The sequence below is a fragment of the Lontra canadensis genome, unplaced genomic scaffold (assembly GCF_010015895.1).
Source record: "Lontra canadensis isolate GAN:19392208 unplaced genomic scaffold, GSC_riverotter_1.0 scaffold14, whole genome shotgun sequence".
NCBI lineage: Eukaryota > Metazoa > Chordata > Mammalia > Carnivora > Mustelidae > Lontra > Lontra canadensis.
This window is the reverse complement of record NW_022631008.1, coordinates 14,147,070-14,291,248: the sequence shown is the minus strand read 5'-3', so window position 1 is coordinate 14,291,248 and position 144,179 is coordinate 14,147,070. Positions and strand designations below refer to the sequence as shown.

The window sequence follows — 144,179 nt, the reverse complement described above, 5'->3', positions numbered from 1 at the left end:
GTAATATCTGTATCCTGAATCAGAACACATCTATCACTGGCAAAATGAATTAGCAGGACTAAAACGCAAATGAATCTTATTAATGCCTCCCTCACCACCTTCAGTGTACTTATTTCATTTTATTGTTATTGTTTGTTTCATTTTCTGCCTATGACAGTATAAGCTAAGTAAAGGCAGAATTTATGTGCCCTTTGTTGTAAAACAATCTGTATTAAATCTAATTGGATTGTTTTACCCTGTTGTCACAGTGCTTAATGCAATGTCTGGCTCATGGTAAATTGTTTAATAAGTATTTGTTGAATGTGTTTGAAGAATAAATAGATGAATAATGCTATGAGCTCATTGCTAAAACAACGCACTACTAAATAGATGGCAAAAATTTTATGTAAGTGAACTAAAGCCCATAGTAGGGATAATCAAATGATTCATCCTTGGCCAAAGGTCAGTGTCTGAGTCAGTAATATTCAACCTACTGGGAAATTCTAAAGTTTAGCCATTCATTATTCATCCTTTGAAAAGCACTTATGGAATACTTGTTATGTACTGGTTCCTAGAAAAAGTTTTAGCATGGAAGTTTCCAACAAGAGCAGTACCCAACTCCCACCTCCCTCCCTGGTGGGGTTCTGTAATTCTTGGGATATTTTTGTTATCATAATCATAATATTTAGCAGTCAGGAACCAATAATTCTAGACCTCTTGCAATTTCTTAAAAAGATTTTATTTATTTATTTGTCAGAGAGAGAGCAAGCATGAGCAGGGGAAGGAGCAGGGGGAGAAGCAGACCCCACGCTTGGGGAGCTCTATTCGGGGCTTGATCCCAGGACTCTGGGATCATGATCTGAGCCAAAGGGAGATGCTTAACTGACAGAGCCACCCAGGCGTCCCTAAACCTCTTGCAATTTGTAGGCCAGTCCCTCACAATGAAGAATTGTTTCAGGTTCCACAGGATTTCAAAATATTTTGCAAGACATTTGTGTATCATATTTCATTTAATAAAAGATAGTATTGATTTTAAGATGTACCATTATTTTATGTAACTGAGGAGGAAGAAATGCTGCAGGTGAAATGATGGCACAGTGCCTTTACTATATAGTTCTGCATAACTCTTAGGTTAGTCTCAACAGCTCTTGTTCCTTTGAAATCTCTCCTACCTCCTCTGAGGGATTTACAAACTCTCCTGCCATCTGTTGTACTGAGTGACATGGAATAGGCAATTCTGACATGTGTTTCATTAAGAAAAAAATATAAGCCACCAGGTATTTATGGTGCCTTTCTTTCTTAAAGAAGAAATGTGCCTTTCTTCTTAAAGAAGGAAGCAAATAGATGGTCCTTTGGAAAACAAATATTGAATGATGGTCATTCTTCCAAAGATGAATATTTTAAAATTTCAAAATGATGCCCCATTGCTGTTTCCATGCTTGTGAATAGCTACTTATTTCAAAGCTGAATCACAGCATCATCCTTTAAAATGACATTTTCCATAGTAATTAAACTCAAGGCAGTTAACTCAATTGAAGTGACACTGAGCCCCTGACAATGTTTGCTGATTTGACTGCCACCTAGGAAAAAGAGACTGTAAGAAGCCAAGGACAGGAAGATGAAGTCCCTCATTTCAAAGAGGTTAAAGTGTGAGGAAACAGTGTACCCAGCAACGATAGGGGAAAGTTTATTTTTTCTAATTACCTGAGTCCAGGACCGAGCTCCATTTTATTAATGTATGCTGATTTTCCCAGGAAGCCAAATATGTGAGAAACACAATAAGATTGTACTTTGCTTCATTCAGAACTTGCGGAGTTTTCATCATTTTGGAAAGTTGAATCACTGATGGAAAAGGTATTTGTGGTATGGGAGTCTCTACAGCACATGCCTATAACTGTCTGCGTCAGGAACTACTATGTAATTCTTCACATAGTTGCAAATTGGACTAATTAAAATTTTGTTCTGTTTAAGGATTTTACTATTGACATAAAGCCTCCTTAATTATAGGTAATTTCCTTTTGTTACTCCCTTATACTGGTTGAAGGCATTTTGTTGATTTCTTTTGAATAAAGAGTGCTGCTTTATTATATTTATAGCAATACATAAAAATAGAATTTCCAGTGATTGGAATTGCATTGTGTATTGTGGTCAATAGTATTTATATACTGACAGTGTGGTAATCTTTATATAATACTTGAAATTCACTGACCTTCACACAGATGTAGATTTGAAATGCATGCCCATGTTTTTTTTAAGGTCTGCAAAGTTTTAATATGCTCTTTCTTATTCATATTCTTAGAATTTTCACACATCCTTAATGAGTTAACTAAACTCAAGGATTTTTTTCTGAAAGAACTGGCTTTTTTTACTAAAACAATTATCCCCCCAAGAAGCTGTTCATATTGATACATAGTAACTGATAGGATACTGATGGGCTTTTACCTAGTTCTTCCCATACAGAGCAAAAACGAAAACTTCCACCTAGGCATTCAGATTGCTTACTAAAGACTTGCTATATCCTTGAATCAGAGTTCATTCAGAGGCACTCAGACAGCCATTTCCATTTTAGTAGTCAGATGAAAATTGTAGCCTTCAATCTGAAAATCTTCAGCTTTGAAGTTACTAATTATCTCAACTTTTTGAAGATTGTGAGCTTGAGGACAGGTGTCATTATCAATGGTCTGGTGTGCTTTAAATAGTCAGGAGGCTCTCTCAAAATTTATGCACAGTCGCTTGGCTTCAGGTCCGTATGTGTGGGATCAGTTAGGTGATGCTGAGTGGCCCCTGCGAGGCCCATGTCTCTGGTGCCCTGGTAAGGGTCACTGTACTGATAACTGGATGGCACCAGCACTGTCAAAGGGAGATTTTGTGGATTGTAAGCACACCTGATGATGCTTTTGTCATTGGATTGGTTTTGATTGTGTCAATAACTGATAGCAGTTGGTTCCCTCCTTGACTTGAATAATCTGAATTCATCACTGCATTCTGTCCCCGTTTCTACTGAAAAAGCTAGTTTCCAGTCTCTTCCTGGTGGAAATCTTAGACTCTCCACAAAGGTTTCTGGATCCCCTGGCATCTGATCTTTGCTTCCTTGGGAGACAATTCTTAAGTGTGTGCGGATGCCTTGATAAACCACAGTTTCTCAGGGTACACCGTTGGCGGCCAGCAAGGCCAGCTGCTCTCTCGGGCTGTATGGTGCGTGCCCCTCGAATACAGACTGCTGGTATGTCCTTCCTGAAGCCACAGCGAAGAAGTGTTCGGTCTTCCTTAGGTCTCCGCGAGGGGCTGCAGAGATGCGTTCTGGGTCCCAGCAGGAGGGCTCCAACAGCCAGTGCTACCCGTCTGCACAGCATGCAATTCCTGGGGCTTCTGGAAGGCCATTGGGCTTATTTATGTTCTAAGTGTGTGTTTATGTAGGGTGCGTTAACTATGGATTTCATTTCAGTATAGTGGAAGGACTATATAACTACTAAATCGGAGGGTTTGGTCTGATAAGATTGAGAGCCACTGAACAGAAATACATGATTTCTGTCCTTAGGCAGGTAATGGTGCCATCCAAGAGGTAGAAAGCAACAGTCGCAGCAAAGCGGGAGAAGTGTGATCTAGGCAAGCACATGGCGGTGCTACAAAGAAGCAAGCAGGAGAACACTGAGCACTGACGGATGAAAGGACAGGCGGGGCTTCCCGGGGGCAGGGGGCGGTCTCTGAGTTGACTGGAAGGAAGGGTGGAGTCACCCAGAGGAACGGACACGTTTCCAGGCAGACCAGTAAACCGCGGAGGTGCGAGCCAGCCTAACACGCGTGGAGATCTGCAAACGGTTTGGGAAGCTGAATCCAAAGAAGCGGTCGTTAAAATCAAATCTAGACTTTGTTTCAGGTACCCTGCCCCAGCCCAAACAATAGGTATAAAACAACTGGGAGAAAGAGAATGAGAGAGATGTTAATGGATGGACTTTGTTACATTTTTGTGAGGTAACAAAGTTAATAATAGTAGGGATGATATTTAAAATGGTTGAAAATAATAATGAATGGCACAGGGTCTGAGCCACAAAAGAACTGGCAGATGTGGTGCCGGAGTTGTTTTCTGGGGACCCTCTGCTGAGGCAGCTGTGTGCCGCATGATCTCTGTCATGGTCCAGCCTCCACCGGACGCTTCCGGCATAGAGGGTTTGACTCCCTGTTCTGTGGCTCACAGAGGCACAGGGGTGGGCAGTGGTGCTGGCGTCAGGCTCTGTTTTCCACTGGCCGCTTCCCTCCTAGGCCAACGTCCTGGGCTCTGCCGAGGACCACAGCTCCTGCAGGGTGCCACTGGCTCTGTAGCTATAGCTGTGCTTAGTTGTGACAGTTGTCCCCCTTCCCTGTCTCCTTAGGCCTGGAGGAGTTGAGAGCTTTCTAATCTTGATGATTCTGGGATCCTGACCCATTGTTTGCTGATTTCTCTTACCTTGTCCACATGTATGGCAATGGAGTCTTCATTAAACCCTTCAACAATCCCATTTCAGGGTGTGTGTGAAGATGTGCGTGTGTGTGTGTGTGTGTGTGTGTGTGAAGTGCCCCCAGAGATGCCCCCATGTTCCCAGAGGGCACATCGGGGTTTTGGAGTGGCAGCTGATGACCAACAGTGCAAGAGTATTTCTCTTTCAAAAGCTGGAATGACTGGGCTGGTGAACTCCAGTTGCATCTCAGGACTGGCTAGAAGAAAGATTACATACTTAGCAGAACAGAATTTTACACAGCAGAGAGGAGGGCTTCTCTGCCCCCTCACATGCAGAGAGTCCAAATTTAGGGACGGTGCCTATGTCGAAGTATGGGAAGGAAAGTTGAAAAGCGAAAGTGGTGCAAACAAAGGCACTGATCATGTCTGTATATGGAACCCAAACCTCAATTGCTATCTCCCTCCCTGTGGACATTGAATAAATGTTTGGATGTGCTGCCTTTAGACAGGTGCTTGTGTATTATTTCTCTGTAGAAGCTGAATGAGGAACACTTGGGCTTTAGGGCAAATGTGGGTGTGTTAATTGAAAGTCTTCATCATGCCACATTACTGAATTGGTGTATGAGTTCTAGTAATTTGGGAGTGGAGTTCTTTGGGTTTTCCATACGAAATATCATGTCATCTGCAAAGAGAGAGAGTTTGACTTCTTTGTCAATTTGAATACCTTTTCTTTTTGTTGTCTGATTGCTGTTGCTAGGACTTCTAGAACTATGTTGAATAACGGTGGCGAGAGTGGACATCCTTGTCATGTTCCTGATCTCAAAGGGAAGGCTCTCAGTATTTCTGCATTGAGGATGATCTATCGCTCTGGGTTTTTCATAGACTGATCTCTGTTCCCTTGTCCCCATCCAGCCCACATTGTGTGTACCTCCAGACAGATTATTAGACAGTTGTCTGGAGGACGGAATGGCTCTAGAGAAAAGGTCTTTGCACGTTGAGCTGATCCGACAGGAAGTCCAAGAATTTCCCAGCAAAAATATGGCTCCCACTCAGTCACCCCAAGGTGAAACATACCAGTTGACGCAGCTCATCCATACACAAAAAGCTACCAATTAGCTTTGTGAACCTTTATCTTTAACAGGTACAAACAATCAAAATCTCTAGGCATGAGTAAAAGTCTTCCAGATGAAAGCGAGGCCAAACAAACATTCGGAAGAAATACCCAGAGGAAACAGAAATAATGCAGAAGTCATAATTAAACTCTCCCAAATAAAATTTCATGACTCTAGTATTTTTTTTTTATGACTCTAGTATTTTAAGATGAGCAAGAATATGTTACAATTATCCAACGACAACAACAAAGAAAATAGAAAGGAAGGAAAGAAAGAAAGAAACCAACCAACCAACCCAGGGTACTACTTTAAAAATCAGTTCAATCCAATAGATTTTTTAAAAAAGCTGGGCGCATGTACTGGTTTTATAAAAACATTTGTATGCGCAGAAACAGATGAGTCTGGAGAAGGAGACAGGAGTCTCCTCTTGCTTACATAGTAGTTTGCAGGTTTCTGTGATCAGAATAGTGTTTAGGAGATGACTGATGGTGACATGGAGAATAGAGCCAAAGGGGTAAGAATTGGTAGCTCTAGGGTGCCTGGAGAGCTCATTTGGTTAAGCCACTGCCTTCCGTTCAGGTCATAATCTCAGAGTCCTGGAATCGAGTCCCACCTCGGGCTCTCGGCTCCATGGGGAGTCTGCTTCTCCCTCCGACCTTCTCCCCTCTCATGCTCTCTCTCACTCTTTCTCTCTCAAATAAATAAATAAAATCTTAAAAAAAAAAAAAGAATTGGTAGCGCTACCAAACAACAAAGAAAGAGGCTTGTGTATAATTGGATGAGACAAGATTAAACGAAGGCTCTTGCAGAGAAGCTCAGGTCAAGCCATATCAGAGAGAGCTGGAACTGACAGAGCTGCGTTATCAACCATGAGAAGAGAGTGGAGCCAGGGAAGAGCTGATACAACAGGTGGTGGGTCCAAATCACTTGTCCAATTAAGAGGACTTGCAGGAGAGGAATTGGGCTCGTGTAGGAGTCACTGGGATCCAGGTGGACTCTGAAGCTATGGGAGAAATTAGTTCTACATCTAAGAGCAAAGAGCAAGGAAGATAACAGGAACACCGAGACTGAAGAGAAAGGGAGGCTTCAAAGAAATTAAAAATGAAAAAGTGGAGGTTCGGTCTGGGGACTAGCGGGGAGCAACGGGAAATAATTTCAGGGAGTGTGTCAGCATTCTTTAACATGATGAGGCTGTTGGGCATGTCCACTGGGTTAGCACCTGTGGTGCTGATGCCAGCCTCGGTGGTCTGAGGAGCAAGGAGTCCGAGGGCACAGAGCACAGGTGCTGCAAACACAAGAAAAGCAAATGGAGCCCCGGGTCAAGGGCTGTTCTCTCTAGAAGCCTGTCTGGGAATGAGAGAGAGAACCGGGAGAGATTTGAGAATGTTTACACATGACAGTACGGTTTCAGAAGGGGAGAGAGAGACAGAGAGAGAGAAAAGAGGAGAAAGACTGTACACGAGCGAACGGGTGGGTCCCTGAGGATCTGTTCTGTTCTAATTTTCCTATTTTGCCTTCTTAGATAAGTGAGTTTTGTAAATCCCAAAAAGATGAATTATTGTTCTCGGCACTGACTTACATAAGAGCTGTTTTAAAGCCCTCATGGGAAGGTGTGTTTTTCCTGTTGTATACCCTTTATCTGTATGTTTTCTTAAAATAAATAACAACATATGCAAAGGAACACTGAGAGGGGAATCAATCCCCAATGACACCCCAATTCCAGGGGTTATTCTCTGTGCCCAAACAGAAATAGCTCTGTTTTACGGCTTTCCTATTAACATGCCACCTCTAGGAAGAATGGGCAAGTGCTGTGCCCCACAGTCATAAACTTTCTATTTCAACTTCTCCAGAAAGTAAATCGAAGGATTTCGTCTGGTATAAAGGAGGGTAGCAGGTGTGTGTGTGTGTGTGTGTGTGTGTGTGTGTGTGTGTGTGTTTCAAAGAGACCCCAGAGTTGAAATAGAACTCTTAATAGAATTAAATAAGTATTTTTAAAACTTTCAATGGGAACAATGACAAATAGAATGAAATATATATGATTTCAGGTGTGACAAAAGGCATTTCTGCTAACAAGCAGTAGATGCGGGCAGCCTCTGGAAGGCGGCTCCTGCCACTCCGTTTTAGAACCACTGTCAACAGGAAAAGTGCACATAGGAGAACAGAGCTGCTTTTCTGCATTAGCATCTGACTGACCTGGGAAATGCATTGCTGTTAATATTGAGGACAAGATAAATAAAATCTTTTGAAAAAGGTGGGGGGCGCCTGGATGGCTCAGTCAGTTAAATGTCTGCCTTTGGCTCAGGTCATGATCTTGGGGTCCTGGGATTGAGCTCCCCCCTCCCACTCCCCCGGTTTGTGTTCCCTCTCTTGCTGTCTCTCTGTCAAATAAAAAATAAAATCTTTTAAAAATTTGAGGACAAGAGCTGGATGGTTATTATTAAACTATTTTGAATAGGTTTTCAGTGCATGTGCTGCTTGACTTGTAAGGAACAGGTTATTGACATTTACCATGTTGAGAGAGCTGATAAATCTCCAAGAGAAATGGGTTTCATGATTACCAAGCATATGTCCTTCTAGGCAAAAATACTGTGATTTGTGTTCCTCATATGAGTTCTGACTTTTTTGCCAGGCAACTGTGCTACACATTTTAAAAGCCCTTAAAAATTTTAGTAATTACAAATTCTATGTCATAAATACTAGTAACACCCTATTTAGCCAGAGGATGAATTTGAGACTGAAAAGACGTTCCTACATTTTGAGATTTGGATGTGAGATTTAAAGCTATGAGGAGGGAGGCCAGTCTTCCTAGCAGTGGTATTCTGAGGCAAAACAGCTAAGATATGAAGAAAAAAATCCTTATTTAGGGGCACTAGCTATTGAGTGTCCCTTATGAGAATCCTTATATCTAAGAAATTTCATCTTACCTGGAAAACTCAGCCAAGTTATGCTATTCTGATTGGTTATTTCCGTCGTGTATGTTCAGTCATATATGTTACTTGACAACGTCTATCGTTACTTTTCAGGGTTCCTCATTTTATGGAATTGATATAGTTCTCAAAAATCGTGGGCCAGTAATTTTTTTTCCCTTCTTCCCTCTCGTCTCTTCCTCCTTCCCATCCTCTCTTTCTGTCTGTCTCCCTCCCTCCTCCTCCTCCTCTTTCTTTTCTCTCTCTCTTTCCTACGGCTCAGTTTGAAAGGGGTCCTGCTGTGAACACTAGGTAAAGAATAACTTTATATCATTAAAAGTATAAATGATGACTTTCCAAATAAGTACACATGTCTTTAACTAGCTGCTGCACAAATAGGGATCTGAAGGCTTCAAAATACGTAGCTAAGAGATGGACTCCTTGTAAATTGAGCACCACGGCCCATGGTGGCCACTTAGAGATGGAGCTCTAATCCATGGAGCCGCCTTCCAGAGGCTAATTTATCATAATAAATATGATAATATTTATTAAATACTCGCAAGGGGACTGAGGCACTTTGGGCCTAGGATTACTTACAGTCCAGTGGCACCCAATCTCGTGTCCCCTTCTTGCTAGGGGTAGTTATTCCATCTATGTTCCCATGGTTCCAAATCTGTTATAGAATATTTTTGTAAGTTTCCTATAGTCTCCTAAGAAAGTGTTATCATGTGATCCTTTATTTCTTGCTTGTTTTGTTTATGCTATTGTAGACTTCTAGCTATGTGAGACAATAGGAAGAAGTATGCACACGCCCTTACCCAGCCACACCACTTGCTTACACTTTGCCCACTTGCTCTGTCATTTTCTTTCACTTGTTCTAAATGTTTATTTGTAATGTTTTTTTTTTTTCTGAAACACTTGAGAATAAGGCTTAGACATCATGCCCCATTGTCCTGTGACTTCATTGTGTATTTACTGGGAACAAAAGATATTTTCTTATATAATTTGCATAAATGTAATTATAAAATAAAAAAAAACTTAACACTGATGTATTACTATTATGCAATCTATGGTCCATATTCAAATTTTATCAACTGTCCCAATGATGTTCTTTATAGTTATATAGCTCTAACCAACGATCATGAATTGGTTTAGTTGTCATGCCTCTTTATTCTGGAAGTCCCTCTTTCCCTTCCCTCCTTCCTTCCTTCCTTCCTTCTCTCCCTCCCTCCTTCCTTCCTTCCTTCCTCTTTTCCTCCTTCCCTCCCTCCCTTCCCTAAGAACACAAGTGATTATTATTTTTTAGAAGATTGTATTTATTTAATTGAGGGGGAGAAAGAGAGCATGAGAGAGTGAGAGCTCAAACAGTGAGGAGGGGTAGAGGGAAAAGCAGGCTCTTCTCTTTGCTGGGCAGGGAGCCCGATGTGGGGCTCCATCCCAGGACCCTGAGATCATGACCTGAGCCGAAATCAAGAGTCAGATGCTCAACAGACTAAGCCACCCAGGCACCCCATACTTTGGTCTTTCTTTGCCATTCATGATCTTGATATTTTAAAAAGGTACAGGCTAGTTACTTGTTGGAATGTCCCTCAGTGTGGGTGTGTTTGATATTAACTCATGGGCAGACAGTAGATCATGTATCATTAGGGAGAACGCAAAGCAATGATGTTCTGTCCTTCTTGGTGCTTCCTAGCAGGGCAGCACAAGATTCCCATTACTAGTGATCCTAACTTTCACCACCCAGTTTAGGTGCCGTCTTCCAAACTTTTTCTCTGTAAAGTAACAGCTTTTCTCTTTGTAATTAACAAACAACTTGAGAGGCATTCATTGATGATTCTTACCTGAATCAGTTATTACTGTGATGTTGCAATATGGTCATTTTCTAACTCCTTCTACAGCAGGGAACTTTTTCTCCATCATCATGTATTTATTCACATATTTATTTATATCAATTTGGACTTGTGGGACTTTTATTTGATTCAAAGGGCACAATATTTTTTTTATCATCATGTGAGGTGATGGATGTGTTAATTAAGTTGCTAGAGGAAATGCCTTCACAATTTATATGGATGTCAAACCATCACATACACTTCAGATATCTTACAATTTTATTTGTCAATGATACATCAGTAAAGCCAGAAAAATATATCCTGACAACATGGAATTTGACTCTACTTAATACATACAAAATCAATTATGAACAATTAATGATTTTAAAGACCGGTAGTTTTTGTTTTAACTAGTATGCAACTTTTTTTTTTTTTAAAGATTTTATTTATTTGACAGAGAGAGAGAGATCACAAGTAGGCAGAGAGACAGGCAGAGAGAGAGGGGAAGCAGGCTCCCTGCTGAGCAGAGAGCCCGATGCAGGACTGGATCCCAAAACCCGGAGATCCTGACCTGAGCCGAAGGCAGAGGCTTAACTCACTGAGCCACCCAGGCACCCAGTATGCAACTTTTAAACAATCTCCTAATACTACTAATTTTTCTTAAAAAAAAAAAAAAAAAAAAAGAAAGAAAACTGGTGTGGTGTGAAGTTCACCACCATCAGTTGCCTGATTTTCTCTTTCAGATTCTAGGTATTGGTACATTTACATTAGTCAAAGCTTCTGTAAGATTTTTCTGGTTTCTCTGCTTGGGTACCCTTTTAACTTCAAAGAACAGAGGTCAGGAATAAATCAAAATGTATGTTAGTAATAAAGAGTTGCTCCTAATTATTATTGACTCATTTCTTCTGTGAGGCTTAATCTGGTAGGCATTATTCATCTGGGCTTTTAGTAGGTCTGTATTGTTTGGGCTATCTTTGGGTCAGTCTCTTTTTCAAAACCCTACATTGTAGTATTTTCAATGTACCTTATTTGCCTGTATAGAAATCTAGAGACTTATGCCAAGTAGAACTGTGGGCATAAACTCAAGTGTGAACCTACTGATGATCGTTGCTTCTCCTATTGTCATTGAGCAAGGAAGGCATGGGAAGATTTCACTGATTTTACACCCACAAAACTCTATACTTTGGTTCAAAGGCTAAAGAACAAGGAATCTATTAACTGTGAAACTGCCTGGAGGAAAATTTGTTTGCAAAGACATCAAATCTACATCAGAGGTAGGGAAAACATACATATAGTTCTTTTTTGACCTGATGTCTTCTTGGATTTAGGAAAATAGGTGGGACTATTTGGAGGGAAAGAAGGGCTCTAGTGGGGCAGAGGCACTGAAATAGGGCTAAGGCTTCCATTCAGCAGGTCACTGAGGTCTTGAGCTAGTTTTGTGCCTAAGCCAAATAAGGCATTCTATTGGTGGGAAGTATTTTCCCTGAGCTACTCTAAGTCCTTACTATGTTCTGTGGTATTTTTAGAAAGCAGCCTTGACTCTGCATTAGACAGAGGTTTACTTGAGTATGCAAACTGTTATTTTACAAGGTGAAAGCCACACTTTGCTACACATACGGTCTTAAGTAGTACCTACTCTTTTTTTTTTTTTTTTCTAAAGATTTTATTTATTTATTTGACAGAGATCCCAAGTAGGGAGAGAGGCAGGCAGAAAGAGAGAGAGGGGAAGCAGGCTCCCCACTGAGCAGAGAGCCCGATGTGGGACTCCATCCCAGGACCCTGAGATTATGACCTGAGCCAAAAGCAGAGGCTTAACCCACTGAGCCACCCAGGCGCCCCAAGTAGTACCTACTCTTAATCATATTTAGATACTTCTCTTGGGAAAATAGTTTCTGTTTGTTTGCATTTAATTTTAGGGAAATGGCTATTTGTTTACCCATGGCCTCAACTCAGCCTATCTAAGTGTTGGTGCAGGAAACACAGCACTCTATAGTAAGTTCACATTTACTTGCCAGAGTTGCTGATAAAAAAGTTAAATATCTCTCTGCTGCCTATAGTAGTGTAGAGAAAATGAGGTCAGGTGACTGCTCTGTCCAGATGCTACGGCTTCTATTCTTCCCACACTGATTCAAACAGCCTGAAAAATAAGTCCCGTTGCAGAAACTGAATGCTGCCACTCTGGGCTGTGGGGGCATAATGGCTTTCCCATTCAGCCTCGCCACCCTGGCTGCAGCTCCCTGATCAGTCATTAGCCCCGTGGCAGAGAGCTTCAGAAGGACAATGATGACTCCTCCCGAATTCAACAGTATATTGCTCACACTCATTTTAACAGGAGGGCCTTTGCCTCTAGACCATTGCCGTTATCCTTCTCGCAAGAATAGAAGGATTTACTCACAATCATTTAGTCAGTTAATTCGGGACTGTTTTTATATTTTAGACTCATCTTTATGAGCAGTTGATGACTAGTTTCAAGTTAGAAGCAAATGTTGATTGATGATAATATTTATTAAATACTCGCCAGTACTAACTGCAGCATAAAACGTTTGTAAGTTATGTTTCCTGTCATCTAACGGCTCATTATTTAAGATGCTAAGATAGTCATATATTTAGCCTTCTGCCTTACTTATCCATTAGATCCAAAAGAGAGTGGCAATTAGTCTGTGTGTGAAACAATAACTTCTCTAGACATTCTTAATTAAGTCATCTGTTTGTTCAGTAGAAGATGTTTGAGAAGGTTTTGGAGAGGGGTAATTGATTACAGGTGGGCCCAAGGGAAGTTTTTGGATGATGGAAATGTCCCATGTTGATTGTGCTTATGTCTCCATGCTCATTCATTTTGACAAATGAATACATTTGCCAAAGCACAGCAAACTACATATTCAAAGTGGATGAATTTTAACGTATTTAAATCATACCTTGCTTCTAGTTTATAAAGCAATCCTAGATGTTAACATAAAACCTACCTGATAGAATGTTCTTCAAAGTATATGAGCAAACAATTCACAGAAAAGGAAATACAAATGGAAAGATACATACTAATGCTATACTCCCCTCAAAATAAAGGAGAAACACATTAAAATAACATGAAATTTCTACTCCTTTTCACCTGGAGGTTTGGGGGGAAATGATTGATAACAAATACATTGTGTAGAAAAATAGGTACTCTCATACTTAACTGGTTGAAGTGTAAATTGGTACATTCCTTTGAAGTTTGATAATAACTAACAAAATTACAAATGCATGTATCTTTTGAGCTAGAAATTCCATTTTGGGGGAGCTTGTCCAACAGATATAATTGCATGCATGCAGAATAATGTATGTATCACATATTACTTGTAGAATTGTTAATAACTGCAGATGATTGTTCAGATGTTGCAAAATAGGGGACTGGCTAAGTGAGTTGTGGTTCATCCACGCTTGTGGTTCATCCACATTTCACCATAGTGAAATACTATGTAGCTGTGAAAATGAGAAAGTCTTTAGAGGTTCTGGTACAGAGAGTTCTTGTTAGTTGAGTGAAATGACGAGGTACACTTTCCAGGAAGATGGAGTGGATATAATTTTCCCTATTCCTTACTCTTACGTACAAATAAAAATTCTGGATATTTATATATGTGTAAACAAAGAAACAAAACGATGAAAAGACTGAAAGATGGAGAGAAGACACGATTGATCAGGTGGAAATCTCAGGACCAAAAACCCATGGTGGTGGGTACTTTGGGTTTTCCTGGTGCCTCATTGTATCCAGAGTTATTGTTGAAAAAGCTGGCAACTTGGAAATGTCAATGGGACAAGACAGAAATGCCTCGACAAAAGCTTGCTCTCTCCAACCAAAAGACTGGGAAATGGAAAGGCTAGCAGAAGAAAAAACTTGCAGAGTAACTACACCAGCTAAGTCCCACAGAAAAACCTGAGCACAGGTTTTTTGAAACCTGTGTTCAGGTACCAGGCATAAAAGCAAAGCCTGAATAGGGGGAGGAGATTTCCATCCCACTGTTCCTACTCCCCTTTGGTCAGGATTGTGTCAGACAATGTGCACTAAGTAGGGAGCCCAAACTTTCATCCATGCTGGGGATAAATTAGACTTAAGAAATAAATTAAAGGGGTACCTGGGTCGCTCAGTGGGTTAAAGCCTCTGCCTTCGGCTCAGGTCATGATCCCGGGGTCCTGGGATCGAGCCCCGCATTGGGCTCTCTGCTCAGCAGGAAGCCTGCTTTCTGTCCTCTCTCTGCCTGCCTCTCTGCCTACTTGTGATCTCTGTCAAATTAATAAATAAAATCTTAAAAAAAAGAAATAAATTAAATTTGTGAATGACATTGTTAGAGGATGAAAAGATAAACCTTGATTGGGAGAAAATATTGGCAAACTACATACTAACAGAGGACTTGTAAATAAAATATATGAAGAACTCTTAACACTCAACAGTAAAGAAAATCCAACTATAAAACAGGCAAAACCTGAAACATTTTACTGAAGAGGATATACAGATGGCAAATAAATACATCAAAAATATGTTCAATGTCATTAGCCAGCAGGAAAATGCAAATTAAAGCCATGATGAGATCTTATTGCATATCTTTCAAAATGACTAAAATAAAAACTAGTAATAACACCAAATGCTGGTGAGGATGTGGAGAAAATGCATCACTTATTTGTTGCTGGGGGGGAATGTTAAATACTATAGCCACTCTGGAAAATAGTTTGATAATCACTCATTAAACTAAACATGCAATTACCTTGTGCTCCATGATTTTTACTCCTAGGAATTTATTCCAGAGAAATACAAACTTATGTTCACACAACAACCTATACATGAATGCTTATATTGGTTTCATTTATAATAGACAAAAGTTAGAATTTTCTTAATGAATGAACGCTTGAGACTGTGGTATATCTCTACTATGAAATGGTACTTAAAAAAAAAAAAAAAAAAAGAATGAGCTATTGACATATGCAACAACCTGAAAGAATCTTTAGAGAATTGTGTTTTGTGAAAAAAAAACAAGTAGGTTACATATTACATGGTTTCATTTATATAATCTTCTTGAAATGACACAATTATAGATACAATGAACAGATTTGTGGTTGACAGGATAGAAGTGAAAGAGGGAATTGGTAGGAAGTTAGTAGGAAGTGGCTATGCAAAGGGCAATATAAAGGATCTTTGTGGTGACAGAACTGTTCTTTTTTCTTTTAAGATTTATTTATTTGACAGAGAGAGACACAGTGAGAAAGGGAACACCAGCAGAAGGAGTGGGAGAGGGAGAAACAGGTTTCCCACAGTGCGGAAAGCCCAATGCAGGACTCAGTCCCAGAATCCTGGGATCATGACCTGAGCCGAAGGCAGGCGCTTAACCGACTAAACCACCCAGATGCCCCTGACAGAACTGTTCTGTATCCATACTGTATCAGTCTTGGTATCCTGATTGTGATATAGTTTTGCAAGATGTTACCATGTGGGGAAACTGGGTAAAGGATACATGGGATCACTTTGCATTATTTCTTCTACTTGCATGAAAACCTATAATTATCTAAACAAGTATAATTTTAAAAAGTCAATGTACAAAATAATATATCTGAAATGTTACTTTATATGTAAAAATTGTGAGAAATAATCTATAATTATTTTGTTGTAAATGAATAATGACATGCTAGAAAGACCCACTAAGAAGCTTAGAAATCTGGTCACCAGTGGAGGGAGGAATGCAGGGGAAATGGGGACAAGAATAGAAAGGAGACTTTTCATTTATACTCTTTTAACTTTCTAATTTGTATGTATTTTAGATGATAAACTCTGATAGGCATATATACATATGTATTCTTTTGATACAGACCTGCAGTTTTCTGTGCAATTAGTTTTCTTTTTTTAAATAATCCTTTTTTAAAAATTCAGTTAATTAGCATGTAATGGATTATTCATTTCAGAGGTAGAGTTCAGTGATTCATCAGTTGCATGTAACACCCAGTGCTCATTGCATCACGTGCCCTCCTTAATGTCCATTACCCAGTTGCCCCATCCCCTCACCTCCCTTCCCTTTAGCAACCCTCAGTTTGTTTCCTAGAGTTAAGAGTCTCCTGGGCGCCAGGGTGGCTCAGTGGGTTAAGCCTCTGCCTTCAGCTCAGGTCATGATCTCAGGGTCCTGGGATCGAGGCCCACATCGGGCTCTCTGCTCAGCGGGGAGCCTGCTTTCTCCTCTCTCTCTCTATGCCTGCCTCTCTGCATACTTGTCATCTCTCTCTCTCTGTTTCAAATAAATAAATAAAATCTTTAAAAAAAAAAAAAAGAGTCTCCTATGGTTGGTCTTCCTTTCTGATTTCATCTTATTTTATTTTTCCCTCCCTTCCCCTATGATCCTCTGTTTTATTTCTGAAATTCACATATGTGTAAAATCATGTGATAATTATCTTTTTCTGATTGACTTATTTCACTCAGCATAATACCTTCTAGTTCCATATACATTGTTGCAAATGATAACATTTAATTTTTTTGGTGGCTGAGTAGTCTTCCATGATATATATATATATATATACATATATATATATATATTCCATGATATAGATATATCTGATATATATAATATATATATATACACACACACATATATATATGACACATCTTTATCCATTCATCAGTTGATGGACATCTGGGCTCTTTCCAAAGTTTAGCTATTGTGGACATTGCTGCTATAAACATTGGGGTGCAGGTACCCCTTTGGATCACTACATTTTTATCTTTTGGGTAGATATCTGGTAATGCAATTGCTGTTTTGTAGGATAGCTCTATTTTTAACTTTTTGAGGAACCTCCGTGCTGTTTTCCAGAGTGGCTGCGCCAGCTTGCATTCCCACCAATAGTGTAGGAGGGTTCCCCTTTCTCTGCATCCTCAAGAACATTTGACTCAACTTTGTCTCTTGTTATTGTGTGTGTGTATGTGTGTACGTGTTAGGTGGAGGGGGAGTGAGGAACAAGGAGAAATGGCATATTCTACAGTTTAGTCTTTGGGTTTCTATTCATTTCTCAATTCACTTTCTATGCCCAAAGGCCACATGTGTTAAACAATTACATGTAAGGCACCATGTTAGTACTTTATATATTAGTTAACTTAATCCTTGTAACACTGCTATGAAGAAAGTGTTATAATTATTACCGCCATTTTACAGGTGAAGAAAATAAAGCTAAGTGAGGTAAACAACTTTCCCAGTGCCACCTAGCTAGTGAGGGATGGAACAAAGATTTAAATGCAGCTGTTTCTGACATCAAAATGTATGTTCTTTGCTGCTTTGCTTATCCGGCTGAGGAATTATTGCACAAACTTTAGGAGAACAGAGATGATGCCTCGATGAACTACATGTAACACATCTCCAGCAGATTTCATGGGGAGAGAGGTGAGAAATGGGTAATACACTGACCAGGTTACAGTAGTCTGTATGTGAAGGGCCCGAGTTACCATCAGTGCCTGGGTCATTGTGAAAGGAATGCATTCTTTATAGAAAAAATGAAAACCATTTTGTAAAACAGTTGAGTGTGGAAGAAAAGAACAAAGGGTTTGAGGGGAAAGACATGGTTTTGACTCTTACCAGGGATCACTGGTAGTGGAGTTACCTTGGTTAATAAAAAGAGAGAGAGAGAGAGAAATGCTTCCGTTGCCTGATTTTGCAAGATGTGTCAGGATGTTGTGCAGACAGAGAATGAGGAAGAGGACTGGCTATTTGACAGAAGGGGAAAGTTGGTGATGTGAAGTATATCTTGAAGTCGTGACTCAGGATGATTAGAATAGCTAAACTGGTTATAGATAGTGTACTTGGAAAGGAAAGGACAGTGCTAGAACAAAGATTGAGAAAACCAGACTCCTAGAGAAAAAGAGGAGGGAAGAGAGTTGAGCATGAATCAGTTCAATGATAGATGGATAAATTTGAAATAGGTCTTTGAAAGAAAGTATCAGATACATCTTGTGCACCTGTTTAAGACAGGATGGTTCTCTGTGCTGAATTATGTCAGTGCATAATTTTCAGTTAATTTTAAGCTGATAGAAATATCACTTTCATGTAGCCTGCTATATCTCACTTCTCCTCATGTTTGGCTTTCTGCCACTGAAAGTACACTCAGGGACCAGAGCCATAACAAAGTGCCAAGTCCAATTCCAACTCTAAAATTGGCCATTATGGCCCTTTGGGAACCCCAAAGATAGTCTTCAGTTGTAAATCATCGCCTTTCCTTTCTGCACCCCTTCACTTCGTGAGGCCAGAATTGATGCCTGGCTCTCCCAGATAAATGCTGGGTGGCTGCCAGCGCTGACTGGGACAATGGTTTAGAAAAAGCCTTTCATTGATCTCAGGGAATTTGCACACAGCATGGGAGAAATACTCCTTGCTGTGGCCCACACCTTAGAGACTTCGCGGATTAACTAAAACAAGAAATCTCTGCCTGGGGCGACAGCCTCCTTGTTAGTCCTGTGTCTTCCAGGTGAGAAAGTCTAAGCCCAAAGAGCTGTTGTCAAGGTCATTTCCTTGTTGAGAGTCCTTCCTCCAAAGTCAGCTCCCTTCCATTGCACTGTCCAGTTGCAATGAAAGTCTCCCCTCAGCTTAAAAATGATCACCCAGTCCAGTTTGGGCAGTAGACTTCTCTGGTTTGTTAAATCACTGTGTCCAAGATCTAACCCACCATTTGCTGCTAATGTCTAACCAGAAGAAACATTTCTTTTTCCTCAAAGGAAATGGTTACTAAGGAGATTACAACTATTTAACAAGACTCAAACATAGTCTTCGGTTTAAACGAAGTGGTAGGGGAACTTTGGTGCAGTACTGAGGACTTTTATATTCTTCCTGGTTGAAGTTTATCTGACAAAACACTTTCTGAAAATAAAAATTCGATTCCTCAATGCTAACCTACACTCCTCAGGGCTAGGACATCCAATAATGAATGGGATCCAAATAAAATGGTTAATAAAAATGTAATTATTAAATACCATAGAAATTATTATGTTCCCTTAAAAAGAGCTCTTTTCTTTTTGAGAGTCATTCTAAAATTCTTACAGATAAAATAATGTCATGTCTGGGATTTGCTTCAAAATAATCTGTATGTGAGGTGAAGGGAAGAGGTAGAGGTACAGATAAGAGATTGGCAGGGAGTTAATAATTGTTGACTTTGGGTGATGGGTACATGAGTGTTCATTGCCTCACTCATTCTACTTTTACTTGTTTTTTTTTTTCCATCACAAGAAAAAAAATATAATAACACATCATGGTCACCCTTAGGGTCGTTTAGTTCTTGTGAACATCATTATTCTTCTCAGAGACACATCATCCAAAAGTTCATAGCAACTGTACATCATACTTACTACTTCCCTCTATCCCCTAGGTCTTCATTTAGCAAGCAGTGTTGACAAAAAGTGTTAATGACTTTCTGAAGAGAAGCTCCAGGGAATTCAGCTTGATCAGCCAAGTGGGGAAGAATCTTTTCTATACCTCCTTGTGCTTCTAAGGAAGGTCTCCTGGCTGGGTCAAGAAACCTACATGTTCAATGCCAGACAAACAAAAGTGAGGTTTTAAAAAAAGAAGATAGAGGCTGACAGAAGTCAGTTCTTATGAGCTCTGGGGTCAATCCCCTACAATTTACTTAATTAGAATTTTCTTGAAAATTCCAATAAGTGCATTTTTTTTTAAAGATTTTATTTATTTATTTGACAGACAGAGATCACAAGTAGGCACAGAGGCAAGCAGAGAGAGAGGGGGAAGCAGGCTCCCCGCTGAGCAGAGAGCCTGATGTGGAGCTCAATCCCAGGACCCTGAGACCATGACCTGAGCCGAAGACAGAGGCTTTAACCCACTGAGCCACCCAGGTGCCCCAATAAGTGCATTTCAAATGCTCTTATTTTGCAAAATACCAGAGATTACTGAGTTCAGTTACAATCTCATCCAGAAAAACAACACTCCCAAATACACTGATTTTTTTTTCTTTTTTAAAGATTTTATTTATTTATTTGACAGACAGAGATCACAAGTAGGCAGAGAGGCAGGCAGACAGAGAGGAGGAAGCAGGTTCCCCGCTGAACAGAGAGCCCGATGCAGGGCTCGATCCCAGGACCCTGGGATCATGACCTGAGCCGAAGGCAGAGGCTTTACCCCACTGTGCCAACCAGGTGCCCCTTCTTCTTCTTCTTTTTTTTTTTAGAGTTGTCTTTTGCCATAGTTCCCAGATATAGTATGCTAATTTTCCAAACAGGTCAGCAGTTATGACTTAAATAACAATGTAGGAACCATAACTGTTAGTGCAGGTACAATTTTACAATTTTAGGATAGAAAAATAGAGATGGATATAGTTTATTCAGTAATCAACTATTTTTGAGGGAATTATGACATGCTATATGCTCAGACTCTGGAACCAGACTGCTTGGTGGCATCTCATCTTTCCTTCCGCCTGTGTGGCCTTGGGCGAGTTGTGAAACTTTTCTGTGTCTCACTTTCCCCCAGCTCTGTCACGTAGTTTTGTGGATTGACTAAGTTAATATTCATGCAGGATCTAGAACAGAATTAGCTCTTGCACTCATGGAGTATGTCGTTAGACACCAATTCTAGAATTTGATGCTGGAAAAAAAGATTAGAATGTCTAGTCCTACCCTCTTATTTAATATGAAGAGACTTTAAAAAATACCGATGGCCAGATGTTTGGGGCCTGGGGTAGGACCCTTACGTGATTCTACTGTGCAACAGGAATGAGGGCTGTGGCCCGAGAATTACAGAAAACCATCCTCCTGGAGGCTTTTCTGCCTAACTTTAATATTTGACATGTGGATGGAACATTCTATGTGGGATCCCAGCCCTTCTCCCAAATGTCTGTGCATCTGTTCGAACTATGTTAAAGCAGAGCAACACAAACATATAATTAGCATGCTCATACCTAATATTTATTACTGTGAAAGCCTCTGATTTTTCCCAGCTTAAAAATAGCTGTTTTCTTTAAAATGCCATATTTGGGGTGCCTGAGTGGCTCAGTTGGTTAAGCATCTGCCTTCGGCTTGGGTCATGATCCCAGAGTCCTGGGATCGAGACCCACTTAGTGCTTCTTGCTCTGCGGGAGCCTGCTTCTCCCTCTCCCTGGCACTCACCCCTGCTTGTGGTCTCTCTCTGTGTCAAATAAATAAATAAAATCTTAAAAAAAAAATGCCATATTTGAAAAGGCCAGCATGGCTAGGAGTACAGGGGAAAGCACTTGCATAAATCTGAAAGTAAGGAGCTGGGATTAATCCAGCAAAGTTGCTTTGGACAGTAACAATTTTCTGCCATCTAGTGGATAATTCAAAGAATAAACCATGTCTTTATTTTAAGATTCAACATTATCACAAAACTATGATTTCTAGGCCTCCTGCTCCTGGAAGGGAATGTTTTTATGTTAACAAAACAAAGTTTTCCACAAATTGTGCTTCCAATCTGTTCTCACATTTTTATTGATCTGTTGGTTTTTTAATGTAAAAAGATTCATTGTGTCTTCTGATTTCTCTTAATGTTGCAAAAAAAAAAAAAATTGTGGACACGCAATAAAATAGAAATCCAAGTAGAGTAGTCCCCCTCATTCAGTTTTGCTTGCTGCAGTTTCAGCGTCCCGGGGATCAGCTGTGATCTGATGATCCTCTTCTGACCTATCAGAAGGTCAATAGGAGACTAATGCTATGTCATTCATCTTGCTTCATCTCAGTCTGTGGGCTTTTTATCATTTCACTTCATCAGGAGAAGAAAGGTGCACTCAAGGCAGTAAGATATTTTGAGAGAGGGACCACATCCCCATAAGTTTTATTACAGTATATTGTCACAATTGTTCAATTGTGTTATTACTTATTGTTGTTAACCTCTTACAGGGCTTAATTTTTTTCCCTAGCATTTTTTTTTTTTTTACTAACATATAATGTATTACTAGCCCCAGGGGTACAGATCTGTGAATTGTCAGGTTTACACACTTCACAGCACTCACCATAGCACATACCTTCCCTAATGTCCATAACCCAACTACCCTCTCCCTCCCCCACTCCCCTCAGCAACGTTGTTTGTTTTGTGAGGTTGAGTCTCTTATGGTTTGTATCCCTCCCGATCCCATCTTGTTTCATTTCTTCCTTTCCTACCCCCCAAACCCCCCGTGTTGCCTCTCAACTTCCTCACATCAGGGAGATCATATGATAATTATCTTTCTTTGATTGACTTATTTCACTCAGCATAATACCCTCTAGTTCCATCCACATAGTTGCAAATGGCAAGATTTCATTTCTTTTGATGGCTGCATAGTATTCCATTGTATATATATACACCACATCGTCTTTATCCATTCATCTGTTGATGGACATCTAGGTTCTTTCCATAGTTTGGCTGTTGTGGATATTGCTGCTATAAACATTCAGGTGCACGTGCCTTACAGGGCCTAATTTATAACTTAAACTTTACTATACATATGTTTGTATAGGAAAAAGTATAGTATATATAGGGTTCTGTGTTATCTGTGGTCTCAGGCATCCACTGGGACTCTTGCATATATCCTCCACAGATAAGGTGGGGGAGGGGCTACTCCATGCTCAATTTCTAAATGGTTGAATACTTATAGCCCTATGGCATAGACAAATGTGTCTATATTTGGCTCTTTTAAAAAATTCTCCTTTCTCCAATGTTGGAGGAGGCAGTGGTATCCAAGGTTAAAAGCATGGGCTCTAAGTCCAAATTTAAAGTTGGAGATCTCCCTTGGGCTAACTCTGGGAATTTGGAGAGCTTAATCTGTCTGTTCCCCTGTTTCCATCTGGTCATGATCCTACCTGCCTCATAGGGTTGCTGGAGGGATTAAGTCCATGCAAAGCACTTAATGTTCAATGTCATTACTATTTTTTACCATTGTTATTTGTTTACAGGTGTGCCAGTAATTACTCCTTATGAGGAGGAAGTTCAGAATTGGCTTGTACCCAGACTCAGTTCAATTTAAATAATCAACAAACCTTTCTTTAGGCTTATTTTATATTCAGCATTATGGGGGATACAAAGCCGAAGAAGACATTGCCCCATTCTTGAGTCAATGTTCTCATAAACTAATAGGGGCAAATTAACTATAATTCAAAGCAAATATAATGAGTGTGAGGCCCGAGTTATCATAAACAAAGTATGGAGGAAGAGAAGGATGTTTCCAGTGGGAGACGTCAATTTATGAGCTGTAACGTAAATAATAGGTAAATTTTAATGGAAATTAAATCATGTAAGTGGAGATGGTAATGAAAACTCTCTAGGTAGGAGACTATTTTAAGCAAAGGAATCAAGTTGGAAAAAATCTAGAATTTATTTATTTTGGGAGCCATGAGTAATAAGATTTGACTAAACCGCAAGATTTCTTCATTCTTATTTGAGCACCTACTCTGCCAGGCTCTGTTCTAGATGGTACCTACATGCTGGTGAATAGAATATACAAAGATTTGTATTCCAGGGTGGAAGAAATAGTGGGAGAGAAACCTTAGGAGAGAGGATGGTGCTAGATTTGGGAGGGGGTCTAATGGAGAGCCAAGAAGCCTGCTAAGCAAGATGGAACCATGATCAGGCATTACTTAAGAAATATGTATCTCGTGGAGAAAGTATGAGGGATAGACAAGAGAATGAGGTATGGAGCCATGGAAACATATTTTCATAGGTGAGATGTGATGAAGCCTTGCACCACTGGAAGTGAAAAGGACAAAGGAGAAGGAGATCCAACAAGTGGGAGACTGGCATCCAGAGAATGATGTGAAATGATGATTCTAGGTTCACTGCAGAGAGACGAGACATGGTGTGTCCAGGGTATCGTTTGCATTGCTGACAGTGTAGCTTTTAGAGTCGGGGCCGCCTATATTGTAACAAGTTGTGGCAGTCAGTTTATCTCTTTAAAGCTCAGTGTACTAGGGGAATAATTGAACATGGCATTTTTCAGAGTGTTGTGGAAAACAAACACAACATCTCCCACATTCCTGGGGGTGTGGTGACCCTTTACCCCGGAGTCTGTAATGAGGGGAGTAAAGAAGCAACACAGAGTCATCTACACCTGCTTGCATTTGGCATCAGAGAGGAATTTGAAAGGGAATTTGCTCCCACCTTGAGATTGACAAAAAAAAAAAAAAAAAAAAAGAAAGAAAAGATAATTAGCTGAGAATTTTTCAAAAATGACCCCACATTAGAAAATGAACCACAAATCATAGGATTTTTTTTTTTTAATTTGGGAATCAAAATCGTTGTATATTTTGATATTATTCTGCTCACCCACTGGGAAAGACTTCATTTCAATTTCTGGAAACATACTTCTGATGCAGGGATAAAGAGAGATTTCATTGGAAACCCAAGAATGAGAATTTGACTACAGTTTCAATCCCCAGAGTGTTTTATTTCCCCAAATCTCAGAGCCCATCTCTGAACATTTGCTGACTGCTGACCTCTATTATCCCACCCTTAGGAGCTATGCACAAAAATGTTCCTGAATATAGAAGCATCAGGCAGCAGAAGCGTGCGCACTGGTTAAGGAGCAGCCGGTAACAAATCCAAAGAGGGGCTAGATGTTTATTTCCTGGAATTCCACCCAAAATAACTCTGTGAATAGTTGCAATCTAAGTCTGGAGGGAATTAATGCACATTAAGAGAAAGAAAACACCAAACAGGAGAGGTGAAACTGTCAAGAAAAGGGGAAGCTTAATAAGGAGGAAGGAGAGCAAGGCTAGACCCTGGGAGGGCTGGGGCAGCCCATGCCTGTGATGAGAGAGCTCAAGGTGTCCAGAGCAACACATACTCGGTAATAGGTTAAAGTAGAATCCTCTGCACTTTTGAGAGACACAGAGAATGCATTTGGTTGTTTAAGCAAAGTAAGTGCAATTACATTTCTAACTGTGAGTACATGATACAAAACTTGTTGGGCAGATGGACTCCAGAGTCAGCAGGCTTGGGATGGTCTGGCTTCATGTAAAGCTATGTGGGGTAGGCAAAATCGACTTTCGAGGTCCTCGAGGAAAGCTTCAGAAACAGCCAGTTCTTCTCCAGAACACCTGGAACATAAGTGTCTCGGGACACCCATGGGAGTGCTGGCTGCGAGGCACACTCTACAGGTGGGTCGTCTATAGACAGAGGAAACGGTGACATCAACTTGAAAAATTCCAGGCCGATGCCTGAAATTGCAGTTGCTGATTTTCAATCCAGCTGCTTCTTAATGGGCCACTCCTTAGAACATGATTAAGGCGAGTAGGGAAAGGGATTTACATATTCAGTCATGGGAGTGACAATCAACATAGGGAGAATACTGTTCTAGAAAGAACACTATTTTCACAACTAGAATTTAGTTCAGAAAGTGTTGGTTGTCTGTCATGTGCCAGACATTTTGCTAAGCACTGGGTTTATGAAAGATGAATAAACGCACGATCCAGGGGTGGGTTGGGGGATTGGAAGGTAGGTGAAGGTAACTGATATTTAATAAATATTACCGAGTTAAATATGTTGCCAGTAGACGTGAAGCAGTTTGTGTATTTTTCCCTTAATATTAATTGCAGTTTTTTTAAGTTTATATTATAGGTCCCCAATTAAAAATGGGAAAACCAAGGTCCAGACAGTTCAGTAACTATTGTCACACACCGAGAAAATGGCAGAGCTGAGCTCTGTGCACAGTTTTTCTGGCTCCAAGGACCATCTTCTTTTAATTAGATTGCCTCCCATCCCTAACTTATAATTTAAATCAAGTTGTTCAAAGTTCTCACAGAATTGTAAAAGTTGAAGAATAGTGATCACATTTTTCTTTTTCTTTTTTAAGATTTTATTTATTTGACAAAGAGAGAGACAGCGAGAGAGGGAAGAGAAGCAAGGGAGAGGGAGAAGCAGGCTTCCTGCTGAGCAGGAAGCCCGATGCGGGGCTTGATCCCAGAACCCTGGAATCATGACCTGAGCTGAAGGGGGAGGCTTTAACCTACTGAGCCACCCAGGCGCCCAAATGATCACGTTTTTCTAATCCATGTTAGTAAAGATTTTACATCAGAGGTAACTTTGATTGGGTTTTAGAGAATTAAAATTTTGACAGGCAGGTGAGAGGAGGAGACTCCTAGGCACAGAAAAATTAATAGGAATGCTATTTTGGAAAAACAAAAGCTTGCAAGGGAAAATTAAAAAGTTATAAATTTTCTTGTAGGATTCGGAAGTAAGGCACTGAGGAAAGGAAGAGTCAAGAGAGATAGAAAAAACAGCTTTGTTGATATACTTTACATATCATACAATTCACTCATTTTAATATGTAATAGAGTGATTTTTACTAATTTACCAAGTGGTGCAACTACCACCATAGATGAGTTTTAGAATATGTTCGTCCTCCTCAATAAAGGTCTCTCATTCCCACTTAGAATTAATTCCCATTCTCACTCCCATATATTCTGTCTATAGCTGTGCCTTTTCTGGGTCTTATATATAGTTAGAATTGTACAATCTGTGGCCTTTTTTGTCTGGCTTCTTTGACTTAGCATCATATTTTCAAAGTTCATCCACGTACCCGAACTTCATTCCTTTTGATAATGGAATAATATTCCAGTCAATGCCTCGTCTATGTTTTGCTGATCTGCTCATCATTTGAGTACTTGCGTTGTTCCACTTTTCATCTATTATGAATAATGATGCTGTGAACATTTGTGTGAACATATGTTTCCACATCTCTTGGATAGATACCTAGAAGTAGAATTGCTGGGTTTTATGGTAGCTTTATATTTAACTTTTTGAAAAGCTGCCAAAATATTTTCCCAAGTGGCTGCACCATTTTTACATACTTGCTAGCCGTGTATGAGGCTTCCTGTTTCTTTACATCTCAACGGCGCTTGTTACTGTCTTATGTATCGTAGTCATCCTAGTCTGTGTGAAGTGGTATCTCGTGGTTTTAATTTGTGTTTTTCCTAATGACTAATGGTGTTGAGCGTCTCTTCATGTGTCCAAATCGTAAATTATAAAGGCTCTCTTTGGATAATGTGTTAATTAAGATGCAGGACATTGGAAGATAAGTGGTGTTTGCAGGAAGGGTAATAGAGTTGCAGGGAACTGTTTGCACAACACTGAGTTGCATTTGTCCAGAAGGCTGTGAAAAATCTGAGACTGTACCTCAGAACTTGAGGCAGAGGATGTAAGTTTGGGACGCAGCTATGCAGAAAAGGCAGTTGAAATCATGTAACTAGAGAAACTCATTCACATAGAAAATGTAGAGCAAGAACCTTGAGGAGAGGATATTTAGAAATATCTGTTTGTAAGGAATAGATGATCACTTTATTTTTATTTTATAGAATTCTTTAAAAATCCTAGTTTTAGGATCTAAAATAAAATAAATCTAAATAAATAAAATCTAAAATAAAACAAAATAAATCTTAAAAAAATAGATGAATCATGTACAAAGTTTTAGGGGACTTAGGGGAAACTGGTATCATGGATACCATTAGAAGAAATTTTTTTGTTGTTGCTAATGTTAAAATTTTATTGTACTTCTTTGCAGACTTTTCTTCATGTGTAAATAGCAACATTGGATCATATCATACATGTTATTTTATAACATTCTGTTTTCACTTAACCTTCCATCATGAACATATTTCCATGTCATTAGGTAGTCTTAAGCCTTTTTAAAAAAAGATTTTTTTAATTAATTAATTAATTTATTTATTTAGAGTGTGATAAAGGAGAGAGAGATAGAGTGTGATAAAGGGAGAGAGAATCTCCAGCAGACTCCCCCCTGCCTGTGGAGCCTGGTGAGGGGCTTGATCTCATGATCGTGACCTGAGCCGAAATCAAGAGTCAGAGGCATAACCAAGAGAGCCACAAAGGTGCCCTTTAAAGTTATGTCTTAATGGCTATTTTAAAAGTATTTCATTGCAGTTAGGTATCATAATTTTTTGCTTTTGTTTTATATATATATATACATATATGTATCTCCACATAATATATATAATTATATATAATTAAATATATATAATTATACATAAATGTACACATATATAGAAGTTCCTTTTTATTTGGACCTTTAGGTTGGTTTCTTGTCAGAGGCTATTTTAACAGCACTGCAATAAACATTCTAGCATAAAAATATTTCTGTGGCTCTTCAGTGACTTCCCCAGTATAAGTTCTCACGTATTAGACTATCTTGCTCGAAGCTGATGAAAACAATTTAAAGACTCTTTTATATGCATTGCCAGATTGTCCTGAGAAGTATTTTTCTCTCCCCAGCAATGTGTGAAAGTAATATGACAAGTGTATTGAGCATGAAAAATATCTCATAAATGTAAGGAAAATATTTAATATCATTACTATTTTAGAGAATCTGTTTTTAAGACTGCTATAAGTATCTACTGACGGGACTGCCTCCGAGCATTTGTGTGTGTTTTTTTTTAAGTTTTTGAAATTATTTTATTTTTTAAAATAAAAATTGTACATATTTAAGATGTACATCATGGTCATTTGTCATACATATATATAGTGAAGTGATTATTACAATCGGATTTTGAAAGAACAAGGAGAGGCCTACAATCACAAATACCTCACAACAGCAGAGAACACTGAAGAGTACCGACTTTGGTAACTGCATAACCATTGGTGGCATCTGAAAGAGTACTCTCCCTTGCTGGGAGGAGGCAGATATCATATTGTAGTTCTCAAGTACAAAATTTTATTACAGTGTTTTTTTAGTCCATTTAGTTTTCTTACTCCGGATGCCTTGTGGTTTTGGAAATTTTTTATTATACAGGGAAAAAATTTAAAAATTTAATTAATTTTGTTTTATTTCAGGAATGTCAATTTTTACACCAGTCTTTTTTCTCCATTTGCCCTGTATCTCTACTTCCTCATTCATTTCCTGTTTGAGGGCTCAGATTGGGGTTCTTCTATAAATGGGTCCATACGTGATGCTGTAGAGACAAACCAGAGATAGGCTGTCATTTGTATAAAGAAAGAATAAGCCTTTGGGATTCAGCGTGTGGATTTCCATAAATATCAAACTTGATTTTTGTTTTTGCGTGTGATGAGAATAGCATTTAATGTCACTGTTTGAGTCATTGAATGGATGTCTGTTGAGCTCATTACTGTTTCTTGTTTAGAGAACCCTTTATAGACATCCACTCCATAAAGTTATTACCATTCGTGGGAAAATATTTGACCCAAATACTCTCTGCTCCTCTGTGACATGGGTCATAATTCTATCACAGTGAGCTGTTTCCTTTTCAACCACAGAGATATACAATCCAGTCATTCCAGATACACACATATCCTACTATTTCTTTTATATAGACTCAAACTTGAGCATGGATCTGTTGCTGCTTTTCCCTCCTTTCTGGGTCCCAGTTTGTGAAATCTCTTTCCCACCTTCACATTCAACGAGGTAGCTGGTCCTAAAGCTGATCATTCAGGAAAATTCAGAATGGTCAGAATTCTGGAAAAGAACTTCTCTAATTTTCTCCAGATGATGCATATTTAGTGCCATCTGGGAAGCCATACAGATATCTCAGTGGATGGACTCATTTCTAATTTCTCTGAGTGGATTAAGTGAAGATGCTTGGTATCCTTGCTCCTTGGTGTCCATTTGTTATGTTGGCATAAAAAATCCAGATATAGTAATTTCTGAAAAGTGGTAAGGTCAAATCTATCTTCTGATATATTTTCCCAAGTTTTGATAGATCTTTACCTGTCCCTAAAAAGGGGTCCTCTTTAAAGGACCTTTATAGTTTTTTTGTTGTTTTGTTTTGTTTTTAAGATTTTATTTCTTTACTTGACAGAGCTCACAAATAGGCAGAGAGCCAGGCACAGAGAAAGGAGGGAGCAGGCTCCCTGCTGAGCAGAGGGCCCAATGTGGGGCTCAATCCCAGGACCCTGGGATCATGACCTGAGCCGAAAGCAGAGGCTTTAACCCACTGAGCCACCCATGCGCCCCTGGACCTTAACAGTTCTTTACAGTTACCTCCAGCTGACTCTTAAAATGTTTCTGGTTGAGTAATAGAGATCTAAAGATCTGACACTTCTTGGAGGAGAGGTTCAGGATAAAAGTACTATCTTAGCAATTATAACTTCTAGTGACATTCTGACTCTTTTGTTGAAGAAACACTGTTCCAAGCCATAAAGTTTTTTGAGTTACCCATTCAAATTTCATTATATTTCAAAGCCATGTGATTTTCAAAAATGAGTTAGAAATTTTTGGTAAGAGATGTTTTTCCAAATGTTTCTCTGTGGGATACACCTGGACATTAAATGAACTCATAATCTATAACATAACTCTGAAGAGAACCTAACTAATGCTTATAGTGTGAATTAGCTAGTTTCTTAAAGGCTTGAGTTACAGACACAAAGTTCTCTTTAGATAAAATAAATAAGAGTTTAAAATCCCTTTATTTTGAGGTATAATTGACATATAACCTTATATTAGCTTCAGGTGTGTAACCTAATGATTCAGAATTTGTATATATTGCAAAATGATCACCCTAAGTCATCATACTAGTTACAATTTTTTTCTTGTAATGACACTTTTAAGATCTACTCTCAGCATTCAAATATGCAGTACAGTATTATTAACCATAGTCACCATGTTGTACATGACATCCCCATAACTTATTTTGTAACTGGAAGTTTGTACCTTTTGACCCCATTCACCAATTTTACCCTCCCTCACTTCCCATTTCTGGCAACAACCAATCTTTTTTTTTGTACCCAAGAGCTTTATTTTTTTTCTTTTCCAAATTTTGATTTAAATTCCAGTTAGTTAGCATACAATGTAATATTTGTTTCATGTGTAGGATTCAGCGTTTCATCACTTACGTACAACACCCAGCGCTCATCACAAATGCCCTCCTTAATTCCCATCACCTATTTAACCCAGCCCCCTGCCCACCTTCCCTCCAGTAACCCTTAGTTTGTTCCTTATAGTTAAGAGTTTGTTTCTTGGTTTGCCTCTCTTCCCCCCACCCCCACCATGTTCATTTGTTTTGTTTTTTAAATTCCATGAATGAGTGAAATCATATGGTATTTTTCTTTCTTTGACTGACTTATTACACTTAGCATAATACTCTCTAGCTCCATCCGTGTCTTTGCAAATGGTAAAATTTCATTCTTTTTTATGGTCAAATATTTCATTATATATATACATACACACATACCACACCTCTTTATGCATTCATCAGGTGATGGACACTTGGCCTCTTTCCATAATTTAGGTATTGTAGACAATGGTGCTACAAACATCGGGTGCCTTTTTTTGTACCCTTCAAATCAGTATTTTTATACCCTTTGTGTACCCATGAGCTTTAAAATCACTAAGAATTCCAGCAATTCCTCAATATAGAAATAATAAGAAATTAGCTACAGCTATCTAAGTTAAACAAGGTAATCAAATTAAAATAGGCCTTTTCTGATAAGATATTTTTAGGATCACAGAAATGATAATTAGAAATAAAATAATTCCTAGCTTAGAATATATAAAAAATTTGATCACTGTAGGAAAGATCACAGATGTGTTATTTGGGTCAGATAGAATTCAGTTATGCTGTTTTTATATTAAGACTCTGAAATGGTATCTGAACATGTAGTTAATTTGGGTGTTATAAAAATGGATGGGACAAGAAGGTAAAAGTCATCATGCTACCTTATGTACTAGAAGTAGAAACATGACAAAGCTATTCCATATTGACAGTTAATGTACAAAATAAATCTCTAAAAACAGTTGAGGAATGAGTACTATGCAAATTTATTCAGCGTTAGAAACTTCTGAAAACGACAATTTGTAAAATAGGTAAAAACTATATTCTTACAATAGTAAATATCTATCTAAATTATTTGAGAATAATTTAGGTGCTCACTTAAATATATCTGAAACATACTCTAACAATCATTTTCTTATTTAAAATATGATTATCAGTATACCAAGTAGATTAAAAAATACCTTTTTTCTTAAATTCAAAACTGGTGTCACTAATATCAGAGGTATGTTATTAGGTTTTATTTTTTATTTGTGGTTCTATATTTTTGCAACAATTTTTAACCAACACCATTTGTGACAGCGTTATGCATTTTCACAATGGTTGGCCAATCTTTCATTCCAATGTATAACTTAATGTTCTTTCTTTTCTTAATGTTCCTTTTAAAGTTATAGTGACTGTGTACATTTTGAATCCATGATGGTACTCTGTCATACTTCACTTAACCAATGAACCTGGACTGTTCCAATATAACATGTTTATGATCTTGTTAAATGAAAATTGAAACCTTGTGTACCCTACCTATTATTATGGAAACAGAAATTCTTTTCTTTGTTTTTCTTTGTCATATTTAATCCTAACATGCTAACATAAAATATTTTGATTCATTGACTTGTATTCTCATCGATAGCTCTTGGTTTGCATTACCCATTGCTCCTTCTTTCTTTTCTGTAGCCACTCACCAAATGTGTTACTGCATTAAGAGACTTAGCCTTTGAAATCCTGCCCCCTTCAGTTCTAGGCCATACAGAATCATTAGCATAATGTTCCTCAAACACAAGCATAATGCTTTTCTCCTCTCTTTAAGAGCAGTTAGTCACTTTCTAGTCTCTGTTATATCACATATAAAGCTTTTATCCTCAGAATTAATATTCTGTCTTCATCTGACCTTTTCTCTTTTTAGCTCTCTCATTTCTTCTTGCTCTTTGGCACAGTCTCTCTGCTACTTCCAAGCCATCTGGTTGTTATTAGCACACAGGATTGGCTTCTAACTGCTTTCCTGCCCGTGCAGATGTCACTCCTTGAATCACTGGGTGCCCACTGCTTCCTGAGGCAGTCTATTCCATCTCTGGATAGGTCACTTAGAGAGCTTTTCTTTTTACTGAACCGAAATCAATTACAGTATACAATATAGGAGTTTAACTTATATCTTTGTGTGTATGGCAGTCTAATGAGGTCTTCTTTCTTCATAGTTTTGCATATGTATATTACGTCCACAGTGGCACTGTTTTTCAGCTCTAGGGAAGATCTCTGTATCTGGCAATCTTGCATTTCCATACCCTGATCTCCCACCACCCCAGAACCACAGCGGTTTGAACTCCAACTCTGTGCATGGTACAATACATATCTGATAATGAAGCTAAATTCTAAATATGGAATTATTTATATGTGAAAATATACTTAAGTATATGTATCAAAGGAGAAAAGAATATCTCAGAAATGAGAAAAGAATCTCTATCTCAGAAATGATTCTGTGAATTTTAATTGTACAGATAGAATGCAAACCTGACCATGTGCATACTTGCCCATACACAAAGCGAAATGCTTAAACATTACTCACTGTTTAACTTAGAAAACATCACATTTTGCATGTTTTTCTATAGGTGGTTAACTGAGGCAATGTTACATATCATATATTTATCCAGACCTTTTAAAAGGGCTTGGTTTTCTAAATATATAATGCACTATTATGTTCTAGATCATAGAACAATTGGAGTGTTTAGTTCTATACGTGCAAACAATGCAGGAAAATTCAAACAATGCAGGAAAAATATTGTCGGTTTTACCGACGTCTTACACTGTGAATGTGAAAAGTTATCTTGGTGTTGTTACTACACATAGACAAAAAAAAGACAGTTGTATCTTTCAAACAGCCTTTGTAGCCTGACCTTTTATTAGCAACTCTAAATTGTTAGCATCTCCAAATGTCCTTGCATTTTGAACTATTTCAAAAATTGTGTTTCCATAACAATTTTAATTACATCTCCTGTGATACTATTTTAATCACTGTAATCAGCTACATCATATAATTAGGTTTCAATCAGAACCTTTAGTGCTAGGCAGTAATCTGAAAGTAGACACTTATAAAAATGTTACGTCCGCGTGGCTTTCTTCTGACCTCCCTCTACTCCAGCTAAGTGACACTATAACAAAGACAGTAATTGACCATGGAGAAAAGAGTTTGCTTTCCATTTGTCCCTCATAATGTGGAAAATATTGCAGCTAGGTAGGGTGATCATTAATTGATGTCTGGCAAAAAGACACGCATATGGTGATAGACTTTTCATTAAGGCTGTTTCTTCTCGTGTGACCGATAAACACTGACTTATTTGTAGAATGGCTGCTTAGGGTTGGGAGTGCACCTGTGGGCCATGCAGGAGATTGGAACTCTTGGGACATAGTTGGCATGGGGTGAGGTGGGTGGCACACGTGTGGCGCAACAGTGGGGAGGGCTCATCTACAGCCCATATTGGTCTATGGTATTGCTGTGCAGGTCCAGAATTATCAGCAGTGAATTATTTTTTCTCACTTCTTATTATTACTAAATTCCGTCAAAGCCCACTTTCATGTCTTCTCATTAATCATCTGTGTAATTTTAGAAGGCAAAATGCATGAAGCTCAGAGGTAATTATGCATTCTATTATGCCTGTAGATATCTGGATGAAAGTCATGTTCCATCGCTCAATCCCTTTCCTAAAACTCATTTCCACAAGTGATGACTTAATGATCTATTTACTTTAAAGGTTTGCCTTTGGGGACAATGATTACCCCAGTTAGCTCATTTGAGAGAATAGACTTCTCTTTCATGGAATCTGTTAAGTATTTAGAAAAATCATGTGGGCTTTGAAAATGCATTTGGTGCAACATGTGTTGAAACCTAGGCTTTAATTATCCCCAGGTAGAGAGGACCCCTTCATAACCATGCAGAGTATGAGAGCCACAGTGTCCAAATTCTCATTTCCATTTGTTAAACATGGAACCAACTAGCTCTGGAAGCAGCATAGAGGGCGGCAAATTGCAGTTTTGTTTTGGAGCTCTAAAGTCAGTATGTGTGAATAAAAGAATGATAAAGGGGCAGAATTCTCAAATAGGATGATTACTGATCAGTTTTTCTGATCAGTTTTGTTCTTCTACCAACAATAGCCAGTCTATCACCTTATATATAACTAGCTAGCTGGGAATGCAAACATTAGCTTTACATGTGCCTGTCAATTTAATCTCTTAATTTCCTTTTTTACTCTGCAGTTTTGAAAACATTAGTCTTTGGTAATAACATCCATACTTCTAGGTATAGGTCATATGTTTGATTGCAATAAGGAGATATTTTCCTATGTTTTTAACAGCAGAGTGCAGTATTTTGCAAGGAGAGATGCCTTTGTGAGTTAGGATATGTTCATTCCTGTTTGACTGCTTTTTCTGAGCTCTTATGATATAGTTCCATCAGTGTGTGTGTGTGCAAAAATCCTCCTGCTATAAACTCTGCATTAAAATGTGCTGAAACATAAGTCAGAAATACTACTTCAAGCAAGGTCTGGATTTAGTGAGAACAAAAGCAAGGTGGATTTCAGGTGAGGAAGGGCTGTCTCCCTCTAGATGTCAGTGTCCAATCCAGAGCCACATTTGCGGCAGAAGATTTCCTTGTTCTGGGTTAGGAAGCCTTCCCCCACCAAGGAGACCGAGCACTTTCCACAGTTAAAGCATTCACTGTGCCACTGGCGGTCTTGAAAGCAGATAAACTTGGCACCTCTGAGACCTGTAAAGGAATTGGGGGAAAAAATATTCTTCCGATGAATAGATTAAGGATTCCATCCGGTAGTCTCCTAGGAACTGTAGAGAACAGCAACGAGCAAGAAGACCGCATAGAGGCAAGTATGCGACCTTCCATGTCCCTGTGCCCATCTGGGAATGTCACCCTAGGCAATTTCCTGATGAGGTCCAGCCTGAGTCCCAATTTTTTCCATAATCTACAAAAGTAGATAGTAGCTGAATGTACAAAGCAGGTATTTTGGGAAACACATAAAGATCACCTAAGAGAGGGGGGACAGATTTCAAAGTAAGAGATACCTGGGTGTGACTATCTTTTTTTTCTCTCTTCATGGCCCTGTTTTCTTAAAGCAAAATTAAGGTACAATAAAATAAATGTATACTTCCTAGCCTGGTATCTGATGTTTTAATGACTTTGAGTTTTTTTCCTCTATTTCTATGTTTAGTTTTACTCAAGATAAATTTCCATGGTCATACTGTGGCTTGGGACATGATTTCCAAAAGTCCCCAGTAGAAGATTTCATCCAGACCATCATGTAACTAGCCTAACATGATGACCTGATTGCCTTGCCCAGAGACAACATCAGCCCAAGCTTGCAATAAAGATCTGTGAGTCTGATCACTTGGGCCACTGAAGCCATGCTATCCAGTAATTTGTCTCTAAGAGACGCCTTGTCAGCCTCTACAACTTCTACCTGGGCTTCGCCTGAACCGTAACATTTCCAAGAAAGGGAATGGAATTTGAGTCTTCAGTGATAATTTCTTTCCATATCCCTAATATGGATCCAGACTACAGTTTAAGGGACTGCCTTTGAGGAGTTGAAAGGGAGAAAAGGTGTAGCGATTGGGAATGGTTTGGGATGTCTTGGGTCTTTATTTATTTGCCAAGATTTTTTCCAAGTGATCATAGTGTTACAAACCTCCTGTGATTTGCTCATTACTCACAGAGTGTGACTAACATAGTTCATGGGTTGATTCACATGTAATTTCCAAATATTCCATTTGGGGAATAAGCATTCTATTTCAAAAAAATGTGAATAAGCATTCTATTTCAAATAAACTCTCCTTAAATATGGATATATATATATATATATATATAAAATATAATGTAAATATATGACAATTTATAAATTTATAATATATAAATTTATATATAATACATAATATATAAATTTATAAAATACATATATAAATATGGATATATAATATAATAATACTACTTAAATATGATAATGAACACTTATTTCCATACTAGAAATGTTATTTGATGAATTTACATGAGATTTATTAGTTTATAAGTAAATGCGCACCAAATTTCTTTACCTTCTTTGATTAGATTTATAGCTTGCTTATTTATGATGCTATCATCATTACTTGCTAATAAGAGTAAATCAATAATGAACCAATTAATTCCCTGAGTGTTATTCAAAACATTAATAAGCTGACTGCAAGAATCATGTTCTATATATGCATGAATCATCGCTGTTCATAAAACTGATTATTACATATCTTGCATTTTGATGCTCATGAGTTTTTCTTGATTTTATTAGTAAGGCCATATAAGTGGTAAATATAAAAATAATTCCTCCAGGATTTTACGAAGAAGAGAGAAATAGAAGCATCTGGTAGCTGGAATTTAAGAGAGGCAGACTCAACATGTCAGACGCTTATAAATTATTTCAGTTTTGAATAAATTTCCTCCATTAGGTCGTGAGGGTCATTGTAGTAGGAAAGTCCCCCAGGAAACCCGTCTCTGGCCCTTGTTTTATTTGACTTCATTTACTACTGAAAATTCAATAGAATAAAAGTTAGCATTTGTTCAGCACTTGAAAATGAGTCCATCACTATCCTAAGCCCTTCACATATCTGCATCACATAGCTCTCATCTTACCTTCATGAGTAGATATTATCAACTCTGCTTTGCAGACAAAAATTAATGAACAGAGAGGTTCAACCACTTGCCCAAATCAGCCGTTTGGTATGTAGCAGATCTGGGATTCAATCCTAGGCCATCTGGCTTCAGAACCTGTGCTCTTAACTTCCCCAAATTCAGTCTGAATTTATCTTTTGTAAAGACCAACACTAGCATTCTTTTCTGAAGAAATAACATCTGAAACTCCTTTTACTCAAAATAAATAGAAATGGCAGAAAGTGAAGATGTGATCCTGTTCAACTCCGCATTTGCAAGTAAGGAAATGAGGAGCTCCATGCTGGTGAGTTCTTTACCCATGGTCACACAGTAGTCAGGGGGCATAGGCAAGGCCAAGTTCTTTTACTCCCACTACATCAAGCTGCTTCACTTATCCCAGAAAATTTGAAAGGTTGATCCTATCTTAGAGGAGAAAATAATTACAGTTCCACCTTGAATTTGTTCAAATGAATCAAATTTATTCGATGAGATTTAAAAGAAAAATCACACCTGAGACTCATAGATACATTTAGTTAATATAAAAAAGTATTTTGAAAACACCCTAACATAGTTTCTTAGACTGACATATTATTGGCGTGAATGTACAACTTTCAAAAGATAAATATATGGCAGCATAAGAATTCCCTGTGGAACATTAATTCAAAGAGCTCAATTTTAAAGAAACACTACTAAAAAGCATATATATATATATATATATTCATATATATATATATATATATTCAGATAAAAAAATAGTGAAGTGAGTTGGAAGTTTTTGCAGACATTATAGTCTCAGGTGTCTCTCATCAGAGCCAAAAGAAGATTATGATAATTATAAAAAAGCTGATTATTCTGAATTAACTACATAGTCCCATATTTGGATTACTATTGGGTCAAATCTGTGATCCTTAAGGCATCCTTATATTACATGCAGGACAATGTGTTTTTTCTCTCTGAACCTCAAAGACCTGGGCTCAGTGATTAACAGGAAACAACCCAACAGAAAAAAGTCACTTAGCTACATAAATCTGTGATGGATCAGAATTGAAACTCCTCAAGCTCAGGGCTCACACAGGCTCTTTGCAGGTCAGTATTAGCCATTTGAGTACCCAGGAAGTTTTTAAACTCATTTGATTTGTTTAATTTTCTCATTTCCTCATGGAAGTCCCCCCCTCCTTTTTCTGGCTAGTTAAGAAAAGTGTCCTAGAATAAATCAACTGCATGCATTGGGCTGTAATTGCAGATTCTTCCAAGGAGATTTATGAGCTCCCAGTACTGATGCATTTCAGGAAGTCCCATTTTCTAACCAAAACTGGTGGTGAGTGACAGTGGCTTATTCCCCTGACTGTAGGACATGTGAGAAGTATAGAGGCAGGGGAGTGGAGTGGTGAAGAGCACAAGTTTGGAGCCCGATAGTCTGGGATTGCCAACGGAATCCAGTGCAAGGGCTGGGAATGTAACAGAGCAGAGGGATGGAGAAGATTTGTGGAGAACAGAGCACTGGGGCAGCCACTGAGCCTGCGACAGAGACCCAGCTGGGGTATGCGAGGGCAGCCATGTACTTTGGCTGCAGAGATAGGTTTTGCACTTGTTTCCAAACTTGTGCAGGCCAAACAAAACAAACCTGCCAGCCAGCTGTAGCCATGGACAGGGTGGGATGCTGAAAAACAGTGCCCTGTGCAGAAAAATGGGACTTTGTTTGTCAGGGTAACTCTCTCTCTCCTTCTTGCAAGTCAGTGAAAATCTGCCAAGCTGGGTTTGCAGTGAAACTCTTCTTTCTTTGGAGATATAAGAAGATGCAACTTTTATTTTGTGATATGTTTGAAGATGGAGGAGGAGGAAAAGGAGAAAATAATCTTTAATTCTATGTTACATAAACTGAACTAAAAGAAATGGAATATGATCTAAGAATCCCCAGGAATGGGGAATAGAAGTACAGTTCTGCCTAAAAGTGTAGCTGCTGTGGTTCTCAGGTCATGCCAAATTCTTCTTCTTCTTCTTCTTCTTCTTCTTCTTTTTTTTTGTACTATAGGATTAGCATTTTGGAGGTTTCTCCAAGGAAAATAAAATGCATCATTTTACCTTGAAAATCTTTTAAACATGAATCAGTTTATCATTGGTGATATTTTTAAATCATATCACATGTATTTTGTTCATTCAGCACAATGCTATCCTGTTTTATTTCATCTATTCATAATTAAAATATATTGCAAGTGGATAGAAAGAAAAGAGAATGATACACTTGTTAGAAGCATCTTAAAATGAAGTTTAATTAATTCCTGACCTATGCCACCCTAATTATTACAGCTTTAGATTTTTGTACAATACTTTGCATTTAATTAAAACCTTTTCTATTTCAAGGATCTTTGCCCTTATTTGGAATTAAGCAGGATTTTTTCTTTATAAGTAAGTATCCCTTTCTCCCACTCAAATCGTTAAATGTCAGGCTCCTTGTGAAGTTCTTCTCTGACCTCTCAGCTCATCCTGTTCCTGAATGATTACTTTAGTCATTACCATTAGGTTTAGTATTAATTACCCTCTACAGAGCATGGGTGCCCTAATTATGCTCTCCACTTGCTTTGAGGGGGGTCTATGTAATATTTGTATTTATGTGTGGGTACCCCTGCATGTGTATCTTAGAAGACACAAAGAGATGGAAGACCATTCCATACTCATAGAACAGAAGAATAAACAATGTTAAAATGTCTAGACTGCCTAGAACAATCTATACTTTCAATCCCATCCCGATAAAAATTCCACCAGCATTTTTCAAAGTGCTAGAACAAACAATCCTAAAATTTGTATGGAACCAGAAGAGACCCCGAATTGCTAAGGAAATGTTGAAAAAGAAAAACAAAACCGGGGGCATCATGTTGCCTGATTTCAAGCTTTACTACAAAGCTGTGATCACCAAGACAGCATGGTACTGGCACAAAAATAGACACATAGGTGAGTGGAACAGAGTAGAGAGCCCAGATATGGACCCTCAACTCTATGGTCAAATAATCTTTGACAAAATAGGAAAAAATATACAGTGGAAAAAAGACAGTCTCTTCAATAAATGGTGCTGGGAAAATTGGATAGCTATGTGTAGAAGAATGAAACTCAATCATTCTCTTACACCATACACAAAGATAAACTCAAAATGGATAAAAGACCTCAACATGAGGCAGGAATCTATCAAAATCCTAGAGGAGAACATGGGCAGTAACCTCTTCGACATTAGCCACAGCAACTTCTTTCAAGATATGTCTCCAAGGGCAAAGAAGACAAAAGCAAAAATGAACTTTTGGAACTTCATCAAGATCAAAAGTTTCTGCACAGCAAAGGAAACAGTCAACAAAACAAAGAGGCAACCCACGGAATGGGAGAAGATATTTGCAAATAACACTATAGACAAAGGGCTGATATCCAAGATCTATAAAGAACTCTCAAACTCAACACACACAAAACAGATAATCAGGGGCAGAAGATATGAACAGATACTTCTCCAAAGACGACATACAAATGGCTAACAGACACATGAAAAAATGTTCATCATAATTAGCTATCAGGGAGATTCAAATCAAAACCATATTGAGATATGACCTTACACCAGTTAGAATGGCTGAAATTAACAAGACAGTAAACAACAAGTGTTGGAGAGGATGTGGAGAAAGGGAACCCTCTTACACTGTTGGTGGGAATGCAAGTTGGTGCAGCCACTTTGGAAAGCAGTGTGGAAATTCCTCAAAAAATTAAAAGTAGAGCTACTCTATGACCCTGCAATTGCACTACCGGGTATTTACCCCAAAGAGACAGATGTAGTGAAAAGAAGGGCCACCTGAGCCCCAATGTTCATAGTACCAATGGCCACAGTTGCCAAATTGTGGAAAGAAACAAGATGCCCTTCAATGGAAAAATGGATAAAGAAGATATGGTCCATATATACTATGGAGCATTATGCCTCCATCAGAAAGGATGAAGACCCAACTTTTGTATCAACATGGACAGGACTGGAAGAGATTATGCTGAGTGAAATAAGTCAAGCAGAGAGAGTTAAATATCATATGGTTTCACTTACTTGTGGAGCATAAGAAATAACATGGAGGACATGGGAAGATGGAGAGGACAAGTGAGTTGGGGAAATTGGAGGGGGAGACAAACCACGAAAGACTGTAGACTCTGAGAAACAAACTGAGGGTTTTGGAGGGGAGGGGCTTGGGGGGTTGGGCGAACCTGGTGGTGGGTATTATGGAGGGCACGTATCGCATAGAACACTGGGTGTGGTGCATAAACAATGAATTTTGGAACACTGAAAAGATATAAAATAAAATAAAATGAAAAAAGAAGATTATCATTTTTCTACTTACCTTTCCCAAATTAACTATATAGCATCCATATAGCCATCGTAGGACCATATTAAACTGAAGAACTTACCAGTAATGGACTTGGTGCAGGCTGCACACTTTTTGGCATAAAGATGATTGTAACAGTCCAGACAGAATGGATAATCATCTCTGGACATAAACTCTTCTTCACAGAGCTCTTTCCTACAGCCACTGCACAGAAAACACTCTTTATGCCATGGCTGGTCATGAAACGTTATCCCACCTGATGTTATCACCTGCCAAAGGATCACAAAAAGGCAGTGACCATGGGAGCTAGTACGATTTGTATGATCTCTTCTGTGTCCACAAGTGGTACTTTGGGCTGCTCTATCACCTTGTGTCAGGATGTCCTTTCCCTGTGATTTTTTTGAATCAATATGAGAAGCAAAAGGCTATAGGGATTAAATAGAACCAGCTAGAAATATCCTAATTTTTCTCCTACAGTGGAATAGAAAAGAAGCAGGGCCATCATGGACTCAGGAAAATGAAAAAGAAGTAGACCCTTGATTCCTTTTCTCATTGTTCTCTTTTTTTGTTGGGCTTCAAAGATCTGCCATCAGAACTAAGATATTTTCTGCACCAGATTCTTATTTCCATGTCTGACTTTTAAGGATGCTGAAAAAAGTGACTTTTCCCTGAAAGCTTTAATCCAGCAGTAACAACCCTGAATGGCCTTGTTAAGCACCATCATCCACTAATCACGACTAATATTTCTTTTCTTTTTCTTTTTTTAAAGATTTTATTTATTTATTTGACAGAGAGAGATCACAAGTAGGCAGAGAGGCAGGCAGAGAGAGAGAGAGAGGGAAGCAGGCTCCTTGTTGCGCAGAGAGCCCGATGCGGGACTCAATCCCAGGACCCTGAGATCATGACCTGAGCAGAAGGCAGCAGCTTAATCCACTGAGCCACCCAGGCGCCCACGACTAATATTTCTGAAGTGAGCTTTGAGTCCTCAGCCCTGTGCTAAGGGATGACCTCTTCTTTTGTTCTTAACACCACAACACAGCGAGACTATTATCTTTCCGCCTTTAAGAGATGAGAAACTACTGAGTGTTAGAGTGGTCAGGTCACTTGCCAGGTCTCACAGAACTAGCATGCAAACCCACACAGTCTGACTCCTGAGCCAGTGTTTTTACCCAGTAAAACAATACTGACCAAGGTTACTTTTCGCTCTTGAACAGTTGATAAGTCCTTGTCAAATGAGTGAACAAACGCCAAGGGAAAAAACATTTGGACAACAATTCTGGTATTGTATCTAGCACAGATGGAGTGCTGTGCCAACTGTGTGGGTTTTCAGCTTTAGAACTCTATGTAATGAGCACAGCTTGGATGTTGAACCTTAATGTGTGATGTGCGAGGGTTTTGTCAGACATACTTATTATTCCTCCGTAATATATATAACGGAGGAATTTTATATATATATATGTATATATATATACACATATATACACCAAACCAGTTTGTTTATTTATTTATTTTTAATGATTTTATTTACTTATTTGACAGACAGAGATCACAAGTAGACAGAGAGGCAGGCGCAGTGGGGGAGGGGGAAGCAGGCTCCCTGCCGAGTGGAGAGCCTGATGGGGGGCTTGATTCCAGAACCCAGGGACCATGACCTTAGCCAAAGGCAGAGGCTTAACCCACTGAGCCACCCAGGCGCCCCATATACCAAAGCAGTTTAATCCATGGGTTGTAATTTGTAAAAGGTGGAGACATCTTTATTTAGAATCAGATGGGTAAATATTGGACAACTGTTCTTGGGTAGCAATTTTTAAGTCATAGTGTCTTTAGAACCCATGGCTGTTGAGCTCTTAAAGTAGCTCTGGAATCTAGAATGTGTTCATCTGCTCCCTGAGGCAAGTCCTGCAATCTCTGTATTCAAATTAACTGGGTATAGAAAATGTGGAGACTCTTCTAAGCCATTTTATTGATGAAAAATTTTTAAAAAATCTTGTCTATGATACAGGCTTTTGAAAAGATGATTCTAAAGATATTTTTGAATCTACAACAAATATCTTAAAAATTAAAGATATTTGATGGAAAAGTTACTTTTCCTACCGGAAAAAATGTATACTAGTCTAAATAAGTAATGGGAAACATAATGGTGTGTGTGAACTAAAGCAATTTAAAATACCCCCTACTGATTTCAAATGCCTCATTGCAGGCACAGCAGAATTCAAGATGCCTTTGATTTGTTGGGTCAAATTATTAGCAGGCAATGCTTTAAAGATTCCAAGCTTGAAAAATATATTCACAGCAAAAGAAAACTTGATATATACACCAAATACTGTTTAATTAGAGAGAAGAAACTCTGGAACATTGAAATAGTTTGCTTGTGATGATGTTCCTTTTGAAGAGGCAAGCCCACTAAGAGGAAGCTGAATATCCAGGCATGATGTTTGCCATTGGTTGGTCCTGGGATTTGGAACAAGTTTCTTCTCTGGCAAAGTGGAAGCAGTACTGGTTTTGTGCTTAGTAGCCAGAGCCGATGAATCAGAGAATACGCTATTTGAACCTCGAGGAGTTTGGATTCAAAGCACCTGTGGTTTGAGGTTACTTGTTTTTGGTAGAAAATAAGTTTTATCTATTTATTAATCTATTTCTATTTTATTTTATTTATTTATTTATTTTTTTTAGAGAGAGGGAGGGAGAGAAGAGAGTAGGGGCGGTGGGGGCAGAGGGAGGAAGAGAATTCCAAACAGTCTCCATGCCCAGTAAGGAGCCCGATGTGGGGCTTGACCCCAGGACCCTGAGATCATGACCTGAGCCAAAATCACGAGTCAGACCCTTAACCAACTGAGCCACCCAGGCACTCCAGAAAATAAGTTTTAGTTTCACAAAATAAAATCTATGAAATCAGCTCTAAGGGGTTGGTTGTCCAGTATTTTTTGCCCATTTTTGTTTGTTTTATCTGGTCTTTGGTTTGAGTTGAAACATTGTTTTTCTTGATCAGAAACATTTATATCCAGCTTTCCTTAAAAGACTTGTGGTTTTAAAAATTAAATAGAAAATAATCTGGCATGTCGTGGTCTATCTACTACCCAGTATAAATATTTCACAAAGTTTTGGTGACTTCAGATCATATTCTAAATATAGGACAGGCTCCTATAACTTGGGAAATGCCAGTGTTTTGGCCTCAAACAGTGCTTAGCGTGGATGTACTAGAGAAATTCCCCCTCTTGAATTTTTATAGCATTGAAAGAAACTTTATATTGTATGCCCAATAAATGATTTTAAGATAATTACCACAAGTCTTATTCATATTTTAACTGAAGTCTTTAAGAAACATAATGTGAACATGGTCCACTTAGTTGTCCTACAGAACAGTGAGATAAATCTATTTGCTCCCAGCATCTGTTTCTAAAGATTTTATTTATTTATTTGACAGAGAGATCACAACTAGAAAGAGAGGCAGGCAGAGAGAGAGGGAGAAGCAGGCTCCCTGTCTAGCAGAGAGCCCAATGTGGGCTGAGATTATGACCTGAGCTGAAGACAGAGGCTTAATCCATTGAGCCACCCAGGCACCCTCCAGCACCTGTTTCTAAAATGGATGTCTTCAGGGGCTCCTGGGTGGCTCAGCTGTTAAGCAGCTGCCTTTGGCTCAGGTTATGATCCCAGGGTCCTGGGATTGAGCCCCACATCGGGCTCTTTGCTCAGCAGGAAGCCTGCTTCTCCCTCTTCCACTCGCCCTGCTTGTGTTCCCTCTCTCACTGCCTCTCTCTCTGTCAAATAAATAAAATCTTTAAAAAATATAAATAAATAAATGAATGAATAAATAAATAAATGCATGTCTTCAGGGTGCCTGGGTGACTCAGTTTGCTGAGCATCCAACTCTTGATTTCAGCTCAGATCATGATCTCAGGGTTGTGGGATGGAACCCCATGAGGCACTCCATACCCAGCATGGAGCCTGCTTAAGATTCTCTCTCCTTTTCCCTCTGCATCTACCTACCTCCCTTGTGTGTGCTCTCTCTCTCTCAAAAAATAATATAATTAAAAAAAAAATAAAATGCAGGTCATCAGCTCTGATAAATCGTCTGAGCTACATATATTTCAGGGTCATAGGATCTGAGGGTTGCCTATAAAGTCATTGTCTAAGTCAGTGTTTCTGATGGAGTAATGGAAGTTTCTGGGTATAAGATGGTTTTCTATCATGTTACTATCAATTGTAATTTCAGCCATAATTATAGTGTATTCTAACGGTTGTGATGTAGGAGTTTATTGTTTTCTCTGCAAATGCAGTCCTTGTGTTTTAAATACATGTAGAAAAATACCATGCACATGCGCTCCCATAGAAAGTGGTAGTGAGGCTTCTAGCTGTCTAGATGCAATTATACAAATGGTCTTGAGATCTGCCAAAGCAGCCCATAGATCAAAAATGTTTAGACACCACTGCTTTCCCATCACAATTTATCGTGTTTTTTTTTAAACTTGATGATGCCTCATGGGTCAAGGATTTCTTCAAGTACATCAATATATATTTTACGAAATACAGACAGATTTTATCAAGGTGATAGAGATGAGTGACTTTTCACATTAATGCTTAAAGGCTAAAAGAGGTTGGACGAAGTTTACTTGAAAGCATGACTCTTTTCTTATTGGAAGATATGGTTTGAATGGGTGTCCATGTCAGAACAGTCTGGAACTAGAAGCAAACCACTTGCTGCCCTTGTCCTCTTTCTGTCTTTCTGTCTAATGAATTTCAATGATCTTGTCAGTCTCTTGAGTCTACTTATCTACTCTTTAGAAATATTGAAGCTTCAAGCCAAGAAGACATTTGTGTTGCTGGGACATAATGTGAGAAGTTAAACATCCCATTTAAACTGGTTCCTTTAGTAACTCTGTGAGAAAAATCGTATTTCTCTGAAATGAAATGGATCCAAAACTACTTTCTAAAAAATGTCTTGTATTCTATGAGAGATGTATGCCCTTTGCCAGAATACATGAATCTTTTGAGGTAGCAGTGAATGGAACTGGACTATCTTGAGCTTTGGGAACCTTACGTTCACATTCTGGGTGGAATTTTATGACGATGAAAGTAGGTGGCTGTCTTCATCGTAACGGGCAGTGTGCGTCTGGCCATAATGGAATTCAAAACTAATGTGAACGTGTAAAGACAGAACATGGGACGCCTGGGTGGCTCAGTGGGTTAAAGACTCTGCTTTCGGCTCGGGTCATGATCCCAGGGCCCTGGGATTGAGCCCTGCATCGGGCTCTCTGCTCGGTAGGGAGCCTGCTTCCTCTTCTCTCTCTCTCTGCCTGCCCCTCAGCCTACTTGTGATATCTCTCTCTGTCAAATAAATAAATAAAATCTTAAAAAAAAAAAAGAACATGATGGTATCGGTGCGTTCCAAATATCTAGTGAATTTAAAAAGCAATGGTCTGGAAGGTTCCACAAGCTTCATCCTCTTTAGATAATTACCTTCTTACAAAAGCTGCAGTAATGAGCAAACTCCTTCTCAAAACATGGCACACAATAATTGCCACTCTCTTTGGAAATCAAGGGTTTAGTTCCTATTGGCTGTCGGCAATGCTCACACACAAAGCAGGTTTCATGCCAGTAGTTTCCCTTAAATTCCATTTTGCGGGAACCTGTGCCACCCCAAATAAGAACCTGTTAGTATAAATGAAACATCATTTTATTTATTTTAAGTAAATGTATGTCAAATTACTCAAACTGTATATTGTAACATTAAGATGATAAGCCTAATTGTCCTCACAGAAAAACAGTGTTTTGTTGGCTTCTAAAACACTTACCTGAGAAAAAGAAGGTAGAGTTCAGCCACGATGAGGATGAGTTTGCTCTTTTACTGACTCTCTTGTGCTGTGTAAGCTACAATTTTGAGATTTGAAAGTACAACTGGTGGAGATTCTGAAAGGCTGCATGGGGTTTAGACAGACTGGGCCATAATTATCAATCCAGGGATATTAGGGATGCCTGAGGCACAAACTCTTGAGATTGATATTGTACAGTTATGGTCTTCTAGAAACTCTTTGAATTCATAATAAGAAAATGAGAAAGAATCGTGTTTTATGCTGCTGTCCCTGGAGATTTAGAAGAGAATCAAAACAGAGAAGGTGCTTGCCTGGAAGTATAATGATGTACATGAATCCTTGACTTGCCTAGAAGGAATAAAGATGAGGGACCCTCAAACCATTTTTTTGTCCTGCTACAAAATGATGGTTGGCCCCGTTCTCCTATGATGAATTATGCTTCCCGATGCCATTGTTTATGCCGAAGACAGGGTGTTCAATGCACCCTTAGTGTTACTGGTTTAGATTTTATCTTTATTCTATGGACCAGATCGTGGTTGAAAATGTCTCTGTGAATTAACTTCATGAAAATACATCGAACACTGTAATTTACCCATACAGAATAATTACCCAGAAAGAATAATCCTTTAATTTCTAAAAATGTACAAAATGAAATTAAGAGATAGCAAGATAGATGTCTTTCTCCAAGGGAGAGCTTTCTTAGCTACTCTGCTCTTCCTGTGCTTGGGTGTAATTCAAAGCCTTGCAGCTTCAGTGAGAGACTGGAGCTCCCTTGGGATCTTACCAGGCATGATGGTCTTCTTGCAGTGGAAGCACTTGCAGGAGCACTCGTTAGAATAGCACTCTGAGCACAGCAGGCGCTCATCCTTGGCAGCAAAAGGCTTTTCCACCAAAGAGTGATTGCATTTGGCACAGTTGAAGCATGCTTCATGCCAGTGTCGGCCTTTATAACAAAGATCCTTCGAGGCAGTAAATATGAGTTAATTAAATGTGCTAGTGACAAAACAGGTCATTTGATAAGACAAAAATGAACACTCCTGGGACTCTGGTGTCAGTAGTTTGTGCTGGTGGCTTGAGGGAAAGTTGTCATTGATACTATTACCCATGGAGAGGAGGCTCTCTGGGGCAATTAAGAGCTAGAGCCTGGGGCTTTCTTAGTTGGTCACTGAAGACAGATGGAAAATAAACTATTTTTTCTTCAGATTTCCTCTTCCTTCCTTTTGTAAACTGTAGGATCATGGAAATCATGGAATGATTTTTATTTTTAGGTTGTAATATCCTATTATTGTTTGAGATTAAACAAAATCTCAACACCACAACACAAAGACAAAAAAGAAAAAGAAAAAGAAAAAAACAGCAATGTGCATTGTGGGAGGAATGGGCTCTATGAGGGCACAGTGGATTTAGGGGAGATGAGCCTGATTCGAAGTCCAAAAATACAGATTTTTGAATCTCTACACTTGCAATGATTTATGTATTTATCCATTTATATTCTTGTTATTCCAGAAATAAATCCGCATTTTCGCTGTGTAACATAATCTCCTTAATCTTTAGCATCTTTAACTATCTTCTAAGACCACTGTGAGGATTAAAATGTATATTGTGTTTCATAGTGCTAGACACCATACCTGGTCACGATGGTAACCTTGAAGGTGCTTATATCCAGTAGTGGAGCAATACAGTATTAACAGTCAATACTGAAGGAAACGAGACATTCCCAAGCATTGATCTGATTGTTTGCATGCAGTCATTCTGTGAATTGAAGACCTACCTTGGAACCTGATTCGATTGGTTCTTTGCACTCCTCACAATCGTTAGAAAAGATACGATCATAACATGAAACACAATATGGATTGTCATTCTTTAGTACATACTTCTTCCCAAGAAGTGATGCTGTGCAGTATTGACAATCAAATTGAGTTGTCATTTTGGATCAGTCCTGTGAATAAGAAAATGATTCATGTACATGAAAGAAAATTTTTTATAAGAGAAATTATCAAGCCTTAATAGGATCCAAACACTTGAATGAATTTATATCTTAAGCAAAACAAACAGACAAAAAACCCCCCCAAACTACCAATTTAGGAAAATATGCTGTAGTCATGGTGACGTTTGGAGTGATTTAGGAAAGGCTCCTCTCCCATTTTGGCAGTTCCTGTGTGTTTTGTTAACAAAATGCAGTAAGCCAGCAGCCAGATTGTGCAAAACATCTTGTATTCATCATTCACTAATGTGAACTTCAATGAAAATGTGATATGTGTTGAAAGAGGACAGTTTCACCTCAAGGATATAAATATGAACTGTTGATAGGTCTTTCACTAACTGTCATCACTTACTAACTTGCTGGAGAGTTCTGGAGGTAGAGTTCCTTGGAAATCACAACCATCTGAAATAGAAGTTACTAATCAAGCACATTGTCATTTTCTAGGCCATTCTTTTATTTCTCAAATTATTATTGGGCACTTAAGGAGAGTTCTGCTCATTAGTCCTTAGATCTACCTGTACTACATACTCTGTTGGGACATCCTCCTTCCTTGTGGCTTGAACCTCCCCAAATATGCTGTTGACTCCGAGATCCATAGCTGAAGCTACGCTTGCCTCCTGGGCATCTCCTTTGGGATGGCCCACACTAAACTGGCCAAATACAACTCCTAAGCAGGTTAAGACTTAGTCCAAGCGCTTGGTCTTTCTGGTTACCGTTGAGCAATTGCCCAGACGTAGGAGCACAGTGGAAAGCATCAGTGGTAGGAAAGAACTCAAAACTTCTTTAGGTTTTAGAACTAAACTAAAACTAAGATGTATATAGAATGGTGAATTGCAGGGGCATTTGCTGAATGAGAAACTGTTATGAAACATAAAGCAAAGACAAGGATAAGAAACCAGTAAAGAACAGAACATATGGCTTTCAAAAGGTTTAATTAGGCATCGAACATGAGTTTTTCATTGTCATCAAAAGCATTATCACTGATTTTCTTGGAAAATGAGATTTGTTATCTCTGGATTTACTGGGATATATTAGGAGCTATGAATATGTCCTAATTCTCTACCGTGGAAATTTTTTTTTTTTAATTTTAGCACAATCAGAAAATCCATTAATTATTGTGATGCTTTTTACAACATTTCTTGAAAAATTTTTTATTCTGTTCAGTTAGTTTTTACAGCATTTTTAATACCAGTTTTTATTTGGTACATTCAAATTGTATTCCCATACATTTTTGCCTTCTTTTATTTAATGATGAGGTATTCAGAAGACTGTCTTGCTGAATATATATTGTCATTAATTCTGTACATGGCAGCTTTGCTATATTGTTCTTCACTAACAAAGAAAAGACAGGATTTAGAACATGTGGGTTTTTTTTCCCAGGGAAGATGAAAATTCATACTAGAAAGTTCCCAATGGAACATGCCAAAATTATCTGCAAGGAACATTGAATTCCCTATTTGATTAATTCCACAGAAATGTCCTTTCCAAGTGAATACAAACACACTCAAAGAGTTACTGAGGACTGAGAAACAGGAGGAAAACAGATTTGATGCCCTTGAAAGATTCTGAAATGCAAGTTTTATTCACATTTACAGTGATCATGTGTTTATTTCTTAATAGTGAAATAAAGTATATATACCTTTAACTTTCATCAGTTTGTATGGAAAATGCCATTTTCATTATTAGTATTTATTTGGCATTAGATGTATATAATAACATCGTGGAACAAGGGAACTCCCAGTCTACTTCCATTTTGTGAGGCTTTTAGTATCTGATAAAATGAAGACGCAACTGAAAGGATTACAAAACTGGTAGTGTTTCAGCATTTTAAACACAACACTGCAATACCTATATCTCATTTATTTTATAAATATATACATATAGATATCAGAATATATATCAATAAATATAAATATTTATCTAAATAAATATCGCCATTCTAACCACATAATAGGTCTTGCTCCCTAGAAAATTCTTAACAAAATGGACCATATTTTATTATTTTTTTAAGGAGAAAGTTTTATTTCCTTTTTTGGCTAAGATTTTATTTATTTGACAGAGAGAGAGAGATCACAACTAGGCAGAGCAGCAGGCGGGGTCGGTGGGGAAGCAGGCTTCCTGCTGAGCAGAGAGCCAGACGGTAGGGCTTGTTCCCAGGACCCTAAGATCATGACCTCTGAGCCAAAGGCAGAGGCTTAACCCACTGAGCCACTCAGGCACCCCTAAAGAAGAAAGTTATTTCTTATTTTGTCTTTTTTTTTCCCTTAAAGCAGCATCAGAGAGTTGGGTAGGGTGAGAACAGTCATTTCAACATCTCAAAACCTTGTGATTTTGCAGTATGCAGTGAGAGAGTCAACATGTGTTGAATATCTACTCTGTAATATTTGAATTCCCTGCCCTCCAGAAGTCTGGATTCTCTTAGTATAACTCTTATCTTGGTCTTAGTGGACATAATTTGAGGTAAGAGAACAAACTAAATGTTCATTTTCTTATTCTTGGTTGGGGAAAATACACTAAGTAATTCAGCCCTCATTTTCATGAAGTCTCTTATTTACCTGTAGGTATGTGAACAATGTCCAAAGAGGTGTTATAACCATATAAGTGATACACATTCTACTGGAACCATGGAGGTCTTAAGGAGCTAATAGAGAAGAGGGTGAGGAGTTATAGCATCAGGAAACCTTCCTGGGGAGATTTTAAGAATGTTAAGTTGAAGAAAAAAAAAAAAAAAGAATGTTTAAGTTGTTGGAACTCAGGAAGGAAGGGAAGGAGGGAGGGAGGAACGTTCTTGATTTGGGCAAAAAAGGAAGTAGAAAAGACAAATGGGAGAATGGCACGGGATCTCTTCTGAAGTTGGGAAATGGTGAGTCTTGGGAACAGATTTTCAAGACTTTGAAACTAAAGCTTCTTAAATCTATTTGAGCTTTTAATACAAGCAGCTCTAAATGGGGTGGGGGCAGGCAAGAGAAAAATTATATTTCTCTAATCAAGTCACTTTTTACCTAACCTTATTCTTTTCTCAACATCATTCTGTCCTTTTTCCTCTTCTTTATCCCTAACATTAATATTTTCAAATACTTGGGGAATAACTTTGTAGCTGAGAGAGATCAAATGGCTTGCTTTTAATCATTTCCTAACACTCAAAGCTGTAAGAAAGGGGATGAGGACCATGTGATTTTTGTCTCAGGAGCCCCCGTCTGAGGGTTAATTTGGCAAAGATACTGGGAAAAATTTCCCTTTCAAATATTGTAAATCTTTCTTTCTTTCAAATATTTAAAAAACAGATCTATAATAATACATGATAAGAAATCTTAATATTAACAATGTAACCCAGTTGGATAGCATTTAATTTTTTTAGGTATAAATTCAGAAATGCTAGTATCAATATCAAGTAGACATTCTTGTCAAACTTCTTTCAAAGGGATTATATATTTCAACTAGATATATTCTAGTCAAACTTCTTTCAAAGTCATTCTGTAATTATACAATAGTTTAAGTACAGAATTTTTATCTTTGCATACTGGGGTTTTAAAAGATAGATTTAGAGATATAGCACTAACAGCACTGATATAGCAAAGAACTGATATATCTAAAAATAAATAAGTAGCTCAGAAATCCAGTGTCATGACCATTGTTCCCTCCTTTCAGATTTCTACTTAAAAGGATGTGAGTTTATTGGCAATAGTTTCCAAAAACTGAAAATGCCATTGCTTAGATGTTATTTTTTCAAACCAAGAATAATTTTGTGTCAAGTTATATTTTATGGTGAATTATTGATTAGAAGACTAATGCTGTGAGCAAAATATCCATTTATATTTTTACTATGCTGAGCAGAATTAATAGATTCACAAGAAATGTACTTGAGACAATGTCAAGCAGGAGGGAGGCAGGGACTTGATGTGTGGTATCTTTAATATGCTTTTGTTTGCAAGGCATCATACATCATTTATTCATGTAGTCAATCAGCATTAAAGGTTTTTTTTTTTTTTTTTTTTTTTGCAAAGTAATCCACCAGAAGTTGTGAACGACATAAAAGAGAGTAGATTCAAATCCTATCCTCAGAGAACTTATAATCTAGTAGGAAGGGTAAGGACATTTTATAAGTAACTAAACAGAAGTTAAGGAAGTGATGAGGAGAAATGAAAGACTGTAAGAATTTAGAGCAGTGGTTCTAAACACAGAGTGTACCTGGGAGCTTAAAAATTTCCATAGTGCACCCCTACCCCAAACCAATTAAATCAGAACTTCTGGATGCGAAGAACAAGAATAAGTGCTTTTTTCAGGTCCAAGGTGCTTTAATGTCCAATGAGGTTTGTCCAATGGTGGTGAACACCACCAATTTAGAGGAGACGGAAGAATGATGACTTTTAGTTAGGAAAAATCCAGGAACAAGTTGGAGAAGGTGGAGTTTGAATGATTCATGCAGTAGATATTATAGGTTAGCTCTCTCAACCTTGGCTTTACCCTCCCCGCTCAAGAGGTCAGGAAGCTAAAAATATTTCCTGGCCCCTCTTCAGCTGGTGTTCAGGAGGCAAATTTGGCTCTGCTAACTCAAACCATGTGTGTAAACTGGATGCTGGGAGGGAAATGGAGGATGTGTTCCTGCTACTGTTGATGCTGGCAGACTGTGTCAGAGCTATGTGAGTGGCTTCTACTATTTTGAAATGCTTGGGATTCACGTTGTCCAGGGTTCAGTGACTGGAGTTTTGGCTGTGAGAAACAGTTGTAATGGTATCAGGGGCAGCCGCAGCAGGTCTCTGATCTCTGGATTACAGAGCAGAATGGATGTAGAGGTGGGCAAAGATTGGTCACTCCTACCCTTGGTATTTTATAATACAAATATGACCAATGATATCAAATATTCATGTTCCCTGAGTCCCAAGGGCTGTATTAACCATTTTGTATGGATTATCTCCTTTACCCCTCACTTAATGCTCTATTATTATTATCCCCAGGAGTATCCCCTTAATGAAGAAACCAAAGCTTAGTGAGGCCAAGAGCACCTGACTGGTAAAAATATTGGATCTAGAATTCAAATCTACTGGTCAGAAGCTGAAGCCTGGGGTCTTAGCCTGTGCAAACCTCTCTTTCCCTGGAGATATGGGGAAGGGCACTTAAGATAGAGCAACAGAATTAGGGCAGACATTCATACTCGGATATATGAGGCAGGTATGGGAAGTGACAAGTAGTTTATTCAAAGTGGCTTACAGGGCAGGAGAAGGCAAATATTGGAAGACAAATTGGAGTTGAACATATTTTTTCTATAGAAAAGAAAATAACCACTGATGACTGAAAATAGATGACTGAAATTTTTTGAACTGATACTCATGAAAATTAATTTAAAGATAATGATAGAAAGGGTTGGAAGATGAACATACGACAAACAGGCAAATCAATTTGGATTCTACTTTTGAATATTCCATTTGGTCAACAAATATTATTGTTCTTCCCCCCCCCCACAAAAAAAGTGTGTTTTACATGTTTTATGGGGAACATGAAGGAGAATTCTTTTCTTTCTTCTTCTTCTTCCCCTTCTTCTTCCCCTTCTTCTTCTTCTTCTTCTTCTTCTTCTTCTTCTTCTTCTTCTTCTTCTTCTTCTTCTTCTTCTTCTTCTTCTTTTGAGAGAAGTAGAGAGAGAGGTGGGGGGAGGGCAGAGGGAGAGAGAGAGAGAGAATCCCAAGCAGGCTCCACACCCAAAGCAGAGCCCGACAAAGGGCTCAATCCCAGGACCTTGAGATCATGACCTGAGCTAAAATCAAGAGTGGGACACTTAACTGAATGAGCCACGTAGGCGCCCCAGGAGAATTCTTATTGAAGAAATAATGGCCAGGGGCGCCTGGGTGGCTCAGTGGGTTGAGCCGCTGCCTTTGGCTCGGGTCATGATCTCAGGGTCCTGGGATCGAGTCCCGCATCGGGCTCTCTGCTCAGCAGGGAACCTGCTTCCCTCTCTCTCTCTCTCTCTGCCTGCCTCTCTGTCTACTTGTGATCTCTCTCTGTCAAATCAATAAATAAAATCTTAAAAATAAATAAATAAATGAATAATGGCCAGTCTTCCAAAACTGACAGATTACATCATGCTACAAATTTATAAAACAAAACAAAGCAAAAACTATGAACCTCAACCAGGCTTAAAACACACACACTGAGGCATCTCAGGGCAAAACCACTAAAAACCAAGGGCACATAACATCTAAAATATAGGGTTAAAATATTATGTGCATTGTAACAATAAATTAAGAAGTTACCTACTTCCCAATAGAAAAATATGGAAGCTAGAAATGGGAAGATAAGGTAAAAGTTGCTGAAAGAAATTAGAAGCTAACCTATTTTATCCTCAGATAAAACGGTTTTTGATAATGAAGGTGGAAAAAAGACATTTTTCAGACAATCAGAAACTGAATATATCCAGAGCACACCCAAATTAAAATAAATACCAAAAACCACTTCTCAGGCAAAGAAGCATTGATTTATCTTAGATTGAAGCTCAGAGATGAAGAAAGCAGTAAAAAACAATTGTAAATATGGAGGTATATGTAAATAAACATGGCCTCTGTGGAAGAACTTTGGTTAAATAATTAGAAAATTTGGAAAAAATGGGAAACTTCTAAGATAAATAAAATATTAAAACTGATACAACAATATAAAATTATAACTAGTTGGTAACTATCAGAGAAACTGAATTTGTTATTCAAAGCCTAGGATCACAGTAAAATGCAAACCCAAATGGCTTCACCAGTGAATTTTACCAAGCCTTAAGAAATAGCACCATGCCTAATAAAGTATGCCAAATATTATGAACAGGAAGCATGTTGTGAGCCCATTAAAACTCTGATACAAAACCTGAAAACACGAATGAGAAAAACTTCTAGGCCAATTATGCTTATAATAAACAATAAATTTTGCAGTATACACAATCTTTCCTCAAATAATAACTAACTGACCCTAGTGATATGTGAAAATGTTAATCATATCATGATAGATTGCGTTTCTCCCAGGAATGCAGTTTTGGTTTAAAATTGAAAGGAGAATCACTATATTTCACCACATTTAACCAGTAAAACAGAAAGCCATGTAATTATCTTAGTAGATGCATTAAAGGCCTTTGATGAAATTTGACTTCAATTCATAATCAAAAACTTAGTAAACTAAGAATAAAAGGAATTTCTTTAATGTAATTTGAAAAATAGCAAACATATTTAATGGTGAATGCTGATAGCTTTTACTCTGAGATCAGAAACAGAAAAAAAAAATGTCTGTGATCATCACTTCTATTCAGTTTTGTGTGAGAGGTCCTGGCCAGTGCACTAGGATGAGAAAAAGAAAAATATCAGAATTGAAAGGGAACAAGTAAACTGTCATTATTTGTTGCTGACTGGTTTTATGTGAAGAAAATCCAAATGATTCTTTAATAAACAATTATAATTTGTAAGTGGGTTAATGGAGTTGCTGGATAAAAGGTCTATACGCAAAAATCTAATTCTTATAACAACAAACAGAAAATGAAATATAAAAAATTAATTGCAGGTAATGCATCCTCATAGATGAACTTTACAATATTGAGTGAAGCAAGTAGGTTGCAAAAAGTAAATACACTTTTATAAAGTTCAAGAACAGCCCAAACCGATTATTAGGAATGATAATAAATAGGTTAACATATTAAAAATGCATGTTAATATGTTAGTTAACATGTCATTAAACATAATAAATATGTATTATTCAAGCTATTTTAAGAAGCATGATGGTGATAAATACAAAAATCAGAATGCAATTTAAGATTAACTTCTGGAATTAGGGTATTGAGAAGTCGCAAAAAGGGTTTCAAATATATAGGATCTAGGTATTTACACAAAGGATACCAAAACACTGATTCCAAAGGATACATGCAGCCCAATGTTTATAACAAAGCTATCAACAATAGCCAAATTATGGAAAGAGCACAAATGCCCACTGACTGATGAATGGATAGAGAGTTTGTGGTATATATATACACAATGGAATAGTACTCAGCCATCAGAAAGAATGAAATCTTGCCTTTTGCAATGACATGGATGGAGTTAGATAGAGTATATTATGCTAAGCAAAATAAGTCAAAGAAAGAAAAACATATGATTTCACTCATATGTGGAATTTGAGAAATGAAACAGGTGAACATAGGGGAACAAAAAAGAGAGGCAAACCATGAAACACACTCTTAACTGTAGAGAACAAACAGGGTTGCTCAGGGAATATGGATGGAGAATGGGTTAAATGGATGATGGGGATTAAGGAGGGCACTTGTGATTGAGCACTGGGTGTTGTATGTAAGTGATGAATCACTATATTCTACTCCTGAAACAATATTACTATCTGTTAACTAACTGCAATTTAAATAAAAACCTGAATCTACGAAAAAATCTACACAGATCTATAGGAAATGTTTGATTTCTTAGACTAAGTTGCTATTGTACTTTGCATATATATTAGAAATATTCTTTCCTATATGTGAAATACTTTATTTTTTTAGAGATTTCAAAAAATGCGTTGCTGATAAATAAGGAGAGTAGTATATATTAAACAATCCTTTCTTATGTTTAAGAGAAATAATCTTATGTTTAAGAGAAAAGAGAAATAATCCATAAGGACGTAGTGATATCTAGAGAAAGGCTTTGCCTGCTGATGGTGGTCATGGAAATTGTCTAAACAGGGAAGATCTGGGATGCATGTTGACTGAATCAAAAGGGACCTGAGAGGGACCATTTTATTTTACTTTTTATTTTTTAAAGATTTTATTTATTTATTTGAGAAAGAGAGAGAGAGACAGAGAGCGAGAGAGAGATTGTGCACCCATGAAGGGAGGGGCAGAGGGAGAGGGAGAAGCAAATTCCTTGCTGAGCAGGGAACCCAAAATGGGCTCAATCCTAGGACCCTGAGATCATGATCTGAGCCAAAAGCAGATGCTTAACCAACAAAGCCATGCAGGCACCCCAAGGGGGACCTTATTAGATGCAAAAAAGGGGAGCCGTTGTCTCTCACACATTCTGTATTTCTCAGTACTGTGGAAGTGTGCAAGCAAGAACATGGTTACAATATGCATGAGCTTTGTGCATGAACATTGTGCAAATCATGGACAATTCTGTATGTATCTTATGACTCTCCTGTCATGGACTACAAGATTCAAAAGTGAGAGGGCTTTTCCATCTTATGGTGGAGTTGAAATGTACAAAGATATAATCTGAGTCTTCTGGCTTCCAGTAACATCTCTATTTTGGGTGTATTTTTGAGGAATTTTATTTATTGAGGTGGTTGAATTATCATATTTTTTAATTCTGACCATCGATTATAACTCACTTTGTTTTGGTAATAGCTTTTTGTTCCCTATGGAAGGGGGTGATAATGTATATAATCATCCAATTGATTGTAATCCTGAAAATAGAGGATATACAATAAATGGTATTTAAGATTACTTCTGTCTCTGATACATGATCTGCAACTTTGGCTAAATAGATGCAAATAATGCCATAACTACTACTTTTGCACACATGTAAAAGCATACTGCTCTTATTCAACGTTCACAGGGATTTCTGGCTTAATTTCCATCGGGTTATTCTAAGAAGCTTTGCTCAGTCTGTATGAATAAATCCATGGTCCTAGGAGAGTGTGGTATGACTATTTCAACTGCCCATTCAGGCTTTCTTTGACTCCATAACGTAGATTTGTTTCTGCTTTCCTTTAGGGAAGAACTCGGGGAGGAACTAAATCTAAATGGTGTAGGGAATAGTCAAATCCTCTCGGGAAGTGTTAGTACAAAATGATGAAGTCTTTGAGATTTGTGATTGATCTGCCAAACTTCAGTGGAAACAGAAACAGGATGAAGAATCTTAATTCAAACTATACTTAACTGAATTTATCTGTGATTTTCCCATTTTGGATTTTATTATTATTATTTTTAAAGATTTTATTTCTTTATTTGACAGACAGAGATCACAGGTAGGCAGAGAGGCAGGCAGAGAGAGAGGAAGGGAAGCAGGCTCCCCGCTGAGCAGAGCCCCTGATGCGGGGCTCGATCCCAGGACCCTGGGATCACGACCAGAGCCGAAGGCAGAGGCTTTTACCCACTGAGCCACCCAGGCACCCCTCCGATTTTGGATTTTAACTTGAATTGTTGCTCTGATGGCCAGTCAGGAGCATTTTGGAAACCTCATTGAACAAAATAGATTTCCCTATGCTCTGTGGTTATAGAAACCATCTACAGTGCCTTGTAAGATAATTGCCTACACTCCTGAGGCAACTGTTTCTACCATTCTCCTCTCCTCCCTCCCTGTCCACACCCTCTACCTATGTTTATTGGGTACCACAGCCTATCGATCCCATTTCGGAAGCATCCTTTCAATCTTCGTTTAGGCCCTTCTCTTATCTCTGATGGGTCATAGTGGTTTACATTGACCTGAGAGATTATTAAAGATTTTGTCTTCTATTGAGTGGAACCAAACACATTTCTACTACATGACTTGTTCTCTAATGATAAGCTCAATTTCCCCTAAGGAGTTCTAGAACATTCTCCACATGCTCAGGAAGAATCTTTCTCAGTCTCCTCTGATCATCTCCCCTCTGGGGAAAAAACCCCCAGTGACTCATGTTTTATTATAAAATGAAGTCTAAACTCCATTACTTAGCATAAAGACCCTTTACTACCTTGCTACTTTTCCCCCTCTCTCCAGCCCTCTCCAGACCCAGCACTGCCCAACACACCCTCATCTCATCTATGCTTCAGCTCCTGCCAGTGACTCTCAGGTCTTCTAATACATTACATCCATTTATTCTGTTGAGCATCTACCCAGGGCTTTTCTTCTGTATCTAATGCCCTCCTCCCTGTCACACTGACCTTGTCTGCTTGATGCTTCTCCTCATCCATCAAGGTCCAGTTAAAAATCCTTCTCTCTGTAGCTTTCTTATATCCCTCAGGAAAGAGTTGTTGCTCTCATTAGTTCATACATATGTCTGCTTTCTTTTTGCCACATTTTGTGACAGTATTTTTGTCCCGTATGTCTCTCTCTAACTTGTGAGCTCCTCAAGGAGTAAGGATGTTGCTTATTTCATTTGTGTATCTCAGGTCTGAGCAGCACCTCCGAATATGATTTATGACTGAAAAAACAAATGCCTGGAAAAGTCCTGGTCTCTGAGGGCTTGGAGTCCAAGACAAGTACTTGATGGAAACACGTATCTAAAGAGGATTTCTATCAACAGAATAAAGCATAAAGCCTCAAGTAGAAAAGAGCTAAGAATTAGTATGCTAAGTGTCTGTCCACTTGAGTAGTGAATTCATTTGTATCTGTTACCTCTGTGGCAAATATGTCAAAGGATGGAAAATGAAGGTGAGGGAACAGAAGGCAAACCCCCAAGGGCCTGTCTGTGGCAAAGAATGTTCTTTCACTTTCCCTGGGAGGGCAGCCAAAGAAGACAGCTGGAGGGCTCCTCCACTACCAGCTGAGGAAGATATCAAAGAAATAGCAGAAGTAGGTGGTTTATCTGCTGATATTATTAAAGAGGTTTTTCTCTAAACTAGGAGGACTAATACACTTCTATTAACAGTTTTCAAAAAAGATTTATTTATTTATTTATTTATTTATTGATAAGCAAAAGAGAGTGTGCAAGGGGAGAGGCAGAGGGAGAGGGAGAGAGCGAGAGAATCCTGAAGCAGACTCCCTGCTGAAGGTGGAGCCTGACATGCAGCTCCATCCCAGGACCCTGAGATCATGACCTGAGCTGAAATCAAGAGTTGGCCGCTTAACTGACTGAGGCACCCAGGTGCCCCATTAGCAGTTTTTGAGCTGTTGAATCAGGTACTTCAGTTGTCTGTTGGAAGTTACACCAGGCTTTTCACGTCTGTGCACATAGCATTTTGAGACAAACCATGTCTTTACCCAGATCAAAAGGTCTTTGTCTTCTGAGATCTCTGATGTTAGCTGTTTGATTGAGTAGTCACTCAATTTGACAAAGTTTAGGGAAGTTAAATGAGATATATTAAAAAGTAAATCTTCCAAAGTCTGTGTAAACTAGGCCAGATGGGGCAAGTATATGTTTTACAGCAGAAGCAATTAAAATGCACATATTTTTAAAAATATGAAGGAGTTAAGATAACTCATAAAGAAGTTCTACTTTTAGGTTTTCCTCTCTTCTCCTGGTTCTGAGGGTTGAGTTGAGCAGACCTGCATGTACTTCCTTAGCTGCTTTTGCTTGTAACCCAAGACAGAACATATTCAGAAGAACTAGGTTAGAAATCAGAAAGCTGTGGATGGTTGCACCATTTGCTTAAGCACTAGCATATTACTTATCCACTGTTGCGGAAACCATTTAACCTTCCAGGTCCTTATGTTCCTTAACTATAAATGAGAACAGTAATAGCTGCTCATGATCCCACCCAAGTATCAGCTGAGATGTAAGAATGGAAAAGTCATGGGTAAATCAGCTGTAGGTATACTTGACTTGATGGAAAATGTGTAATTATAACTAGTTCCCATTTTGAAGAAGGAAGATATTTCCCCCCCACCCCACTGCTAAACGCTACTTTTAAAAAACTCAACAATTTTTAAAAATAACTAAAGCCATAACTTCAGGCCATCAATCAAAAATAACCTAAAACTAGCTTCGTAGAATTGTGGTGGAATGTTTGATATTAGTCTCTAGGGACATATTTGCAAAACCAGTTTGTTGGAAGCTGAATGTCTTGTGTGGAAAGGTCAAATACAAATTCTCCTGAGAGCTGATGAACTACTCTCCCATGAAACAAAACAGCTGACCAGAGCCTTCCATCTGGTTAATTTGTTCTATGGATACTAACAAAGGAAATAAAAAATGCTTTGATGGTTTTCTTGGAGGGATTACATTCAGAATCATCTAGTTATAGCAGTTATTACTGAAATAGTGGTAAATAGATCATGATAATATATAACTATATTTTATCAAACATTATATTCTTTAAAAATAAGTCATAAAATATGTAGGTTTAATACCATCCTCGATTTCTTTTTTCCTCACTGGGGTGTAAGAAAATTGACTAAAGACTAAAGAAAAACAGTCCTTTTAAGATGAAACTGGATTATCTAAATCTCTGTCTATTCAGATCCCAATTTTCTGTTTTTAAATTCATTGTTAAGTTTGCTTCTGTATTTTGAGCACAAAGGAACCAGGAGCATTTCAGTAGGTTTGAGCCGAGTTTTCTCTTCCACTTCCTGCAAAATTACTGTTATTTCTGTAAAATGTGTATTGAAAAAGCAGATCTGTTCCTAGGTTGACTTAGGGTCTCCTCAAAGTCTTGAGGTTCTGATTAAGTGCAGGGTTTGGTAAACATAGGGACAGCACTAAAAGAGACATTTTATCTAAAAGTATTTAGCATAGGTCAGCACATGGTAGGGGCAGGGACTGAATGTTTCTTGTGTATGAAGCCCCCAAATTAACCCCATTTCCTACAGATGGAGTCTATGAAGACACTGCACATCTAATATAAATATTAGAAAGTATTTCCCTTGCCTTCTCTCTATGCTTTTTTGGAAAATTCAACGAATACTCTTTGGAGTAGTAATTGTATCCTCAAGGGTAGTAATTGTATCAGTTTGTTTTGTTATGTTGGTCTTCCTTTCATTTGAAGAACAACTTCGTCATACTCATTAACTACTATCTATGTAAACACTAGGAGCTGTTTTCTAACACTGGGTAGGGAGCACCCTTGATTCCTTTATTTAATCCTGTTTCTATCTGCCTCCCCTTGCATCTAATGACAACTACAAGCTTCTTTAGCAAGAAGCGGAATCTGCCATTGTAAAAACGAAGGCTACTGAGGAAGGACTGAATCTGGAATCTTGGCCATGTCTGTAACACACACTCATCAGCTGAGTCACCCCCACAGGGCCAGCTGTTTGAGCGCACGAGATCACATGAAAAATATGCTATGGTCTGGGGGATATACTTCATCAGAGAGAAAATACAATGTCTTTTGTACCTCTTTTTCTTTCCATTTTTGAGTTCAGTATCATGGGTTAGAAAAAGATTGTGAGTTAATCACTGTAAAGCCAAGATGGCTATTTTATTTTCCCTGGTGTTTTAAAATAAACTCTAATTTCCCTCCATAATTAGTGATGAGAAACTCAATCCTCACTCAATTAATTCATCTTAAGAGGATGTTCAGTGTAAGCAGGTTAGGTTAATAACCTGTTAATAACCATGGATCCAGACACTGTGCCAAGTGTGCCAATCTTCACAGTACAGTCGGTTCATCTGAACCCTATCAAATCTTGAAAAACTAAAAGTTACATACTCCTTATAATATAGGAGAACCAAACAAAAGAAATACTTCCTATTATTTTCTTTTAAACAAATATGTTTTTAAATATAAGAAATAAACCATCTCTATTCTGATAAAAGAGTATTAGAAATTATCCAAGAAAAGTAAGGGTGTTCTTTATTTGGAAGGTGAGCTATATAAAATAATAGATGTATTCTTAATCCAATAAAGCCTATAAAGTAGTTTTTTAAATCCATGACTTACCTAAATTATAACTCCATTTAAACAAATTAGTTAGGAAGAACTTGTAGCCATTCAACTAAGAGCAATAAATAAGATTTCATGATAATCACATAATTCTTTCCTGAGAATAAGCCAAGTCTAACCATACAATATATTGGCTTTCATATATCCTGGCAATACTTCTGTTGGTTTATGATCTTCAAATTCATAAAACACAATGCCGAAAGAAGAGTTCCTTTTTGAACCTTCTGAAACAAGGGCAGCCTGTCAAGTTCTATTTCACCTTGGGCTTAGAGCTGCAGACATTTCTGAATTTTAAGGTATATAAAGGCACATTTATAAATTATATTATGAATGTTTGATGAATGCCCTTTTTGTTTTTCTTAGATATTATTTATATTCTACCTTGTATGATAGATGCTCTGGAGGTTTGTTGTATTTCTTATAACCATAATATAAATATAACCATAATATAAATTCACTGAGGGCAGCCACTGTGTCTTACTCATTTCTGCACTCTATTTGAAGCCTAGTGATGCCCCATACTTGGTGGGTGATCTTTCAGAATGTCTTGGATAAAACTGATGGTAATTGTTAAAGATTTCTACGTTATTGAAAGTGATGATGGCTCAAGATCAGGAAAATAAGCTGTAACACCTCCAGTCTTAGAATCTTCTGTTGGAGGGGGCAGAATATCACACGATTCCCCAGCAACTAGAAGTGCTCATCAAGCACCCTTTCCTTGATTTCTGGAGGGGAGGCGCCAGATAATCTCTTTTTTCCTTGGAACTAAGAGGCCAAATCAAAGGATAACAAGGGTCCTATCTCTTTGCATGTCCACCGGCAGTTTTGCAGATGATTGTAGGCATGGAGTAGGTATTTGCTGTCTCTTTGGATCTTTTTGTTCTGTGTTCAAAATTAGTGGTACCTGCAGCTTTTTGACTCCTAAAGAGCCCATGGCTGGGAGGGAAGTGCTGGACCTTGGATGAGAGGAACTCTGCCTGGTCCTTTACAGACCTGGGAGGACAGAGTCCCAAGCACTTCTGTGAAGCCCTGCAGCCTGTTACTAAGGCCTGGTGTTAAGACATATGCATCCCTTGTCATATGCATGACATTTCTAAACTATCACCAAATTAATTAATTAATTAAATTTTTAAAAAAGATTATTTATTTGAGAGAGAGAGTAAGAGAGAGAGACAGACAGGGAGAAGCAGACTCCCTGCTGACCAGAAAGCCTGACTCAGAGCTTGATCCCAGGGTCCTGGGATCATGACCTGAGCCAAAGGCAGATGCTTAACTGACTGAGCCAGCCAAGTACCCCATCACCAAATTCTTAACTTTCAGTTGATTTTGGGGGACAGATAACAGTAACATTTTATAAAACCACTCAATTATTAACATTCTAATTTTTGGTATTTTGACAACTCTAAGATACATATATGGTAAAAAAAAAAATGGCATTTATATTTTGCCTTGCAAAGTGGAATATTGTAAATGATGTCCATAAATGGTGCTTTAGAGCAAATGAGATAATACATATCAATATATCTTAGAAACAATCATGCAAGTATATGCAAGTATAAACATTGCTGAAAAGGAAAGCATATAGGAATGAGAATAATTATAGGTGGAAAATGACAAAATTTTAAGAATATTTACAATTTGTTATCCTAGTAGAGTTGTAATATGTGGTGTTGATCAAAGCCAATCTTGGCTTCTTAGCAACTAACATTTCACTTAAAAAATACTTAGAGTCAGGGCACCAGGGTGACTCCATCATTTAAGCATCTGACTTTTGATTTCAGATTTCAGCTTAGGTGATGATCTCAGGGTCATGGTCTCAGGGTCATGGGACTGAGCTGTATGGCCAGGCTCAGGTCTGGGCATGGAGCTTGCTTAGGATTTTCTTTCTCCCCCGGCTCTCTTCCCCGCTCCATGCCCCATCTCTCTCTCTGTCTCAAAACACACACACAAAAAAACCCAAATAAACTTGGAGTCATTCTTGGAGAAACCACAAGACACAGTGTGATGAATACAGAAAAGATGTACTTTTCACAGTATAGTGAAATTTACTTTTCACTGTCTATATAACCCCTGTACCTTTTGAATTTTGTTCCAAAGGCATGTGTCTATTTTAAAAATTAAATAAAATCTTAACACAAATCAAAAGACTAAATATATTTTCATCTTACTCTCTTGTTCGTAATCATAGAATATAAGGCCTAGAAGAGATAGATTAGTTTCAACTCACTTTATGGATATGGAAACTAAATTCAAAAGGTAATACTCATAGTTACTTTCCAGAAAAATTAGGAAAAACGGAATATATCTTCCAAATAATATTTTGTAGGCACTTAATAGAAAATACCCATATTGCTAATCAAAATGAATTTTTAAAAATATCACCAACTATTTTATTACATCTGTCATTTGCATGAATCTTAACAAGTTTCTTTTTAGACTAGATTACTACTTTGTAATGAGTGACCATACAGGACCAGGTTGTTAAATCAATATGAAGAATTTTCTTTACGATCGGCCAAAATTGATTGCCAGTTTAGTGACCCACTTAAAGAATCTTACATTTACCACCATTTTGGTAATTTTTCACAATTTGTTTCTCAGCTCTGCTCTATGTGACCTTGTTTTCTCAAGGACAAAGAAAGTATTAACTTCCACCCCCCAATAAATTAGTTGCACAACCAGTCTTTGCTATAATAGTTTACTCAAAACAAACAAACAAACAAAAAACTTGACCATTAGATCTAGGAGGGGGAGGAGGGAGAGAAAGAAGGGAGGAGGGTGATCCCAGAAGAGAATTTTGGGAAACTCAGGAAAAGGAATCCCCTTTGGGTACAGTAAGATATTTAGAGATAAAGCCTCTTAGTGCCCCAGTCATTTTGATATTTGGCCTTCCCTGTAAAAACATGCTTCTGATCCAGTCCCATTTTGACAGAACCACTAAATCTAGGAGCTGGGAGGGGTTCTTGAAATTCCCTAGTTTGTTCCTCTCATCTATTAAGTGAGAAAAACTGAAGTTCGGGCCGGCACATTGTTTTTTAAAGCTGACAAAGTGGTTCCTGGAAAAGCTTCCACCGGAGTTCAGATTTCTGGCTGGTAATGGAAGCCATTTCATGTATATAAAAGACTGTATGGAGTGACGGCCTTGGTTACTACTGTGATGTTTTTCCAAAGGTGAAAAAAAATAAAATCTCTCCTTACTTGTATCTGGCACTCGAGGTTTGAATTACTGACAGGTGACAACGTCCCATGTGTAAGCAGAGAGGTTCATTCTGTAGCTCAAGCCGAGCTGCCATTAACTGTAGAAAACAAACCAATTATCCTCAAATGCAAGTACATTGCCCCTCCAACAAGGCAATTCAATTTCTGTTGGGTTTTGGTTCATTATAGCTATTACTGATTTACTCTGGAGTTGGGACGAAAAATCCAAAACCACATTTGGTTTTATTTTCTGGATCCTCATCTAAAAAAACAAAACAAAACGAGGTAGTGATGTGTGTGTATGTGTGGTTTGTATATTTGTGTGTATGTGAATTCGCGTGGGTATGTGTGCTGTGTGGCATGTGTGGAGGTGTTTGGGTTGAGAATAGGGGGTAGGTGGTGGAAGTTGATGTTAACTAATTTTTCCAGTATTTTTGCCTGAAGCAAAATAATCTTCTTCCTACAAGAATGTGATTTGAAAAGACACAAGGCAGAATTATATCCTATTCTTTGGTGATAACACTAATCAATAATTTCAAATTACCCTCTCGACAGTTTAAAATTTGTTGGTGATAGAGGGGGTGACAATTTGAGTGGTTGTATGGTGATATTTAAAACCAGCTTTTTTAAAAAGATTTTTTAATTTAATTTTATTTATTTGACAGAGAGAGAGAGAGAGATCACAAGTAGGCAGAGAGGCAGGCAGAAGGGGAGGAGGAAGCAGGCTCCCTGCTGAGCAGAGAGCCTGATGTGGGGCTCCATCCCAGAACCCTGAGATCATGACCTGAGCCGAAGGCAGAGGCTTAACCCACTGAGCCACCCAGGAACCCCTAAAAACCAGCTTTAATTTAATTTTTATCTGTTCTCAGTCTTAGAGATTTAGATAAAGTTGGTTTTCAGCATCTATCAAAGGGAAATGACCACAGTCAAAATGCTCACAGACTCACTGGGCAACTGTGGCTTACACCTACATGATGTGTTGATCTCAGGTGGCTCGTTCTAATTTTGGAGAGAAAGTAAACGGGAAAATCTGTTATCATTCCCTTGGAAACCAAATGTTCATAGTATTAGCTGACAAATATTGGTTATGATTTAGTATTATTTTCATTTTCACCCAAAGCTTCACACAGTGTGTGAATTTTTAAGGCCTGTCAGTGTGTCACACACACACGGGCAGAGAATTTCCTGCCTGGTTCAGGGCTGTGTCCCTGGCATCTAACACAGAACTTGGCTCAAATATGTGTTGAATGAATGCAGGAAGAAAGAAGTCAGTTGTCTGGCCACAGAATCTTAAAGGTTTAGAGCCAAAGAGCCACTTTCCTCCCATTTTATAAATAGAGGCCAACCCAGAGTCTTTGGATGACTTGTGTTTGAATCATGCTACTTTCTGTGACCTTCATAATCCAAGCTCGTTAGCATAGCATTCCAGATCTTTCATTTTTCACTTTAAACCCAACAATATCCAACACTTTTAACAGTTTTTTCACTTTTAAACAGTTTTTTAACAATTTTTTCACTTTTAAACCCAACAATATCCAATAGCTCTCTGAACACAGTGTACTTTAGGTCTGTGGGTTTCACAAAGAGCTCTGGAGTGCCAGCTTGGGCCATCCACGGTGCTTGGCAGTGAAGGTAAACAGGTCTTCCCTGTGAAAAGCTTCCACCCTGGCGTGGGAGAGAGACTCACAGAAAACTTCTTTACTCTGACCTTCCACCGGATGAGGAATCTGACTCTTAAGTTCTCATGGCTCTCGGTACTCTCACATACAGTTGGCCTTAGCTCTAGTTCATCATCTTTCGTACTCAACAGTAAACTTCAGGTGGGACAGATGCTCTGTTCCCACTAGACTCCTGGTGTCTGGCATCACACCACCATGTGCTGAGTACTCAGTAAATATTGCAGATGGAAGGAATGAGGACAGAAAGGAGAGATGACATGCAGAAATACTTGAACAAACACATGGGGTGCTCTGGAAATTTCAGGAAATTTCTAGAAAACTTCAAGAAAATCTTCTTCTAGAGCTGCATCATGAAGGTTGAGAAAGGCTAGCCTCTAGGAAAAGGTGGAGGAAGATTCCTAGGCAGTAAGGAGTCCACAGGACTGTGGAGGTGATGTGGGAGCATGCCCATGGGTGTGGGCGACAAGCCAGGGAGCACTATGATAGCCGCTTGAAAGACGACAGCTGCAGGGCAAGATTTCGACCATAGTTGAATAAGAAAAGAGTCATTCAGAAACTAAATATTTTTACATGTCAGAGCTTTAAAAACTCAGCTATACATTGCCACGAATATGTTTAGCCTGCTGTTTTGCTCTTTCAACTGAAGACCATACTTTGTAAAAGGAGGTCTTTGACATACACTTTTAACTAAAAATCTGACTCAGCATTTCCGCAAGTCACCTTGATGACTTAAAGTTATAAGAAGCCAGGAATGCTTCTTTGAATTAAAAATCATGAAAGGGAAAAAAAATCAAATGAGAGCTCTCATTTCCTCAGGTTTCAAAGTCCTCAGAAAAAGGACTTTTTCTTTTGAAATTATGTGGATAAAATGTCCCCACCCCACCCCGCCAGCTCTCTGGGCTCTCTGATTCTGTTACACTTGAGGAGTGACTTAACTGATAAGTACCTGGGCAAAGGGGGCCTCTCCTTTGTGAGTGAGGGTAACTCACTCTCTCCCCATCACTCTGATGGAAATAGCCAGTGCACAGGCTTCCACTCTGCTCTCCTCCCTAGACAGCCCAAGACAGCCCCTCAGCTCTGCCCCAGGAAGGCCACTGTCACTGCGGGAGCCCATGGGCTCTTCCTGCCCTGGCCTGGGAGGGGCAGTCTTTGGAAGAAAACCTTTTCCAATTCAACTTTAGTAACAATAAAATTGATAATAAGTTGATTCACATATGACACTTGTATCTACTTCTCAGTTGTCTTAAAACTTGAAAAGTAGAGATATATGATTAAGTGGCGCTTTCAAATCCACACAAATGTTGCAGTAAAGTGGTTTTATTCTTCAGTTTCTTTGTGAACTACGTATATGTGTATGTGGGGAAAAGGGACGAGAGAGAGACAGGAATCCAAATACTGCTTTTATTAACCAGGATGTTGAAAATTGGGATTTTTCTGGTTATGCTAACTTTGTAGTTTAAAACTTAAAAACAAAATGAAGGAATGAATAGCATTATTTTTAAGCTCTTGGCTCAGCCAAAAAATAAACAAAACAATAAATATTCTAATTACCTTGATTAGAATAACTCTTAATTCTTACTTTTAGTGTGTTTGGGAATGTGACTTAACTATTTTCTCTTTCGGTTCTAGTTTATAAGGTTTTTGGATTTCAAGTATCAGTTTCCTAGGTGCAGTTTTGGCAATGGCATACATTTATTTCTATTAATCAATTTTTTCAGGTCATTTGGGGTTTAATTGAATAACATCATAAGTGAAATACCAATATGTGTTTTAATAAATGATTTATGGTTGAGATGCCTGCTTCTCCCTGTCCCTCTGAACCTCCCCCCCACTTCTACATGCTCTCTCTCTCTCTCAAATAAATGAATAAAATCTTTAAAAAAATGACTTATGATTCACAAAGTGTTTTCATGTATATTATCTGAAACATGATTTTTAAACATTTTAGTTTAAGAATTTGTTTAGCATCTAATGAAAGCTATTTACCTCTTCTTAAGAACATTTATCTATGCATGTTCTCACAGAAGCTTCTCAAACCTGGTGAAGCCAAAGTTTTTGGAACCAGGCTTTAGATTAGCGGTTGCCTTCTTAAGCCCAAGGACCAAAATCTAGCCACTGCTTGTGTCTGTATGGCCTTTGACCTAAACATAGCTTTTACATTTTTAAATGAAGAAAAAAAAAACATAAATCCAAAAGAGGAATACAATGTTTTGACATGTGAAATGATAGGAAATTTAAATTTGTGCCCATAAATAAAGTTATTTATTTATTTATTATTTATTTATTTATTTATTTTTTATTTTTATTTATTTATTTGACAGAGAGGGAGAGAGAGATCACAAGTAGGCAGAGAGGCAGGCAGAACGGGAGGGGGAAGCAGGCTCCCCACTGAGCAGAGAGCCCGATGCGGGGCTCGATCCCAGGATCCTGAGACCATGACCTGGGCCGAGGGCAGAGGCTTAACCCACTGAGCCACCCAGGTGCCCCCCCATAAATAAAGTTTTATTGGATCATGGCCACACTTCCATTTACATACAGTCTGTGGCTACTTTATTTTTTTTTAAGGTTTTATTTTTATTTTAAGTAATCTCTATATTTATTGTCTGGCTCTTTACAAAGAATGTTTACTGATCCCTGATGTAAAGTTTCAAAGTTTATTTTGTGTTTATTAGTTCTATTTTGTTAACTGCTAAATTGTGTCTTAAGTTTAGGATTTGAAAAGGACTTTTACAGGCTGCTTAAAAGAATATGAAATTGTTTACCAAATGACTTTAAAATAATACTAGAAGTCATTAATATGGTGTTTGGAAAAATATTTAATGATGTGGCAAAATGGTTCTGATATTGCTTTAAGTAAGAAAAAGAGTATGAAGTGAATAATTAGTGTGATCTCAACCACATAAGTACCATTAAAGAGTAGAAAACAAGTTTAGAAAAAAATGCACTCAAATGCTAGGCCTCTTGATTGAAGTTATAGATTTTTTAAAAACATTTTTACTGGCCAGTACTCTATAGAAATTGTACAATGTATCCTTTGATAATAAGAAAAATAAAATATTGAACAAAGTTAAGAGTATAGTTGTTTAATAAAAAAAAAAACTTTCAAAGATTAGAATCTTCTGTGATAGTATAACTCTAAAAGTTTTCAAGAGAACAGATTAATAGAGTGAATGTAATTATAGGACCAGAAATCATTTTTAAAAATTAAGTCTTACCCATTTAGGTAGCATGACAGCTAGGTGCCAGATGCTTTATTTTTCCCTCCATGGAAATTATATCCACGAATCTGCTAAAGAAGTGTTGGTCTTAATGTTAAGAAACAATTTTCTACAAAACTGAAGCATTGTGAGTTCTATACTGAGAGGTGTTTGGTCAAAATGTATGCTAGACCATTCTTTGTTCAAAGGAGACTCAGGAAATGGTCATCATCATAACGCAGAGATTCACACTCTATAGAAAACTGAATGGTTGACCTGTTTCTCTGTAGGTGCTATGCTGGCTTGGTCTGCTTGATGAATGAATGAGTGAATATATAAATGAATGAATTACCTTTATGTATGACTTTTTGGCTCTGTAAAAAAAAATGATTTATATATTTTTAAAACATGCTAGGAGATAAATGACCATGTTAATTAAATTGTCTTATGAACAGCTATAAGGAAAAGGAATCATTAAAGAGAACAGGATCAAGCTGGGAGACAGGAATCCCAGAAGCCTGTTCTGCACCATCTTCAGTGCTATAATTGTGATTAAATTGCAAATAACCTCAGAAAGTGTATTGTTAAATAGCATGAGGGGAGAATCTGATACATCAAAGCGATCTACTGAAAAATAAAACCGGGATCCATTTGGTGAATACTGCTCTGGCAGAATGAACAAGCAAAGGAATATCTCAAAACTTTGCTAGTAGCAACAGAATTGTAGCAGAAGAATTTGAGAAGAAATAAAAATTAGAAATTACTTTGCTCTAATACAAAATTCTACAAAATAGGTGTTTGTATTCCATCATTAAGGCAGGGAAGCAAACTCGTCTGCCTGAGTTCACAGGAGACTCAACATGGACCAGACTTCAAAGTCTTGACTCTCTTCTCTGTATCACACTATCACCATTTCATTGACTTACTAGCCTTGTTTATTTATTTTATGAACTTGAAAATTTTTTTCTCCTTTCCATTGTGTTAACAGTCCGACCCAGAGCAGCATTTGGAGGGTTACATCCGATATTTCCCTTTTCTCAAACCAGATCTTAAAGCTCTCTGTTCCCGATCTCCATTTCTCATTTAGAGGTCTTTGGAAATGCATCTATAAAATGCACTCATTCTTGGGGCGACTGGGTGGCTCAGTGGGTTAAGCCTCTGCCTTCAGCTCAGGTCATGATCTCAGGGTCCTGGGATCGAGCCCTGCATCAGGCTCTCTGCTTAGCTGGGAGCCTGCTTCCCCCTCCCTCTCTGCCTGCCTCTCTGCTTACTTGTGATCTCTGTCAAATAAATAAGTAAAATCTTAAAAAAAAAAAAATGCACTCATTCTTTACTGATCCCTGCAACCTGCAAAAGAGTGTGGGATGCTAGAAAGTCAGCAGTAATTGCCGCAGTCCTTTACTCTAATGGGACAGATAGTCTTATAGGAGATACAGATAAACAAATGAGATAATCTGAGACCAGAGGGCACACTGGTGATGTGAGCATACTCAAAAGTGGTATGAAGTGTGGACTCGGATGGAGGATGGTAAGTACTTCCTGGAAGATACATCATCTGAGCTGAGATCTAAATTAAGATGAGGGGGACCGAGTTGAGTTAGGGCTGTGTGCAGAGGGCTCTGCCAAAAAGTGCTTATGGGAACTTGACAGAAAAGAGGCATTTGCTCTATTCTTAATTATCTAAAGGTCATTCGGTATGAGTGAGCAGTAGTGTGCATGTGTGTGTGTGTGTATGTGCGTGTGTGTGCACACACATCAGTGCCATAGTAAAAACTGGTTTGGAGAAGAATGGAGAGGCTAAGTTATTGAAGGTCTTGACTAATGATAGTAAGTAGCACTTAACACTTACTCTGTGCTAGGCACTGCAGCAAATAATTTTAATATAACATGTTTATTCCTCACAACAAACCTAAGAAAAAGGTATACCATCCTGATCTCCATTTTATATACAAGGCAAAGGAGACACACAGAGGCTAAGTGACTTCAAGTTCTTGGACCAAGTGAGTGACACACCTAAGACTTGAGCTCCAGCCAGTCTAGCAGGAGAAGCATGGTCCTTCAACAAGTATCATTAGCTTCACCTGGAAATCTTGTTAGACATGTAAAAATTCAGGCATTGATCCAGACCTACAGAACCAGAATCTGCATTTTAACAAGGACCAGGTCCTATCCGAGCACCTTAATGTTTGAAGAGATCTGCTGTAATCCCCTAGACTCTATTGTTTCTCTTTAACCTTGAGAAGGAATCTGGACATTATCTTAAGGTCAGTGGAGTATTAGGGAAAAGTGTGAAGAGAGAGCTTGGCAGAATTAAATGTGTTTTTAGAGCAATTGTTTTAGGTCAGTTGTTCTGGCTTCCGTATGGCGAATGTAGTAGAAGAGGACAATTCTGGAGGCAGGGAGACCAGTGAAAGGGCTGCGGTTAACCCAGTAAAAGAAGATGGCAGCTTCAAATAGTGTGGTGGCAGTGTCAGAGGAGAGGCATAGGTGAATAAATGAACTTGGAGATTCTTTGGGTCTCCAAAGATACATGAATTGAGGGAGGGAGGAGTTCCCCCAAATTTCTGGCTTGGGTAACCGGTTTCATCATGGTATCATTTACCATGTAAGAGTATACTTTAAGGAAGCAGGGCAGGGAGCAGGAGAGGGAAATGATGAATTTACTTTTAGATTAAATCATGAGATTTGAGACTTTGGGGTATCCAAGTAGAGTTGTTTAGCCAGGACTAAAGAGAGCATTGGAAACCATATAAATGACAGGGAAACCATATAAATTACTTGGGCATATTGGAAGGGGTCTTAGAGAAAGTCCTCATTGTTCTTGATGTCTCTCCCTCCTTCCCCATTTTACTCACCCAAGCCTGCTCTACTCAGTTTTGTTTTCAGCAAACAGTTGAACACATAGGTCTATAGCTCAGAAAAGATATCTCAGATCTAGATTTTTGGATTCGCCTATGGAACGGATGATAACTGAAGCAGTGAAGTTGCCCAGGAAGAGAAAAGGGAGTCCAGCATACGGGGAGAAGAAGGGGAACCTGTAAAACAGACCAGGAAGAGTGGTCTTAGTGGGAGAGAACCTTGAGTTTGGTATCATAGAAGCCCTGGGTGAAGAGTGTCTCAAGGTGCGGAAGGTGGAGAAGAGGGTGAAACTGATTTGAGACACTGATGAGATAATGAGAAATGTCTGCTGGATTTAACAATACACTAGTGATTGATAACCTTCATGAGAACTGGGGAAAACTGGTGAGGACGAAAGCCAGACTTTGATAGATTGAGAAGTGAGACTCAGGATGTAGAAATTAATGAGTGTAGACAAATTTTCCGGAGCTTGATCTATGAAGCTGAGGGAGAGGGGAAGTGTAAGAGCTCAGTCATGAAGGAGAGGCATTTTAAGACGGATAATTTGAGCATGTTTAAGTGCTGATGGAGGGAGCCAATAAAGAAGGGAAGGTTGAAGACGGTGAGCCCTGAAGGGTAAGATATGCCCTGTTAGGGCACTGGTTTGGCTCTTCCCTTTTAGGTTCCAGTGTACTGATAGGTAGGTATGGAGATTTAGGAGGATGGTCAGAGAAAGAGGAGGACATCTCTACAGTCATTTATTCCACATTCTGGGGTCCTCAGTGGGTTAATCCTTCCATCCTAAGTCTTGTTCTCCACAAAAGGAACTGTTCTGCTACTTGAATACTCCGCTTTTATTTCCATGACCCGCTGTTCAGGACAAGTATGGCCATGAATTAACTAAGCACCTGCTTTAAAAATAAACCCTTAAACTGAAATCCTTGCCTTAGCCTTACCTGCCTTCAGGTGAGGACAGTTTAAAGAGACAGTTCAGGTGTTCTTCTATCCTAAGACTTCTGAAGATTTTGGTGAACCAACTGGCACCAAGGTATGCCTAAAAATGAAGTTTCTGGCTTCACAGAAAACAGTAGTTCATAATCAGGACCTCCAAGAATACTCAAGGACAGATTTCAGGGGTCTCTCAACCCCAGAAATGTCACTGAAAAAATCTATTTGCAATAGGCCTTTTTTGTTTGTTTGTTTTTAGAAGAGAGTACACTGATTCTGTCAGATTCTTATTTTTTTTTTAAGATTTTATTTATTTATTTTTGACAGAGGGAGAGAGATCCCAAGTAGGCAGAGAGGCAGGAAGAGAGAGGAGGGGAAGCAGGCTCCCCGCTGAGCAGAGAGCCCGATGCGGAGCTCGATCCCAGGACCCTGAGATCATGACCCAAGCCAAAGGCAGAGGCTCAACCCACTGAGCCACCCAGGCACCCCTGATTCTGTCAGATTCTTAAGAACACCTGTAATCTGTGGAGACAAATGTCCAAGCTGATCATTTCAAGGGCATCAAAAGGTAACCAAGAAAAATTATGACAATCACAGAGGAAAAAGACAATTACGAGAGCACAGAAATACAAGTTTCTTGAACTGATATCTGACTCAGAACTCCCCATGCGAACCCAAGGATTTGGTTTTCAATTCTAAAGAAATCATGTTTCCTAGATTGAAAACATAAAAAACAAATCAGAGCTTTTCCAACGTGTTCTAGATGAACATTTATTTTCAATATTATGGTAGAAACTTACTAGGCTTGCCTAAGGAACGCAAATTAATCCACCTTTATTCAAAATGTTGTTGGTAAGTATAATAAAAATAAGAGGTAAACTTGTCAGTGAAGTGATGTGATATGAAGACGCAAATGTGCCCCTCTTGGTTAGGTAGAACAGACTCAGAACTGGCAACTAATGATAACGTGTGGAAATAGAGCAAGTGTGGAAAATAGACGTGGGTGTTTACCTTCCCCATCAAACTATTCAGAGTCTGGCTTCAGGCATATATCATAACAAATGTGGTAAGAAATACCATGTATGAAACATTTTTGCAGTGTTTGTGTTAAATATTCATCTATAGCCTTTGCTAATGAAAACGCTAAAATTTATACATGACAATATTATGGATGTGAAATGACAGCTAAAGTGACTTGAGGATTTTCTTACATTTTATTTATCAGGATTACAAATTTTATTAATGATTCTTTTTAGTTTCCACCTTTCTGAAACCCAGACTGACAGCTGAGGGGTTGCATTTGGTTTTTCAAATGGCTGACAGACTCTGAAGGGAGTCTGACTATATACTGGTAAAAAACATAAAAACATGTGGGAGGCATGCTTTTGCTGCAGTAACCGTTTGCTTCGGGAAGCAATGCTTTCGATTCCTCTACTAGATTATATATTTGTGTGGGCCAGACACAGACATTTCAGTTCAATGTCCGAAAACCTCACATTAGGAATGGTGTTTAAGCCTGCATCTGGAAAGTAGGCAGGTTTTTCTTGAAAATAGAAGGAATCTCACTAATATTTAAAATCTGTAAATGACTTTGAATTGTGCTGTGGATATATAAACCCAGCCATAAAATAACCACAGTAATAAAGTTAGTCATTCAAATAAGTTAAGCCAAGTAAATCCCCAGAATCCTGCCACCTCCTTTTCACGGCAACAAAGCTACAGATAACCCCCGTGTATAAAGACCACTTTCAGAACAGAGGCGACAACTCGGAAGAGTTCTCTGACCACTGTGTAACCTCCGCATGCATATTATTGAAATGAGACATCTGAAAATCTCATCTTATAAAATTTGACAACTGTTGGCTCAAGTGGCTTTTGAAAAGTTTCTAAGAAACATCAAGATAAGCACTTACTTGCCAAGTAAGAATTTTCTCATAAGCAGTCACTAGAAAGTTTATAAGAATCTCTCATACTTAAAAAAAAAAAAAAAAAACTAAAGCCGAAATGCCACATAAAAAACTACAAAGGAAATATTACAGAAAAGAAAACAAAACTTACTTTTTCTCAAGGCTGCCTTTTCCTGTGATTTAAAGAGTATGAAAGGAGAATATATGATGATGATTTTTGTCCACCAACACTTTCAAATGTCAACTCCAAAAGGAACAGATGGACCACCAGAGCTATCTGAGGGTCCCTCCCAACTGCAGCTTTTTCAGCTTTGTAGAAGGAAATAGGGGAGTGAGTTGGTTTCCTCCAAGTCTTGTGATGTGCGCATAGCTGACTCCTACTGGGCTGAAAAAGCACTCCCTGTCAATTTTTACGTCAAATTGTGAGGAACAAATTCTCTGCAGGATATCCTTAAAGGGAAATCCTGCCAAGATTAGTACTTGGAATATCTGGATAAGCCCCCAAAAGTTTAAAATACAAGTGTATATACAGACAACTCACATACATACGCAAGACATTTCCACTGCTTAGGCTAAATTAAGGGCATATTTAACTTTTTAAAAATTTCCAAAATGATGATGTACTTTCTTTTTCCTTGATTAATATGTTTTTTTTTTTTTTTAATTTTGTTTTGTCTTGTTTTCGATGACTCTCTGAACCTATCTTTTAGGTTAGAAATGGTTGCATTACAGAGCTTTTCTGTTGAACTATCTGGAAAGGGATGAGGCCCCATGTTCTTACCTGCAGAATTTTTTGTTGCTTGAGAGATAAAACCTGGGGTATGGCCTCTATCACTGCGTTCTTAGGAAATTTGAGAACTTAGAGCCTTGGATTTGACTAGAATACCCGCAGGTCGTTACCTGCTTCCTGAACCTCACTGTGGACTCGCCATTCCCTGCTTTTGCCTCTTGCCCCGTGAGCTGGCAACAATTGTTATGTCACGGCATGGCTGTGTGACTTCATTTAAACAGAGACTTGTCTGGTCTTTTGAAATCTTTGATTAAAAAATGAGGAAAAGTGGATTGGGATCCCTGGGTGGCTCACTCGGTTAAGCTTCTGACTTTGGCTCAGGTCGTGACCTCAGGTCATGACCCCAGGACCTCAGGATCAAGCCCAGCATCGGTATTCTTGCTCTGTGAGGAGCCTGCTTCTCCCTCTGCCTGCTGCTCCCCCTGCTTCTGTGCGTGTGCACTCTCTCTCCACCCCCTTCTCTCTCTGACCAATAAATAAATCTTTAGAAAAAAAAAAGTGGATAGAGATTTCGAGAGTTGAATCTAAAGAAATGTATGAATATTGAATTAATCCAGGACAGGAATTTTCCGTGGGTCAGTTTGATCCATAAAGCAAATAAGGTTTGTTCCTAGAATCTCTGCTTGAGGCTGTTTCTTCATTTTATAAGGTGGGGTGAGAGGAGAAGTGTTCTGCCTTCACCCCATTTATTCCCAGACAAAAACTGTTCTTGTTCTAAGCGCTAACGGAATTACACACTAATATTTTCTGAGATCGAACTCAGGTGGATACAATTAAAAAACTTGAGTTAGGGAAATGCAAAGCCAGTCAAGTGTGTGCATTGCTATTCACTTGAATTCGATGATTAAGATATGAAAATGAAAACATGAAAAAAAAAAAAAACCATGGCAAGCAGCGACAACAAATCGATTCAGAGAGAACACGAATACTTTCAACTAGTGATAGATTTTAACCCTCATGATACTACTGCTAGCCAGGAATTATTTTTATCCTTTTCAGGGCGAGGAAATGGAGTCTTGGAGATATAAAATTGCATATGTTCCCACCTAATTATGGGGCCATCATCCTTTGTTTACTCCTATGCTTCCCGAGGGGGTGATCTACATTCACTGATAAAACCACTGATCCTGGGGCCTCTGGGTGGCTCAGTGGGTTAAAGCCTCTGCCTTTTGTCTCAGGTCGTGATCTCAGGGTCCTGGGATCGAGCCCCGCATTGGGCTTTCTGCTCAGCGGGGAGCCTGCTTCCCCCCTCCCTCTGCCTGCTTCTCTGCCTACTTGTGATCTCTGTCTGTCAAATAAATAAAATCTTTAAAAAACAAAAAACAAAACTTCTGATCCTTCTGGTTCCTCCTCAGACAGTTGCATTAAGTCTTCCCCTTGAACCACTCCACCAAAAAAGCTTCATTAAGTTCGTAAAAGGTCTTAAGGAGCATTTTAAAGAGTACGGTCTTTAACCTTACCTGAAATTTCTCATCTTTGGCCCTATTTCTTTTTGAAATTTGCCCTCGGTTTCCCTAAGTTACGCGCTCCTGATTTCCTCCCTGTTCTTTAGCCTCCTCTCCCTTTATTCATCTCACCCTTCCCTAGAACTTCCTCCTCAGGTCAGCAGGCTTCTCTGCACACTCTCCATGGCACTCCTGATGGAAACCATTAGTGATTACATGACTCCCAAACCTGTATTCTCACTTGTTATCTAAGGTTCCAGACCTGTCTCCTGTTGGCTGTTGGCTGTCTTTGTCTACAGGCCCTCATGCACCTCAAACTGAGAAGTCCCTAATACATCATCTCATCTTCTCCCCACTCCAAACCTGCTAGTCTACTAGAGTTCCTCCGCAGGGCATGACACAATCATCCAAGCCGTCATCTTAGACCGTCCTCCCTTATTCTGCCCCAGCCCCATTATTTATCCCCAACCCCAACTTCTGCTGGTTCTGCTTTGTTAAATCTCCCCCTCAAGTTTGTCATCATCCCTGCATTCTGGTGCTCACTTTTCTCCCTTGGATTACTGTATCAGTCTTGAAATGGTCGGTATCCTCTCCTGTCATTTCTCTACATTACTGTAAAACAATATTTTAAATTTATCGGTTTATCAAATTATAAAATACATGCTTCTTGCAGAAAACTGGATTAAGATTTGAAACAAATAAAGTTTAAAATGACTTGCAATCTAAGAGAGTCACAACCCAAATCTCTTTAGAACATTTTGTATGCATGCATAGAACTATACAAGGAAATGTTTATGTAAATGTACTTATGCAAATGTTTATAGAGTATATTTAATTAGAAAACCAAGGCCACATTATATATATAGTTCTGCATCCTTTTCTACTTAATATACTGTGAATGATCTTCCAAATCAAACATTTTAAAGTGGTTATGAATTAAGGCTGCAAAATAATGAAACACATGAAATATATTGTAGAATAGTGCACTTCTGTCTCTCTGATTTGTTTTCTTCAACACCAAAACTTACCCTGAGCGTTTATAATGTATGAATCACAAGGACTTAGATTTCAGTAAGAAATGGGGAAGGAGAAAAATACAGCACACTCATTTTAAGTTCATTTACGTTCATTAGATACTATTTAAACCACTATGTATTCTATACTCACTATGTGTCCTGCCTCCAAGCAATCTGTAAGTCTACGTGATAGAGTTAAGGTACAGGTACATTTTAGGTGAGTAGACAAGCTCAGTAGGAAAGCAATTTGACCAAGCACTTTTTCTTCTTCACATTGAATGACAAGAAATATAAGAGAAAACCTTTGGGAACTTTGTCTTAGCTTGACTAGTCAGAGAAAGGTGTTTTTGTTTGTTTGCTTGGTTTCATTTTGGTGGACCGTCATCTGAATAAGCAAGAATATTTCAGAGCCAAGACCACCACCTCATTTCTGTGTAAGACAGGTTGTCCATGCTCCTTTTTGACTACAGGCTGGGAAAAAGACTCCTACATACTAAGTCCCCATTTTACTTTTCAGATAGGAGAGACACTGATTTCACAAATACTATATTTTAAAGGATTTTGCTAAGTTGTCAAACTGCCTTTCAGAATGGGTGGTCTTTCTAAAAGATCTAATTACCTTACTTTCCTGCTTAATTAAATCTCGAAAAGATTCCCCTTATTTTCAGGAAAATGGCTAAACTTTCTCGCTTAGTGTACATATAAGGAATTTCAGGATCTCTCTCTGGTCTCTTCAGCTTCATCTTACCCTACTTCCCCAGACCATTTTTCATATTTCTCATACTTAGGGTTTCCGAAATGTCTAGTTCATGTTAGTTCATGTTTTAGTACTTCCAGATCTCTTCTGTCCCAGAAACGCCTGGCTGCTTTCCCTTCCCCCATTTTCCCAAGGCTAGTCCTCCTTTTCTTTCAGGACTCAGTTCAGGAGGTGATCTCTAGTCTGTTTAGTTCCCTCCCACTGTCAAAGACATTTGACTTTCATTTCTTCCCCCACATCACCCTCTGATTATTTCTCTCAAAATGCTATATTGAACTACAGTTGTTGATTCTTGTCATCTCCTTGAAAACAAGGTGTATTTTTAAGATGTACGTTGGTACTTCTAGTACTTGGCAGTCATACCTGCATCCAGGATATTGCTGTGCCAATGATTTAAATTCCCCACGTCTCCCCTTTCTTCTATCACGCAACATAATCCCTTCCTTCCTGCTCTTTAAACACACATCAAGGTTAAGTCTTATTGCTAATCACTGAAGGGAAATAGAGGTATAAATAGAGGCAAGGCTGGTAAAACAAATAAAACACAACACTGGGAACTTATAAAAATTTAATACATGTCCAAAGTAATTATTCCCTCTTGTTTGGTGATGTAAATGAAATAAACACTGTATTTCTGAAAGCCTGAAAGTCAAGGCTTCTTTCTTTGATGGTTTGGAGTAAGTCTCTCTTGGGTTCTATTTATTTAGTGTGGTCTTCAAGGTAGAACAACTTGTGTGAATCCTTAGGCCATTTTAATGGCCAGTTTCATAGTGGTCCCAGATTTCTGTGGAAAATATACATCCCAGAGGAGTTTATCTACATGTTTCTTTCATCTCCCATATACACTGGGGTAAAGGCTTCATTGGTATTAGTCGAAGAAAGCAAAGTTCCATTGACCCCACCCTCTACCCAACTCACATGCTAGTCCTTGATAGAAATAAAGTCCCATTTGGCCCTGGGTTGAGTAGCATTTCTGGGGAAGGAATGAACTGCTCCTTCTCAATCTATATGCTGTACTATCACGGTTGCACTTTGACCTCATCCTTGGTGCTTTATGGTCTAAAATATATTCTTCTGAAGAGTTCAAGATGGTTCTATATTCAGTTTAAGCAACTTCTACACTTATTAATCTAATCCAGTATTAATGTCTTTTCTGAAAATTCACTGATTTTGATAAGATATGCCACTGTTCATTGAATTCTTCTGATGACCAAAAGTGGGTTTCCCTTGACTCTTCAGAAACACGTGGTCTGGAGACAGAAACATGAACATGTTATTCAAGTATCTCTATTGTATCTGCAACAGTAGGAAGTAGCAGATATGAGAGTACAGCTGCACATTTGCTGAAATTCAGCTAACTGAAAATGATTACTAAGGTGAAATGGTTCATGAATGGTAAACATTCTAGGAATGAGATATTGAGGACTATGGAACTATTTTTCCATAAGAAAAATTTAATAAAAACTTTGAAAAATGTTCAGTATCAGAATTTTAAAATGTAAATACACTACATTTAACACACACACAATACGTTCTAGTAATTAAAATAATGAAAGCTTCGAAGTACCACAAAATTTAATAGAAACAAAATTTTATTTTTAATAACATCCTTAAATCTGCCTACCAAGATCATAGTAGATAACCATTTAAGAATTTTTATTTTAACGAAATTAGAATTTTACATACAAAATCAGCTAGATTTTTTCCAAAAACAATAAAAACTCTTATTTACTGTGGAAAAATATGAACCATTTCGATGAATGAAAAAAAATGAATGTGAACAGGACAGAATGGTTTTCTTTTTATTTGCTTGGCTGTCTCTCCTATTTTTATTCCTACAAATTAATAAAGTCAGAATGATTTTATTTACTTCACTGTCTATGATCTAGTTTGACACAAATGTGGATTACTTTGGTATCTGCTGAGACATAATTGAGAAGGTTCTTTAAGACTGAATAAAACATTAGACTGGGTGTTCAATATTTTGAAAACTGAATAAACAAAACTAACTGAAATTTGTGGTCACAGAGGATTTGTCATTTTTCTTCCTTTGCACATATGAAAATACACTAATAGAAAATTACCAATGGAAAAACATTTTTAAATTTATGTTACATTCCTATCAACTTTAATGATAATACTTAGTTAACAATTATATCAATTTCTTTCACTAAGTATTAATACTTTGGAATTAGAAGTAGACTGATATTTGTATTCAGACATTTCAAAACACGTACCATATAAGGAATTACGTAAAATAGTACTTTCTTGATACTTGAGATTTAACTTACTATTCTATTCAAAATAAATTTCTTTTTGATATAAAATAAATTGTTGCTTAAATCTCACTTGCTTGAAATTATTACTCCAAGGAACTATTCGTTACTTTTAACTACTAATAATCTTTAGAAAATAAAAATACCTATTTTCTTATAAGGATTTTCATTTTTGGAAAAAAAGTTCTAATGACTTCAGTGCACTTCTGGATTCTCCCATAACAAAGAATTAGATGCCAGAGTGACTACTGTTATAAAAAAATAAAAGACATTTAGAAATGCAAACTGGGTTAAAGAAAAATACTGTATTACATTTTGTTATTCCAATGTTGAAATTTGACTTATACCTCTTAAGAAGCAACTTTTTTCTCTCACTTGTTAGCATCTTGTGTTAGAATAGAGCACAGCAGTGCATGGGCCCCTCTGGTATTCTGCACCTTTAAAGATATCCCCAACCAAGGTCACTCTTGTGGGGGATATGGGAGGCCCTCTATCTGCCAGAAATAAGAGCAAGGGCCTAGTAATAAAAAAAAGTTTTTGTAAATTTCTGTATTTTAGGTTTGAAGCACTCTCTATTAATTTTAAAATCCATGATTTTTATTCTGACACCAAAGGGTTTTCTTTTCCTTAAAAAAAAAAAAAAGACCACATTTTAAGGTGCTGCCTAATATATATATAAATGTAAGAATGTCACTTGAAATCTAACAACACAATGCATGAGTCCTTTTCTAGATGGAAGATTTCAGAAAATTTATTCTTCATTCGGCATCTGAAAATAAAATAAACCTGAAATGGTAATTTTTAGAATTATAATGTGAAAAAGAAGTCCTCCATGGTTGAACCCAATTTACAAAAAATTCGTGTTTTTCTAAGATTTACACTGAATACGACGACACTCCTCTTTAAACTGAATTGTGTGTGTGTGTGTGGGGGGGTTATAGGGGGAATCAAGGGCTGTGAAGTGAATATTTTTTGGTAACCACTCACTTTAAACTTTGGGAAAAAGGTTTACTATATGACAAAAGTAAATCAAGATCATTACTCTTCTGTCACAGATGATTTCCTGGACTTGAGAACAAGGTCTTTAATGGATGAAGAAAGTTCCTGAAGCTCTTTGCGAGTAGTGTTGGTGATATCTTCTTGTTCTTTCTCTAATTCATCACTCAAGGGATCATCTCCCTGTCCAGTCTTCTTATTTTGACTAACTAAATGCCTTACAACTAAACCTTGATACTTTACCAAAAGAGTATGCTGATCCTGCGAAAAAAGAAAAGAGAAGAAAGATTAACAAACATGATTTAATTTTCTATGGAACAAACCGAATTTGTTCAACCCATACACCGTGAAGGTCTTCATCTTTACAAATCACTGGCCACGTAAGTAGAAAGCTCAAACTAGTAAGGTCCTTACTGGCAAGGAGTTGACAGGCTAGGGGTGATCAAACATGAATACGCATCATTTTAATGCAAACTGACTCAGCTAAATTCTATTAACTAGAGAGTAAGTCAAAGTGATATGGAAGTTCAAAGAAGCCAGATTCCTTTTAGCTGAGAAATTTCTCAGAAGAATTTGTGCAGGTTAAGACTTTTGGAACTGGTCCTTGAAGAACAGGTTAAATTTGCATAAGCTGAAATGGAAGACTTCTTTTTACCACAGATCTTATAGAATCCCCAAAAGATTCTTGAGCTATGCTGAGTTTTTAAAAATCAATCTTCTGATTCACCGTTCACATTCTCAGAACAGGAAGTCATATTCATATGTTTTGTGTCTTATTGTTCATGATGATTTATACCTATCCATTCAAAATATTCAGAATCTAAAAGCTTTAAAAGTTTCAAGTGTGTGGAAAATGTGATACCTCTGGAATTTTACTATTAAGAAAAGCAATGATCTGTGGGACACATCTTCCAGGTGCATGGAGCATGCTGTGGGTCGAGAGCTGAAACAGAAGGACCGCTGTGAGGTGCAGAATAAGAGCAGGGTCTTCTGTGACTTTTAGCTGTTCGGCCAGTGCTTGTCGATGCTGGAACAGTATCTGCCTAAACAAAAATAAAATCACAAAAACACATTCTCATGCTTTAACAAGCTCTCACCAATTTTAGTTCTTCCCTTCTGTATTCATTTTTAGTCTTCTCTAGTTTAATTATCTAGCTCCATAAACATCTTCAGGGACATTTAAAATATGAAATATAGACACGTAACCCAAAATGCTGTGGATAAACTGATATACTAGAACACGACAGAGAAAACGATATCGCTGGGATCCTTAAAGTGTACTTTTTATTTTGAGTTGCTGGGGAATCAAACAGAAGTGCACTGATATAGGTAAGCTTTCCTGTAAAGAAGGTCTCAAAGCTGGTATAAAGTTCCCAGGCTTGGGATTAGGGAGCCTTGCTACCTTATTGATACTGGTCAGAGAGGGCCACCTATGTATTGGATATGCTCGACGGTCTGCAGCCGTTTGGATACAAGCATTCTTTGTGCAAGATTCAGAGAGTCAAATTCCAACTTCGGATATGAAATATCACACATCTAAGAATTTATTAATAATACAGATTAATTCAATGTTACCTTTCCCTTTTTTTGTCTCCCCTTTTTACCATAATATCGCAAGCTTCTGCTGCAGAATCCAGACAAGAAAGAAAGTCTTCTATGCTCTGAAACAGGTATTTAATACAGCAATTTACTTTTATTAACAGGTTGCCTAAAGAAATATAGTCACTTAATGGTTTTGTAATTTTACATCCTAAATAGAATTTTTTAAAAGGTCATTTTGTTATTGAACTTGAAATTATGATTTAGGATAAAATGTTCCCAGCCTGTTCTCCCCCTTTACCTCTAGAAGAGATTGAGTTTATATTTATTCTGATAAAAATCTACTCAAAGATCACAAATTCTAGTCCCATTATCTAAACAGAATCAAACTTTACTTACCTTTTCATTCAGAGAGCTATGGAGTTTTGTGAGAGCTACTTTGGTTTCTTCTGATAATTTACTTAAAATTTTTTTCCTTACCTATAAAGGGAAAAAAGTTCTCTTGGGATTGTGACTTTGACATGCAGTAGATAGAAGATCAAACAAAAGAAAACAAAGCATATTTATTTATTACTATAATAGAATTACTATAATAGAATGAGGAATGGAATTTATCCTTGTTTGTGAACTTCAGCTTTCAAACTAGGGACAAAAACATTCTAAAATTGGAGAGCTAGCCAAAAGCCAGTCAGCCAATCAAGCTAGGTATAGCCCTACTCCTCCCTTTTGGCCCAGAAGCGGAAGAGAAAGATGGGGAGGGGAGGGAGAGAGAGAAAAGCACTCATCTTTTGGGGAAAAGAGAATTTGGGGTTAAGAGGCTACTCCCTCCATTTTCCATTGGGGTGGGAAGAATATTCTTCCCTAATGCCAGATGAGGGGGTTCCCACTCCCAAGTTCCAGAATGCCTATCAACTAGAGAACTTGCTCCAGGGCTGGCTGGCTGTTATACTCTATGGTGGGCGGAATCTTTTCAGCGTCCCTCTCCACATAAATGTATCTTGTGAAATATGATGGCATTCTTGACCAGAGTCTGATGGCCCTATGAGGTGTGAAATTTCTGGTGGAGGCCTAGTGGAATGGGTTGACTGAAAGTTACAGTGAATCTTGGAAGATGAGGGAGACCTACTGACTCCCTGTCACATGCCACACCAGTTCTTCTGTAGCCCCCGAAGGGCATGGGACAGGACCCCATGTATTTCCCACAGCAGAGGCTGGCACAGAGGCAGGATATATGGAATTGTCCAGGCAGTTGGAGAGTCACTGCTCAGGCTGAAGGTGGGAAGGGGTACAGTACTGTGCTGGGGTAGGAGGGAGAAATAAATGTGTCTGTGTTTGGAGGTTCAGGGGAAGGTCCTTGCTAAAGAGGGAGTCACAAGCTAAAAAACAGCCTCAAAACAACCTACACCACCTGTGGGGCAAGAGATACATAAGGCCACAGAATTGGACCTAGATGATAACCAATGATATGCAGTCACTCCTATGAAACGCTTTTGCCTCCTTCATTTTTCTTAAATCTCCAACTTTAAGTGGATCTATAGGGATAGAGAAGAGGAGGAGGAGGAGTTGTAGGGACAGATCACACCCTACCTTCTCTAAGCAAGTAGGAGCCATAGCACTACCTTATATTTTGAGAGAGGAAGAAATGAACTTTGACTTTAGTTTGAGATTAGCATTTTAACAAAAAACTGCAGTTCATCTAAATATTGAAATGAGATGGTGTCAGTACTCAGAAATGACTGCGAAATTATGGAATCTGGCCAGAAAACAGTCAAGGGATCGGCAACTCAGCCAGAAAAACGGATGTGACATAACACAAAGTAGGAAAAAAATAAGTGTTGACTCCAAAGTAATTAAGCATTATTTTCAACAGACTGTTTGTATCACCAATTTAAAATAAAAATCTGATTTTTTTTCTTAAAAACCCTTTTCTTTATTTTACTTTCCTTTAGACTATTTCTTACATGAGACAATAAAATATGCTTTTATTTCAAAACGCAATGCATCAAGAATACAAGAAAATCACTATCATACTTCACTGGTAATGGCTGCAGGATCGTCTACCGCCATCATTAAATCCGAAGCCAAGAAGTTGAAAATGAGGTTAGTGATATCAGTACATACTGTCTTCAGCAAGTGCTTTGTAAGAGCAGCTTGTGTATCATCTGGAAAATGAAGGTGCTTTATTAAAATGAACGTCGAGGAACAATTATGAAAACCAATGAAACAACATTATTAAGTATACCTGTAAAGAACTTCACCCCTTTTTCAAATAGCCGAATGTTATTGTATAGGTTTGAAACCTCTTCTTGCAAGTCCTTGATGGTGCGCTTTCTACCAGTTCCAGAGGCAGAAGAAGTTGAAGACATGAGCACTGAACGTACCACCTCAAGATAAGTTTTATTAAGAGGTCTGTGCACAAGATAAATATATTTAGTTTATTAAAACGTACTGGGCTTATGCATATAAGAAATTTTGCTTCTATGGAAGTAAGTCTTAAGAAAATACCTCTAGATTTTCTAAACAAATAAGATTAATTTGGAGTATAATTCACAAGAATTTGTCCTCTAATCCTAAGACTTAAATAACTTAAGTGCATTATTTTTATCAGTTTTAAAGTACTCAAAATTACTGCACTAAAGACAGCAAGAATAGCAGTAACAAAAACTTTAATTCAAATTCAGTCCAAAGTAGTTTTTAAAAGTTAATTTGGAGAATAGGACATAAATCTGTTCCCCACACACAGGAATAATAAATTCTCAATTTCTAAAATTCTAAAAGAGATAATATATTCAAAACTTTTTTTTAAAAAACTTTTTATGCTCAACAACTTCAGAATAGATTATTTTAAGTAATGGCAAATGGTTAGTAGTAACTATCTTTTTACATACGAAAAATATGATTATGTACTGTATTCATGCATCAAAAATATTCAGTGAAAAGAAAAAAAAAACTACAAAAGCTGTATTTCTAAGTTCAAAGTTAGATGCACTGGGCTCTTGGATTGCATTTATCAATGCTTACACACTGGAACTAACTTGAGGGGAAAATCATGTTAGCTAGTAATGGTCAAGTTAGACACAATTTCTTTTACTTCAGTATAAAAATAAATTTAGCTTCGCTCAATTTTAAGCTAGTGCTGTCTAAATTTGTTCTCTGAACACAGTTTGTTACTTTATTTCTCCCTAAAAGTGTACTGTGTACTCTCTGTCAAGTCTAGATAGATAAAGGTCTTTTCTTTTAGTTGTTACTTTTCACGCTATGTCCGAGAGCAGCCAGTGACTGGTGGTGTTTTTCTCCCAACTAGGACTGAAACATCAATGACAGAGGATGCCTCCACACTCCTACCTTTTATTTTCCACACCGCCTCACCCAAAGCACTTACATGTTTGTTAAACAGAACAGCCCTGATAGGCAAACAAAATCTGGAATTTGGTGGCTGGATTAAATTCTAAGCTTTGAAAAGTAAAGACCTAAAATCTATATTTTCCATAATGTTGGGTCAAAATTTTATTTAATAACTCATTGAATTTCTATCATAAAACAGAAAAAAATATGTTTTTATACTTACTTTATTAAGTACTCAGCAAATTCAGAAATAAATTCCTCAGGGGCATCTTGTATGTGTTTTCTCAAAACATCTTCAATTTCATCCTGGAACATAAAAGTGATCTCTGGCTTCTTCTTTCCTATAGTAGAAATGCGCAATAGGAAAAAGAACAAAACATAAAGCGACCTAAAAGCAAACAAAGTTCATTAACATATTTACTAAGATGGTAATTTATTCACTGCCTACCATAAAGACTCCGACATTGCCAGTGACAGCAGTACCCAATGAAAACAATTTTAAAAATAGTGGCATTTCTTATGAGTAATAAATAATTTTCTAACTTAAAAAAATTTTTTTTCCTAACTTTATTTAATGACTGTTTTAATGTTAATCAAAAAATAATAAAGATGATTTTCCCCGATCTAACTTGGATGATGCAAATCGTGGCAAATCAAAACAATCAACTGGATGGAAAAAAAATCTTTTAAGAAAAAGATAATTTCTCTTTGTTGAACAATGTATACCGAGCAGAATTTCCTTCTTTATAAAAATGAATAGTTATTAAAAATCAAATCACCCTTACAATTTGTAGAAGATCTTCAGGAAAAGTCTTTATAATCATATGAACTCAACTCCAATAGAATTAAGCTAAAAATTGTCCTTTGGGAAAGGCAAAGATGAAGAAATATCATAGTTTTACACTCATTTATTTTTCTTCTTACAAAAATAATTCTTTGTATTTTTGTACACCACGCCTGGGTGGCTCAGTGGGTTAAAGCCTCTGCCTTCAGCTCAGGTCATGATCCCACGGTTCTGGGATCCAGCCCCGCATCAGGCTCTCTGCTCAGCAGGGAGCCTGCTTCCCTTCCTCTCTCTCTGCTTACCTCTCTGCCTACTTGTGATCTCTGTCTGTCAAATAAATATATACAATCATAAAAAAAAATAATTCTATGCCAGGGAAAATTTGTATGCAGCTACTATAATGGAAATAATTGTTAAGTGTGGAATTGTCATGCCTTCTCACCAACTTAGATAAGCATGGGTTGCAAAGAAAGCTAACAATATTTCTATTATTAATATTGTAAAAATAGAAAAGTGATTATTTCCAACTAAATTTGGTTATTGTAAAAACTTAGACATAAAAATAAAAAATAGTAAAATAAATAAAATAAAAACTAGCTCAAAAATCACTCTTTGCTATGTGTCAAGATCTAAGTAAGTTGCCATCACAGCTTTAGAACAGATGGACATGTTAGAACAGATCCACTATCCTTTCTTTTTGAGATCTGCTATCCTCCATTCCTGATCTTTCGAATCACATAGTTTCTGCTTTCTCTGTTTGTTTCCTGCATGCATTTTATAAGTTATTAAATTATATTTCCATCTAGTAATCTTTCACACTGAGTTGATGCTGTATTTTAGCTGAGAACCTAATTATATCCTCCATTTCAGAGATTATAACACAACCCCCTTTCAAAGGCACTGAAATTATATCTTTTTAGGTAGAATGGTTTTACTACCTTTATATCCCCTCTCCATAATTTGTGCATAAAAGGAGTATCACATGCCTCATTTAACAATTAGTTACGGTTACAGATATTAGAGAAGTATTTTATGAAATGCCCCTTTTCTCCCACCCCTTGTACATCTGAGGAATAGAAAAATTCATTTATCAATGAAAAATTAAAACCCACAGAGGACGGTCTTAATACTATTTAAAATAAGAACAGGACTAGTATGAAGAAAGTTTTAATTAATATTGTTTTATACATGTTGAGAACAGTAGCTATTTTTACCTATCTTAGAATATTTTAAAGATAGCTCTTAAGCAACGATGCTATCATGAGTAGTAGCACATTAATTGCTGAAGCCATGTCACCTGATACCTATACCTTCCAGCACTAGCCCATATATAACGAGCTCTGTGGAAGAGGTAAAATAAGAAATTTCAAATTATCATCACTTCAAGTTTTTTTCTCTATTCGGTTTTGTTAAGTAAATTTATTTAAAACACAAACATAAAAGAATCATAATTTTACTTAGAAAAACTAACATATCCCTTGCTAACTTAACTGTGCCAAATGCTAACAAGTCTCCAAAAAGGAAGATGGATATACTTAATTCTCCTGTTAGAAGCAATCAACCAATTAGCATAAAATCAATGTTTCCTACTTGAATATGCAGAAATCCATTTTTTTAATAAAATATTGTAATTTGTTTTGTAGGGCAGTGGGAAAGCATAAAAATGACTGTGTAAGCTAAAACTGTGCAAGGTCTTCTCATCAAACAATGGGAAAACTTATGATTGTTCCGTGATTTTTAAAAATGTCTGAAAACATTAAGAGTTCTTACTGTTGGTTATAAATGTAGAGGGAAATGAAAAAGAAAACCAATACTTATAATTTAGTATACTGTAATTTGCTTATCAGAAACACTGGGCAACAAAGTATTTTATTTCTTCGTGAAAAACTTATCAAAAATAGTCTGAACAGAGCTTGCCTTCTTCTAAGGCTATAACTTACAATACAGAGCAAGCATCTTTTCTATGCCTTGGGAAGATGTCATAGTCCTTTCTTAACTCTGGATCAGCTCACAGCATTTTATCCTTTCCCCTTTCAATGTTGTGAAACATCTCTGAGAATTCCTTTAATATGAAGTTTTCTGCCAATTTCACATCCTCTAAGACATTTTCATCCTTTCTGTCACAACCACTTCCCCCATTTACATCAGTAAGTGTGCCTTTGCTGAGCTTCTGTGGCTGCATACCTACTCTCCTGAACAGTGGCAATCCCAACATTCCCACAGTCAGCTAGTTCTTCTTGAACACCATTTATTCATGATTCATATTTTATTTCCAGTGTTATCACTTTTCATTCCTTGGCTGCATTTTCATCTTTGTTGGCCAATTCCCTTTTGATTATCCATTTTGCAAAATGTCATATGGATTCATCACTGGGAGACAAGGAGGCAACATAACTACATGGTTTGTTGTCTGTGCATAAAGTGAAGAAGAGACGCACAGTGATCAGACTTTGAAATAAGTGATGTGATTGTCATAGCTCATGATGCACATGTATTATTTATGTGATGATCAATGGACTGAGGAGCCAGCAGCTATATCTGTACTTTATGCAATTACTCACTGTTAATACACCCTGGTAACTAAAATATGAACCATGCTGTTGGGGGGCTGGGGTCAGCAACTAAGCTGTGGTATCTGAAATTTGTATCCACTCACTGGGCAAAGCAAGGTCTTCTTGCATTAGTATATACATCTAATAATAGACGTCTTAAGAAAATTGTTTACAAAATCACACACATACAAAAGAGGAGTAAAATAAAGCTACATACCAGTGTGAGATGACTCATCATCACTATCCTCTTCTTTCCTTCCTTTCTTCTTGACTTTTTTGATTTTGTACTCTCTGGCATTGCTGCCACCACCTCCTCTCACACTTCCACTGCCCTCTAGTGGAAAACGGTATTAGTTAGTAGAAAACGATGACACTACGTTGTCATATTTAACTTTATAGCAGAACAATAAAAGCCAAATAATTAAACTTTTAGCTGCTATTTAAGGTGGGAGGTTTTTTTAAAAAAATTATAATGGAAGTTTTGTAATTTGGTCAATAAAAAATTAATAAAATGTGAAATCTCTTGAATTTGAGCAACTCACTTAGATAGCTTACCAGCTCTAAAGGCAATCTCTTCCAGTCTCTTCTTCCTTCTCTAAAGATACTCTTTTCTATAGTTTTGTCTGACTTTTCCTTGGCCAAACCCATTCCTTTACTGGTTCTTCTCCCTTCCCCAAAAGAAATGTGCCCTCATTTGCCATCTTTGTTACTACAGCTTCATTAATATCCCACTATAGTACTTCACAAGTTTAATTACCCTCAGTTTTGTCTTTCTGGTTGAAAGATTATTATTCTTGTTTACAGGAGACATCCCTAGTCTCCCACCACCCAATGAGATAATGAATTTTTGAGAACAGGGAGCATGTCCCACTAATGTTTGTATCCTTGGGGTTAAAGCAATGCTTGATACATTAAAAGGTGCTCAATAAACACTTACCACAAATACTAAATTAGATGAGTAGAGAAACATAGTTATCAATCACCTATTGGCTAAAGACTAAAAAAATACACATTATGACACAAACTAAAACACTGTATATAAAAGTAATGTTATTGAGGTATTTCTTTGCTATTACATATTTGCATTTAAAGTATCTATTCAACAAAATAGAATACTTACCTAGAAATGGGATTGTAACATGAAAAATAATAATACACTTCTTCATAAGACTCATTTTTCGATAAAGTAAAATGACATATAACTACAGATCTTTTTCTAAATTCTAAGTACAATTCCTTTAAACTTTATCATGTCCTATAATTTTAAGTTCTATTAATTTATTTTCCCTTGCTTTTATGATAGAAAAACACAATTTTCAAAAGCAGACCTATGGCAATAAATTTCTTATAGGGAAGACATTTATATTTGACATTATTCCATGCACTATACCTAAACTATTACAATATGATAGTACTATAATTGAGATGACCAGATGACTCTGAACTTTTAGAAGGAAATAAAACAGACTAGCTACTCTGACATAAGTGCAACCAACTGATTAAGGTGAATTTATAAGTATATCTTCAAATCATATGATAAAATATGCATGGCTGTGAACAGTACTATGATTTATTGGAGTAGTCTTCCCAGAAAAATAGAGAGAAATTTCAAAGTATCAAAATCGAAAGATTTTGTAGAAAAATGTGTTTGAAGAGGAAAGAAGCAATCTCAGAGATACAGGAGTGAATTTCCACAACAAATAAAAATGAAGTTTTGGGGGTGCCTGGGTGGCTCAGTGGGTTAAGCCTCTGCCTTCAGCTCAGGTCATAATCTCGGGGTCCTAGGATCGAGACCCGCATCAGGCTCTCTGCTCAGCAGGGAGCCTGCTTCCTCTTCTCTCTCTGCCTGCCTCTCTGCCTACTTGTGATCTCTCTCTCTGTCAAACAAATAAATAAAATCTTAAAAAAAATGAAGTTTTTATAACACATATCCAGTACAGCTGTATTAATGAAACATGTTGAATATCTAGTTTCTTTAACCCTGATAGAGCACTAATAAAACTGTTCCTACTATAGAAAGTATGGAAAACAAATTAATTTCCAAATGCAAGTTACTAGTATACCAGTGCTACCTCAAATAATTTCCAGTGACTCTTAATTACCAAAAAGAAAAAAAAAAAAAAAAGAAAGGAAAGAAATGAGATGTCCTTGGGAAATTCAATAATTTAATAAATATTTATAGAACACCTAAAATACACCAACAGGTGCTCTAAGAACTAGGAAACAATAAACAAGATGTACAAGGTTTCCCAACAATAAAACACAAGACAGTGATAAAAGCAATACAAAAAGACTGGAAGATAATATATGGAGAATGATTGATTGTGTCTACAATTCCAGGTGGTGAGGGAGGCCTCTATGAGGAACTGACATTTAAAGTTGAGCTCTGAATGACAAGAAATCTGTTACCTGAAGTTTGAGAGAGAACATTCAGGTAGAGGGAGTAGCTAGTGCAAAGGCTTTCAGGTAACCACAAACTTGCCAAATTTCGGGGGAAAAAAAGGCTACTGGTCTGGATCATAGACAGTGAGGGGGCAAACAATGGGACATGGGCCAGACCATGAAATTAACTTAGTTCTCACAAAAAATTAAAAAGAATAAGTAATCACTAATATTTCCATTATCATAATCAAAACTTAATTCATTAGCAAAAGATTTGGCTAATATTAGCAATTAAAAATAAATCAACCAAGTAAAAGGGTGTAATAAATGTAGAGTTCACTGCAATAAATAAACGAAACTCATCTTTGAATCTTCTTGGTTAATAATAACTGATTACCTGTTGCTTTTCTCCTTCGTTCATCTTTTTTATCCTTTTTACTTGTATTAATACTTTCTAAAATGGAGACCTGTTTCAGGTCTTCTTCAGTGATTAAATGAACAGGATTATTTTTCATTTCCTGAAATAAAACATGCTTTTCTTGGTAAGCAAAAATATATGGCATTACAGAAAACATAAAATAGTTAGTTACATACTCAATTATTATTATTCATCCTAATTATTCTTGTTTGATCTCATTGCTAAGAAGAACTATAGAGCCTGGTCCAACAGTTGCCACTCTGAGACTATTTCTCCTTGCCAAAGATCAGTCTCTTCCCTTGCTGTTCTTGACTTTTTGATCTGTGATCAAAAAATAAAAAGTCCTATCTGGTCCCTGAAAAACTGATCATACAGCAAACGCAATCCTCTTCAGCTGATTTGGCTTCTTTACCACTGCTTACTGGGTGACCTTGCTCTTTTTCTCTTTGAGACTCCCAAGTCCAGTGCCACGTGGGTACCTGAGATTACAAAATCTCTATCCTCCAACCTAACAGAACGAGCATGTAGGATGAGTTGTACACTTAATCATATAATCTGTTTTTTCCTCCAGACTCATTCCTGATCTCTGCTTTTTAAAAATTTATGTTAAGACTAATGACCTATTTCCATGTTCAGAAATTGTTTTTTCAGCATGGGACAGGGTTCTAAATCTGCAATGACAAAAGTACATTTTCATGTTAAAAATGGTATTTCCGTTTTGGTTTCCTAAAGAAAAAGGTTTAGAATGTTGACAGTTCAAGCAGCAGAATCACCTTTTTTTTTCCTCAAAGTTATTTTTGTAGTTGGAAGGAGGAGCACAAAGAATGAAAACTGATGACCACGTTTTTATCTTAGTGCAAATAAAAATAATGCAGCCATTTAGTGTCTTGGGAGATAATATGTGCTACACTTTTGGTATACATCTCTTCTTTATTTAAATTTATCTTTAGAAAGGAGAAGAGAGGCATCATCATCCTTCCTTTGAATATGTGGAAACTGGAGGTCTATTTGTCCAAAGTCGAACAGTAAACAATGTGAGAATGGAACTCAGGTGTATTGGTAACAATCTTATGTACTTTTACTCTGCTGCTTTGTAGGCAAGACAGAAAATTATCTCTCTTTTTTAAACTGTTAAAGAGCTTAAAAGGAATAGAGATGAATACAAATTATTTACATACTTAATAAGCTCTCATGGACTTACTAACAGTCTAAGATAAATAGGCTTGTTCTGCCTATCGTGAGCAGGCTTTATAAGTAGATGGGGCTGCTAACTAGAAACATGAATTGAACAGTCATTAAAGCAGACCTGCCTGGACCTCTACTTCTATATATTATGATAGCACTTGCTCTCAGGAACTAATCAATTTTTGATAGTATCAACAATTTCTTTCCTCAGTAAGTTATCCCATTCGTGCATCCTAAATAGGTAAAATTAATAAGGCTCTACCTGATTTAGTAGATAAACAGTATAGTGATTGATAGCTATACTGTATACTTGTACATATAATCCACAGATATAATTTTTGTGGATTTCAATATTGGACCAATACCCTTAGGAAACTTAACTGTGAAATGTATAATTTCATTTATAGGATTTCAATTTATAAAATTATTATATGTTATAAAATTATAAATGTAATAATCATAATTGTAAAATTTGTAAATTTTATAAAAATATAAAATTATATAATCAGCTCCCAGGCCCACTTATTTCCCATGCAGTCCCCCACCACCCAGGGACCCCTTGTACATGTGCACTTACCTCCCAGGAAGCCCCCCTTGCCGCCCCCCACTCACCGCAGCCTCCCTTTCCAGGGGAGAGCTTGGGAGATGGAGAGATGGAAAGTCCCTGTCAGCGACCCCTGCAGATGAGGGACTTGCAAAGGACTCCGCAGCCTGGGGGGGTGGGCAAGCCTGGAAGGCTTCCCAGAGGTGGGGGCGTTTGAGCTGAGTTCTGAGGGCTGAAGAGGAGCTTTCAGGCAGCGGGGAAGAAAAAAAACAAAACAAAACAAAACAAAACAAAACAAAAAAAGTATGTCCCGATGGGAGTGAAGAAGAGGAAAAACAAATCCAGAAGAAATAAAAAGGAACGATGCATTAAAAGGAAATGATGCATGAAACACAGTGTTCACTTTCGGGTGTATGCTGCTTACTCCATTTTTCAAAAAATGTCAGATGATTCTAACGTGAAAATCCTATTAAGATTAGTAGGAGAAAGGAAATCTGGCTTACCTTTTCAGCTTTCTGGTGCATCAGTTCACTGAAGAGTTCTGTGCAGTTATTTATGAATTTTTCACTGACTACAACAGTGTCACTAAAAACTACAGCTGAAGCCTGCTTGCTGAATGCTCTCATCACCTGCTGAAGCAACATGGCGGCATCTTCAACTGATAAAGAACTGGGTAACAGAGGCTAGAAGCAGAAACAAAGTGAAAACAAGTATAAATACAATAACATACAGATAAACCATTTGTTACATATATGCCCTCCCTAGGTGATCTCATTAAGTCTAATAGCCTTCAGAACCATCTCTATGCTGATAACCTCCCAAACTGTATTTCTGCTTTCATTATCATTCTGAGCTCTGGAGTCATATGCCCTCTGTCTCCCTAACATCTCTGCTCTGGTGCCTAACAGGCATCTCAAATTCCACATGTCCAGAACGACACTGATTGCAGCCGCCTACCCACCAACACCTAGTTCCCATCCACCCTTCTCCATTGTTCCCCCATCTCAATTAATGGTACTGTTCTCCATGCAGTTATCAGGTCCCAAACCTGTATGTCACACTCAGTTCCTCTCATAAACCCATAAACAATCCATCATCAAGTCCTGACAACTTTACCTACAAAATAGATTTCTTAGCTCCTTGGACTATCTGAAATTACTGTTTTCATTAACTATCTCCACCTAGGAAACTTGTGTGGGCACCACATTCCTAGCAAGTAAAATGGTTCCTCGCACACAGATGGTACTTAAAATTTGTTAAATGAATCAATGGAACACCGAAATCTGGAACCTCTGGTAACTTGCATATCCAAAAAGTAATTTTTTACTTTATAAAGACAATCTGGGCCCTGCCTAGTAATAATGGGATGGCCTCTTGTTTCTTTCTCTTCACCTGTACTTTTCTCTTTGGTATAATAAAGGCAGGTCAATACTGAACACTGAAGTAAAACACTAACAGGGCTAAAGCAGGTCACGTTAGTACATGAGCAGAGATTAATGAATGGATAAAGGATACACAAATACTATACAGTGGCTAACGCCAATATGCTTGGATAAGATTGTAAATGCTTGGATAAGATTTTGAGAAATCACATCAGTATCAATGGCAAGACTGTTATGAGTATTATATTGTTTGCTTACTTGTTTTGAGATTTATGGAATTCTGGATGTTGACTATCCATATCTAAAAGGTCATTCTACCTCAAAAGCTAAAAGTCTTTAAGCATAATTAAGATTGTTTTTGCCATAACAATGTCTGCTAGAATTTGGCTACAAAGCCAAGACTATCTTTATGTATCCTAATTATTAAAATGACCACATACTAGTGAGTATCAGTTATCACTGGTTTAAAGAAAAATTAACAAGAAGAAGATAAAACATACTGCAATATCAACCCATGTTCCAGAGCTGATGGCTTCCTCTACTGATGCTTCCACCTGATCCACAAGTCCTTGACCAACACAAGCTGCTTTCAAAAACAAGAGTTGTGTCGTCTTATATCTTTTCTTTATGTAGCTCACAGCATCTGGGATTCCAAGTCTGGACAAAGCATCAAATTCTAGAAATACATCACAAATAGAAATGGAATAGAATCCATTAGAATAAAATTGTCAATCATTCCCATCTTTTAGAAATCCTAGAAAAAATAAGTTCTACCAATATCTATTCTTTGTGAATACACTTCCAAATTTTTATTACTAAACATAGCTGTAGAAAAATTAGTTCAAATACTTCCTCAATCCCAGCTATGTCACACCCTCTCCAATTGAGGGGTCAAAGGGAAACATGAGAACTACAGATCAAAAAAGTAGAAATGGGGGTGAAGGAGAATGTAATAATTTACAGAAACAAAAAGTAGAATTTATTTGGCTTATTACAGTTAACTAAAGGTATCAGACAACTTAAGACAAAGTAACTCCCTAGTTTAATTTAAACTAGACTTAGCATATAAACAAAAGTAAAAAAAAAAAACCAAAAAAGACTTAAATTTACAGCCATTAAGGTTACTGGAGGTATCTATTGTACTCTCTGCCCCCAAATAATCTATTTAAGAAAATTGATTATAACAAAGTTCTAATCCAAGTCCATGGTTGAAGAAACTGAAAGGTACATAACAGAAAGTGAAGAAAACATTAAGTGAAACCAAGTATTCTAGCATAGATTTAAATTGTTTGAACCATTAGTATCTTACACATTTATTACTGAAAAAGCAAGTGATTTCTTACATGATTTGACTTGGGTTATGAAACTGATCAAACTAAGTGAGCTATATGTACATACATAATGTATATGAATATTATATATAATATACATATGCTAATTGTTTTAATGATTAAGTTCAGTCAATCTACTTTATCCAAATGACAGAACCTCAGAAAAAGGAGTGAGAATAGCTTCAGCGTTTGTGAAGAAGTGAGTGACTAATAAAAATGCACACTATAAAGCTGATAGTCGATAAAGTATTTCTAAGATTAGGTATCTGAATAATTGGGCAACTTCATAAAATATAAGATATAATAAATAAGATTATTTTCTGTGACTTAAAATATACTTGAAGTTGTAATAGTATCACATCACTGGAACACTGGTAACAATCAATACCGGTTTTGGCCTTCCCATATTACAACTGTTCAGTAACTATGAAATTAAACTCAGTTCCAAAACCAACAAAAATCTGCAATTCGGCTACTTTTACATTCACAGAGAACCATTATAATCTTTTGTCAATAGCAGAGCATGTGTGTACTCCCAGGACTAATAAAGTACTTTCTAAGAACGTGCAATATAAGGAAGAAATTTTAGTTTCAAAGACAAGAAGAAATAGTTACCTAGATAGCCATTCTGTCTGAGAAAGGAATCCACCCAAGTACTTTGTGTTCTGGAGTAAATGTCAGGGACAAACACGGCCTTATCCTGTCTCCCACCAACCACAGTGCCTCGTAAACGTCCACTATTAACGAGTTCCTCAAGCACAGCTTAAAACAAAACCAAATACAAATAAATCAGAGCAGGTATAAATGTCAGAGAGTAAAATCCTATTTCATAATTTAGTTATTCTCCTTTAAAAAAGCAATTTTAAAGTTTAATTGCATAAATGAAGACTTTATATTTTAGACAAAACTTTCCTGCCATTTATGAGAATATTCAGGTCACAAATTTAGGAAATTCTGGCAATTAGCTAAAAGTACTGAACTTGTAACTCAAACTGGTTAATATTAACATTGAATTTTTTTTCAAAGATTTTATTTATTTATTTGACAGACAGAGATCACAAGTAGGCAAAGAGGCAGGCAGAGAGAGAGGGAGGGGAAGCAGGCTCCCTGCTGAGCAGAGAGCCGGATGCGGGGCTCAATCCCAGGACCCTGAGATCATGAGCTGAGCGGAAGGCAGAGGCTTAACCCACTGAGCCACCCAGGTGCCCCTAACATTGAATTTTTTAGTTAAGAGAAATTTGGGGGGGAAAAATGCCATTATTTATATGTTTGAAAGTGGATGACTGAACACTTTGAGAATAGATAATATGCAATCACTAAGTGTTTCCAAATTTAGTTTTCTCATATTTAGAACATTTAAGACACCTGGATCACTTTAGAATCAACTGTATGAAATAAAGCCATGAAAAACATTTAAAAAAAAATTTTTTTTAAAGATTTAATTAATTAATTAATTTGACAGAGAGAGACACAGTGAGAGAGGGAACACAAGCAGAGGGAGAGGGAGAAGCAGGCTTCCCACCAAGCAGGGAGCCCAATGTGAGGCTCGATCCCAGGACCGTGGGATCATGACCCAAGCCAGAGGCAGATGCTCAACTACTGAGCCACCCAGACACCCCAAGCCATGAAAATTTCTATGTTATTTTATTTCTACTTTTTTCTTTTTATGTCATTACATTTCTACTGTTTAAATTGCAACACATGTAAGAGAAGTATAATGCTTAGGTTAAAAGGATGGATCTAGATTTGGACACCCTTTAAGTACAAATCTCAATTCTGTCACCTACTCCCTGACAAAAACTGGGCAAGTCATTTTACTTATGCTTCCATTTTCTCAGCCATGAAATAGAGATAATAGCAAGTGTCTCCAAGAATTGTCGTATTCAAGTAAAGTGCTTGGAATAGTAGCTGGCGTATGATAAGCACGCAGTAAATTTTAACTAAATATCATCACCACCACCACACATCATCATCATTAATCACCCTCATCATCGTCAAAAGGCTAATGCCAGTCTGAGACCTGGATAGTACTGCCATTAACATAAAATACACGCTTTTTTATTTAAACCATAACATTCAACTAAACATTCACTTAACTAAACCATAACATTTAACTAAACATAAACATTCAAACATTTCATTGTTTCATTTCATTTCATTACCAAAATACCCTGAGAAAAAGACAAAAGCAGATAGGAAGGAGTTATTTCTAAGCAAATTAGAAAGCACAGTCAATACATGACTGGCAAAGAAATGTTCATGAAAATCAGCCTTTACCAGAAATAAAAATTAGCTTATATGAGTTACATGATTTTGGTGCTGAGTAAATTAGGATATTAGAAAAGTTTAGATTTTTCAACAGATTGCAACAAATAAATTTCGTGACTGTACAGCACAAATCCGTGCTAAATTAAAAGTTATTAAGTTATCAATTATTACTTGAAAAACTACATGAAATCCCTCCAATCGCCAATTCGTAGATTCCAATATATGTCACTTTTTTTTTTTTTTTAAAGATTTTATTTATTTATTTGACAGACAGAGATCACAAGCAGGCAGAGAGGCAGGCAGAGAGAGGAAGGGAAGCAGACTCCCTGCTGAGCAGAGAGCCTGATTCGGGGCTCGATCCCATGACCCTGGGATCATGACCTTAGCTGAAGGCAGAGGCTTTAACCCACTGAGCCACCCAGATGCCCCATATGTCACATTTTTACTTTTAAATTTATTAAACAAAAAATTTAACTCCACATTCTGAAAAATATAGAGAATTAAAACTAACTTCTGGTTTTAAACATGAATTTCTTTTCTATCCTTCATTTTAATTTTTCTATTTGCAAAGATATCTGAGCCAAAAGATTAAGTCATTGTTTTTAAAAGTTATTCCACCAAGACTTTTAAAAAACCCTCAAAACCTGGTAACAGCTTCACAAACACACACATAATATAGGTAATGTATCAAGACTATTCTGGAGATATTACAGTGTTGTTTAAATGCTAAGAACATATTTTTACTGGTATCTTCTTTGTAAAATGTTTTTATTTCTTAAAATATTTTATTTACTTACTTATTAATTAAGTAAGCTCTATACCCAATATGGGGCTTGAACTCATGACCCTGAAATCAAGAGTCGCATGTTCCACTCACTGAGCCAGCCTAGCACCTCTGTAAAAATTTTTTAGACAACCACTATTTACTTTCATGTTAGAAAATGTAGCAAGAATCTGTAAGAAACAAAGTGAAAATTATTCTTAATCCTACAATTTTAAATATCTCTCTATAAATATATATGCATAGCAGTATTTTACACACACACACACACGAGTTTGTTTTTCATTCTATTCCTTTGGGGTAGCCAACACTAAATGTTTGGTGGATATAACATATATATACATGAAAATTGGTATAGAGAAGCTTTTCAATGAGAAATATTTTAGTTATGTAAGTTTTAAGGTTAAAATAAGTCAAAACGTGAAAAATTAGTTATGTTTCACTTTAATAGTCTATTTAGCAGCTAATTAAGTGACATATAATTCAAAGCAAACTCACAGTAAAGCAGCTGCTCTTGAAATCCGTATTTTGAAATGAGAGAATTTAATGCTGTAGGCCTTTATGGAAAGAAAGAAAAAGACCTTAGTCGTTCTAGAGTTACACATATTTATGAATTATAAAAATAACTAGGATAACTAGTTTTTATGAAAAACACCAATTAATTTAAAAGAAAAATGAAGGCAAAAATAACACCAGATTTTACAACATTAATCAGAATTACACTACTGAAATTCCAGGGGAATTGATTTGTATTCACAATCCAGGATCAATTCACTTTCTCACCAAATTCCCACCTCAGATTTAGTGATATCTGATCAGCTTTTATTTTATGTTTTTCTTTATTCTAGTCTTTCTCTCTGGGAGGCTCTTTTTCCACCTAGGAATAGCCAGGTGAATGTTATCTGATTCTGTTTTTGAAGAAAAGTGAAATTATATATGTAGTGAAAGGAATCTGGAATGAAATTCTCCTAGATTAGGTGGATGACTGGAAGGGAGCCACTTAAAATGCTCCTTTTTGTTTATCACTATTTTCTGTAATGACTGCTTTAAAAAAACAAAACAAAACAAAACAAAAACCCCGGCTTTAATGAGGCATAATTTACATACAATTCAAGCATCTTAATAAATTTATGAAGTTGAGGAATCATCACTATAGCTCTCAAGTCTAGAATATTTCCATCACCCAAATAATTCCTGCACAGATGTTTGTAGTTAATTCTTGCTCTACCCCTAGTCCTAGAGAACCACTGATCTGCTTTCTGCCTCTACATACTTGCCCTTCTAGAAATTTCATAGAAATGGAATCAATATGTGGTCTCTTATGTCTGGCTTTTTTCACTTAGCATCATTTTGGGGTTCATGCATGATGAAGCCTGAATCAGTATTCACTCCTTTTTATTGCTGAATAGCATTCCCTGTATGGAGATACCACATTTTGTTTATTCATCCATCAGACGATGGACATTTGGATTGTTTCCAGTTTGGGGCTATGATGAATAATGCTGCTACAAACATTGTTTTTTTCGTGCCTTTGTGTGGACACACCTCTTTATTTTTGAGGGTAGATCCCTGTGAATGCTTTTCTTTTATAATAATTATCTTTTTTTTTTTTAAAGATTTTATTTATTTATTTGACAGAGATCACAAGTAGGCAGAGAGGCAGGCAGAGAGAGAGGAGGAAGCAGACTCCCTGTGGAGCAGAGAGCCTGATGTGGGACTCGATCCCAGGACCCTGAGATCATGACCTGAGCCGAAGGCAGAGGCTTTAACCCACTGAGCCACCCAGGTGCCCTAATTACTTTTTTTTTTTTTTTAAAATAAGGGAAATTATAAAGAAAACAACACAGACTTTCTTTTTATGACTATATTTTTTTCCCCTATTCATTTTAAGCCAGTTATGCTTGTTTTCTGGTTTAGGTTTATAGTCTTATGTTTTTATTTTTATGCATATAACTAAGAGACTTTTAAGTTATTCCAAGTACTCAATTGATTATTGAAGATGTTATGAATTTTCTCTATAACAAACTTGGGAGGGCAGAAACATTTGTCTGAATATGAATTGATCTTTAAAACCCCTATGCTTGGGCATTTTGGCTAAATTATTATTTTTACCAAATTTTCATGCAGATTATTTGTTTTTTACTAAGTTAATTTATCCTACTGTTTCAGCTAAATTATCTAGAGCCCCCAAACCAATCAGGTCTATTTAGGTGCTTGAAGTTTGCTCTCTGCTTATAATTATTACAACCTTCTCATGTTTTGTGTTTTGTTTTCTGTTCCCTTCTATCTGGACACATCCCTACAAAAATGTGGAGGGCTCCTTGAAGGACTTTATCTTAAAATTTCTGTGTGTATAACTTACTGTGGATTTTCAGTAAACATGTAATTGAATTGCACAAAATTTCTAGCTTTTTTTGTACAATAAAACTTGGCTGTTGAATTTTTATTTCAATTTGGAATACAGTGTAGTTTAGTATACCTATATATGTCCCTGTTCTAAGTATTTCCTGTTCTTCTTTCTGGCTACCTATAACAACGATATAAACCCTTTTAAAACCAGAGATGAAGGTGATTTCTCTAAAGTTAGAACAGAAAAGTGGAGGGGGTGGGGGGCTCCTTATATTTAAGAGACAAATATGATGATATGGTACATTAAATGAAACTATCTGGAAGCCACACAGCCTAGCAAAATCTTTTGAGGCTCAGAATTTGTTTTGCCCTCACGCTTTAATAATACCTCTTCAAGGCTACTGTGAGTCAGAAAAAATATTATTTGCCAAACCTGATGGTAACTACGCTCACCACAATAATTAGTCAAAGAAAAAAACATCTGTCAATAGAAAATTATATTTTGTTCTTATTTTTTGATCAAGTAATAAACACACACAGTACAAAAAAGGTACAAAACTGAATCCCCCTATATTCTCATCACTCAGCTACCCAGTACTCCAGAAACAACTACTGATACCAGTTTCTTGTGTCAGGAGGGCACAGGCTGTTGGAGCCTATGTGGACAAAGGAGGGCATCCACACGGGGATGACAGCTGCAGCAGCAATGGGGTATCAGTTACATAAAGGGGAATCACTCAAATAAGCAAATTTAGCTGACCCTTGAACAATGTGGATTTGAACTGCATGGGTCTACTTTATATGTAGATTTTTTTTTTTTTTAAGATTTATTTAGTCATTTGAGAGAAAGACAGAGAGTAAGAGAGTGCATGAGAGGGGCAGAGGGAAAGAAAGTCCAACCTGACTGAGCATGGAGCCTGGAGCCGGGCTGGATCTCATGACCCTGAGATCATGACCTGAGCAGCAACCAAGAGTCAGATGCTTAAAACCAATGGTGCTATTCAGGTGCCCCTATATGTAGATTTTTAAAATACACATATAGTACAGCACTGAAAATGTATTTTCTTTTTCTTATGACATTCTTGGGTTTTTTTTTTTTTGTAAGATTTTATTTATTTATTTGAGAGACAGAGTGAGTGAGCACGAGTGGGGGGGGGGGGGGCAGAGGGAAAGGGAGAAGCAGACTCCCTGCTGAGGAGGGAGCCCGATGACATGGGACTAGACCCCAAGACCCCAGGATCACGACCCAAGCAGATGCTTAACTGACTGAGCCACCCAGGTGCCCCATCTTTCTTATATTCTTATTATTTTCTTTTCTCTAGCTTACTTTACTGTAAGAATAAGGTATATAATTCATATAACATACAAAAGATGCATTATTCAACTATTTGTCGCTGGTAAGACTTCTGGTAAACAGGAGGCTGTTAGTAGTTAAGTTTTGGGGGAGTCAAAAGTTATTCCCAGATTTTCAACTGCAGTGTGGGGGTTGGTGACCCTAACCTCTGTGTTGTTCAAGGGCCAAGTGTATATTAAGGATAATGGGAAGTAGGTTTCTCAGGGCCAGAGAAGGGAGCTGCAAATATGGAAAAGGATAAAACTAGGACAAAACTGGGTGCTTGGAAGGGAACTGAAGTATCAGTGTGAACTCATGGTTTTTGATAAAAAAAAATACAAAAATACAGGTAAATAGAGGGGTGTATACTAATGTGTCTGTGTATCCCCTAACTTTTCTGCTGAGGAGGCTTGGGAGCAGTGACAACCAAATAGCAATAACCAATTTAAGCATCCAGATCTTGGTTTCTAAATAGTATATTCAATTAAGAAGAACCAGGCAGAGTTCCTTAAGGAAATGGCTGATTCTAGGTTTGGGGCAATAAAATATGAGCTGAGCTTACAGTTTCTTGTTTTACCAGAAAGAATGATGGGGTAATATTAAAAGGACACAGAAGTCAGCATGAAGGGTGGGACAATAGCTAAATCAGAGCCAATTTTAAAAGTATCTAAATAACGGTAATAATAGATTTTAATCCAATGGATAAAATAGGGAGCCATGAGTCCATACTGATTTAAACAAATGAATAAACTGAAAGTTTGATTAAAAAAACAAAAACAAAAACAGTGTAACTTATAAGATCTCAAACTGCCCTCCCCACAAATACTTAATTATAAAGGAAAAACAAGTAGCTTTATGGCAAGTCTAACAGATATCTCCTTACTAAGAAGTTATACTGCATACCATCAGTAACTAGAAAAATCTAAACTGTCTACTCCCTGCGAGGATTCAATAACAAGAACACAGAATTACTTTGGTTACATTCCTGTCAAAGATGCATAACCTGAACATCAGCATGAAAAAAATAGCAGACAAGCAAAATTGAGCATTTTATAAAATAACTGGCCTATGGTATTAACAAAAGTGTCAAGGTTTTGAAAGTAAAAAAAAGACCACGTTTAAGTGCTCCAGACTGAAGGTGCCTAAGGAGACATGACAATTAAATGCAATATATGATTCTGAACTGGGTCCTTTTACAGTAGAAGACATTACTGGAAAACTGGTAAAATGTGAATGAGCTCTGAGGACTAGACAGCAGGAATGTATCAATGTCAATATTCTGATGTTTGTATTACAGTTATGTGGTTATATAGGACAATGCCCCTGTCTGTAGGACACAGACTAATGTATCTGTGGTGATGGGATACTATGTTAGGAAGGAACTTCCTCTCAAATGGACAGGAAAAAAAAAAGGTTCTCTTGCAATTTTTCTGTAATTGTGAGATGATTAAAAAAAAAAAAAAGGAAAAAAGAAAATGGTTGCACTAACTTGCAAACTTTCTTCTCTAACCTAGTCTTTTGTACCAGTGCCTTGCATATATTGGGTGCTCAATAAATGCTTTTGATTTGCTGAAGGACAAAAGAACAAAGTCCCAGAAGGTAGTAAGAGTAGAGGAAGTGAGACTGGTTAGAAAGCTACCACAATACTCCAGCTAAAAAATGGACTGAAGTGGGAGGAATGGTCATATCACATAAGTAAAGATTACATAAATCTTTAGAACACAGAATTCAAAAGCCTTTGTGTTCTGGAAAAGGGGAAGTGAAACAAAGAATGGTGTAAAGGATGACTCCCAGGACTGTGGCAAAACCAACTGGATTAATAACATTTACTACTAAAATGGAAACACAAGTGGAAGAATAAATTCAGGTGGGGTAGGTTGGGGCTCAGAGATAATGAGTTATTTTAAATATGTTTAAATATGCTGAATTAGAGGGACTTATAAAACATCTCAGTAGAGATCTGTATGGGTAATATGAGTCTGAAATTTAAAAGAAAGGTAAAGTCACCTAGGAAGACCGTGCTAGACTAAGAATAAAAGATGGCCTGAAACAAAAATTTAAAGGCTAGGAAAGGAGGAATACCCAGAAAAGGTGACTTATAAGGTACAACCAAAGGAGGTAAGAAGAAAGCAGTAAAATGTTATGTTAAAAACAAAAAGAAAAACAAAAACAAACAGGAGAGGAACATTTTAAGAAGACTTAACTGAAGTTAAATGCGGCTGCTAAGTCAAGGAAAACAATGTCAGAAAGTATCCATTAAAGTTCATGATATTGACGTCATTACTTTGTAACCTGGTAAAAGCCAGATGGGTGAACTGAGAAGACATCAACTCTTGAGATGGCTTACTTTAAGGAAAGGGACAAACAAGGTGGCAGAGTGGAATATGGGGTTGAGAGAGGTTTGATTGTTTTAAAATGGGAGAAATTTGGACCAAAAGCCACAGAGATAGCTAATGACACGAGAGAGAGGACATAATTGAGAATGTCCTCCATATTGGAGAGTCACTCAGGGTCCACATATTTCAGAAATTCTTTTTTTTTTTTTTTTAAGAGTTTATTTATTTGAGAGAGAGCGAGAGAGAGGGCATGAGTGGGGTGAAGGGCAGAGGGAGAAGCAGACTCCTGCTGAGCAGGGAGCCCAATGTGGGGCTTGATCCTGGGATTTGGGGATCATGATCTGAGCTGAAGGCAGACGCTTAACCAACTAAGCTGCCCAGGCACCCCCATTTTCAGAAGTTCTTATTTTAGAAAAGTTCGAGTGATTTTGAAATGAACATTGTTATTCATTAGAACTATAGGATGGCATTTAGTCTGAAATCATCTAGTCCCCTCTGAGGTTCAAAGGAGTTAGGTAACTGACTTATCTGCTGCAGCTCACATGGTTACTGTATGATAGAGCTAGGGCCTGAGGACTTCTGACTTTAAACGGCATGCTCCTTCCATGATCCCAGGATGACTTCATATACCCCTCTAGCTGTTCTGTAGACCCACATCTGGGGTTATGAGGTTGATTAACATGGGGAGTGGAAGGAGATGTGGGTTGGATAGAGTCTGGCTAAATTCTAGGGCTCTGGAATCCCCACTCCCGTTTCACAGAAGGAACCAATCCTTCTGTATGTCTAAAAAATTAGGGTCCTGAATGAAATTTTAATTAAAAAACAAAAAAACGAAAGAAAAGAGAAAAAGCTCATAGGGGAAAAAAAAAAGCAAACCGTGGTCACAGATATGTAAAAATATACCTATTTTAAAACAGGCTTAAAAAAAATGAAATAGGCTTACCGGGTAATGGCACTGAAAAGTCCACGGATGCGTGCTTTATGTCGAGCTACAAAAGCTTCAGTAAATATTACTCCTCTGTTATCAAGATCAATGTGTCCATTAATAATTCTACCTAGTCGCTGAGTTAGTGCCTGGGGGTAAAGATGCAAATTTTTATTAATTTGAAAGAACAAAATTATACATATATAATTGTATAGTCTTAATAAAGTCATGTTGCTAGTTGATGTTGTATTACCCATACGATTGAAAATTTCAACAAACACAAATTCAGAGGCTCTATAAGCTAAAATGAAGATTTACGATCTAGGAAACTTCATGTCAGAGCAAAATCGAGAATTCAATGAGTCAAATAGCTAGTATCTTAAAAGGCTTTGCTACTTGCTAAGAAGGGCTATTTTTTTTAAAGATGTTTTTTATCTTTTTATTTTATTTTTTAAAGATTTCTATTTATTTATTTGATAGAGAGAGCACAAGTATGCAGAGAGGCAGGCAGAGAGAGAGGGGGAAGCAGGCTCCCTGCTGAGCAGAGAGCTCAATGTGGGGCTCCATCCCAGGACCCTGGGATCATGACCTGAGCTAAAGGCAGAGGCTTAACCCACTGAGCTACCCAGGCGCCCCTTTTTTAAAGATTTTTTAAAATTTTATTTATCAGAGAGACAGAGAGCGAGCGTGCGAGTGCACAAGCAGGCAGAGGCAGACAGGGAGAAGCAGGCTCCCTGCCAAGCAAGGAGCCCAGTGCAGAACTCGATCCCTGTACCCTGGGATCATGACCTGAGCTGAAGGCAGCGGCTTAACCCACTGAGCCACCCAGGTGTCCCAAGAAGGGCTATTTCTAATGTAAAATAAAAGTGAATGCTTAACCAATTTTCTAGATATACGCAGCCTGAAACATAAAGGCAGCCAACATATATACATGGGTCTTCAAGAAGACCCTATCTGGAGCTTTGAACACTGAGTAAAATAAATTTAATTCCAAGATTCTGAAACCTACGCAAACATTAAGACCTAAAAAGTTCTCTTCTCTGATGCAAGTATTAACAAGTTTATCTGTGCCCAGAGATCTATACTAGCAGATAACATGATTCCCTGGTAATCCCGAGAGTATTTCTAGGACTAGGGCTGGGGTCAGGTACATCTGAAATAAGTCTGGACATATTTCACATCCCAAGATGAGTTAGCACTACTCAGGGGAGTAGCTGATACTTTTCTGATATAGAAAAATGCATTTCAACAATTTCTTAATGAGCTTTTAGAATACTGCCTGTGATATTCAGAAAAACTAGAACTGAAAAATGTTAAGAACACATACACATTTCCAGAATCTGTCAACAGTGCAGTTTCCTAAGAAATCATTTGGGTCTGTTCTGATACTCCTAAAACGTGTTTTAAAAATAAATTTTTGACCTTCTGTTATTAAAATATATTTGCTCACTTAAAATAAAACTTAGGCTCTTGAAATGCTATATAAAATAGGTCTGTATTCAAATGGTATTTTAGATGCCATAATAGGAAATCACTCTTTCAAAAAATGGGTGAGTAAATCTGTTTGTATTATAAATTAGTCTCATGCAATTATGGTTTGTATAATTTTGTAAGCTGAATTTTCTTGAAGTGATATATACCTAAGAAGAGATTTGGCTTTTCTCTTATTTATTTCAGTAAATACTAAACAAATCATCATTTATTGATTACCTCCAGTGTTCCAGACATCTCACTAGATACACCATGTGTATAACCTTACTAAGTCTATGAAAAAGCTAATTATTCTCATTTCAAAGATATGTAAATTGAAGCACCAAAGAGTTGAAATAATTTTCCTAACACTAAATAACTAAATAGTGGCATAAACGAATTCAAATCAAAGTCTGTTTAACTCTAAAGCCCATGCACTTTCCATTGTACAAAATAAATGTCTGTAATTCTAAAATACCAAACACTTTAAGAACAAAGAAATAATCATTTCTAAATGATCTCATCAGAGCCATAAATGTTCAGAAGTATCCCCAAAATAAACTGCTACAACAGCAATAGTCAAATACTTGCAAAAAATCAAGTAATGATACGAAAATCTAGTTTTTTTCTTCCAATTAAAATTCTTTATTTATCTGAAAAGATATTATATTATTAAGAAAAAATACCTGTGTCAGAAAGCTTCCAGGAAGATCATAGGTTTTACACAGCTCTGATATGGTGACCTGACCACTTTCTTGTAATTTATCATTTACCTCTTCTGCTAACCGATCCAAATAGTTCCTAATAGTTAAAAACAAAAAAAAAAAAAACAAAAAAAAACAAGTAATGATTTTCCTTTTATGTTTAATTTCTGTGCAATAAAATATGCCAACAAAATAGTGAATAGGGTATGTTTAGGTAAACTTGATTTGTGACTCATATTCTCAAGATTATTTTTTTCTTATCCATGTAAATATGTAAGGTCAATCAAATAAGTGCTGGGATTTTTTTTTAACAATGTAAATACAATGTAAATTCCTTCAGTCATTTTTCATTAATATTTTTGGAAGAATGTTTTGCTTTCAGAGTTAAGATTGTATAGGAAAGATCATAAAAGTTATGTTTTGTGCTGCTTTAAGATAACAGGAAAAAAAATCCAACTTTTTATTATTTCCAATTACTCCATACAATCAAGCATTTATTAAGTACAATGATCCTAATAATGAAAATCAGCACTATGAAGTTCTAAACAAAATGCCAAACTGGTCACAACTGTTCTAAATTTAAACACTAAATTATTTTTAAATTTAAACACTAAACTGTTCTAATTGTAAACATGAAAAAAAAAAATACAAAAAAGTGCTCTTAAATCTGTACTTACTCATCTATCAGTTGTCCCAACACTAACTGAACATGTTTTTCTGATTTTACAATGTCACCAATTCTACTTTCAATATGAGTCAGATCCACATTAATTACCTGGAAAATAAATAAAATTCTATTAGTAATAAGTTCATATTGTTTTTTGAGTTTGTTACATATTAGAACTATAATATTACATATTAGAACTATAAATACAGTTACTATTAGAACTATCTTCTTAAAAACTTTCTCTTAGATGAATTTCAAATTAATTTGAAATATTGTGAAAGTCTCAAATAAAAAATTAGAAGCTTATTGCTTACTAACTTTCATTTCTGAACAATACATTTTCACTTGCTAGTAAAGTTTGCATTAAGAAGCTATATTTTCATACAACAGGCACCACTTACACAAGATTTTCCAGCCTCTTGTATATAGTGTACCTTGCTAATGACATGGACACTTATATTTTCTAGAAATATCTTCTACTTTTAAAAATATTTCTCTACTCCTTTCATATACTAAAAGCATGTAAACATGAAAATTATTTTCCTCTCCAAATTACATTAACTCTGTGACTGCATAAAATGACAACTATGAGTTTATCTGGTAAAGAATAAGCAAGTAACTGAGAAAGAAGAATTTATTTTTTATTTATTTATTTTTCTAAAGACTTTATTTATTTATTTGACCGACAGAGATCACAAGTAGACAAGAGAGGCAGGCAGGGAGAGAGAGAAGGAAGCAGGCTCTCGGCAGAGCAGAGAGCCCGATGTGGGGCTTGACCCTAGGATCATGACCTGAGCCGAAAGCAGAGGCTTTAACCCACTGAGCCACCCAGGCGTCCCAGAAAGAAGTTGTTAAATCATTTAATATATTAGAGCTTATTAAATTGATTAAATTTATTACTGAGGACTCTAAAACTATTTCTTCACAAACATTATACAAATACGATACCAGTATTAATGAATATTTAAGTCACACTATCAAAAACTTGAGAAAGGAAAAAATTTTATAAATTTAAAATTTACCTGTTGCAGATCAACAATATTCACTCGACCTTTAAAGAAAAGACATCTATTAATGTCATATTTACATGTAAGTACACACAAGCCAAAAACTGTAAATGTCAACAGATTTACATTACGGGCAGTCAAAGTCCTCCTTCTACAAAGGACATAAAGCCACAATAATTAATGTTTTCAAATACAAACCATTAGCTGAGTAATTATTTATGGCTGAAGGCACAGGCAATAATTTATTTTTGAAGTTTTATCTGTCATATCAGGCCAGTAACAAACATCAACTGATATACAAGTTGGCCAGACCTACAGACTTAAGATTTACCTCCTATCACAATTTATCTCCTGTGACCAAAGGGATACAAGTAAATTCAGATGAACTTTTAAAAAATTTTTGGAATGAGTACATTTCCACCTATTGGGAAAAGAAAATCTGTTAAGTATTCCAAATTATAGCTAATATTTTATTAGTATTATGCTGGAAGATGAATCAGCACCAAGGGTATATCTGATAACATCTACTGAAGAGTTGTTTTCATAGTTGCTTCTATTTTAATCAAATAGTATTCAAATTAGCTCAGTAGTTTGTTCAGATTTTAAAAAGACAAAAACTTCATATGCTTGTAATAGCGTTTCCTACAATAGGTATAGCACCATACTGCTTGCTAATTTACAAATACATAAAGGTAAGTTTTTAAAAAGAGTGTGGTAGTATAGCCCCATGTTTCAACAATCTATAATCCTTTAAAATCTCTGTACTCCTTTCATAATTACCACCTGATAATAGATAGCTAAGCAACCTCCCTTGAGTCATGCAATAAACTCATGAACTGTGAATAGAAACAGATGATAAATTCACGTATAGGAAATATAACTCCTAAAAATAATATTATTATAATAATAATATAATTGGGTGGTCCTATACCCTCCAAATAATTTATTATCTATGTTTTAAGTTGTTTTTTCCCTTCCAAATAACCAGAGGAGAAAAATTAGGAATTACTTACCACCTCGGACATGTAGCTCGTCTCTCATTTCTTTACTAATTTGAGCTGGTGTAATATATTCCTTCCCATCAAGTGTGTGAACTACTTCTAGCTGTTTTTGAGCAATCAATTTATTCACAATCTCAATGCAGTTCCGCTCTGACAACCTGAGAGACACAAGACGTTTTAAAATGCACTCGATACATTTGTGCTTAACAATGCATGAAAACGGGCTTTTTAAAAAAAAAAGTTTGGATGAATAGTCACTAGGGTCTATATTACAAAATCTGTATCTCTTATTAGTAATAACCATACTGATTCAGTAAGTTAAAAACAACAACAATTCTTGGGAGCAAGCAGGTTTACATAAACTTAAATCATGTACCTAATTGGTACAAACCATTCTATCACAGAATTTCAAGTTTGCTCCCTCCTCTGGACCTGCTTCTACTCTTCAAATCTGAATAGAAAAGTGAGGACATATAATTTAAATAGGAAAAAATCCTGCTCTTTTAACTTCAATTTACAGTTTAAGGTCAGTAAAAAAAAAAACCAAACCAGAATTTTCTTTTAAATTAAGTGTGTGATTGCTTCTCTACTACTATTGGTCCGTAGGCAGGATATGGCCTAGGAAAACCATGATGGCAACTGTTTTCCAAGCACTTAAGTATCTGTCCTAGTTTGCTCTCAGTGCTACAAAATACCGTATTAAAGGATTTAAGGTCTTCAAGCCCCAGAAGGCACAAAAACATCAAAGGTGAGAGGCCACAGATAGATAGCATTCTGTTAACACTGTGTATGTGTTCTGTAACATAAAAAGCAGAGTTACGGTGCCCAAAACACATCCCCCCAAGGTTAGTGGGTTTGCAAGAAATGCCAATGTCCAAGGAGTCCTTAAAAATGACAGATGGGACCATGGGTCTGGCCTAGCACAACTCTTCTGATGCACAAAAAGGCAAAATGTTTCAAAAGAGTCAACATAACATTCGCTAAGTACTGTATTTCGGCCTTAGCCTCTCCTCTCCGGCTTATTCTAGGTCAGGTAATGTACAATAGGCCATGATGCCATAGGGACTTGACGGGTAAATAAGGCTCAGAGGGACACTCTTAAAACAGCTAGAAGTCACCAGCCTCGGCCATCGAGAGGGCGGGGCGCGCCAGCTCCTGGCTTGGACATGGCTGGGGGGTTCGGGGCGTAGAAGCTTTTGGGCTTCACCGCCGAGTATACTTGGAACTGCAATCCAGGCTATGGGAGATAGGAGAAGGCAGAAATGGTGACACAGGGTGGGAAGGTGCGGGGTCCAGAGCCAGGGATCCCCGGCCTCAGATCTCGGCGTGGCTGCCCGCGGCTATTTTGGACTCCGCAACGGAGAGGGAGGGTCGGCACCTCTGTGTGGCCTCGGCGAACTGCGCCCGCTGGAAGTCAGCCGCCAACCGCCTGATCTCTTCCCAGGCGTCCGCCATCACAGCCCCACTCGCCGAGCCGCCGAAGAACTGCCGACACGTCAGCCTAAAGGAAGCGAGAGCCGAAGCGGAATAGGCCGCGCGGAGGGACAAGAGGCTCCTCCCCCGACGCAGATACCGAGCGCGCGCGGTCCGCGCAGGCAGGGCGTGCCGGAAGAGCCGCAGCCCCGCCCACCGCGCACGGGCGGGGCGTTCTCCGTGTTGTGTAGCTACAGGTCTTAGCTTTTGGGAGACGGTACTGAAGGTAGGTACGCAATTTTTTTATTTTATTTTTTTTTATTTTTTTGCACAAAGGTGACTAATTCGGGTACCATAAAGACTGGGAATTGCTTTAATCTCATTCTGGATTTAGAATGTTACTTTTTCCTATTTCTCCTCTGGGGAAGGTTGGCTCCATCAAGCAATGAAGAAATAGAAACATACGATGATACGTCTATACAGTTATGGATGAAATGAGAAGGCAAAGGACACGTTTATTTTGCTTTCCCCTGCATAGATACCAGTAAAAGTTATTTAATCTGGAGTAAATTTCTTGTCCCCTTTTACTTTTATACCAAAGTCTTCACTTTAAAAGAAAAAATTTGTCATTCCTTTTAACTGCATGCCCTATAGAGTTGGTGAAAGGGGATTGTTAGTTTTTTTTCCAATCTCAGTATCTTATTCGGGGTGATTCATATCCAATGCCACAAAGGTACTTGTCCAGTAGAGTTCCCAGCTTTATTTAAAATGCAGAGAACACAGTCACGAAACCTGTTACTAAGTACTGTCGCCAAATAGCCACACCATCTGGCCATGTGACTGCCAACCAAGAGGTGGAACAGCAGAAGTCAAGAAGGTAACTTGAAAGAGAGTGAGTGGTGTGGTTCCAAAGAGTATCAAGCTTCAGAACAACCAGAAACATTCATTCATATAAAAAAGACTTACTGATTCTCTATCAGATACCATGGAATACTTTGGTTGGTAAGGCAGACATGATTTTGCCATAAACAACCTGTAAAACTAATAAAGCAAATTTTAAAAAAACATACTCAGTATACACTATAATGCAGTAGGGAGGTATAGTGTATCATGTGACCACTTGGCATTCAAACTTCTTCCTTACCATTTAAGTCTCCATGAGCCTGGATTCTACTTTTTGGCAGCATCACACCACATGTGAAGTACTGGCCTAGACACACCAAACCCTTTCAGGACTCCATATCGTTCTGGAATGCCTGTTCTATTCCTCACTGCACCATACTCCCATTTATTTTGTAACTTACTTTTCCAGGATGACCCAGATTAAATAAAATAAATCTCTTTAATGAAATTAAATAAAATTCTTTTTTAAAATAAAATTCTTTAATGAAACCTTTTTAAATTCGTACAGTTATTTTGTATTCAGTGTCTCCACAATTCTTTATTCGGGTGTTTATAATAGCAAGCAAAACTGCATTTCGTTTTTACTTACTACATTTCTAAATAGTTTGAACTCCTCAATGTTCCATAGCATTAGTATGACAACTGGTACATAGTGCCTGATATATTTCATATATATTTAATAAATAAACCAGTGTAAATGTTTTGGTGTGGCATTTTACTTTGGTTTAATAATAACATTTATTCTATTTTTTTAAAGATTTTATTTATCTGAAAAAAAAAAGATTTTATTTATCTGAGAGAGAGAGTGAGCAAGAGAGAGCTGGAGTGAGGGGAGGGGCAGAGGAAGAGGGAGAAGTAGACTCTCTGCTGATCAGGGAGCCTGATACGGGGCTCAGTCCCAGGACTCCAGGTTCATGATCTAAGCTGAAGGCAGACACTTAACCAACTGACTCACCCAGGCAACCTCATTTACATTTATTCTTAGGAGGCAATAATTTCTAAAAAAGGAATAATTTACGATTATATTTTCTAGAGACTAGACTAAAATGCTAGCCACTAGCAAGATGAAGCTATTTAAATTTTAATTAAAATTTAAAAAAATGATAACAATGAACAAGTAGAATTTGAAATTGAAAACACAATGTAGACTACATTAGCACCCCCAAAATGAAATACTTAGGCATAAATTTACCGAAATAGCTACAAGATCCATATGAGAAAAACTACAAACTTTGATGAGTGAAATCAAAGAAGAACTAAATAAATGGGAAGGTATTCCATGTTCATGGATAGGAAAACCAAGTGGGGGGGATCTCATATTGTCAAAATGTCAGTTTTCCTCTGATCTATGATTCAATGCAATCCCAATCAAAATCCCCCCAAATTAATCGGTGGATATCAACAGACTTATTGTAAAGTTTATATAAATAATAATCAGAATAGCCAATACAATGTTGAAGGAGAGCAAAAAGTTGGAGGACTGGCAGTACCCGACTTTAAGACTTACTATGAAGATAACCTAATCAAGATAATTGTGGTTTTGGTGAAAGAACAGGAAAATACATCAAAGAAACAGAATAGAGGGACCAGAACTAGACCCACATAAATATAGTCAACTGATCTTTGACAAAGGAAAAAAGGCAATACAATGGAGAAAAGATTTTTTTTTCAACAAATGTTGCTAGAATAATTGGACATCCACAGACACACAAAGGAATCTAGATGCACAAGTTACAGCCTTCATAAAAACTAAATTTGGATCACAGATCTAAATGTAAAATGCAATGATAAAGCCCCTAGAAGATAACTAGAGAAAATTTAGATGACTTTGGGTATATCAATAACTGTTTAGATACAATACCAGAGGTACAACACTTGAAAGCAGGAATGGATAAGCTGAACTTGATTAAAATTAAAAACTGCTCTTCAAAAGTCAAAGAGAATAGAAGATAAGATAAACTGGGAGGAAATAGTTGCAAAAGATATATCTGATAAAAGACTGTTATGATAAAAGACTGTTATCAAAATATATGAAGTCCTAAAACTCAACAGTAAGAAAGCAAGGAACCCAATTTAAAAAATGGGCCAAAGACCTTAAGAGACACCTCACCAAAAAAAGGTATACAGATAGCAAAACAACATATAAAGAGATGTTCTGCATCATGTCATCAAAGAAATGCAAACAAATAAGATACCATCACACAGCTATCAGATTGACCAAAATCCAGAATACTGACAATGCAAATGCTGATGAGGATGCAAAGCAGTAGGAACTCTCATTTGTGGCAGGTGGGAATGCAAAAAGGTACAGCCACTTTGAAAGACAGTTTGGTGCTTTCTTACAAAACTAAAAATACTCTTACTGTATAATCCAGCAACACACCTCTAGTATTTACCCAAATGAGTTGAAAACTTATGTCTATGCAAAAACCTACACACAGATATTGAAGGCATCTTTATTCATAATTGCCAAAACTTGGAAGCAGCTAAGATTTCCTTCAGTAGGTGAATGGATAAATGAACTGTGATACATCCAGACAAAGTAATATTATTTGGCACTAAAATGAAATGAGCTATCAAGTCCCGAAAAGACGTGGAGGAACCTTAAATGCAGGCAACTAAGTGAAAGAAGCCAATCTGAAAAGGCTACATACTGTATGATTCCAACTGTATGACGGTATGGAAAAAGCAAAATTATGGAGACAGTAGAAAGACCAGTGCTTGCCAGGGGTTGGGGAGGGTGGAGGAATGAACAGGCAGAGCACTGAGGATTTTTAGGGCAGGGAAAATACTCTGTATGGTATTATAATGATGGACATGTGTTACTATATGTGTGTTCACACCAGTAGGATGTAGGACACCAAGAATGAGTCGTGATATAAACAATGAACTTTGAGCAATTATGATATCTTAATGTAAGTTCATAAGTTGTAAGAAATGTTCCTCTCTGGTGGAGGATTTTAATAATGGAAAGGCTATACATTTGTGGGTATGGAGATTATATGGGAAATCTCTATACCTTCCTTTTAATTTTTCTATGAACCTAAAATTGCCCTCAAAAATAGTGTTTAAAATATTAAATAAAATTTAAAAGCTAGTTACTCAGTCACAACAGCTACCTTTCAAATGTGTAAAAGTCATATGTGGCTCATAGTTATCTTACGGAACAGTATAGAAAACCGTTTTCTATACTGTCACTGAACTTCACCAGAACTTCACCAGAAGTTCTGTGGGACAACTCTGACTTCGAACTTTGATAAATGCACATGTTTGTTTACTCTGAGATCCTAAGACTCAAAACAACGATCTGAACTTGGCAGCCATATATACCTTAACTGCAGCAGTACCAGTTATTTTGAAGGGGGGATAAGAATTTGAGTGGGGACCATTTAAAAGTAGGCTTACATTGTGGTATAGAATAGTGATCTAATGTATGAATAGGGTAATGGTAAACGGTACAAGTGGCTGCTGAATAAGAAATGAGGGATTCCTTTCAAGAACAAACTTCATGTAGATTTAGAAAACAGAGCTTTAGGGGCACCTGGGTGGCTCAGTGGGTTAAAGCCTCTGCCTTCGGCTCAGGTCATGATTTCAGGGTCCTGGGATCGAGCCCCGCATTGGGCTCTCTGCTCAGCAAGGAGCCTGCTTCCCCTCCTTCTCTCTCTGCCTGCCTCTCTGCCTGCTTGTGATCTCTGTCTGTCAAATAAATAAATAAAAATCTTAAAAAAAAAAAACAGCTTCAGTTCTCTAAAAACAAACAAACAAAAAAATCTTTCTAACAGCTTGTGTCTACAAATGTAAGTAAAATTTTGACATGTATTATGTGGGAGGAACTCATGGTCTTTTCAGCTACAGTAGGTCCATGATTGTGATACCATCCTCAGACTTATTTTAAATTCGAAGACTAATAAAACATTCTAACATATTGTTGATTGATGGTTTCTTTGATAATATAAGATGTGATACTGTAAAGTTCCTCCAAGATAAACTTTTCTTTTAATAAAATTTGAAGCATTTTCCCCCATTTACTAGTATATAATAAAATTTGAAGTGCTTTCTCTACCCCAACTAGAAAAATAAACCGAAACAACTGCAAAATGTATATTGTCAAACAAGTCATTGCAGAGAAATTACAAAGACATTGTGTTAATTATGTCACTGATATTATCTTATTGTAGTCAGGGACTTAACAATTACCTTAATACTACCATCAAAAAGGGCACTAAAATCTTATACATAAAAAGCATTAATGCCTTAGGAAACCACTATGATTTACGGGTGGAAGAAAAGCAAAAAGGTCAGAAAAAAGATGAAACTGAAGAATTAGCAATAAAGGAAACAAGAAGGTATAGGGGATGGAAGAGTTAATATCTCTACAGAGTCAAAAATAATGAAAATAGATGCAAGCCCATTAGATAGTAGAGCAAAGAGGTTATGACTTTTAAAAGGGGATTTTTTTTCTGCTATGATAGCAATGGAAGTCAGATTGTAGGATACCTCATGAGCAAATGTAGGATACCTCATGAGCAAAATAACTGGAGCAAGAGCAAAGAGACCTGATCAGATGTTGCATGAATGGAAGATAAGTCAGTGAAGAGAGAGATTATGACAATGTTGAAGAGGTAGGCAGCAATCACTCAGGAATCAGAGAATAGCAGCATTATAGGGCAGGAAAATCTCTTCAGATCACTCATGCTAATAGCCACCCACAGTAATAATTTCTCTGCAAGGCCCTGGCAGATCATGTACTTTTTGCTTGACCATTTAAAGTGATGAAGTATTTCCTTTTTTGCAAAGTATGTTAATCCATTTTGGGACAGATCTAGCAGTTAGAAATTCCTTCCTTATACTAAAACAAGATCTCTTTCTTTGTAGCTTCCACATTCTTTCCCTGGGTCCACAGAGTGACTAATCTATCTTTCCCATGACAACCCTCCAGATATTCAACATGTCCCTCCTGTTTCTGTTCTTCAAGTTAAGCATCTCAGATCCTTTGATTATGTCTCCTGACTGAAGTGCCAGACCTCTAGATATCCTGGCCACCCTTTCTTATGGAACTGTAGTTTGCCAATATCACCTTTAGAAAGTGATGCCCAGAGTAATGTAGTATTTTGCACGTAGTCTGACTAGAGCAGATAACAGTGAGATTAATTTCCCTAGATGTTATATTTCTGTTAATTGGACTCTTGGCTTAAATGGAGCTGGTAATGCACTATATCTGACTGATCTTCATCTAAATTGCTATCAAACTAGGTCTAGTCAACTCTGTACCTAAAAAACTTAATTTCACCTTGTTAGCTTTGATTCATTGATGGATAGATACATTCATCCCTTTGTTCATTATTTCAACAAATAGTATTTGAGGATGACTATCTGCCAGGCTTTGTGGTATGCCTTGAGAATACCAAGAAGAACAAACTGTTCTAACCAATTGAGATTATTTCAAAAATTAAATATCATTCAACTTTGTTCTTTCTGACATCACTTGTCATTTATATATTTTTAAAAATATAATTAAGCTTTTAAGTTAATAATAAAATTGATTAAGAGAGAAATAAGGATATATATTGTGATAAGCTGATGTCACTGGTATGTTAGGATTCTAGATTCAAAAAATTTTAGAGCTAGAGGGGACTTTAGGGACATCTACAAGTCTGATTCATTTATTTTATAAAGTAGAGTTAACATGTATATTTTAGTGTGATTGTCTTAAATATCATATTTCTACTTTTGTCTATGGGGAAAGTCATGGAATGACAGCTTTTATGGACTAAAAAATAAAACTTTTATGGAATTCCAGAATTCAGATTTATCAGTCTTAGAGGGAGCAAATTTTTCAAGACTTAAAGAACTCATGCTGTTTTATCATAATCACTGTTTTCTTTATCAAAATCCTACTAAAAGCCATCTATTTGCTAACTTATTTTAGAATATCTTTTGCCTTTCTATATTTTTCTTTTTCTCCTCATTCCAAAATGAGGTTTAAATTTTTTTTTTTTAATATTTGTAGGTTCTGTTTGGGGGGAGTGAGAGAGCAAATTTCTGCTCATTGTGACCTTTCATCTTTATCAGTAAAGCAATAACAGGTGTTCCTTCTGTTCCACATCATTTTATCATTGGAACATAATCTTTATAGCCTGAACTATGGAGTCAAATGCATATGAATACTTAATAAAGTATAAAATTATCTATGTATTTATGCCCCCCTTACTCCTCACTACTGTTGTGACTCTATTGTCATTTCATTTTAGAGCCATATTTTGTGAAAATTCTTCTGCAAATATATATATATTTATTCCCAAAACATGAAGTATTTCATTTGTTTCCAAGGGAACAAATTCTATATTAGTCTTTTGTGGATTTGTACCCCCCCCCCCACAAATTTCTTCACAATGCTGTATTTAGAGTCAGACTTATTAGCTCCAGGCATCACTTGCTTTCCTGTGTGCATTTTTGCACAATATAACTGCCAGGCAAAATGATAAAGGCAAACGCGCAAAGGAACAAGTTAGTGTTCTTGTCAGTGCTTGGGCATTGCTCTCAAAGGAACTGAAATTCTTCTATTTTATCAACCAAACGGGATATAAAGGAATATATGGGCAGTTTGGGTCACCGCTAAGGCAGTGTTGTCTAGAATGGTACGTAGAATTAATAGTCATAGGGACACATTCTCAACAAATGTATAGTATCTGGGTTTCCTGCCGAACAAGGAAAAAGTCACACTGGCTTAAATCTCCAGGAATGACTAGCGTGTCTCTCTTCTTCTTCTTCTTCTTCTTCTTCTCCTTCTCCTTCTCCTTCTCCTTCTTCTTCTTCTTGGTACGTTTGACCACTTTCACCTACTTCGCCCACCTCCAACACCTCACCCTGGCAACCGACTATCTGATCTCTATCTATCTGATCTATCTGATCTCTATATCTATGGGTTTGTTTTATTTTAGATTCCACATTTAAGTGAGATCACAGAGGATTTGTCTTTCTCTGTCGGGTGTCTTTCTTCTTTATCTCTTGTTCCTTCTCTCTTGATTTTTCTCCTCCTCCTCTTCCTCTTCCTCCATGTATTAATCATTAATTACACCAAGGCGGTATGTTACAAAGAAACTGAGGACTTGTAACAGATCCCACATTATAGCAGCAGCAGTGACAACATCTGGAAGTTAAGAGCCACAGCTGGTATCCCTAATAATCACCTTTTTAAATTCCATTCTGAGGAGATTGTCTCTGAAAGTAAGTTCTGGTCAAGCTCCTAAAAGTGCCAAAAATCAAGGGTCGTTGGCATTTATCCTAGTTCATGTGCGAGGTAAAAATGTCTTGAGATACATAGATGCACAGTCTATGTTACTACAAGTCTTTAAGGCAATTCTTATTTTCTCTCAAGTTAATTTGTTTCTTTGAATCCTAAAATCTGTGTCCATATTTTAAGCAGGTTGAGTTTGTCTATGAGAGATATTATTGCTGCTGATAACTGTTATTCATCATAGTAACTACATTCCCATGTAATTTTTACATGGATTAAACACTTAATATCTTGCTTACATCTGTTTGAACATAGCAATTCCAATGGATTTCATTTGGTCAGCAAATACATAGCACATAAGCTCACACTCTTCCTTTTAGTACCCACAGTAGACCACTAATCGATTATGGCATTTGTCTTGCTAAGCCTGGAAATGCCCGAGAATCTTTCTCAAACAATATTCCAGCCAACTGCTAACAATATATCAGACTTGGCACTTGCTATGAAATATATTCCCCATTCTAGAGCAAGGCCGTACCTCTGAGAAATATCCTAATGTAAAAAGACCTTTGGGCAGTGGCATCAGAAATATAAAGATCACCCAAGGATTTTGTCGAATACTTCTCTGAATGGGGAGTTGCACCAGGAGAATCAGATACAGATCCCAATTTCTCAGGAGCCAGGCAAAAAGATAATTCTGGTTTGGACTTAAGAGTAAATGTTGGATGGAAACAAAAAGAGAAAACATACTTTGGGGTTATATCTGTAAATCTATAAATTGTGTGGCTGTCACTCAGGTTCCTCTTATTCTACTGAGCAGTTTTTTGTATCTCACAGTGGTGCTTATTGTGATATCATAGGTGTTTCCTGGGACGAAGGATGCAAAGTAGTGAAAGGGGACACATTTGCTTTTAGTTTTGTTTTACCACAGCAGAGAGGAAGGAGCTTCTTAAAAGACAGAGTTCATTCTTTCTCTAGTTGTTCTCACTGGTCAGTCTCAGGAAACTTTTGTTGTCTTAAACAGTCTGAGGATCTCTCAAAAAGCTTTTGTATATGGGTTATAACTATTAATATTTCCTGTGTTAAAATTAAAGCAGAACTAAACTAGTTATTGAAAATGACTATAGTAAAATGACAACATAAATATTATTTTTTTGGAAAATTGATCTGTAGAACAAAAAATTTAGTGAGAGGAGTGGCATTGTTTTATGTTTTTTCAAATCTTTTTAACATTTGGCTTATTAAAAGAAAATTCAGAGAACTTTATTTGATATGAGTATTTTATTGAGAAGAAACAAACTATTCATAAGCAGGGAGACTTCAAAACTAAAAGTGGTGTAAGTATGGCTTTCAGTGGCTACAGCTCAGTTTCTAAAGCATGAACGAGGGAGTGTATTGTTTTCTGTTGTGACTGTTACAAGAAACTCACATTCCTTTTAGGGTAGTAGCACTCTATATACTGATTTGTTTGCCTATCTGCTTCCTTGACTGGCTAGGAAGCTATAAAGTCATGCTGATATGAAGAAAGCATAAATTTTGTTTAAGGTCAGAGTCAGCACTTCTGGAAATCAGGACAACTTTAAACTTTGGTTACATGACTATAAATGTTTGGTGTTCGGGTATATTCAGATGGTGTCCTTCATTCTGAAGCTTAATAGAAGCTTCTTAATTTGTTATGATACCCCATATCATGTAGTCTCTGGAAAACTCCACTATATACTCAGGAATAAATAAATGTGAAAAAGACAAATAATGACCTAATACCATTTTGAAAATAGTTTTCACCTCAGAGACCCCCTGAAAGATTGTAGGGACACCAGTTGTCCCCAACTGACCCTTTCAGAACTGATGCTCCAACCCCTTCTGTGATGACTGCTGACCTGAGGTAGAATGAATATGTGAAGTCTCTTGCTAGGGCTGTTCTTGGCATTTCATCATTTAAAAGTATCAGATCTGTGGAAACAATCATAATCAACTGAGATAATCCATTCAACAAAATGTTTATTAAAGAGATTTTCATAACTTTTACAATACTTACATTCATAATTTAGAGAAAGTATTACCCCCCCCCACATACAAGTAAACATAGGAAGTCAAGATCTGGGGAAAAATACCGCAGGTAAGGCCATATAGCTCTATAAAGTTGGCTCATTCATTTATTTAATACATACTTATTAAACACCTATACTGGGCATAGGGGATGCATGAATGACCTTCATTGGTTGTTACCTTCATGTGAGCTTACATTTTAGTTGTATGACTTGCACCCCAAATACAGCTTTTAAGCAAAACAAAAACAAATATGTCAATTACAGGATTATCATTGGCCAAAATTGAAGAGAGACCCTCAGGGGAAGCAAAGGTTTTTGGAGATGTGCTATAGTAAATAGTTTTCCTACAGTAAACGTCACAGTGGATTTTGTGAAGCTATTTATTATAGCCTCCATTGATGAAAGCCGAGGACATGAGAACAAAATGGAGCTGAGAGTATCACAGACAATGCTTTCTGTGAAACTAGCATTATCATTCATTTGTGGTAGGTCTTAGAAGACGGTGACCCTAAAATGAAATTACTTTTCTTTTTTATGTCCACATTTCATAGTATAAGCCTCTATTGGTCCATTAGAGCTGTGGTACAGCTTCCCCAAAATTAGTCCCAAGGTTACACCTTATAGCAAGAGGGCCAAGAAATGTGAAGAAACACGGATTATTTGATGGGAAGTAAATATTTGATACAATTGATACTTTGAGGGAGTATTTCTTTAGATGGAGGGTTTTCTGTTCTTGTTTTTTTCCAGAATCGGAAAGAATGATCTGTGTCATGGAGTGAATTGTGTTTTCTCCAAATTTATAAGTGGAAGTCCTAAAACCAGCACCTCAGAATGTGACTGTTTTTGGAGATAGGGTCTTTAAGGATGTAATCAGGGTACAATGAGGTCATTAGGGTGGGCCTTAATCCAATATGACTGGAGTCCTCCTAAAGAAGGAAATTTGGACACAGAAATGTACGGAGGGAAAATCATGTGAGGAGAGAGAGAAGACAACCATCTACAAGCCAAGGAGAGAGGCCTCAGAAACCAAGCCTGCCCCCACCTTGATCTCAGATTTCTGGCTTCTGGAATTGTGGAAAAATAAATTTCTGTTTTTTAAGCCACCAAATCTGTGGTACTTTGTTATAGCAGCCCTAGTAAACTAACACAACATGGATATATGACGAGGGGAAGGAACTATTAAAGGGGAAATAATCGAAGATGAGAGAAAGGGAGGAGGCAGCGGAAGGGTGGGAATCAAGGGGAGAAAATTCCAGACATGCAGAAAAGTATGAGATAAAATCACAGATAGTTGGTGTGTGGTCTTTTGAAAAGTAGCACCAAAAGATATCCAGGTCCATTTCCTGGAATTGATGAATATTACTTTATTTTATTTTATTTTTTATTTTTATTTTTTAAGATTTTTATTTATTTATTTGACAGAGAGAGATCACAAATAGGCAGAGAGGCAGGCAGAGAGAGAGGGGGAAGCAGGCTCCCTGCTGAGCAGAGAGCTCAATGTGGGGCTTGATCCCAGGACCCTGGGATCGTGACCTGAGCTGAAGGCAGAGGCTTAACCCACTGAGCCACCCAGGCGCCCCACTTTATTTTATTTTTTTAAAAGATTTATTTATTCATTTAAAAGAGAGAGAGAGAGTGTGTGCCCACCTGTGTGGGGAGGGGCAGAGGGAGAGAATCTCAAGCAGCCTCCCCACTTAGCTTAGGGATCAGACCATGACTCTTGAGATCACGACCTGAGCCAAAAACAAGAGTAAGTCTTAACCAATTGAGCCACCAAGAGCACCTATGAATATTACTTTATATGACAAAATATGTGATAAAGTTAGGTCTCTTAAGAGGACAAGTTTATCTTGGATTACTTGAGTAGGCCCTTACCATAATCATGTGTGTCCTTTTAAGGGTGAGGCACACAGAAAGGGAGAAGGGAATGTGATGTAGCCTCGAGCTGAAGAAAGCCTGTAGCCACCGGAAGCAGGATGAGGAAAGGAGAGAATGTATTTCTGGTATTTGAAGCCACCAAGTTTGTGGTCATTTCTTATAGCAGTCATAGAAAACCAATAAAGATGGGCTAAGATTGGATATCACAAGGGAAATGTCTTCCTTTTAGACATGAAGTACAAAAGTAGGGTTGTTTATACACTAATTATCTTAGAAGGGTGAAGTAGTCGACATAATTAAGACTATTCATTTTGCAAGTACTAATGCCTCACAAATTTATCTGATTTTTTTTATTTGGTAGAGACCCCAGAGGTTCAGACTGAAGTCCAAATATAATAGAAAGATTGAGATTTTAAAAAAAATTTGCCAACTTTTTACCAACAAACAGCAAAACCTCTTATTTTACTTCATGAATTATTCGTTATAAATTTTTAAAAAATCAGACAGTAAACAAAGGGTCAGTAATGAAATACCCAACTCCTCAAGATATGCATGTTTTATAAGTAAAGTTAGAAATTTCCAGTTGCTTTTCCTGAGGTCAAACCACATTCATAACAAGATTGCTTCTTTGAAATTCTGTAAGAGTACAATGTTCTAGATTGTGATATACTGTAATATAGCAAAGTCTAATGGATTTTCCTCATGAAAATCTATAAAATTGCTATGATTGAATACTGCTTCAGAACTTGATAAATACATTGTTTATCTAAAATCTTGTATGTGTTATCATACTTATTCTGTCAGGTGGGTGGGGGAAATTTGGGTGAATGTTTGTTGTTAGCAGAAGGATGAATTAGTTTTGCAGTATGAGTTGGCATCCCATAAAAACCCATTCTCAAAATAGTTGCTTACTGGAGTTGTTCATCATTATGACTGAGAAAGAAAGGCACATCTGTGTTCTTTGCAATATGAAACATTCATCTTTCAAGCAAATGATATGCACTAGAATCGACAGCGATATGAAAGAAAAAAGACTCGGTACCTAGTTTTACTTGAGACCTCGATTCCTACACTAGAGACAGAATTGAAATTCAACCCTATAGCTACACTATGAAAAGCCACACATTTCACTTCTATGATGTGGAGGCTTCACACATTTCACTTCTGTCTACAATGGCTTTCTTTTGAGTAATTTGGTAGAGAAAGCAATATGTTGGGGTGCCTGGGTATCTCAGTCAGTTAAGCGTCTACCTACAGCTCAGGTCATGACCCCAGGTTCATGGAATCATGCCTGCTTCTCCCTCTCCACCTGCCCCTCTGCCTCCTCGTGATCGCTCTCTCTCTCTCAAAGAAATAAATACAATCTTAAAAACAACAACATCAAAAAAGAAATGTGTTTAGAAGTCCTTAAAGTATTTTAAAAAATATTTTATTTATTTATTTATTTGACAGAGAGAGAGAGAGATCACAAGCAGGCAGAGAGGCAGGCTGAGAGAAAAGGAAGAAGCAGGCTCCCTGCTAAGCAGAGGTCCCCGCAAGGGGCTCAATCCCAGGATCCTGAGATCATGACCTGAGCCGAAGGCAGAGGCTTTAACCCACTGAGCCACCCAAGCACCCCATGAAGTCCTTAAAGTATTACTAGTTATTTGTTTAGCTAGGTTTCAGAAATTTGATATGTTGTTTTCTTAAACAACAAATATGAAATTCTCTAAGCATACAGCATGAAATCATGTTCTGAACCTAAAGTGGTTTTTCTTCCTCATGTCATTTGTTCAATAGCACACAGCCAGACAATGGAAAGGGACATTGTATATACGTGCGTGTGTGTGTTTGTGTGTGCACGCACGTGCTAGGGAGTGGTTAAAAGGTATAAAAAACCAACCACCAGGGACATCTTCTAGCACTTCTCGAACGCCAAAGATTCTTTGCCTCTAAACTCTGACATGCTTCACCTGTTTCAATTCTCTTTTCAAACGCCAGCAACCTGTCTTATGAGTTTCCTGGCTTTAAGGTCAATGTCATTCATTTTTGGACTCACACATTCATATAGCATAGTGCCTTGAGGTGAGATATTGTCACATTATATATTAGATTATTACAGTAGTCACTTACCTGTTTTGCCAATTTCAGTTTACATTTCTCTAGCATATTTATATTAAAATATAATTATTTTAAAAGCATGGTTCATGCCATACATGCTTTTAAAAATACTTAATGGCTCTGCATTGGTCAAAACAATGAAGTACAGACTCCTAAAAATCTCCTGAAATAACCCTATACGTTCTGTCCCCAATTTACTGCTCCAGCAATATCCAAATTTTCCTCCGTACCCTTAATGAAGGCTGGGATCCAGCCACATGCCACATTGTTGTCCCTCTCAAAATCTGCAGGATTCCTGTAGAGCTCTGAATATTTGTACCTAATAGTCTGTCTTTCTGAAAGGCACTTTCCTCTCTTCTTTATCCCTGGCCATGCAATTTTCTCCCTCCTGTTCTCTAATAGCCTTTATCTGCTCTCCTCTTGAATAATAGAAGGATCTTAGAAAACTTTAATTTTTTCCACCTATATAATTTTTAAAGTTTATTCCATTATCTTATTCTCCAAATTAGTCAGACATAACATTTTCCCCCCCTGAGTTTCATCTTCCTTCTACTCCTTCTTTCTTGGTTCAAATCCCTTCATTGTGAGATAGATCCATTAGAAATACTCTCTGAAAATAGCCATCAGTAGTGAAACTATTATAGTCTTTATTTGTCCATCAGTAAATCCCATTTGATCTTCAAAATGGCTGCAGAATCTGACCACTTTTACAACACCCCCCACCATCATTCTAGTCCTCTTCAAGTGGGTGATGGGAACAGTTGCTACCTGATCATCCTGCTTCTACTCTTATCCTCTCAGTAAATATTGCTAAGTACCTCCCAATGATCCATTCTCTCCTCTTCTGTTAAAAATTGTACCCTATTATACTGAAGTGACATAGTAGTGAGCTAAAAAATGACAATTCCTTACCTTTCTTCCAAGTGAAGTGGTTGAGAAGGTGTTACAATTGTCTCTAGGTGAAGCTTTGGGGAAAGCTCTCATTTGAAGGAACTGATAAATCTGGGAAGAACACCATTTTTGTATTGCTTCTTCCTGCATTTTAATGTCTATCATGTGAAAGTGGTAGCAAGAAATTCAGCAAAATATAAAAAGTAAATCCAGGCGAATTCTGAGACTAAGAGTCTATATTAACAATCTCCTAATTGATATAATTGATACAGTTTAAGATTACTGCCCACAAAGCAGCTAGGGAAATATTTTGAAAATGTTGGTTTGTAAGAGAAACTATAAAGAAACATTTTTTTCATCTTTGGAGTAGGAAAAAATTCCTTATACATTCTCCCAAAATACTAACTAAAAGGAAAACCATGACAAATTGAAGTTCATTAAAATCAAAAACTTTCATCAAGGATAACAATAGATATTGAAGACACAGGGTGGTAGAAAATAGTTTCAACACATACACCTGACACAGAATTTATATGCAAGAAATATAAAGGACTTCTACAAATCAGTAAGAAAAATACTACAACCCAACAGGAAAATGAAAGCAAAAGATTTAATAAGTACTTTACAAAAGAGAGTATTTAAATTACAATTAAACATTTGAAATGGGCTAATTTGCTCTACCTCATTAGTTATTAGGAGATTGCTAATGACATGAAATGAAAACTAAGGTAATGATAAAACAATATACATCCACTAGAATAGCTAAAACTAAGACCGATGGTACCAAGTATTGGTGTGTATGTGAAACACAGCTGGTGGAAGTATAAGTAGATACAACAATTTAGACTGATTAGTAGACTGATTAGTAGGCTCATTAGTAGACTGATTGGCTTATCTACTAATGCTGAACATAATGAATATTTTATACATTAATAGTTGTACTCCAAGGTAAAATCCAATAGAAATGCATGTGTATTATAGTAGGATGGATAATGTCCCCCTTAAGAATGTGCACGTCTTAGTCCTCAGAACCGGTATTACCTTATATGACAAAGGAACTTGGCAGTTGTAATTAAGTTAATGCTATTGAGATGGGAAGATTATCCTTGATTATCTGGGTGGGCCTGATGTAATCGCAGGCGTCCTTATAAAAGGATTGCAAGAGCAGTGAGAGATAGGGCAGAGTGGAGTGAAGCCATGCCAGCAGCCTCTGAAAGCCTGAGGGGCAAGGCATAGAATTCCCCCTGGAGACCCCAGAAGGAACCAGACCTGCTGACATCCTTATTCTTATCCCATGCACTTCATTTCAGACTTCTGAACTCAGAACTATGAGAGCAAAAACTTTATTTTCATTAATACCATGTCACTAGGTCTAGATAAATGTAAGTGCCCAATAATAATCCTTGGGAAAAAAAAAAAATGTGTGAATGAATGAATGCAAATATCTTTTATTTTACTCTTACTCTGATGGTTAGTTACTGTAGTGTACAATTCTAGCACATTAAAGAGTTTTCTGGCTTCTCTCTTATCTTTCAACTCTTTCCTTTGCAACTTCAACTGGGTGTCTAGCCTCTGTCTCAGTATTACATGGATGGAGGTTCCTGTGATTTGCCCTGTCGCTTATGACCACTCAGACCTACACATACACAGGCAGGCTACAGAATGTTGTTTATGAGGCTTGTGATGCATAAATGACTTTTATCTTTTATTTTTATTCAAATATAGTTATTTTATAGTGGCTGCTCAATAACTACACTGTTAGAAGTTTTGGAGGATATAATCTGTTGTTTATTGTGGGCTTTTAAAAAAGAGAGCTCTGTGTTTGCATCCTAGATTTCTTTCTTTTTTTTTTTTTTTAAATATTTAATTATTTATTTTAGAGAGAAAGGGAGAGAGAACACGCATATGAGTGGGGGAGGAGCAGAGGGAGATAATCTCAAGCAGATTCCCTGCTGAGTGTGGAGCCTGGCCCGGGGCTCCTTCTCACAACCCAAGAGATCACAGACTGTTCCAAAACCAAGAGTCAGATGCCTAAACAACTGAGCCACCCAGACACCCCTAGATTTATTTCTTAATAGTTGTGTGACCTTAGGCAGTTTGCCTAAATTTTTAAGGTTAAATTTCCCTCATCTCTTTGAAATAGAAATCGTGTTAAATATAATTCCCATAGTTGGTTGCAAGGTCGATTTTTGTTTTTATCTGTTTGGTTAATATAAGGTGAAGAAATTTGGACTGATTCTTTTTTCTAACGAGATAAGTTATAAATGCTTTGTTTTGTAGATCTAGAAAACTTTGTATTTTGGAGCTCCCTATAATCACAATGATTCAGTCTGACATTATCTTGATAGACAGGACTTCAATCTTATTGTTCGAGAAACCTGAGAATTTTTGCTCCTAGCACTATGGAGGGCCCGATCTCCTACTACAAAATGTGCTGGACATAATGCAAAAACTTTTTAAAATTTATAAGGGAATTCCTCATTGTCCATAAATAAAGAAAAAGCAGGAATCTGATGTGGTAAGCCAACACGATTTGTGGCTGCATGAAGGAATTTTCTGATGCAAAGAGGCTTGTATTCTCATGGCTCAATAACCTTGTACCTACGCAAAATGATTCCAATAGTCAGTTCCCTCAAAGTAAAAAGTTAAGCTAGAAAAGAAAATATTCCCATCAGCAAAGATACATGACAAGGTCGCTTGTTCATCCTTGGGTCTGGTTCTGGCTAGGGCAAAAAGAAAGAATTTCTTAAGAATTCCTAAACATAACACTGACCTCTTGTGGAATTTTTATTCAGATTTATATAATCCCAATCCTAGGAATTAGAATAATGTGGTCATGGGTATCTGGCAGAAACAAATACAATTGCTCTCCAGAAAAGTCCACATTTAACTCCAATCCTATCATTATTTCCATAGATTTAGACTACCAGAGCTCAAAATTCAGAATTATAAAACATCTAAGAAACAAGCCATCATGAATGAGAATTGGTATGAACAACAATAGAATTTGAAATTTGGTACAGCATTCGTGGGAGTTTTTGTTTTGCTTTGTTTCATTCTTCATTAAGATGGAACAGACTTAAGTATGCTTCTAAGACAATATCAAAACCAAATTTAGATGGAAAGAATCAGGGCAAATAGTTGACAGAAATCCCGAACACACCAGAAGAATAGAGAACAGAGGTTGAAGGAAGAGGGCCCATTCATCCCTTGAGGAAGGGAAGCTGAGGTTGAAATATGAATTAAATAGGAACAAGATTGTGACTGATGAGGGGTTCAGTTTCCTCAATGTAATAGGAAGACCGAAGGAGGTGAGAATGAGTAGTGGAATTGAAAGCTCGAGGTCATGAGTAACAGTTTAAGATTTTGTAGGGAGGCCAGGAAGATTAACAAGAGAAGGACTGATGATCAGTGTTGAGTGCCTAAATGTGGACTTGAAAATTTGAGCTGTATTCATTTTGTGAGGTTGTGGCATTTTCTGCCGGGCGTGGGAAGATGGAAGCTATAAAAACCAGTTACAACCAAAGGCATATTTAGAGCAGGGGCAAATGAGTAACTGCGATTCTTGCATCAAGAAAAATAGGAAATTCTATTTAATATTCAGATTTCAAGAAGGAAGGAATTGTGCATAGGAATTTTGAAAGCTTTTGTTGAAGTTGAAGTGATTATAAATTTTAAAGTTTTTATGTTACAAAGAGTAAACATTAGCGATCCAAAAAATTTATTTACCTGAACAAATACTGGACAAATGAACTCTTACTGAATTTCTTTATTTTTATCCGATTATATTGATGGCCACAAATTCTAAATTGTTTTCCTCTTTGCAAAGCATGGAACAAAAAAATCAACCTTAAAACTCTTTTAAACAGTATATTAAGAAACTGGTTGGTTACTATGCATGCTAATTTGGACTCTTGACAGCCAAAGAACCAGTACATGTATGAATTTTAAGTGATTTCCTCTATCATCATTTTAATGCTCCTGGAATTATTCACTCTGTTAGGTGCTCTAATCATTTATTGATTTTCTGGTAACTAGCAAGGCAGAAGCAACAAAAGCCTTACCACATTTCTGTCTAGAATTGCTGCTGTATCACAGCACCTGCTGTGAGGAAAATTAAGTATAGATGAGAGATCCTTGTTGATTTTACTCCCAGCAGGTTCCACATGGAAAAAAAAATACATTGGTCCAGGACATCCTGAAACAAGAGAAAAACGAGGAGAAATGAAGGGGATCTGAAACAATAAAAGGTAAAATAAAGTGGAAAAGTAAACAAGGTAAGACATAATTTTAAGAATTGTGAAATTCAGAGGCTGAGAAGAAAGGGCATCCCCAACATTGGTCTGGTGAGAGAGCGAGGCCTGGGAAGTGCCCATCGTCGAAGGAAGTCAAGAGTTGGTCTGATGCCAGTGCCCTTGGCATCTCACCCAGTTCCTTGGCAAGTGCGTCTCCTCTGGAGGCTGCTAACCCCTGAGTACCCCTTAGGGGGAGTTTATGAAGAGCATTAGGTAATATAGAACCCTGTTTAACTTAGTTGCTACATTCCATTTTGCTACTAAAGATTTCATAAGTTGCCAATATTTTCCTTTTGTTATTTTAACATTGTACGGTTGGGGAAGGCAATGGGAATTAGGCTGAGGTCTGTTTTAGGCCTGACTAAAATGAGATCAGGGCCAATAAACTTCTCGCCAAGCATCTCATAGACATGAGTCTATTTTGACTTTGCCTAGGAAGCTCAAGGAAGCTGCTGTCCAAACCACCCAGTTGTTACATGCTACCCCCTTGACAGCACACTGCTTCAGCCCATCTACTCCCTGCTTCTGTTTCTGCCTTGGGAAAAGGAGGCACCCTATGTGGAGTAACTGAAAATGAACAGAAACATGCTCACTGAAAATGTGGTTAAAGGAAGTAAGTTTTTTTTATTTATGAATGTAAAGGAGACAGCTTACAAAAAATAGTGCTATAAAAAAATAAGAGTCCAAAGAGAAAGTAAAATAAATATCTCAGTGTTTAAACTTTGCACCATAAGCCCCTAATGCCTTTTTTTTTTTTTTTTTAAGAGGAAATCTCCTTAAGTCCTCATCCAGGGTCACCTGATTGTCTACTTTTTTTTCCCATTTACAAATGGTACATGGGATAGGTAGATCTAGATAATCCTGAGAAATCCACTCAATTGCAGACCCCATGAGGGCAGAGACCATATTTATATTCAGTTTTGGATTGGTAGTGTCTCTGCCCACCACACAGTAGCAGCACAATAAATATTTGTTGAATAAGTGAATAAATGAAAATTAGTTACGGTGATCAGGAAATCTAGACCTTTCCCATTACCCAGATGTGTGCCATATCCTGAGAGACCTGAAAAATCTCAGTTATGATGTTAACAGTCTTGCCTTTTAGAAACAACTGGGATGGAAAATGTTTCACTTTTTTCCTGAGGTCTGTTAGCTTTGTGTTGAATGACCTAAATTGTGAGAATATAGTTGAGAATATTGGCAACTACTTAGACTGAAAACAAACTATATTCAAAAAATAGTGATCTCCAGGGAGAAAATTGATTTTCTTTTATTAGCTTCTTAAGCCAGGCTTATTTTTAATGTAACTTGCATGTCTAAAACATAGACTCTTTCAAACTTAACTCTAAGTTATGATGCAATAACATAAATATTGTCTCAACTAAGAAATTTTTGATCAAAGTAACAAGCTACTTATTGCCTTGTTTCAGTGTGAAGTAGTTGGACCCCAGAGACTAATCCCATGACAGCAATAGACTTGGAGTAGTGTAGATTCTTTTTGCTTCTATTTCTGAAGAAAGATCATGAATAGCAAGACAGCTGTAAACAATAGAAACCTATTCCCTTACAACGTGGTTTTAAATGAAAGAGAAAACATGTCGGAATATTATTAGTATGTGTTATAATCAAGGTTGTGTGCCAGGAAATAATCTTTCCATCTGGAATGAGTGAGCTAACCATAAAATATATTGATTAAGAGCACAGACTCTGGAACCAGACTGAGGCACTGATGCCCTGGCTATACCACTTAGTGGCTACATGATTTTAGTAATCCTTAACCTTTTCTAGGCTTCAGATCCATATGTAAAAGGACAGTAATAATGTTACCTATATAATAGGGTTGTTGGAAAAATCAAATGAGTTAAGATGAAGTTCCCAGAAAGTGCCTAGAATATTGTTAGTGTTAGGTAAATGTTTAGTCTCCCATCCTTTCTGATAAAGTAACACGGAGAACTTGAATCATCCTTTGGAGAAACTTTTATGAAAGGGAAGAAAGATAAGAACCATGTCAACATTAATTCCATCAACACCTTGGCTGTTTTCTCTGCATTTGGGCAATCATTATATTATTGTTTCTGTCCTATGATGACTTTATTTTGGTAGACGTGGAATATATTTATAGAATTCTTTGGAAACCAAACTCCTCGGTGTGGTTCTCTCTTGGCTTAGACTAATATACCAGATTTGAGTAGTCACCCTCTTGAATAGAGCAATCAGCCCCCAGGAGTCTAACGGTCCATCTCTAACTTCTTTGCTGAGGCCTGTTTTTCCAGGTAGATGACAGTTTTGGAAAAGGATCCAAGATACCTCCCAGCTTGTTCTCTCTAATATGTGGCCACATCTGTCCACAGAATGCAGGAATGCATCTTTATGCATGCTAATCCCAGAGCAGGAAGGATCACCTCTCCTTGCTACCACCAAAGCTACCTGCCAGTGTGCTCTTGCCCTCCAGAGTTCCTGGGCAGGAGGCAGTCACCAGTCCACAAGGCCCTCCTAACTCTGGGGCACACATCGAGTTCTCTGAGTGCTCCTTCTGAAGACCCTGTGCACCCCACCTTGGCTCACAGCATCCCAGCAGCTCTCCCAACAAAAACCTTTCTCCTAAATCCTTTCTCCATTTCTACTGCTAACCCATTTATACTCTCTGCATGAGATTTAGAGTTGTCTAAATTTCCACCACATCACTTCGAAATGTTTAAGTTTTACTGGATGTTGTCTCTTAACTAATTTCAATATCTAGTGCTCATCATATCTTGGTGCCTCAGTTAAAATTTCCTGTTTTGTCCTTTTACAGGAACAAAGCTTAGTTCTATGAGGGCATTAATGATAGACTTTTAAAAAGGATTTTTGTTTGTTTGTTTGTTTTGTTTTTTAATCTAAAATTTCTGTTTCCTGAAAGTTTCTTTTTGCAGGATGTGTTGCTGTCCTCTGTCTTTCATCCTGGGCCCTTCCCTCAACAGTCTGGTGGTCCCTAGCTGTCTGCTCACATTTCAGAGTGAGACACAAGTAGGTGAGAGGAAGCCTTCTCTGCATGTACACAGACTGGAATATTGACTCGTGGGTTTCTCTATAGCATAATCCAGCCAGGCAGTTTTACTGCAGAACACTAGTCATAAAGGGATCTGTTACAGCTTTCCTCTAGGGATGGTCACCCCAAGAAAGAAATCCCCTAGTCGCCTGCTTTCGACTTATGGATTATTGAAACTGGATTGCCAGTTTTCTCCAAGCCCAGAAGTAGAAGGGTATTAGGGTTTCACCACTTATAATGTAGTACTTGACTAATACAATCTGTGGAATCAGCCCTACCATCTTTGTGGAAGTGATATTTAGATGACAACCTGAAGGTAAGTCAGGTGACCGATATAGGGAGTAGAAAAGACTGGTTTAACCGTGGGCACAGCATATCTAAAATTCTTTTTTTTTTTTTTAAGATTTTATTTATTTATTTGACAGACAGATCACAAGTAGGCAGAGAGGCAAGCAGAGAGAGAGGAGGAAGCAGGCTCCCTGCTGAGCAGAGAGCCCGATGTGGGGCTCGATCCCAGGACCCTGAAATCATGACCTGAGCCGAAGGCAGAGGCTTTAACCCACTGAGCCACCCAGGCACCCCAGGATATCTGCAATTCTTGAGCAGGGTTATTGTTTAGTAAGTTTAAACATTTGGGGTGTTACCAGAACCCGATGGACAAGTAGAGCAGGTAAGTTGGAGTAGAAATGGTGGACAGAGGGCAGCTGTGTAAGTTATTAAAGACGATACTTAGAATTCTGGATTGATTCTGGGTGTAATGAGAAGCCATACAAAGATGTTAAGGAGAGTGGCATGATTAATACTGGGTTTCTAATAAAATAACTCTGGCTGCTGCAGGGAGAATATATTTTAACAGAGCAAAATTGTGAGTCAAAGAAGAGTTAAAGGCCCTTGGGAACTAGAGGCTGTTGCTGTAATTTAGAGTGATGACTTGAAAATGAATGCCAAGGATGGAATTCCAATCCCAGTAACTGCAGAAAACTGGACTGACTCTTCCAAGATAGCAATTATATGTATGCATACATGTATGCATACATGTATACATGTATGTATGCATACATGTGTGCACACATGTATTTGTGTATATTTGATTAGAAGGTATTGAAAAATGATCAGAAGCAGGCAGAACTTAGAATTTAATCCTTAAAAGAAGACAGTCATACACACTGGGTGAAATCCACATTTATATAATTTTTTAAAAACACAAGTCACATGCCACCTGCATGATATAGAATATCTATACGTAAACTGAAAGCCAGAATTCTGCTGGTTTGACAAATGAGAGGATGGAGTTTGAGAATGCCAGAGTGAATGAAAATTTAGAAGAACCTCCTGCAAAGGAGGAGTTTATGGAAAGGGAGACTAAACATATGAAGATGAACTCTTTTCAAGTCCTTGGCTGACTTCTGAACCATGTATGCATGGGGGAGATGCCAAGAAATCCATTAGAAAGTAAGAGCTGAAAGGATGGCAAATGCATAGAAATTTTAGATGCTTCTCAAAGCAGAGAAGACAGAAGTTGGAGTTTGAGTCCTTTTAAATTAGGGAATTTGGTAAACCACAGGGATTTTCTACCCACCCACCCTTGCAAAGCATAACACTAACCCTCCATAGATTCTAAATAATCATCCAGTAATTTAACTTCCTTCCAGAAAAAAACCCAACATTTTCTGGAGAAAAATAATAGATTCCAGCATTTCTACAATGAAACACAGTATCTAATATACAACACAAATTTTCAGACGTGCAAAAAAAAACCCAAAAGAATGTGGCCCATAATTAAGACAAAAAGCAAATGAATCAGATGTGAAAATTAGCATACAAAGACTTTAAACTTGATTTTGTAAATATGTTAACTGACCTAAGGGGAACAATAGATATCAAGGGAAATGAGAAATCTCAGAGAAATATCAAGAGATGAGAAATCTCAGTAAATGTTGGTTCACAACCTACAGAGTTCCCAGAGTGAAGTTCAAAACTGGCCCCCATACACATAAGGCAAGCAGAGACCAAATAAAGAGGCAGACCACTACAGGTTGGTAGATGGTAATTTTAATAAACACATTGGGCATCTGCAAGATGAATAGGTCTCCATAACCAATGACCAGAATCTAAAGTTTATACAGAAGCCTTAGTGAGGTTCAATCATATTCAGTCCAGATTGTTTCAACAACACATTCCTCTAGCAAGTCTGTGTCCTTGCAATGGCTCCTAGAATGGCTGGAATGTACATTTCAGTGACAGGGAAGGGAATGAGGAGCTTCTGATTGCCTGGGTCCAGCTCACGAGTCAATTAGCGGTTATGTCTTTTTGATGACCTCCTGTAGTATTAAGGGATGAAAATCTATAAAAAAACTAGCCATTTCAGAATTGAAATGTACAGTTTCTGAAATGATAAAAATTCTTAGAATGGGCTTAACAGCAGATTGGAGGAAGCAGAAGAGAGTCAGTAACTAGAAGACAGGTCAATAAAGATGATTTCATTTGAAGAAGAGAAAGAAAACCAACATTGAAGAAAGAAATAACGTAACTGCTGTGGCCTATGGGATTATATTGAGTAATATAACATATGACTAGTCTGAATTTCAGAAAAAAAAAAATGAAACACAGACTGGGGAAGAAAAATATTTGAAGAAAACAATGGCTTCAAGTTAAGTGAAAAACATCATCTGACAGATCCAGGAAGCTCAGCATTTGCCAAAAAAGATAAATACACAAAGAGGAGTCACACTTTAGGTGCATCATAGTCAAAGTGTTGGAAAGCAAACATGGATTTCCGTCACGTTGCGCACACAGGACTGGTGATATGAACGTTAGGTGCCTTCTCATTAGAAACACAGGAAGAGGGACGCCTGGGTGGCTCAGCCAGTTAAGCTGCTGCCTTCGGTTCAGGTCATGATCCCAGGGTCCTGGGATCGAGTCCTGCACTGGGCTCCTTGTTCAGTGGGGAGCCTGCTTCTGTCTCTGCTTCTGCCTGCCACTTTGCCTGCTTGTGCTCTCTCTCTGTGACAAATAAATAAAATCTTAAAAAAAAAAAAAAAAGGAAACATAGGAAGACTGAAGACAACAGAATGGCATCCCCAAAATGCTGAAAGAAAAAAGTAATTGTTGACTAGGGTTCTATATCCAATGAAAATACTCTTAAAATATGAGGGCAGGGGCACCTGGGTGGCTCAGTGGGTTAAAGCCTCTGCCTTCAGCTCAGGTCATGGTCTCGGTCCTGGGATCAAGCCCCGCATCTGGCTCTCTGCTCGGCAGAGAGCCTGCTTCCCCTTCTTTCTCTCTGAGCCTGCCTCTCTGCCTGCTTGTGATCTCTCTGTCATAAGTAAATAAAATATTTAAAAAAAATGAGGGCAAAATAGAAATATTTTCAGATAAATGAAAGCTCAGAGAATTAGTTCTCATTAGGCCTATACTTTCAAGAAATATTCGAGGCTGCTCTTCATGCCAGAGAGAAAGAACACCTGATGAAAATTGAACTTACTGGGAAGAAGGAAAAAGCAAGAAATGACAAATATGTAGGCAAATATAAAACATTATTCTTTTTTTCTACTCCTATTTTCTGCATAAGATAACTGACTGAGGTTCATGACATTTATAACACAAGTAAAATACATAAAAACAATAACAAAACAATAGGAAGTAGTTAAGTGGAATTTTACTCTCACAAGATTGTTAATTTTACATGAATTAATACATCATTAAGTATAAGTAGAGGGTGGTGTTAATCTCTAGGATAACCACCCAAAATAATACAAACAGATATAGCTAAAAAGTTGACATATGAATTAAAATGAAATACTGACAACTATTTGGTAAGTCCAAATTTGGTAAGTCCAGCTCTGTGCTCAGCGGGGAGCCTGGTTCCCCCTCTCTCTGCCTGCCTCTCTGCCTACTTGTGATCTCTCTCTCTGTCAAATAAATAAATAAAATCTTAAAAAAAAAAAAAGAAAAAAAGTCAGGAAAGGAGGAACTGAGAATCAAAAAAACAGGATAAATAGGAACCAAGCAGCAATATATCCATAACTGCATTAAACGTACGTGGTCTGGCAGGCCAATCCAAAGGCAGAGTCGGTAACAGGAGAGAAGAAATTGAAGGATGAGATGGAGGGATGCGTTGGTAGTAGATTCTGGCTAATGTAGAAAGTGTGTATTGTGAAAACTATCTGATATGAAGTGATATTGCTCTATTTTATATGTTAGAGCTTTCACAGATTTATCAGGCCTAACGTTAGAGCCACGAACAGAGCCCGCTATCCCTAATGGTTTACTTCATTCCCTGCATCTGCTGGAGATTAAAGCTCCCATCCAGATACTAAATTATCTTTTTCTTTTGGATGTTTACAGTCCGGAGGCATTGAAATACCTCAAGAATAATAAAACAGGAGAATGGGCGCCGATACACCCTTGGTTATTTCTTTCCAGAGTTATTACTTTCCTTTATATCATCCAACACAATGTAGTCTGTATCTATTTTTAATGACACCCAGGGGATAAGATTCCTCTTGGCAACTTAGAGCAATGCTTAGCAGGTTTCTCTGGAAAGGAATGTTTTAGATGTAGCATGAATCCCTTGTGTTGCTCTTTGAGTTTATTTGAGTAAATTAAGCATTTGTCGAACACCTGCTATGTGTGTACACTGAGGGATGACAATTAAAGGCAAAAACAATAATACAAAAGTGTCTTTATTTCTTACTAAATTTAAATATCTGTATGGAGAGAACG

The 144,179-nt window shown here is 37.4% G+C and overlaps 2 protein-coding genes across 7 annotated transcripts; both read right to left on the bottom strand.

Annotated features, from left to right (window-relative positions):
* Positions 1 to 33,763: 33,763 nt before the first annotated feature.
* Positions 33,764 to 78,869, bottom strand: FHL5 (four and a half LIM domains 5). Of its 4 annotated transcripts, XM_032858157.1 has the most exons (8): positions 78,857 to 78,869; positions 68,478 to 68,505; positions 67,542 to 67,604; positions 49,572 to 49,742; positions 48,585 to 48,759; positions 47,448 to 47,617; positions 42,073 to 42,259; positions 33,764 to 35,733 (listed from the first exon to the last, which is right to left on the bottom strand). In XM_032858157.1, the coding sequence occupies exons 4-8, from the start codon at positions 49,725 to 49,727 to the stop codon at positions 35,570 to 35,572; spliced, it is 852 nt and encodes a 283-aa protein (XP_032714048.1). In that variant the 5' UTR covers positions 49,728 to 49,742; positions 67,542 to 67,604; positions 68,478 to 68,505; positions 78,857 to 78,869; the 3' UTR covers positions 33,764 to 35,569. The 4 variants fall into 4 exon arrangements, with proteins under 4 accessions (XP_032714048.1, XP_032714050.1, XP_032714047.1 ...); XM_032858159.1 differs by lacking the exons at positions 67,542 to 67,604; positions 68,478 to 68,505; positions 78,857 to 78,869 and adding an exon at positions 78,227 to 78,456 and having other exon boundaries at positions 47,448 to 47,639; positions 49,572 to 49,739; XM_032858156.1 differs by lacking the exons at positions 67,542 to 67,604; positions 68,478 to 68,505; positions 78,857 to 78,869 and adding an exon at positions 78,227 to 78,455 and having other exon boundaries at positions 49,572 to 49,739.
* Positions 78,870 to 83,657: 4,788 nt separating this feature from the next.
* UFL1 (UFM1 specific ligase 1) lies at positions 83,658 to 117,176 on the bottom strand. Of its 3 annotated transcripts, none has more exons than XM_032858154.1 (20): positions 117,037 to 117,132; positions 116,035 to 116,109; positions 115,671 to 115,816; positions 114,673 to 114,701; positions 113,661 to 113,758; positions 112,966 to 113,080; positions 110,828 to 110,958; positions 104,365 to 104,423; positions 101,433 to 101,579; positions 99,987 to 100,162; positions 98,608 to 98,787; positions 96,355 to 96,475; positions 93,793 to 93,909; positions 90,463 to 90,580; positions 89,137 to 89,303; positions 88,926 to 89,056; positions 87,294 to 87,374; positions 86,931 to 87,016; positions 86,218 to 86,398; positions 83,658 to 85,616 (listed from the first exon to the last, which is right to left on the bottom strand). In XM_032858154.1, the coding sequence occupies exons 3-20, from the start codon at positions 115,696 to 115,698 to the stop codon at positions 85,398 to 85,400; spliced, it is 2,184 nt and encodes a 727-aa protein (XP_032714045.1). In that variant the 5' UTR covers positions 115,699 to 115,816; positions 116,035 to 116,109; positions 117,037 to 117,132; the 3' UTR covers positions 83,658 to 85,397. The 3 variants fall into 3 exon arrangements, with proteins under 3 accessions (XP_032714045.1, XP_032714046.1, XP_032714044.1); XM_032858155.1 differs by having other exon boundaries at positions 116,050 to 116,109; XM_032858153.1 differs by lacking the exon at positions 116,035 to 116,109 and having other exon boundaries at positions 117,037 to 117,176.
* Between the last annotated feature and the right edge of the window lie 27,003 nt (positions 117,177 to 144,179).

What these genes read in the sequence shown, in the direction of transcription:
- FHL5 (XM_032858157.1), bottom strand. Translation starts at nt 49,727, where the DNA reads ATGACAACTCAATTTGATTGTCAATACTGCACAGCATCACTTCTTGGG. An exon ending in CAAGAAGACCATCATGCCTG is followed by an intron (nt 47,618 to 48,584) that starts GTAAGATCCCAA and finishes GGGGTGGCACAG; the next exon opens with GTTCCCGCAAAATGGAATTT. An exon ending in ACTGCAGCTTTTGTAAGAAG is followed by an intron (nt 42,260 to 47,447) that starts GTAATTATCTAA and finishes ATCCTTTGGCAG; the next exon opens with GTGATAACATCAGGTGGGAT.
- UFL1 (XM_032858153.1), bottom strand. Translation starts at nt 117,113, where the DNA reads ATGGCGGACGCCTGGGAAGAGATCAGGCGGTTGGCGGCTGACTTCCAG. An exon ending in TTGGGACAACTGATAGATGA is followed by an intron (nt 113,081 to 113,660) that starts GTAAGTACAGAT and finishes TTTAACTATTAG; the next exon opens with GAACTATTTGGATCGGTTAG. An exon ending in TCAAGAGCAGCTGCTTTACT is followed by an intron (nt 101,580 to 104,364) that starts GTGAGTTTGCTT and finishes TTTTGTTTTAAG; the next exon opens with CTGTGCTTGAGGAACTCGTT.